At 39.6% G+C, this 144,179-nt stretch overlaps 3 protein-coding genes and 2 long non-coding RNA genes across 6 annotated transcripts in view; 3 read left to right on the forward strand and 2 right to left on the reverse strand.

Annotated features, from left to right (window-relative positions):
- Positions 1-20,277: 20,277 nt before the first annotated feature.
- OXCT1 (3-oxoacid CoA-transferase 1) lies at positions 20,278-107,457 on the reverse strand. Its single transcript, XM_068668078.1, has 17 exons — positions 107,020-107,457; positions 104,600-104,708; positions 103,063-103,153; positions 88,976-89,111; positions 86,274-86,423; positions 84,848-84,954; positions 80,715-80,779; positions 60,873-60,976; positions 58,049-58,160; positions 57,464-57,558; positions 56,917-56,965; positions 53,446-53,518; positions 52,612-52,687; positions 39,666-39,755; positions 34,142-34,222; positions 30,944-31,045; positions 20,278-24,111 (listed from the first exon to the last, which is right to left on the reverse strand). Exons 1-17 carry the CDS (start codon positions 107,098-107,100, stop codon positions 24,076-24,078), a joined length of 1,557 nt encoding a protein of 518 aa, XP_068524179.1. The 5' UTR covers positions 107,101-107,457; the 3' UTR covers positions 20,278-24,075.
- LOC137848702 (uncharacterized) lies at positions 106,306-107,167 on the forward strand. The gene is made up of 2 exons (XR_011091479.1): positions 106,306-106,789; positions 106,942-107,167. It is a non-coding gene; the product is annotated as an uncharacterized lncRNA (long non-coding RNA).
- Positions 107,458-119,548: 12,091 nt separating the features above from the next.
- Positions 119,549-123,198, forward strand: RIMOC1 (RAB7A interacting MON1-CCZ1 complex subunit 1). 2 transcript variants are annotated; one of them, XM_068668081.1, is made up of 6 exons: positions 119,549-119,681; positions 120,055-120,161; positions 120,561-120,707; positions 121,096-121,227; positions 121,433-121,547; positions 122,897-123,198. In XM_068668081.1, exons 1-6 carry the CDS (start codon positions 119,579-119,581, stop codon positions 123,181-123,183), a joined length of 891 nt encoding a protein of 296 aa, XP_068524182.1. In that variant the 5' UTR covers positions 119,549-119,578; the 3' UTR covers positions 123,184-123,198. The 2 variants fall into 2 exon arrangements, with proteins under 2 accessions (XP_068524182.1, XP_068524181.1); XM_068668080.1 differs by having other exon boundaries at positions 119,564-119,765.
- A 170-nt stretch (positions 123,199-123,368) lies between these two features.
- FBXO4 (F-box protein 4) lies at positions 123,369-130,922 on the forward strand. The gene is made up of 7 exons (XM_068668079.1): positions 123,369-123,557; positions 123,653-123,888; positions 125,492-125,712; positions 126,559-126,634; positions 127,130-127,308; positions 128,224-128,399; positions 129,256-130,922. The coding sequence occupies exons 1-7, from the start codon at positions 123,369-123,371 to the stop codon at positions 129,343-129,345; spliced, it is 1,167 nt and encodes a 388-aa protein (XP_068524180.1). The 3' UTR covers positions 129,346-130,922.
- Positions 130,923-143,688: 12,766 nt separating this feature from the next.
- LOC137847689 (uncharacterized) overlaps positions 143,689-144,179 on the reverse strand; it is a 1,029-nt gene continuing 538 nt past the window's right edge. Inside the window, exon 2 of the long non-coding RNA XR_011091027.1 lies at positions 143,689-144,070. This is a non-coding gene — a long non-coding RNA (uncharacterized lncRNA). The remainder of the gene's footprint in view (positions 144,071-144,179) is intronic.

The following is a 144,179-nucleotide window of genomic DNA, read 5'->3' on the forward strand; positions in this document are numbered from 1 at the left end:
ATTTAATGACCTACTGAGTTTCTTTAGTAAGGTATCCATGACTTGTATTAACTAACATCAGACAGTGCTTACAATTAAAAGCATAATGTAAAGCATGGTTAATTATTCCAAGCTCTAGCTTCCAAACAAAAAATTCTTTCTTACTGAAAGACAAAAACTTTAGTAGGAAATATCATTCATAGGACAACAAACAGGGAGGAAGGGGAAGACAAAGGGGGGAAGGAGGTAGGAATGGAGAGGAAAGAAGGGGAAGGAAAGGAGATGAATGAGAGGAAAAGGGGCTGCACACTGCCAGTGCCACATGTGAAGCTGCACAGCTTTCCTGCCTGTGGAAGACTTTCCCATGCAGAGCAGGCAAAGCACGTGCATCAACAGCACAAGGAATAAGAAAGGGACATCCTGCCTGATTTATGTTTCTTCATGGTCCTAGAAGTTGTAGTGCTGCTGGCTGTAGGCCAGGTGTGGCTCTGCCTGTGTTGGTTTATTTATGGTGTTTTCAGAGGAGAAATTTGAACAGGCAACACACAAGGATACAAAAACAACCAGCATGCTTTTTCAGGGCAGGCCACCCTCTCAGATGATCTCACAACCCATTCTCATGGATAGCACTGATTCTCTGACAACTCACAATTGTTTCAGTGTGCACAACCCACTATTAAAACTGCTGTATATTTTTTCCTTATTTGCTGCTTTCTTTATTCTCCTCCACTTTAAGAATATTAAAGAAGAAGATAGAAAATTCACACACACAGACACCATGCCCCAGATTTAGGCTCTGACATGAGTGTTGCACCCAACAGGTACCACGACTGGCTGTGGGAGAACGCTCACCTCCATAATAACATCTCAAAGACAACATTGCTAATGGCCAGAGGCATTACACAGTTAAACAAGCAGCTTTTCTGGAGACAGTTCCCACTCCGATTGTTATCTTTCTGCTACAAGCCCAAACAATATGAATGATGCTTTTTGCTTAGAGAAATGTTTTCTTTGAGGATCTTCATTTAAACAGAACTGTGTGATTTCATCTGTGAATGCTGGAGAAAAATCACACATCATACAGATAGAGAAGGCTAACTATAGTCATCATAGGTAATACACCTTTCAGAAAAAATCACTCTGGACCAAAACTCCTGCAAAGCAGCATTGCACTTGTTTTCCAGATACTTGCAGGGCCATGCACACAGATACTCAGTACTCACAGGAATGCCAAGCTAGGGCGACTATCAGGATCCCAAGGTGCAAGGCACCAAGTGCCCAGTGTAGAGGGACTACAGGACACCCACCCTTGTGCAGGGTGCCAGCTGCCAGCCCCAGAGCACCTCTCCACAGCAACCTCAAAGCCCGCAATAATTATCCCAGATCCTTTCTCAGGAAGAGAATGAGATCAGGGATGTCACTTGCACCACTGGCTTTCTGGTAACTGCGCCTTATTGCACCATGGCAAAAACAAAAACCAACCACTGCATGGACCAACAAAGTAGCCCAGGATCATGCTACCACAGCAGGCATAAGCAGCCCTCAGTCTCCTGTCTGACTTTTTTTCACTGTCAAAGCAAACACCCCAGCAGCAAGGGCACATGTTTCCACAACTGTCAGGGGGATGCCAGGGAACCGTGTCCTTCCCAGCATGATGGAGCATGAAATGCAAGGTAATTGCAGTACAAATACAGCATAAGCAGATGAATTTGTTCTTTTTTCAAAAGCCCTTTGTATTTATTTTGATGCAGCCTCACAACACCAACATCAACCTTTTCCTCCAAGGATTCCTCCAATCACCTGTTCCCCCTCACATGGGGTCACAGAGCTCCTTCCTGCAGCAAGCACAAGCCTCCCCATTTCCATGACCAAGCAGGCTTTTCAGAACTCCAGACATCCAAAAACCATCTTCTAATTCACAGGAACAATTTATTCATAACCAATATGTAACCATTTGATCCTGTGCTAATGGTATCCTCCAACTCAAAGAACTCTTTTCTCTCCTCAGTATTTTCCACCCAGCATATTTATTAAGAGGTATTACATCCCCTCTAACCTTTGTTCGACCTGGCTAAACAAGCCAAGCTCATCAGAGGAGACATTATAATTATTTTAAAATACAATTACCATTTCTGCTAACAAGAGAGAACAGAGAGACTACAAAGTCCAGGGGACTTCATAGTAACAATTACAACACAGAGATGCCTGCCTTAGAGGTTTTAGCTGGAGATGATCATTAATTTCCTGAATATGTATTCACCCGTGAGACACAGTCACTCAGCAATGGACAGGTCTCCCACTAAAGCTGAGGATAATCCACGTGTTGTTCGACAATATCAAACCTGCACAGCATCCTGCCTGCCTCCCACCTGCAGAAGGTCGGCGTGCCCTGCCCCTGCACGCACCCAGGATGGACAGCTTAAAGGCAGCATAAAAAACACCAAAATGGAAAAGAGCAGAAAAGAACAGAAGACTGCCCTGCCACCTTTCTTAGAGAGCTGCACTGAGAGGCAGAGGGAAACTGGAAATTCTCCCTCCCCATGCATTTGCTCAGATGGCTCTTTGCCCATTTTCTTGCCTTCTCCAGGGGGGTCTCAGAAGGTGCCACTGGCTGTGACACAGACACCACCTGCACACGCTGTGGCAGGAGGCAGAAGAGTGGCTGCACTCAGGAGTGATCACTCGACAGGCTGGCACTGAATTGGCTTTCCACTGACATATGCTGTCAGACCAACCAGCTCCATTTCCAATCAACATGTTTTCAAGAAGAAAAAATACACACACACACACACACACACATATATATATCGTATTTTCCCTTCTCTTCTTTAATCAAGTTGTGATTTGAAGACATTTACATTTTTTACACTGACACGTCAGAGCCTAAATAGCAAGTAAATGAACCAGGGAATTTTTGCCCCACGTTGTGGAAGAGCCCTGTCATTAAACCAGGAGTGCTCCATGAGATGAACAATAACTGCCTGAGGAAGAACAGCAGGAAAAAAAAAAAGTCTCTGATTTTAATGACAGTCTTCTCCAAGGAGTCACTGTGCTTAATCCTGATGACTCCTATAGCATCTCTAAGCATCTAGGATTTGCATTATGTATATACACACATACATACATATATTGGTATGAAAGATGGCACCATTAATGCTAGAGGAAAATGGTTCTACTTGCACAGAGGAAGAAAGATGCTTTGGCCTTGTAGTCTACTAAAACTTGTAAAAGCTGTAGGAAATGACTGTAGCTGTACAGATATTTAACACTAGAACAAGGTCAAGTCACTAAATTACAAGGCTAATCCACTCCAACTGCCCTAGCTATCCCAGTCAGCAGCAAGGACTTAGTGAATTTACATAAAACTCACGCTCCCCTTCCTTTACTTCCTATGTAAGTGTTATTATTTTTCATTATTATATTTTTAAGCATGAGTAGCATCACAGGGTAACCGGAAGCCACACTGTGCACTTCAGAAATAGAAGGAATCTCTTCCCTTGGTCATCCTCATGGGACTCCCACAACCACCAGAAGACCAGCAGCTGGGGGCAGACAACGTGAGCCTGATTTGTGAAGGAACATCCCATGTGTGGATTGAGTTTACATTGCTCTTCAGATATGGGCAGGTTGCAGAAATCCCTTGCCACTGGATGCGAAGGCAGAGAGGTAAATGAAAAAGTAGTGTTTGGTGGAACATGTGTTTCTTCTATATGAACATGACTTTGGGGCTAGCACAGCAAGATTAGCAAATGGAGCAGATCCTCTTGGGAGTCATCATGCGGCACTTGAAGGGCAAGCAGGCGATCAGGCCCAGTCAGCATGGGTTTATGGAAGGCAGGTCCTGCTTGACGAACCTGATCTCCTTCTACGACAAAGTGACGCGCTGGGTGGACGAGGGAAAGGCTGTGGATGTGGTCTACCTTGACTTCAGCAAGGCTTTTGACACAGTCTCCCACAGCATTCTCCTCAAGAAACTGGCTGCTCTTGGCTTGGACTGGCGCACACTTCGTTGGGTTAGAAACTGGCTGGATAGCCAGGCCCAAAGAGTTGTGGTAAATGGAGCCAAGTCCAGTTGGAGGCCAGTCACTAGTGGCGTCCCCCAGGGCTCGGTGCTGGGGCTGGTCCTCTTTAACATCTTCATCAATGATCTGGATGATGGCATTGAGTGCACCCTCAGTAAGTTTGCAGATGACACCAAGCTAGGTGCGTGTGTCGATCTGCTCGAGGGTAGGAAGGCTCTGCAGGAGGATCTGGATAGGCTGCACCGATGGGCTGAGGTCAACTGCATGAAGTTCAACAAGGCCAAGTGCCGGGTCCTCCACCTGGGGCGCAATAACCCCAAGCAGAGCTACAGGCTGGGAGATGAGTGGTTGGAGAGCTGCCAGGCAGAGAAGGACCTGGGAGTGATGGTGGACAGTCGGCTGAATATGAGCCAGCAGTGTGCTCTGGTGGCCAAGAAGGCCAACGGCATCCTGGCTTGTATCAGAAACAGTGTGACCAGCAGGGCTAGGGAGGTGATCGTCCCCCTGTACTCGGCTCTGGTGAGGCCGCACCTCGAGTACTGTGTTCAGTTTTGGGCCCCTCGCTACAAGAAGGACATCGAGGTGCTTGAGCGGGTCCAAAGAAGGGCGACGAAGCTGGTGAGGGGCCTGGAGAACAAGTCCTATGAGGAGCGGCTGAAGGAGCTGGGCTTGTTCAGCCTGGAGAAGAGGAGGCTCAGGGGTGACCTTATTGCTCTGTATAAGTACATTAAAGGAGGCTGTAGCGAGGTGGGGGTTGGCCTGTTCTCCCATGTGCCTGGTGACAGGACGAGGGGGAATGGGCTAAAGTTACGCCAGGGGAGTTTTAGGTTAGATGTTAGGAAGAATTTCTTTACTGAAAGGGTTGTTAGGCACTGGAACAGGCTGCCCAGGTGGTGGAGTCACCATCCCTGGAAGTCTTCAAAAGACGTTTAGATGTAGAACTTAGGGATATGGTTTAGTGGGGACTGTTAGTGTTAGGTCAGAGGTTGGACTCGATGATCTTGAGGTCTCTTCCAACCTAGAGATTCTGTGTGATTTCTGTGTGAAATGTGAATGGAGTCATATTTGGGCAGCTCTTGCATCAAAATAACAAGGGTAGAAAACCCTCAATCTGAGCACTAAGCATTAGGCAGAGCAGGGAATGGTGAGCTGGGCTGGTGGTTAATTTGTATAAAGGGAAAAAAAAAAAAAAAAAAGGAAAAAAAAAAAGAAAAACAGAGAGGGGGGGGGAAAACCTCAGCACCAGCACCATTTTTGTGAGTGGAAGTTGCTGTATATTAAAGATGTTACACAGCACAGCCTAATGTTTCCACATTTGAAAGACAAAGCTTAGTAAAATCAATTCACAACACCAGCAGAGACAAGACACTGCCTCCTAGCACCTCCCAAAGCACAAGTTCTTGACCTGGGAACAATGAGGCTGGAGAGGGAACCTGGATATTTCTGCATTTGTTGCAGTGCACAGGTTGGAGATGGCAATCTGTGGCTGCTGCTTGGCCCAGCCTCTCTTCACAGAGAAAGGGAGATGCTTAATGATAAATCAGAGACTATTTTTCCGAGTGACTTTCTCCTCCTGTTCTTGTTTACAGTGCTGCTGGGAAGAGGGACCAGTCCCCTCCACATCCATGCCACTCCCTGGGCTTAGCCTGCATACTTGCCATGGGGAGAGCACAGCACAAGCCTGGAGCAGGGCTGGGAGAAAAGGTGCAGCTGCACCCTGGTAAGGTGCCTGGTCCAGAAAGCCACCAGGAACACAGGGTTAGTCACATACACTCGTTTGCATGGCAGGTGCTTTTCCCTTTATTCAGGCTGATTTAAGCCTGATCTTTGCTCTGAACATGCAATGAAGAACATTACTGCACAGTGTTGAGTAGCGCTTGAGGCAGGCTGCAGGAATGCAGGCATCAACAGCCTCCTTTGTTACAGTCTCAAAGACTCAGAAATTAAAACAAGCTCATTGCTACTTTGGTACATGGCTGAAGCAGGTAGGGACAGGATTAATTAGGGTAGATAATGCCACAAGGATAAAATCCTGACATAAGATAATGTCTCTTGGTGGTACATAAATGTCAAGACATTCATGGAAGACAAGTGTTGCAGCAAAACAAATGCTTACATTTTCATTACACCAAATGATGGATGAAGATGCAAATGTCACCATATGGCTGAAAGGTGCTGTGCAGATGAGCGGAGGTGGCTTGCTCGCAGCATGCTGCCCAAGCCACCATGCACAGGGCAGGGTCAGACCACAGGTGCTGGAAGGAGGGTAGGCTCTGCCCTCAGGGCTCACCAGGGTCCTGGGGTTGCTGCCTGCAGAAGAAACTGCCTGCACAAAGCAGGTCTCTGAAGAGGCAGGAAGGATCAGACCCTTCCCTGAGCTCCAGTGCTGGAGCTTCTCAGGACGGAATACCAGGACTGGGATTTGGCCTTTTGTGCTGTGGGATATGTCCCTGAAGTGCCTGTACTGGGTTTACATGGTTTGGGTAGCGGGGGGCCGCAGGAGTGGCCCCTGTCAGGAGAGCCCAGCAGCTGCCCCGTGTTTGATAAGAGCCAGCTCCAGATGGCTCCAAAGGGACCCACTGCTGGCCAGAGCAAAGCCAGTTAAGTGATGTTGTTTGAACCTCTGTGAGAGCAGATTTAAGAAAAGTGGAAAAAAAACTACTGTGCAACAGCAGCTGGGAGAGAATGGTGAGAACCAGCCCTGCAGCCCCCAAGGTCAGTGCAGCAGGAGGTGCTCCAGGCACACAGCAGCAGTTCCCCTGTGGCCTGTGGAGATGCCCATGGTGGTGCAGGCTGTCCCCCTGCAGCACAGGGGTCCCACATGGAGCAGATCTCCACGCTGCAGTGGAGGAGTCCTGGTGGAGCAGGTGGATGTGGCCTGGAGGAGGCTGCGGCCCATGGAGAGCCCCCGCAGGAGCAGGCCCCGGGCCGGAGCTGCAGCCCGTGGAGAGGAGCCCACGCAGGAGCAGGGGGTCTGGGGGGAGCTGCCGCCCACCCGTGGGGAACCTGTGCTGGAGCAGTTTGCTCCTGGGGCATGTATGGAATCCGTGGTACGGAGCCATGTGGGAGCAGGTCTTGAAGAGCTGCTGGCTGAGGGATCCCATGTGGAGGAGGGGCAGAGAGTGACCATGAAGGAGCAGCGGAGGTGAAGCGTCAGGGACTGACCGCAGCCCCCCTTTCCTTCTCTGCTTGCAGGGAGGAGGTAGAAGAGGATGGATGAGGGGAAGGTGGTTTTGCTTTGCTTTTAGTTCTTACTGTGCTAGCTTGTTAGTAATAGGCAATAAATTATATTAGCCTCCCTATGCTGAGCCTGTTTTGCCCATGACAATAATTGATGAGTGATCTCCCTATCCTTGTCTCAAGCCTTGAGCTCTTCCTATCATATTTTCTCCCCCCTTCCCTTCAAGGAGAAGGACTGAGAGAGCAGTTGTGGTGGAGCTCAACTGCCCAGCTGAGTAAAACCATCACAGTCTTCCTCATTTAACTAATCCTGACTCCACTGATGAGATTCCTTTCACCATCCTTCACATGATGGAGGTTTGGGCTCCAAGACGCACTGAGGACACAAACAATAATTAGTGACAGGATGCTACATGGACAGAGAATGTCACTGTGAAGATAATATAACTTCAGATAATAATCAGCCTTTTTGCACCATTCAAATCCTACTCCAATTTCACGGCCATTTTTAGAATTCTCTAGCACTACACACAGCAGAGATAATACATTAAAAATGCAAATCACAGATGAACGATGAACTAAAATGAAGAATTAAAATTGTTTTCTAACAGGCAGCAGCAACTCTTTTCTTCCTTTTGCTGGCATTGAATGATACTTTGCATTTTGGGGTTTTTAATACAGGCTCTGGTTTCATCAGCGTGTGTGCTGCACCCAGTGGGACCGCGGGTACCTGACACCACAGGAGCAACCCAGAGTGCAGTGCCTCCAAATATTTTGGAGGATATTGCCATTCTAGTTTTCAGGAGCAGACAATTTAGGCAATAAATGGATGATTAAAAACATCAGCCAATAGTTTTCTTTTAAGAAATGACTGACTGGACTTGGAAAACACTGTAATTTAGATGTGTTGAAACAGATTATTGAACAAATTGGTCAAACTTTCTCTTTTTTATTACACATGAATTCCATTCCTTTAGCAAAACGCTTTTCTAGCAGTGCCCCACACCATGGGAAAACTGCAATTTAATGCATTTACTTTTAAAGTAGGTAATTTAACAGAAATGTTAAAGCAAGACAGAGCCAAATAGTTAAATTCCTTTCCTGCAAAGGACTAGAGGTCAATCTTCCTTACTGTCATCAATTTAGTCTTTAATGCATTTATTTCCTTAAGATATATATTTTTTAAATCAAATAAACCTTTAGATAGAAGAGTCTGTTTTTTGCAACTATTAGTGCTCCAAAAGACAAGTCTTTTCTACCCTTTCCATAGTCTCTGCAGGGGCTGCAGCAAGCACCCTCCTGCAGTGCCTGCATGTAAACATGTCTGTGAGTTCAGGAAGAAAAGAGAAAAAAAAAAGAAAAAAAAAAAAAAAAAAAAAAAAAAAGATTAAATACCTTCAGCATAGTGTGTGTGCAAATAAACATACACAAACACAGACAGAAGAGGAAGCAGGAACACAGCTCCAGTCTTGCCCTCTTTCAATAATCTGAATATATGCTGGCAGCCCCATCCCATCTGAGCAAATCCGAATAGGTTTGTCAGGCTGACCACATCTCATCCAAGATAAAGAAGAGCCACAGTTTGGCTATATGGTCGCTAATCACTCAGGAGTCTGGGGAGTTTGGGGAAACAAGCCACTAAAGAGAGAGAAAAGCCTTGAATAAAGGACCAGCATGCAGGATGCAGGAGAGAGCAAAGGATTTTTTTTAAAAAAAAAAAAACAACTTATTTCCATTTTGTCTCATTTTTGATTTTTTTTCCTCAGTTTTCAGAATTTGCTGCTCAAGTTCTGGAGTTCAAAGGCTTTTGGTGACCTCAGCACCCATGATGAGGGAGAAGTGCTGCCCTCACAGCTGTAGCTGGCTGGAAGCCCGCCACTGCCCTTCACCAGTGGGAAAGAGGGACCAATCTGTAAATTTTCACACAAAGACAACATGAGGGAGCCTAAGAAATGCACAGAACACCAGAGCTCTTAAAGTATCATCATCTATAATATCATGGAGCGATTCAGGCTGGAAGGCCCCCCTCGAGCTCATCTAGTCCAAACCCTTGCTCAAACAGGTCAGGTCCAGAGCACGTTGCTCTGGTCTGAGATCAGTCAGGCTATGGGCCTTCCAAGGAAAGAGACTGCAACTTGATGTATCAGGCATGATGACTGGTGTGACCCACTGAGATCCTACACACAAGTTTTTTGACACCAGGCAACACCCTGCACCCACACAGCATCTTGTCTTTTGCTTAGATTCACCCTTCCCAGAGACTGACCTCTGCATCACTCGGTGAATTAGCTTACAAGGAGACTCAGGCAACAGCTACACCACCCAGCAACATTGCCACCACCTGTGCACAACTTAACACAGCTGGCCATACCCCAGACTGCTCACAATTCCCCTTGTTGCTCATTTGACCCACTTAATAACCCTCTCTAAATGCCTGGTGCTCACCTGTGATCATCTCTACACAAATAGCAGGGTGAACATACAGGAGAAAGTCCTGAGTCACAGAATTCAAACTGCTGGTTTTTGTTTGTTTGATTATTTGTTTTAAGGGATCTTTTCATTTAATATTTTTACAGGGGAGGAAGAAAACAAGAAAAAAAAAAAAAAAAAGAGAGAGTGAGAGAGAGAGAGAGAGAGAGAGATGCAAAAGGAGTCATGCCTTTGCCTTCAGATTTGGATAAGGTGGTGCCTGAACCTGGAGTTACTCATGCACCTGTCCTGACTCTCACTTCCCTGAGGTGCTCAGCAGCACCACTTTGACGAAGCCTGTCTGTACTCATTAAAAACAAAAACAAACAAACAGGTGTATCTGCCCAGTGTCTCTTGCTCTAACACACTCCAATTAAAGGCTGACATCCAGAGTTTTGTTTGAGTTCCCCCAGGATCAAAAAACATATATATTTCCGTTTCCATGCTTTTGCAAGCTCAGCGCCATGATGTTCACACAGAGTGCAGTAACTCAGCTTATGGACAAGATAGCTCTGTGAAGAAACTTGGATTTTTTTTTTCTTACTGCATGCATATATGTTATACCACAGGCTGGGCTTCCTTCCCCTGATTGAGTTCCCCTGATTTCTTTCCACTTCTGATTAGGAGCTCTCAGGTTTTTTTTGAATCAAAACCCAGACACCAGGAATCACCAATTATCCCAGTAGAGAAAGGCAGGAACAGGATTTAAAGATGAGGGGCTGAAGCTGTATCACCTGTTCTTGTTCTTAATTGCACTGTGCACAGCTGGAGTAAGAAAAGGGAAACCTCCTGAGGAGCAACCATGAGGGCCCTCTGCTTAGTGAGGAGCAGCACCAAGTGAGGTTGAACCAGAGGCTGAACCTGTTGGGCAGGATTATTGCCCAACTCCTGGTGCCCCTGGGAGCATGCTCATGGCCCCTGGGAGCCCTGTGCTCCACCTCTGGTGGGGTTTCCTGAATTGTGGAGCTGCTGCAGGCATCTCTGCTCTGGTTGCATCATGATTCCAGTTCAGGTGCTCTCCTGCTCCCCCCCTGCAGTCTCCTCACAGGCACCCCTTTGCCTGCTCAGACTATTAAAATGAAAATGTGTGTACTTTGGGTGGTTGCATGAAAACTAGAACTGAACAAATCCTATTAAAAGTGAGCATAAAAAGCCCTATTAAAAGTGTGCATAATTTTTAATCTGAAATAATATTCAGTAAAAACACCTTTTCTGTTTTAAAACTCTTCTGTGCATTCACTATTGTTTCATTCACATTTTTAGCCTAGCCAATAAGATATGCGTCTTAAAGTACCACTTATAATGGAGTTTCACTGAGTTTTTCATTCTTTTTCATCACACCACTTCTTTCTCATTACACTGTGACAACAGTAGTGCCAGCCAGAGGAGATTAATGTTCCACAGAGCCTGTTGTGAATTTCCTTTACAAACGTGTGGTTTCTAGGAAGATTCTTGACACAATCTTCAAAAATAAAATAAAATAAAAATGTAATAATAATAGTAATAATAAATGACAGCAAAAACAACCAGCCAGCCACAACTTCAGCACGTCTTGTTAACTGTGGACAAAAAATGTTGTCATGCTGCTTCTCCCTGGCATTTCTTGTTTTCTCTTAAGATAGCTAAATTTGGATTATTGTGCCATGGAAATTTCATGGAAATTGCCAATCCCACCAGCTTTGGGGTACACAAAAAATGCACCTTGAAATCTGACAACCAGCATCTGCCAATTATTCAGGCCCACATCTTTAAAAAATTTTACTCAATTAAATAGATATCCCTCACAAAATGCAGACAAGCCCTCGTGGAGGCAGTGGAACAAGCAGGTGAATTTCAGCAGAGAAAACTGGAAGGAAGTGAAACCAATACAAGAAAATTAGCCCAGTATATCAGCGGGTGGGAAGTTGGAGGAGGATAGGTGAATCACCTCGGGGTAGGAAGGCAGCAATTAAAAAAGCTATGAATATTACATGGAAATTTAATTTGCTTCCATCAGTCATCGGTACAGCGGATACCATATCACTCCTCATCAGGACCTATTAGTTCAGATTGCAATTTCTGCACTATGCCCACGGTGGACTTCACAGCAGGACAGTCCCTACAACCACCAGGTGTTGATGAGCTCTGCTGGACACCTTCTACATCCACACGGGAAGCCTGGCCACCAGGCACTTACTAAATTTGGCAGACTCCTAAATCCTGAAGCTCCCTCCCCATCACTGCAGAGCCTGGATCAGCCTTGTCCATTCTGCCATGGCCACCAGCATTTGGGGAAGGGAACGAGCACCTGGCTGTTGTGGTAGGAGACCAGAAAGAAATGGCCAAGCCCCTCAAAGTGCCTAACAGCAGAGCAGGTTGAATGAAATAAGGCATAAAAGCTGCACGGGGGCTTGCTGTAGCCCCACATTTCAGGTGTGCCCATGCTAGCTCCCCTTTTCTCTGCCCTCACAACAAGCCCATCCATGAAGGAGGTGTTCATAGTGTCGATGTATGCTCGGACACATGCCACCCTGGTGGCCAGTCCCACCTGCATAAATGCTTTATGTAGAGAAATGATGTTTTGTATTGTCAAGAGAACTCCCCAAATACTAATGGTGTGGTGATTATGTCCTCAGCAAGCACAATGGAGAGCCCCTAGGGCCAAGATCATTAAGGGATGGCCAAGCTCTGCTGGTCTGGGAACTTCTGAGCACCACCAGAACCTGTGCTTGCTGCGGCCCTGATGGAGAAAGATGTCCTGCACTACTGTGAGAAGCTCTGCTGTGTGTGCAAGAAGAAATCTCTTTAAATGAAGTTTCTATATAAGCCGTGTTGCTTTGGGGTATGGTATGAGGCAGGAGCTGAGCGGGGATGAGGCAGTCTATGGACAGGCTGCCACCTGGTTATGGCTGTGGGAACTTAGTGTGTGAGAAGTGGTGCTGCTTTAACAAAATCAGCTTCAAAAAGTGATGTGATTTAGTGCAAAACACCAGCAGGGGGGCTCTGACAGCAAACTCATCTGGATTGATCCATGGGCATCTAACCAAATTATGCAAGGGATGTTGCTGGTTTGGTGCAGAAGCTCTGGAAGAAGCTGGAGTTCAGGCAATGAGACAGTGTCAACCACTTTGTGTCTCCAAAAACTATGTATGATGTTTAAAACTGATTCTGGAGTGCTGAGCTGGGCCCTAGCCCCTCTACACAGTGGTTCTGACAGTGATTCACTGAGCAGGCTGTGCACAGGGTACAACCAACTCATCGGTGTGCTGGGGCAGGCAGCAAGGAGATGGCCAAAATATCACTGAGGGTCCTGGAGGAGAACAAGCAGCTCATGGGCACAGCCAGGAACAATTTCTGCACTTTCTTTTTTTGGAGGAAGCCCACGAGTGTCCCAGGGGGTTGGCTGAGGAGAGAAAAGCTCACATACTTCTGGAAGCAGGACATCGCAGAGCATAGCTGGAAGCTGCTTGTCTTACTTTGCAAACACTTTGAAAACAAATGCTTTGGCCTCATCGAGGAGGAGCATCTTGATATTTCCTATTCTCAAGTGGCTTTCAGCTTCTTCTTTATTTTGCATTGCACTTTATTAAAAATAGAAAATCTGTTTTATCAAAACAAAAATGTTCTAAATGATAGATTTGAAATTAATTGCTTTTTATCTAATTTTGTAAAGGAAACCTGGATGCTTTGGGCTTTCTTTTCACTTTTTTATGAAAACTAACAACAACATTTTGGGGCTTTCCCAGGAAAAGGAGTATTGAATTTCAAGCAGATCTTGTTAAAAAATCTCAGCTGTTGTATTCACAAGCATATGAATTGCATAGTTTTGTCTGTATCTACAAACTGTGATTTTTCATTCAATTTTTTCCTGGAATTAACAAAGATTTGTGAGCAAGGGGAAGAGCCTGGGGAAGACTCTAATTTGTTGTTTCTTAATGGTACAGACGTAAAGCATTATCTACATCCCTATTTACAGCTAATAGCAAGATAACATACCCAGGAGACAAATCATAGCCTCTTTAAAAAGCTTGTTAGCTCAGAAACACAGCACCCCACAGCACTCAGCAAATAACAAAGGCTTGCAAAGGCATTGTTAAGTTTATTGTCAGGGAGTAAAGATGATGTGAATGGACACAGGCCTATAAATAATACTATTTCATGAAACACTGATGAGAATTGAGTGTGGCCCCTTTGCAGATGACAGCAGAAGTGAACCCTGGGGAGTGCTCTGGAGAAGGTCCTGCCCCAGCTGCTCTAAGAGCAGATGGGAGGATGCTTGACCACTCCAGTGACGCTGTCTGAAAGAGAACCACGGGCCTGAAATCCCTCCCAACCTGGTGGTCCAGCATGAGATACTCCAAGGAACAGTCATGCAATATTCCCATCTTTTTCCTCAGTTACTTGAGGTCTTCCGTCAGGCACAGCCTGGCAAATGGTTTTGAGCTTTGATATAAATAGAGAACAAATATGTTAACATCAGAGAAGCAAGCCTTCTGCCCTGCCCCTTGTTGCAACTCTCCTGGAGCAGGCTTTTTCTCACCAAAAGAAGAGGTGCATTGGAATAAATTGTTATCACACCCAACTTGCCACCCCTGGCAGACTTACTGTTGAATTTATTATGAAAAGGATATTTAACAGGGGAATATACAGATGACCAAACCTGCTTTACACTCATTAGGAGCTGGAGCAAAGGTTAAGTGAGAGGATGAACTTTTAATCATCCTGTCAGATATGAGGTGGAAAAATAACTTTATTTATTTATTTTTATTGCTTACCAGGACCCCTGGGAACTATTCCCAAGCCTGATTAAGCCCTCACCAAGTTCAGGCTGAACATCCTCACCGCCACGCCCTGTGCCCTCACCATCACTTCAGTTTGAATGGCTTCAACACCAAATCATAGGATTGTCAGGCACTGTGGCTTGTAACATGATGCAGGGTCCCTTTTTCAGTGCCAGTAACATGACAGTGACCTGGCCAAAGAGATTTTCATTTTTACTTGTACTGCAGCACTTCTAGCCTCATGCCACTTAGCCTCACTGTGATGTGCCTGCCTGCCGCCTTGTCCCCCATTATCTTGCGTATGCTGAGGATCTTGAGACTGTGCTGGTAGCATCTGTGGAATAAGATGTACAAAAATAAACTCTCCATCTTGTTCCAAGAGAGAATTTGAAATCAATATTATTTTTTTTGCATGTAGGGGAGTGTGGAAGAAGGACATGGTGTGTCTGCACATGGCCAGTAGGGAAGGGAAGCCACGGGGCAAGGTGTGGGGGAGCCAGCTCTGCCTGAGCTTTCTGGAGATGGTTCTCAGCTGCAGGGATTTTTTTGTTTGTCTGTTTATAGGGATTAGCAAATAGCCCTTAAATCTTAATTTGAGCCATGCCACAATGGAGAACTGCACTTTGTAGAGGAACTCATGCCTGTGTTAGAAAACAATTTAATTCACCCAAGAGGACACAGCAGCTTTCCTTATCACAAAGACCTGGGTCTTCATGGCAGGAACCAGCCAACAATTTACCTTTCCTTCTGTTGTTTCCAGCCTGTTTGGGCACTGTACTTCCATGCTGTCACCCATGCCTCCTATGGGTGCTGTCACATGGTGGCATGGACCTCAACAAGGAGCACCCCCTCCTGCCCCTTACTAGGTTTTTACAGCATGTCTCAAATTAAATTTAGTGGTTAGTATTTTATTTTATTTTATTTTATTTTATTTTATTTTATTTTATTTTATTTTATTTTATTTTATTTTATTTTATTTTATTTTATTTTATTTTATTTATTTTATATTTTATTTTATTTATTTTATTTTATTATTCTCAGATAATTTCTAGGCTTCAGCATAATCTGCCTCAATACTTGAAAGCCATGGGCCAAAAACGTTTACTGTGACCCAGTGGTGAGAGCCCTCACCCAGGAGCAGAAATCCTGGGATCCTCAGGCCACAATCTCACTTCATTGCTATGTGTTTAGTAGTTAATGCTTAACCAGCTCAAACTGTGCTGGGCAACCTCCACCTCCCTGCAGATCTGCCCCAGTCGAAGCATCTTGCTATGCCTAAGTGTCTTGCACTTGAAAATCTGTCTCCATTTTGGGTAAAACTATCAACTAGCTCCAAAATCTGAGAAATGTTCTGTACACAAAAGCCTTCAGCTGTGTCCCATCCAGAGCTGGGCTCAGCGCTCAGCCTCCCATGCAGAGAGGCAAAATCTCCATGCCGCAGGCTGAAGTGCCTCCCCACTTTGGTGAGCTCTGCACAGCATCAAACAGGTTTTGCTTTGCATATTAATGACATGGGGCAATGGGGGCAGCAGCACTGCCCATTGCTTCCCACCTCTCCCACCCCACAGAAACCTGCTGTGCCCTGGGGACACTGTCCTGCACTGACTGCAGACAAGTGCCCTGTGCCCAGGCTGCTGGCAGGTCCCACCTGGCCTCTGAGAGCCCACGCTGCTGCAGCCAAAGAGCTCTTCAGCTTTGGATGGCCATCACCTGCCTTGCTCCAGCCTCGGCTGGCAAGCCTGTGCTCCAGGAGGTCCCTAAGCACACACTCAAACCTGATTAGTTTTGAAGATACGCTTGAATTAAACATGCCATTGTAAAGCTCACCCAGAAGAGGATCCCAACTAAACCCACAGCCAAGAGCAGTGGCAGCATGTGGTCCTCAACCTCATTGCTGCCTTCTGGGAAGCAGCATCAGAGGGACAGATAACGGGAGACAAAAGCCAGCTCTGGCACAGCCCTCACCACCAAAACAAGCCTATGACAGAGCAGACAGCTCCAAGCACATCCACACCAGCCCTTCCAACAAGTTATGTGCTGCCTGCATGGGCACAAAACCTGACCTCCAGTGGCAAGAGCTTGGTGAAGAACTGGGTCTCTGACCTCTGGCTGTGAGCACATAATCATGCAAGCCTGTGAAAAAAATAGCTGTGCCACAAGTTCAGAGCAGGGGGAGGGAAAGAGGGAGAGGAGAGATGAAGGGGGGGAAGGAGGGGGGGGGGGGGGGGGGGGAGGGAAATAACTAATTCACCCAGGAAACAACTTCTTGGTTTAAAGTATTTCTGTGACATTATCAGCAACAAAAAGGTGCAGCCTGGTGCTGTGTTCACCCTGTTCCGTAGCAGCAGCTCAGGCCCAAAGCCCACTGTCCTCTCATGGCCCTGGGACCAGCCTGGTCTCCCCTTCCCACAGGCACCACAGCAAAGATTTTTGCCTTCTTTAATATATAGAGTTGTTTTTTTTTTCAGGTTGCAACAGTTTTGCACTCCATATGCAAATTGGTCTGTGCCGTTTTCTTTGCAAATTACAAATGGGGCTCTGCAAGGCAGTGGTTTATTTCCTATTGATCTGCAGCCTCCTTTCCTCGCCGTGGCAATCAACATGTCCTAAAAATGCTGGATTGCTCTTAATGAGAACATGGATATGCTGTTGCAGACTAATTTCACCATCTTTCAGTTTTACAGCTAGCAGATTTATGCAGTTGGTATTTTATTTTTTCTTTTCCAGGCTGTCATTTGCCTGAGGAAGAGAACTGAAAATGTCCATATGAATCAATACAGCAGCAAAGCATCAGCAAACAGCAGCTTGTGAGATGAAAGAACAAGGACATAGCAGCGGTACTGTGAGGAGCATCTCCTCACGGAAGCGAAAGCAGGCAGAGAAGTGTTTTTGTGCCATTTCAGACCCAGACCTCAGCCCTGCCTTCTCCTCTGAAGAGTCCTGGGCTATTGACAGACAAGGCAGGCAGATGCAGCACAGCCCTGTCCTGTGTGATGTTAGAAACTGCTACAGGTGTGGGTGATGGAGCCTGGGCACAGGCTGCCCAGAGAGGTTGTGGAGATCTTCCTTGGAGATCTGAAAAATTCACCTGGACACGGACCTGGGCACCCTGCTGTCGGTGTCCCTGCCTGGGCAGGGTTCAGACCAGGTGGCCTTCCGAGGCACCTTCCAGCCTTGGTGTGGTGCTGTGATTCTCATAGAGGCTCACAAACCAGCTCTGCTCTTCTGCTTGTGGCACAGCTCAGCACACAGACACACAGACACACATTTCTGCCTTTCTGCCTCCAACACAGGAAGCAGCCAGGCCAGCGGGTGTCCCGCAGGCATGCGACAGCCCCAGCAGCACCGCGGGCACAGGGAGGGTGCCACAAGAGCTGAAAGCAGGATGGGGCAGAGCACACTTGATGGGCTTTGTTCAAGCAGACGTAAGAAGAAAGTAGACAGAAATGACTGGCAATCTAGAACTTCTGATTATGGCTTTTAAATTTGGCATTTCTCAGGATACTTATTGGGCGGGACTTTGCCTGCCCCAGCCTTGCACAGCTTGCTTTATTCACAGGCAGACATGAGAAAGTGCTAATTGCTCGTGCAGATTTCACCATTACCCACAGGGGTGGAGGAAGGACAGTTTTGCAGGATCGCATCAGATCGTTTCTAGCCTTCATTCACTCACCACCTAAACAGACGATGCAGAATGTGTCCTAGAATTAACGTATACTTTCTGTAGGTGGTACCAGCATGCTCCTTCTGTGGCTTGCCTTTATTTTTTGGGGGATAACATTTAAGTCTGCTTCTCATCGCTTTTGCTCGGTTTATGCAAATACTCTAATTCTCCTCCCGGCTGCAGTTTTTGCACTGCTTCTTGTAATGTATTTTCCTGCATTTATAAGTTTTCACTTCCACTTTCAGCCCACATACTACATACTTTCCAGCTGAGAGAGATCCAAAGGGAATATTTAGGAACTTATATACATGCATATACATATATATATATATATATATATATATATATATAAAGCAAGAAAGGAAGAAAGCAATAAAGACAAAAAGAATAGGAAAAAGAATAATTGATATTGGACAAACCCGATGCATTTTGAACCATCCTGTGCAGAGTTAGGAACCAAACCTTGACAGTCTCCTCACTGGGTTCACGTGGAGAAAGAAGCGCCATCACAATTTTTTAAAGAGATTGTGGCTGTGACACTTGTTATGTTGAAAACCACACAAGCCTACCTACCAGCTGAGTGAGACCCTTCATCAGGCAGGCTGATGAACATTCAGCTCATGAATCTCATACAGCCATAAGCCTGGGACAAACATGATGCTTTGCATTGCAGCATCTGCAGTCTAAGCACCTATCACAGGTTTACAGAAATTTAACACTTCTTCTGTGGATTGCATGCCCAGGGGACGGCATTAAGAGCATGGAAATGGAAAGTCTAGTCCTAGATTTCTACTGCTCTCACATGTGAGTAATTGTCTACTTGTTTCTGCCAGACATTATGAAAATAAATAAATAAATAAACAAACCAAACCAAAAATAAAAATAAAACGTAATTACCATGGGAGGCATAGACAGAAGCCTTTGGGTTTGAAGGCAAGCACTTCTCCCCTGCCCTCACTTCTCAACACATACCTAAATATGTGAACCAGACATACCAAGTTTATGGAATACAAACAAAATAGCTACCATTTATTGATGCTGGAGCCTCAAAGCCTGATGTTATGTACATTCAGGAAAGGAACTTCTTTCTCCCCAAGCTGTCCCCTGAGGTTGTTCTGTCAAAAACCACCACACATGCTGTGGTGCGGGCAGCAGCTGTGCAGGTATCTTCAGAGCTAAGCCCCCCAGTCCACAGCAGCAAATAAACAAGGGCAGAAGACTGCAGTGCATCAGAGACAATGGGATACAGTAAAGCAGGCAACAACAGAAGATAGGTAAGCTGCCACAAAACTACTCAGACATGCCAGTAATTAAGTGGTTTCTTTCTCCTCTTGTTAGAACCACACTGAATGGCAGGAAAACTTCATGCTCTGCATTTGTACAACCGGATTTCAGAGCCTCAAGTACTCTCTTGTTGGTGCTGGCACTTACCTTGGACCCTATTCACAGGGATGAGAGAATGCTGGATTTTGACCAGACATGTAAATTACTGAAGAATCCAATTTCTGAGTGAATCATGTTTTTTTTTTTTGTTTGTTTGATTGCTTTATTTATTTATTTATTTAAATTTTTTATTATTAAACATTTTTACTCACATTCATCAACCTGCTTTCCTATGATGCAGGAGATAAAACGATACTATGACATATTTACTCATATTTCAAAAAGAGCATGACTTCTGTTTGAAAAGATGACCTCACTATCCAGACAAGCATTTTCATCACTTCGCAACCATCCAATTTATCATTCACTACGTGGTTAATGGAATTTGTCTTCATTTGTCACCCAGTGCTATTTTCGGAGTGTAGCCACACGCTAACATCAATAATAAACATCTCAAATGCCATCACTTCTACAGCAGTTTTAATCAAAAGGTGGAAAACACTTCTCTAAGGACAATCTATGTAGTCCATTATTTGACTTGATTGAAAAACAAGTCATTACAAAAATGAATGTGATAATTACGTTTGAGATTGACCCGACATGGAAAATAGTAAGAAGAGTGAACATGGAGAATGTGGCTGTTGGCTGAGTTTTGAGCTTTTTGTTATTTCTGTTCATCAAATCCCTCTGCCCTCAGCCAAGACCTTGAGGATTTTATGTGTGCTGAGGTATGACATGCTGGTGTGAATAGAAGTTAATCCTTTAATGCTCCTAATGGCAGAACAAAACACCATGGAAAACAGTAACAATAGACGCAACCTGAGATTTTTAATCTTTTCTTTATTGATTGTTTTGCAAATACATAGTGGGACTTTGATGTATAGTTTGCAGAGCTTACAGTACAACTACGTTTTATATCATCATTCATTCTTCGCTTTTTCAGGGACAAAAGTCAATAAAATACAAAATGAATTAAGTCCAACATGATAACAGTAGAATCATCATCATCTTCAGGACAAAGAGCATCAGCTGTCCTTGTCTTGTGAAGTGCTGTGAAGCAGGCATAATATCAGTGATGTCCCAATACACCATAAACCTTCACGCATACCAGCTTTCTTACAGCCATGGAAGAGAAAGAGGGATGAGAATCTCTCATCCCCATAATACCCATCATCACAACTACTGCTCAGAGTATACCTTACCTACAAACCAGACTTGTGTCCACAGAGAAGGCAGTACTTTGGAGTGTTTTAATTTCTAATCCTACTTTACAAATCTCAATTTAAACAGCAGAATCAGAGCTTGTTGACTTTACAAATCTCAATTTAAACAGCAGAATCAGAGCTTGTTGTAATTAGCTTGTGCAGACACATGACATTTTCATAATACCAGTATTCTACCACAACATAATGTCTTCAAGATAAAAAATATGTGTGACATACAGATATTTGCACCACTGGAATATACTTAGAGTGCCTGTTTTCCTCACTTCCTTGGTCTTCAGCACCATATTGACTTTTGCCCTCTTGCATTATACTGGTGCAAATAAGAGTAGACACAAAATTCAAATATCTAGCATGTATGGCATTCTTCAAAGCACTCTTCCATGCTCTTGATGCAAGCTGAAGAGAAAGCATAACCTGTTGCACAGATCATAGCTGGTTATTCCCCACAACACCCCTGTGAGGTAGGAAGAAAAACATCCCCTTTTCTAGGAAACAAGACAGAGAGCACAGATGACAATATTCAAGGCAATACTTAGAGAATTGGAAAAGCTAAAATGTGGGAGTTCATGGCTCCTAATTCTTTGTGGCAGAAATCAAGGTCCTGAACTCCCAGACATTATCAGGTCATCAGTCTTTTTATAAGCCATATATTAAGGATAATTATGGCTTCTGTGCGTATGCCAGCAAAGCATAGTTCAATGGAAGAAGCAGCACATGCTTGATGCTGCCCTCAGACACTTCTCCCATGCCCTATATATGCCAATAAAGTATGCTGTAATTAACTAATCAGTACTATGACTAATATAACACAGGTAATTGCAATAGATCAATGCTTCATTTCTAGATTTCTTTACGACTTCCCCAGCTATTTAAATAATTTTATTTCTGGATAAGTTATTAAATCTCCTCCCCTGTACAATATTTTTTATATTCCCCTCTAAAAACACCACCCATTCTGGTTGATCTCTATGAGAGCTTTAAGTGACGATGGACAAGAAACTTTCAGGGAGCAGATCCATCCCCTTAAAGTAGCTCTTCACCCACCCTTGACCCTGAAGGCAAAGCTAGGCACATTTTGCTGTGTGCTGCATTGCAAGGGTCAGAACTGTCACTGACGTGTTGTTGTGGAGCGTGGCAGAGATCTCTTGGCTGCTCTGTCTGAAACCAAAAATGTTTCACAGATCTGAAAGTCACCTTTTTAATATAGAGACTTTTAATCTGCAAAACCTCTCTGAGTAGAATCACTTAGATCATTCCACAGCAGTAGAAACGGCCAAACATCGAGAAAATAACTTGTTTGGAATGAGGGTATATGCACAGGGGTATTAATAGAGAAAATATGAAAAATAAAGCTAGGTAAAAATGCTACTAATCCTGGATATTCTGGAGCACTTTGATCAATGTAGTTTCAGGTCTTGCATACAAATTAACAATCAAATCATTCGTATATGTTCAGTAATGAAATTAACATTTCTCATATAAGACATTTCTTTCTCGCATGTTTGGCATTAAGGTCTTGCCTACACATTTAGGCTATACAACAGCCATTAACACCTATAAGCTCAAGTCATACAGCTTAGTTATTACGGGAATACTTTTGTCTAATGTAAAGGTGCTTACAAAGGTATTTTGTTTATTCCTTTGTGAGAACAACAACATATTCTGGTATTGACAAGAGACTATCAAGGAACTGCTTAGAGTAATTATAACTAAATAAAAATAATTTCTCTAATCAGCAGTTTTACTGCTGTAAAACCCATGTGTGGGATAAGACAAATTTTATAACTGCCCCATGAAAAATTAGTATTTCTTATACAAGGTTACTAGTACAGTACAAAGGCTAGTACTGGAGTTAAAACTGCAGGAGTTTCATATCTGGTTCCCTAGAAATGTGTTACATTCCTTCCACACACACACTGAATACCTCATCCATCTAGTATCAAAATTCCCTTCTACACCATATCCCAACACTGCTTATCACATTTATGATAGGCATATCTATATAATTCTTTGTGCATATACATTTTACATATTTTTCAGTCACTTAATTTCCTTCTATCAAACATCAAACATCAAATATATATCAGGAATTATTTTCACTAAAGTGTTTTAAGCATTCCTGTTTAGATGAATGATGGAAACTATCATACCTGGAAAGAACACTGTAAAAGAACACTGTATTTTAACAGATGCAGGCTTCCAGTATTTCTAATCAATTAATGCTCTGTATAATGAAGATCCGTTGTGCTAATCTGGGATGTGAGATCCGATGCTGTCATAACTGTGTTGCTTGCTTGCAAAAACCATTGGTTTGTAGTTAGAACAGGGAAAGATCTTTACCAAATAGCAGAACCAGTATGAGAGAATGACTTTTCATATTGATTGTCTCACGGTGTGCATTCTAGTTATCATGAGTTTGGGTTCCAAACTCTCTAACTTTTGCTGATGCCTTGATTCTGAAGTGGTGCAAACTTACTGCTTTGTATTCCCTTCAGAAGCAATCTTCCAAATGCCCACAGCATTCTCCTCCCATATGTAACACTGGAAGGGCAGACCTCACTCCAGAAACAGCCTTCATTTGCCTTTGAATGGAGGTAGGGAGGAGAAGGATTATATCTGAAGAGTAAGAGCAGTTCGTGTAGGACAACTGTAAAGCTATCAGTTGTTTGCAGGGGAATGGAAACATCTTTTTATCTTCCTCCTGCAAACTAGCCCCATTCTGGCTTGTACAATTTAAACAGAAGGGGTGAGAGTTGGACTGTGGGTGGTGCATGGCATCTTAACACCAACAGACACTGTTGAAGCAGCAGACACATTCAGGGCTAAGGGCCCAACTGATACAAACAGTTTTGTCACAGACTCATTAAAAGGTTCAGGAAAAGGGAAGTCCATATTCCTGATGGCTCTCTAAAGATGCATGCATTTGCTATACACCACTCCAGAAGAAAGACACCTTACAGGAAAAGAAACATATTAGTAAATGCTGTAGTTAAAGAGCAACAGAGTGATTTGTAACTTGAGCAACATCAGCAAAAGCAGAGGCAATTGTAAGTTTGCATGGTCATTTCCTGAATCTGTGTAAAAAAAATATTATTTGGCAGAGAGACTAAAAGGCATTTTTTGGACAATGTTCACTAACATTTTAGTATAACATTATTTGAAATTTAGGGAATAAATTCACCCTTCTATTAAAATTGGTAATGCTATGAAAGTAAAATTCCGTTTAGGCTGATAGTCACGGCCTGAGTTTAACTATCTGGAAACTACTTACAAAGCCCTTAAAAAAAAAAAAAAAAAAAGGAAAATTGCAAAACAGTCATCGATTTTTCTTCACTGAGCTCCCATTTGGAAACAAGCCTTCTGGCAATTGAAGCCCAGACTGAGCTGCAGGTTTAAATCTGCCTCATAGGTATCAGTTTTGGCGAAACCTATCAAGAAGGAGGGAAAAAACAGAATAGTTAACATACAGATATAGCAGTACAACCCACAGTTCCCTTCCACCTTTATTAACAATTTGCCACTGAAGAATAGAGACACTGTATTTATTTAAACCCATATATTTGCTGCATTTCAGAAAAACACCGCCACCACTAAATTTCTGATGCAGAAGTACAAGATGCATGTAGTGCTACTACTCAGCCTCTAAATTTCATTTACTTGGAGTTGGGTTATTGATTTAAGAATGCAAGCAGATTAATCCTGGAGAGCTGAACCTGCACTTGCCCCTGCTAACTGTGTGGTCTTTGTGGAGGGCTTCCAGTGCCAGCAGAACGGATAGCTGAGCTCAGCTGAAGCAGCAACTCTTACAACACTTAGGATGGTGTGTGAACATCTCAAGAACAGGCCATGGCTTTGTTAATATACTGGACCATAAAAGGCCATAGTTTGTGCAGAGTGGGGCACTGCTTGCCATGAACAGCAATAACAGAGGTAGCTGGAGATGGGCTGGTGCTTCAGCCTTCACCTTGTCCACTTGCATTCACTCACCAATACACTGAATGATGCACAGGCAACAGCGCAAATGATATTTAATACCTGCCTGAACCACCACATCAGTATTAAAACAAGCATGCCAAGGAATCCTAAACTAGTATTTTCCTTTCTTTGCTCAGCTGCTAAGTTCATCCTGCTTTTTCCTCCCAACACACCTGGAGATGGGATGCTGTGTGTCAATGGTAGATCTGCACAGCAGTAGTCAACCAAAGTTGTGGAACATGCGTATTAGCAGGCAGTGTACAATCAAATGTATACACATTCTATATACCTACATTATAATATATGTGTAATGTACATATAGTTCAATACTTCTAATTTTAACTGTTATTAAATTTTAAAGTCACCTTCTTCCATTCACATTTAATTTCATGTCAGGACTCTCATATATTCTATTGTTTTAATTCTATGCAGTCATAAAATCCATTAGTTGTATTATAAGATATCCAGTAGACCAAAAATAAAACATATTAAGCCTAAATAGGGAAGTCGGTGAAGACAGAAGGTATAAATGGGAGTAATGCAGAGAAGAGTTCAGAGCAAAGAAAAGCATTGGTTAACAACCATTTGAACCACGACTACAGATCTACATAACACCCTGAGGAAAACCTCTCCGCAGAAACTCCAAGACTCATTAAATATATCCTGTTCCCAGCCTTATTTAAATGCCCTAGGATGAAGATCAAAAACAATTTGTGTGATCTTACTCTTTCTGGAGGAAAGAAAGTACCACAGATATGTGGCTCCTTGTTGGTTAGCGTGTCCCACTGAAACATCACATACTGCACTCCTTCTGCCTCCTTATCCCACCTTTTTCACTTAGTAGTACTGAATAAGCTAACTTACAAAAGAGCAATATATATGGGCCTTTTCCAAGCACAGGGAAGGCTGTATTTCCAAACATATAGGACTGTATTTCCTATACCAGTTTGATTTCTAAGTTATCCTTCCTCCAGCCACAAAATGTCACTGCCTATAACTTTATGAGAACAGTGACTGAGAAATGCTTAATTTGTGAAGAATGTGTTTAATATGTCAAATGTTAATGACATGTTTTCAGTAGATGTAATCTGTTCATTGATTTTGAAAGTTCTGTGTGAACAAGGATAATAAAAAGATTTAACAGCTATAGGTGCAAAGGAGCTAGAAAAAATAAACATTCCTGAGCTAGTTCCAGACATACTTCAACATTTCCAACTCAAAGTGGGTATGCACCTCACTTTATCTGGGCCAGTTTCTGCCTCACCTAGGGATGGTGCTACTGCGATAAAATAAAAAACTGGAGGATGAAGACAGCGCCATTAAAATCTGTACCCTACAAATAAAAACAAAAGGCAATTAATGGAGGAGATTGCTGTTTTTCTGCTAGATTTTGGTACCATCAAAGCTTCAAATGTTTTACAATTCAATGAGTATATTACATTAAATGTAATGTCTGCACTTTTGATGTAAACAGCTGTCATTTGTGTTTACCACTACTCCTGTCTGAAAGGGTCTGATCCCCAGGAGTGCAGAAGTACCATTGTGCCTGCTGAACAGAGGTGGCAAGAGCCCAGCACCACTAAGAACTGGATGCAATTAGAAATGTTTGCTCTAAATAAATGTGATTAAATGAGCAGAAAAATGCTAACATAAAGAAAGGGATGTTATGGGCTTGAAAAACAATAAATAATCAAGTCTGAAATACAGAAAGCCTCCTGAATCTGCTACTTTAAATCCCAGCAGACTCAGTCAATTCGGTATCACTCTGCTAGCAGCACAGCATTTGATAAGGGCTGAATGCGCTTGACAAAGACTATTTCACAGTACACAGATGCATAGTTGCTACTTTCCTGCAGTACATCCTAAGCAACACATTTTCAATGTTATTTCACTTACAGGAAGAACAGCTGATCTTGGAAGCTCCAACAGGCTTTGCTAATGTTGAACAGGCAGTACTGGGAGCTGCTTGCCTTTGCAGTCTGGTATGCAGCCCCAGATCTGCTAAGAGGAAGACCCTAGCTGAGGACACATGGCCTCAGGGACTCCCTAGAATTCAAGCTTGTTGACTTCCTGATTTCCAGCCCCAAACAACACTTTTCAGCTACACTGACATCTCTATGCTGATTTCATTATGTTTATTTACAGCAAGCAGCTCCTTCAAGGGCTGATTCTGAATGATGCTAAGTCCCAGCAACTTCTAATGATCTCATCAGGAGTATGAAAGCAAGTTATTGTGCAGAGCAGAGAAGAGAAGCATTGTTAGCATAACTGTTAAAATAATAAAAGTAGCTTATACATTATTAACTCTTAATTATTTGAAATTGCAGATAAATGCAAACCATATTTCTAACATCTGCTTTTGTAGGAAAATCTGTTCCTACTGTGAGTTCTGTATTGGGGATGACTGATAAGGAAAAAACACAATATCCATTTAAAAATGGATTCAATCCTTCCCATTTCCTCAAAGTAAAATATATTTCCAGAAACTAAAGCAATGTCCTCTGGTATTTTGCACTCACTGGCTTGAGCTTAGACAGTCAATTATTTTTAAACATACACTAGTCAAATACTGTTCAAGTACCTAATTTTTCCTTTGTCCTAGCAGATGCTTTTCCTAAAATCTGCATTATCTTTTAAGAATCTTCTTTTGTAAAACTGAGCTCTCAGATTATATTTAAAAAAAAGATTTTTTTATCTCTGTTTTATTTCAGGTTAAGCAGACTTACCCTGATGATCTTTACAATGATTTTTACAACTGCAAAAGTATGGTTTCTCAGTCTGTTCTTTCATGGTCTCATCAAAGCTATAAACCAGTACAAGCCAAAACAGATTACCTGCCAAAGTAACCTATATGCTAGGCAGCAACAAATATGATTTAAGCGCATGAGATAAGCCAACACTTTGTCTTCACAGTGCAGTAAAATTGAGGTTGAATCGTTTATTTTGGATATGATGCCAGTCTAAAATCAAGATTGTTGACTCTAAATCCTTTTTTCTTTGTCATTTTCATGTTGCAAATGTCCTTTAGGTGATGTTTTCCCAAATAAGCAGGCTGTGAAAATGGGAATGTATAGCCAAATGTGTCTCAAAAGCCACAAAGACTATAAAGCTCTCCTCTCCCAAAGAGAAGTAGCTTGCACAGGGAGAGATAGTCATATATGAAGGCGGAGTCATTCCTGAAATTCTCACTAGTAACAAACAGAGAGATATGCTAAATTTAGCTCAGATCGTTTTATGCATTCACTGAAAAGCTGCAAGAAAAGTCTTAGCTCCTCTTTTTCCACCTATTAGTCCTGTTACAAACTACTAAAACATATGAGAAAATCTCACTTACCCCGCCCCCCCCAGCTTTTACTATAGCTTTACAGTATCACTGAAGTTCCTTGTCATCAATATAGACAAGATACATCATTCAGTGGACATAATCGCAAGCACAACTGTTACTCTTGCAAAGAAGCTTTAGGCAGAGTCTTGAAATTTGGAAAAACAGACCAAGGATACTACTTTCTAAACAACTGGCTACCACAGTGCTCAAATCTCTTTATTTTCCCAACTTCAAAATTAAGTGAGGGAGCTATAGATGTTCACTGTGTATGAGAATCAGGCCCTCAAGGGTCGAACATCATGCAACAGTGACCCAGTCTTACTGTCACTTATGCCAATATCAGTTTTGCTGAGGATTTCAATCAGACGAGGAGGACTGGGTCACCATAACCTAGAAACATGCTCAGTGGAAACAAAGAAAGATGAAAGGAAAAGAGAAAAGGCAGAAAGAAAGAAAATAGGAGAAAGGAAGAGCTACTGTTCTTCCGTGCCATGACTTTGATAAACAAATCATGTTAGTTCACTCCTTCCATTTGCAGAGCTGTGGAGATTAAAGGAGTTTTTAAGGAGCTACCAACCAGAATGCAAAGTCAACCTATGCACATACTCAGGCAGAGGTCAGCACAGTACATGGTTTGCAAGAGTTTATGGAAGCCGCATGCTCTCAAGATAAATATATTAAAGTGCATAAACCAAGCAGCATCTACATTTTTCATGCCCACAGATCCTTTAGTGCAGCTCATGATTTCATGCATGACCAAGGCAGCTGTACAAAGCAGACTGCACTAGAGTTTGTCTTCATGAACCGGGAAATGGGGTGGCACTGAAGAATTCCTTCCAGAACCTGGTCTGATAGATCCCAGAGACACAGGCAGCACTATACCTCTCATCAAGTGCTAACCCAAGGATCCAAAATTTATACTGCTCTTTTGTAACATTTACAGGAAAGTACTAATGGGATAGTGGGTGGCGTTAATCTTCTCTTTGGTCCTAATAGTCTTAGCAGTCTTTGGTCCGCTAATAGTCCTAACAAAAATTTATTTGAACTCATTGGTCCCCATTTCTTCCATTGCCTTCAACATAGGCTCCTGGAGTTTACAGCAGGTAATACATACTCAATTAAACATATACATATGTAACTATATATTTAGGCCAACTGAACCAAAAAGAAACCAACTCCTTCCAAACAAACAGGTTTGGAACATGTAAGGGATGGTGTCTTCTGATAGAAAAGTACTTTCCTGTAGTTTCAGTCTATTGAAATGGTTACTAAACACGACACTTTTCAAATCCAGCCCCAAATTAATCCTCAAATTAAATATATTATATAATTTTATATAATAGATTGCCACAGACACAAATCTACAAGGTCATTTTTATGCTTTGGTATTGGGTGCTAGCTGTTTGAGAGGTTGATCAGCTGAAGAAAAAGAAGCCCTGATACTGACATTTTAAAAAATGTATCATTTTTTTTTTTCCAAAATCATAGACCGGAGCTGAATGAATAATTTCTTTTGCACACAGAAGTGCTAAATATAGAAGCTTGCTACTACTGTAAAGTAAAAAAATAAAAATGACTTCCACAAAATGTTACATAGAAAATGAATAATAGAGCAAAGTGATTTTGTAGCAATTTCCTGCACTCTGCAGTTGCAGGTCACTCATGTTTAACAGAACATTTCTTATTTCCAGATAAATGAATATTTTCTTACAAGTGAACAGCTTTTTATTTAAAATATTTAAAACTCCACAAGGAAAGCATACGCCATCATATTTGGTTGTCAAAAGTGTTCTCTAATGGACATGGAATGAAATAAATTCCACGTGTTCATTACTCAGAATATTTTAATTATTGCCAATTGTATGTTCAAAGCCTTAATAACAAACTCTCACGTAACAACTGTTCTTCTATCTTGCAATTACGTGCCCTAGCCCTGCCTCTCTTAACTCTGTGAAGAGTACTACACTTCACTACCAAAAAGGATACTACTCTTCATACCAAATATTTCTAAACCATTTTTACAGCACACAAGGTATACTGTCAGACTCGATGTCCTCACCAAAAGAGGTCTGGATGACCTGCCCCATCTTTACAATGCAGAAGAAAACGCTTTGTGATATCCATGCAGGAGAAAGCCACGACAAAACTGCATTTGTTATTGGCTATACCTACAGAATCAGTTACACTCTAGTACACTACATTTTTCCATTAACAAGCCAGTTTTGTGTTAGCATTAAATATGACTTAAAACAGAATGTGAAGGTAAAATTGCAGTGGGTTTATGGATTAAGAACGAGGCACTGGAAAAGGAAAGATGTTCAGCAAAAGAAACAGTTCGGCATCCCACTAAAACATGAGCTTTGAGGTGTCCCTGTCTGTGGCAGTTGGTTGGAACTAGTTATCTTTAAGGTCCCTTCCAACCCAAACCATTCTGTGATTCTATGATTCTATGATTTAATTGATTGGCAGTAGTAACTAGGGTAGATGCATGTATGTAGTGATTCCTGTTGAGAAGACTCACAGCCCCACCTAAATATAACATGAAAACTTAAAATTAGAGAATTAGTAAACTTTGACAGTGGAAGTACAAATATTCAACCACCGTTCAGACTCCCTTTTCAAAGTATTCAGGGAACTGAACTTCCCTTTCTACATTGCCCTTTTTACTCCTAGCTATTCCTGTATATTCCTGTATCTTTTCTGTTGTTTTTTGTTTGTTTGTTTGTTTTTCCACCTGGATTCTAACACCATTACCTAATATAATCATATTAGGTTAGCCTTAAAATATTCCGATATCCTGTAAACTCTCTTCCTGGGTAAATCTACCCATGCCTCACCTTTAAAGAAGAAACTTACTGTACCTACAAGTCTTCATGGGAAGATTATTTGTGAATACTCATTCAGACACCAGAGTATATTTGCTTGGGAATATATTTGTATATATTTGTGAAATTACTTACTGCAAAGTCACAGCCAGTGCTTTTCTTGATGTCATCCACTGACAGTCCTTCCCAGATTTCCACAAGGGTGAGCCCCTTCTTTTTGTCCACATCAAACACAGCCTGTCAGGTTCAAATAGCACACAATTAAATTTTTTAATGTATATAAAAGAAGGAGGAAGTGAGTATTGATACTGTACAAATTAATGTTCTGAAAAGAGTTACTTCAGTAACAAATTATGCTGTTAAAAACTGGTTTTTAACTGGTTTTTATGAACAATAATGATTTCTGCAGCATTTATCTGTACCTAAAAGAATCTAAAGTATAAGATACGTTAATTTTGTGGAAAAATGTGCAACTGTTCTTTGCTGTATGAAATAAAGACTGCGCCTCCTGCTCCAACCTGGCACACAGGAAAGGGCTGAGATATTCTCTGCTGCAACACAATGTCTACCAAGAGATCATAAAAGAAAATAGGGAAAGCCATTGTCTCCCTTGCCCTTCTGTTTTGTTTTTAGGCCAGCAGAGAGGTACAGGGTGGTTGATCACCTTATTGGATGAGCTTCTCCAATAGCTATTAAACACTCAGTTCTAATTTTAGTATTTTCAGAAGCTAGCAATGAACAAAAAGGTTTCTTTTTTTTATTTTCAATAGCAAGCTTGGGAAGAAGTGGCTGAAGGAGCAAAGGCTATTCTTTCTGATGTCTTCACAAGACATGCTTTACACTTCCGAGGCTCACAAACACATCAAATAAGAACACCTGTAAAACAGCATGCACTGTAATGGTGCCTGCCAGAGGTAAGTATATAGGTTGCAATTTAGTTGCCAGGGAAACTATAAGGTCTATATTAATTTTTCTAAAATGCAATCAGTAGAAAAAGTCCAGTGATGATTGAAATGGGAGTGAAAATGAAGTCTTATGAACCCACAGAAGTGTGCTGAAGCTCAATAGGCCTCTGGGCATATGGGATTGATTTATGGCTTCACTAAGTGTAAATCACATCTGACAAATTTGGTGGCCCTCTAAAACAGGGTTACAGCATTGGTGGATAAGGGAAAATCAACTAATGTCACCTACATGGACTTGAGCAAAGCATTTGACACTGTCCTGTATGATATTCCTGTCTCTAAACTGGAGAGACATTGATTTGAAAGATGGACATCTCAGTGGATAAAGGACTGGCCTGATGATCACGTTCAATGAGTTACAGTAAATGCTCAATATCCAGGTGGAGACCAGTGATGAGCAATGTCACTGAGGAGTCAGTATTGGGACCAGCACTACTTTATCGTTGGTGGTGACATAAAGGGTGGGATTGAGTGCACCCTTAGCCAGTTTGCCAATGACACCAAGCTGTGTGGTGTGGTTGATAATGGATGCCACCCTGAAGAACACTGATAAGCTTCAGAGGTGGGCCCATGAGAACCTCACAAAGTTCAACAAGACCAAGGACAAGGTCTTGCACCTGGGCTAGGGCAAACCCAAACACAAAGACAGGCTGGGAGCACTCGCTGAGAGTAGCCCTATGGAGAAGGACTTGGGGGTTCTGGTGGATAAAAAGTTCAACTTAACATGAGCCAGCAGCATGCACCTGCAGCCCAGAAGGCCAACTGTATTCTGGGCTGCATCAAAAGCATCGTGGCCAGCAGGGTGAGGGAGGTGATTCACCCCCTCTGCTCTGCCCTCACAAGGCCTCACCTGGAGTCCTGCACTTAGCTCTGGGGCCCCCAGCACAAGAAACATGTGGAACTGTTGGACTGAATCCAGAGGAGGGCCATGAGGATGACAAGAGGGCTGGAGCATCTATCCTATGAAGAACAGCTGAGAAGGCCTTATACCAGTTTTCCAAGTCCACAAAGGGGGCCTGCAGGAAATCTGGAGAGGAACTTTCTACAAAGGCGTGTAGCAATAGGACAAGGAGCAATGTCTCTAAACTAAAAGAGGATATATTTAGATTATTCATGAGGAAGAAGTGCTTTACTGTGAGGTTGGTAAAGCACTGGCACTGGCTTCCCAGAGAAGCAGTGGATATCCCATTCCTGGCAGTGCTCAAGGCCAGGCTGGATTGGGCTCTGGGCAACCTGGTCTGGTGGAAGGTGTCCCTGCCCATGGTGGGAGTTAGAACTAGGTGATATTTAAGTTCCTTTCCAACCCAAACCATTCTCTGGGACTGAAATAGCTCTTCTGAGTTTTAAAAGAGAGGCTGGGTGTAAGGAACATCCATACTAGGAAGTTAGAGCAGAAACAGTTTAGAATACAATCTAAGTACTGTTGTACATTTGTGTCATCTTTTAATAAAACAGACAGATTTGATGAGTGGTGACTCAGAAAATTTCTGCATGTTGTTTATTTTCTGTCAGCCTTTATTCAGTTCATTTTTTTGTACCTTACATTTGTACGTGGCCAGTTAGTAGAAAACTGCATTATAACTTGCCCGTTTTCACTTAGTTTCCCTTCCTTAGTGGAGGAAAACTTTAAGTGACAGTAGCAATATACCACTGGGTAAAAATAAATTCTATATCCACACCTTTGAAGTATTCTACTTAGCATGACAGATGGCTCACAGAGGGACTACACTAAGCCTTTAAAAATGTAAACATTGATAATAAAGGGAGTATGATTACAGCAAGAATCCCAAGTCACTTATCCTCTGCTGAAAAGATCCACTAATGTACTTTGAGCATCGGTAATATCAGATGCTCACCAGGACTTGGACAGTAAATTGCTTCAAAAGTGGAATCAAGTAAGGACAAAAGAATTAAAGCCCTGCTTCAGCTACAGGTCATATTTCTCTGAAAGTCTGTAGTACACACCAAGGAAGATACTAATCGTCTGACATGTATGTGCTATAGAACCGTTGCCCTGTATGTATATTTGAAGAAAATGCGTATTTCAGGATTTGCACCTCATGAGGCAAATTTTCAAGTATACTTTGGGAAAAATAAGCAGATATATACTTTGCATACTTCTCATGGATGGCATTTTTCTTCTGAAGGTGTCTAAGAACATCATCTGGTATACTTGATGTCAGTGGTGAGAGATTTAAAACAAAAAATGAGCCACCAGGTCTCTGAAATTGAACTCCAAGGGAATTTTTAGCCTTCACTGGTCACAGCTACTGAACATATTATTCACTTTTATTAAGCTTTACTGCTTTTACTGAGTTGCGCTTCTTCAGAATAGAGGAGCAAAGTATTGACAAGAAAAGTACTTTACCTTCTCTGTAATGATGCGGTTTACACATTGCTTCCCAGTAAGTGGTAAATTGCATTTTTCCAAGATTTTATGGACATTGCCCTGTGTTAAACAATATACAGACAAATGTTAATTTTAAAAAACAATGCAACTAACTCAGAATGCAAATATGTACTTGAAAATCACAGCTTGTAGGCATTGAGTGTTACTGACACATTCACTGTATTCAGAATACTCTCTGAATTCATTTCTATGGCAGATTATACCGCTGGCAATTTGGGACAGTTTCCCAAAACCCTAGATATGGGAAGATGACGGATAGGAGTCTTACTGCGTCACTGAGTGGGTGGTGTTTAGAACTTCTGGATACTTCTGATTAATGATTTGCAATGTGAGGATAAGATACACATGGGACCTCAATGATGACATATAAAGGACAAAAATTAGACAAAAAATGACATTGTGGGCATGACAGTTCTGTCTTATACTTTACTATGAACAGTATGTGCAGGATCAGACATACACACAGGCATTTCAAATCCCTAGGGCTCAAGTGCCCAGTCGTGCTTTGAAACTAGTAAATGGAGTTTCTTTTCCCACATTCAATTCCCATTTCTTCCATCTCTCCAGGAAAGCACAGAAGCACACTAAGAGGTGAGTGAGATATACTCATCTCTCTACAGGTACCTTAAAGGAGGCTGTAGCAAGGTGGGGTTTGTTCTCCCACGTGCCTGGTGACAGGACAAGGGGGAATGGGCTAAAGTTGCACCAGGGGAGGTTTAAGTTGGGTGTTAGGAAGAACTTCTTTACTGGAAGGGTTGTTAGACATTGGAACAGGCTGCCCAGGGAAGTGGTGGAGTCACCATCCCTGAAGGTCTTTAAAAGACGTTTAGATGTAGAGCTTAGGGATATGGTTTAGTGGGGACTGTTAGTGTTAGGTCAGAGGTTGGACTCGATGATCTCGAGGTCTCTTCCAACCTAGAAATTCTGTGATCTTCAAGTACTACAGAAAAGTTACATTTTATTTATTTTAGACAGAACAAATTAGCCTGCATGTATGGCAGAAAAGAATGTATGTAAAGAAAACAGGATTTACTCTACAGCATTTCCTTTTTTAGGGTATCAAACAGCAGCTACTCTAAATACCGGGAAAAATATTACCTAATGAAAAACATAGCTTCTGTCACAAAGTTGGCTGTGTAAGGTTTGGATGGCAGGGTTTTCTTTTCTTTTCCCTCTTTTTTTTTTTTTTTTTAATAGTTCACAAATGGCTTTAGATCTTTCTAAATCTGCAATAGCTCCAAATGGATACGATAAAGATAAATTACTATGTTTTTAGTGAGGATTTTGTGAGCATTATACACACGCAGCATTAAGTGCATATTTTCCCCATTATTATATGTGTTCTTCCTCTAATTATCAATTTTCAATTGTGCATTTCAAAACTCTTGGAGTATTGCATTTAACTATCTGAATGCAATACTTTTTAAATTTACAATCATCAATTTTCCTTAAGGCTTAATATAAATTGGGGAACCATATCTCAGCCAGTTTGATTCCCAAGTGATAACAAAAGGAGCAGTCTATGTGCTTTTCAATTTATCTTTTTCAGTGAAGAACTATTTTTTCATTATAATTATAATTTTACTGGCAAGATCCACATCTGGTATCAAGGCAACTACTTTGATGAAACTTGATCACTCTTTAAAAAAATGACAACTTGTGATGGTATGTTACTTTCAATTGATCAACTTTTGTCTATCGTAAGGGCATTCCTGCACATTTTTCTCAAGAGCCAAGGTTAACCTGCACTATCTGTAGTATCCTCAGTAACATATCAGGTGTAATTCTAAGGAATTGCAGTATCTCTTCTTGGTGTCCAGTTGAGACTGAAATAAAATGAATTTGAAGAGCTGACAGCCTGAATGGCTCATGTGACCCTAGGAACTGATATGTTCCAGCTTTTTAACAGAAGAGCTGAACATTACTGTATTACCAGTTACCATGAAAAGTGACTTTTGGAACTCATCCATCAGGACACTATCAGAATGGGAATCCAAATAGAATTGCATTTTTTTTTCCTGTCTGAATTTATACAGGATTTGCTCAGATAAAGGAAGAAAAGACTGTCATGTAGATATCCAAAGTCTTATGGTGTTTCAGTCTGCTTTCTCTAAATTCTGTTACTGAAGAACCAAAAATGCCCATAATTTTCCAAATACATCAAAAATCAAAACTATTCACAATGACAGAAAAGTTTTCAATTCAGTGCTCTTACGTTTCAGCCACGTCCAAGTCACATGTTTAAAACTAGTTTCCATTCTATTTTTTGAATGATGTAGACAACTCATTTCAAAACATGAAACAATCACCAGCCATTATTTTATTATGTTTTGCAAAACATGTCAATAATGGGGGGTGAAGGACTTTTATTTCTCTTAGGCAGTATATAGCCAAATGGGCACAGGTGCGCAGTGACTGTTCAGAGACTAAATAACAACTCAACATTCTATTAATGTTCTTCACAGTTACAAACAAAAAAAAAAGCAATTTAGCAAAAAATACATTAAGAACTTTCATAACAAATTAGACTCAAGACCATTTGCCAAGTGGCTCACAGTGGCCTAAGCACATAGAACAAAAATAGAGCCACCCCTCAATAAGTATGCCCTTCTGGTTCCTGAGATGCTGTGACATATACATTTCTTGAGCTAGAGACTGCTTCTGGTCAATGCTATTTAATTGTCACTGATGAACTTGAATTCTTAAAACGGTTTAATACCTTTCATATATATTCCATATGTTGAGCTCCTATATCATCCTGCCAAAGATTCACAACTTCATTAGTTGGCTGTGAAAAATACTTCTTGCTGTTTGAGACGTGCTTACTGCTCTTTTCAGTTGGCTACCCTTATTTCTTTTGTAAGGCAGTGACTAGCCATCTTGCATCCCTGTCTTTATTGTTTTATACAGTTCTATGCTACCCTGCCTCAATGACATTTCTTAAAATGAATTATTCCACAAAAGTAATTTAAGTCATTTTTCTCCTGTATTTTTCAGTTTTAATTTAATATAAACATTTAGTAATTAAAAATTTAAACACTTTAGGGCAAAGGGTGATTAGTTTTATTTTTAAATAAAGGAAAATTAAGTACTGTTTTGAATGTGAAGACAGGTGATAGTTTCACCCCCATAAGTAAGTGTAAATTGTATTTTGCATGCATTGCAAGGACTCAGCCTATTGCTGTCTTTGAAAACTGCAAAATGCATACTCAAAGGAGTACACTCTTAGAAAAATGTATTTTAATGTTTAAGAAGCTGCCACTATTATAAGAACACTTGAAGGGGATTAAAAGATCCTTTACAACATGACAGATCAGACAAAACTAACTGCAAGATCTACCTATTGCTGCAATTCTTGAATGTGTTCATTGAAGGTACTGCATATATCCCGTAGCCTTCCACTGTATTTCAGGCCATCGAGTCTTGACTCCTGTTGATTTACAGAAGGCTTTGGTGTCTAATGATAGATTTCTTATTATTTACTTGGAAAAATAAGATGACAAAAATGTCCCTAATCTAAAAAGCCAGCAGACATAACAGATTCTGACAGTTCACGCACACATTTTCACTTTGTAGCACAATGGGCTCTGAGGAGGAGGAAAGAGGGCTCCTCTGATGCTTACATATGGATGAAATAACAGTTTGAGAAACCCTTTGTGGTAAAGAAATAAAAAGGTGTAAATATAAGATCAGCTCTGTAAGAAGCAGTCACCTCAACAGAAGACTTCTGACTTTCAGAACTGGTGTCACAGGTGCTATATTTGCTTGTTCATCACCTCCCTGCCTTTCCAAGGAGCATATTAAAAGCTGTAAAAGCAGATTCTGATTTTTGAACGCTAGGTTTCTATACTTCATCTCTTGTCCATTTTTGGACAAACAAGAAGCAGCCCCAAAAGAGGACAGGTAAGAAAGAGCACTAAGAATACTGGGAGCCTTCCATTAAAATAAGGATAAAATTGAAAAATCACCTATGTAGATTAGTTTTGCAGTGCCTTCTTACAAAAGCAGAAGAAATAATTTATGAAAGCCTGTAATAGGCTTTCTAAAAGTGCACACCAGGCACCCCATGAATATAAAAGGCCTGCCTTATGTATATGTATACCAAAATAAATAAGTCTATGCCTGAATTGTTTATACATGTAAGAGTGAACCTGTGTTCCTATCTTTTTAAGTTTCAGTGTTCCTATTGACTAAAAACAACAATTAAACAACTTCCAAACATTGTACTGACAAAAGAGTTTGGTAATAGTGCTATTAAGAGATAAATTGTCATAAATAATTACAGCGTGTGGACTCTGACCCTTGACTGGATTCTACAGTAACTTGAAGTCTAGCATAAATATTCATTCAAATGACATTAATACCTGGAGTATGTGTCTGCGCAAATGGATAATTACACATTCAATTAGGTGGGGGAGGGGGATGCAGTCAGGATGCTTTGCACTTTTATTTATTTACACATGTGCACACAATAACTATTGGGTCAAACCCAGTCCTGCTGCTTAGAATGTGCTACTTGAGGACACAACTTAGTGTAAATAGTCCAATTTCAAAAAAAAAAAAAAAAAAAAAGTTGAAAAAACATGGAAAATGAAGATTCATTCCCTAAATCACATTAAAAAAAAAAAAAAAAAAAAACACACACAACCCCACAATCATTAATATATTTAGCTTATCATGCAAATCCCTTATGAATTCTGGCAGGAATATTGATCTTAAATACACACAGCTAATTTTTATTGCAGACACATGACAAAATAGGAATAACAAGCACAGAAATAAAACAGGAAGTTAATTTTTAAACATTTGTTTTAGTTCTCCAAGAATAGAAGATTTTGTCCTTTGGCTCATTTTTCTCTGTTTGGACAGTCCCACTCTAGAAGTTTCAATTGACAAGTTTCCTATGACCTTCTGTAGGAGACTGCTTATTTCTGTAAGTCTCCCTCCATAAAGTCATCTCTAGATTAACCTCTAGCAGTGTAATATGAAATAGTGGTGTAATATGAAAGGCAGCTTGCATTGTATCATGCCAAAAAGATCTGTTTTATCAACTGTCAGTACCAATATGACTGACAGCTTCAAAGGTAAATATCTATCCATCATAACAAATATTTAGCCATGGGGAACCTCATTTCTCAAATTATTCTGAGGTAAAGAGTAAAATCTCTAGGGTAGCATCTACTGTAGCTCTGGCAATTACCACTCTCATTAAATATGCATGAAGCAACTAAAAAATGTGTGCAGCTTTTAAATATCAAATTAATATTTCATTTTTCCATGGTGAATGATTCACTTACAAGAGGCAAGGAACCATACTAACAACCTATCCTCCTGTTGTATCCCCCTCAGCAGCATTTGACAGCAAAACTGTCAAATCCTCACAAAGTGACAGAAGAAGTATGAATGTAAGAAGTCGTCTTTATTATTATTATTCTTTTCTAGCTACAGCACGAGACTTACATAGAAAGAAGTGGCACCTTACCTTGGCTGAGTGTTCCATGGTGACAACAACTTTGGTCTGGGCACTGGATACCAGGTCCATGGCACCCCCCATTCCTTTCACCATTTTACCCTAAAACGAGATTTTAAATAGAAATGTAACATTTCTACTAAAATGAAAAACAAACAAACAAACAAACACAGAAAGAACATATTGTCTGCAACAACAGAATAAGGTATTTATCTTTTTCCTGTGTAGAAAACCCACATTATTCATGACCACTGTACTCAAACACTACCAGAGCTTCCCCTAAGAGGAAACAGTTGTCTCATCTTAGGGTCTATGTGATGCAAATAGGAGGAGAACAATGAGTTTCCACTGCCATGGACCCACTGCCAAGGACCCACTGCCCTGTGAGGCGTCCTGGGTGTAACTTACACCTGAACAGTGACAGGGGGAGCCCTGATGCTGATGAGCAATTAAGCCAGTTCCAACGGTTCTAATACTGTAAAAACAAAGTGTTCATTCTCACAATGTTTGAAATCTCATTGTCTCAAAAGTAAATAACTGATTTTAAATGTAACAACAAGAACATCAGAGCAGTCTCCACCTGCCAGTTCAGAAAGACATTGCTTGTATCACTAGATAAGCATAAACCATTCTTTTTATTCCATTCCAGGTGCATTTGGATGTCATTTCAGAACAGGGGCAATAAATGAGTTTGAACCAGTACTCACTTCTGTTTGTCCTTCAAGCCAAGAAATGCATTGTGCCTTTGTGACTCACGCTTTTTTTTAAAGAGTGTCACAATTGCACCTGTCATCACAACAGCTGTATTATGGCTTGGTGTTCTGCTTTTCATAATGCTGTGGCATTCAACCCCTGACTGCTTCCAACATCTTAAACTGAAGACGTCTGATCTTGGAAGGTAAGCAGCAAGGCTTGCTTGGCTTGCCAAGCTCAACAAACTTCTGATATGCAATGACCTTGAGTACAATCTTCTACTAGTACGAGGAGTCATTTTTGGACAACAAGCACCAGAGTCCCACCCCAAAACCACAAGGTAACAACTTCATGTGTCACTCCTGGGCTGCTGGGGAGGGGACCTGCATGATAGGTAAAGTTAGCAGGAAACACGAGGCAAGGAATTTTGGAGATTAAAATCAACTATTTTGTCTCAAATATTTTGTATTCATTCTGTTTCAGCTGCTTGTTATCTGTCATTAAAATCAATGAAGTACAGAAATATATTGCATTCTGTTTTATTTTAGGCCTAAAATGATATGGTTAAACAACTTGGAAACTTCCTAGCATAAAGCTTTTCTCTTATCCTTTTGTTTATTAGCTATGTAGTTCGGTACCATCAGCAGCTATGGCCCATGACACAGAACACATGGAAGAAACTTGCCTCATTAAGCTGTCAGGACAGCAATTTATTGAAAACCTCTTCATCATAATGAAGGCAATACACATAAAAAAAAAAAAAGTTTCGTACAGTGAAGAATAAATCATATCTTCCTTTATCTATAAACAAGCCCTTTTGATTTTCTTATATCAGTAATATTAATTACATTAACACTCCTATTAAATATTTTTTTGCAAACATGAGCCTTAAAGAGATGACAGGATTTATCTCTGTATTTGGCTTCCTGGCACAGCTCTGATCATTCTCAAACCCACCTTGAAATACAAAGCTCTTACAGAGACCGCGGTGACTTCTCATCAGCCTGCCAGAGGGTCACTGACAAGATAATGCAGAGTAGCTGAAGACAACATATTATCTCCCCAGTAACTCAAAATAAGTTTGCATCAAGAATTATGCTATCAACACTCCTACCCTGGCAACACCATTAGTTCACTTTTCAGGACTCTTAGTTCTATTATCCAGTAAAGAGCTACAGCAATTAGGAAACATCTGAAGAAATAGCTGCAGATAAAGGGCAATGACAAATGTACTGCTGAAGAAGCTGTCATAGAGGACTCTGACAAGAGATTTCATTCCTTCATGTACATGGGAATAGGAAAAACCAAGTAGAGTTGAAAAGAAGGACTTGAGGGCCTTCAAATCACTCTATCTGTTGTTGTTCAGGCAAACATTCTTATCACTGCAGGGTGACTGGTAGGTAAAGTAAATTACTTAAGCATTATCTCCAAACAGCCGAGCATGCTTTTATTTTGAGGAATATTCAAGGGATAAGAGCCTTACATTATTCTCACTGCAGCTACCAAACTCCCATTAAGTGCCCTGTCCTGCACACCATATTAGGACGGGGCCAGCTGCATTCTAAATTTGAATTAAAACACTCCAGTCAAAAATGTGATTCCCAAAAGACATCTTGTTTCTTTTTGCTTAAGAGAAACATGCAGACCAAAACAGTTTTGGTATTTATAAACACTGCACATTTCCAAGCAATAAGCAATTTGTTTCTTTTGAATTTTAATAGCATATATAATTGCCTCTGTCAAAAGTCCAGCTTTTATTCCAATTCTTTACATGTATAAAGGCAGTCTGCCATAGAAAAACATATTCACTTCCTGGAGACTGCCTGCAACCACCAACACTGATGTAAAATCTCTGATAACAGCTAGGTTGGCTTGACAATGTTCAACACTAACTGGGTTGAGAGCTATACATTTCACTTTAAAAAAGTAGAGATCATTTTTATTTATTTTTGATTGAACAGGCCAAGTTACAGATGGTAATTATTTTTTTTGCTCTTGTCAACTTGGTAAGGCATTTAATCACAATGTTAATAACCTACATGGTGCTCACTTGTTTTAGGTAACTCATTAAAAAAAATATTTCAAATAAGGAATGACTGAAGTGCATTTGCAAGTTTCCTGCTCCTTCTAAGCATGCTAAGGCCCAGCCTTTGCATGTTTGTTTTTCCAAAAGATGAGCTTTTTAAGTTCCCAAACACAGTAGTGCTGCTCGCTTAAGAAACCAGAAGGAAAGACTTAGTTTACTGGCCGTGCTTCAAACTATTAGTGCCCTATTAAAAAAAAAAAAAAAAAAAAAAAAAAAAAAAGATGTCTACTTCACCAGCAAGAGCTTGAAGTGAGCAGAAAATGTGTTTTGAATTTGCCATGTGCTTCCTGAAAGGCCAAGCATTGGGAATACTTATAAATAGGGTAACACAGAAGGCAGAAACAAGCTCACAGTTCCCTTGCAGCTATATTGTTCAAATCATTAGTTAAAAGGTCCAGTTTGCAAGGAGGAATTCTGCCTTTTGCATCATGCTCCTTCTTAGCAGTTCTTGCTACATCTCAGACCAAATAATCTTCAGGTGCAAAAGGAGGACAGTCATGCACCTGATGGATTTTTATTTGTTTATTTCAATGATATTCAGCAATTTTGCTTTGTGACAGAGATTTTAAAAAAATGGAAGGGGGAATTTATTTGATTACTATAGTGATGGGTCATTTTAAAGAAAATATTATAGAAGGCTACATATTTTCTCATTTGATGTCTTCATATCTGAACAACATTTGGGTGGTCAAAATATGATGTTAAAGAGCCTGAGAAAGTCATTCAGCTTAATAGTAATTCCTAAGCATTGGTTGATCAGATGGAGGCAATCTATAGGATTCCAACAGAAACTTGTGAGTACTCCAAAGCAGGTGAGACAGTCAAGAATTTTTTCAAGAGAATGAAGTTTTTCTACAATGATGCTGCAAGAAAGATACTAGAGGAAGCAGGTAACAGCATTTATATGGAAAGAAAGCAGCATTTATATCGAAAATCTAAACAGACTAAAGCAAGGTAACTGAAACAAAATAAAATGTTTCAGGAGCCTTTCAAACACTATTAAAGTCTTGAACCCTTCCTGTTGTCCTGCATTTTTCCTCTGCATTCCTGGCAGCAAGAACTATTTTTCCATAGTTGAATTCTATAGCTACTCCCAACATCATAGGATAAAAGGCATCTGAATTGGTATGGTTAAGTTAAAAGAAAATTATCTTTTGAGACAAACAGATATCCCATTAGCAGTGCAGCAAAATAGATGTTAATGATGTGTTCAAGAAAAAGTAAAAACTTACCAGTGCTAAATGCAGAGTTTTAAAGATGAGAAAACAGATGGAAATAAAAGCTCGAATAATTCCATTTAAAATTTAATATCAAAGGAGAGGTAAGGTGAAAATGTTTCACTTTGAAAAGGAACTGAGCCATCTCCCTGTCCATGTTGCCAGCTGACCTAATAATGTACTAAACAAGCAGGATTTAGTGAGAAGTTTTTCTTTCTGTCCATTAAGTAGAAGTAAGAATACATGTACCTCACACGTTGCTCAAAATTAGTAAAATATCTGTTGTAAAAAGCTTAAATGAGATTATGAATACAGAATTACTCCATCACCACCGCCAGTGGTGCTAGTACTGCAGTCAAAGGATAAACCCCTTCTGCTCTGCCCTTCTCCTCAGTAGTACTTCTGGACTCCTAACACACGTTAGTTGCACTTGTCTTCCTCTCCTTGTGGATACTGTCTGTCTTCACAGATGTGGTGGCTTCAAGTGACATGCACAGGTCATCAGAGCCACATGCAATATCTAAAAAGTATCTCAACAGCTGCTGTGGGTGTAGATTTTTATTTATTTATTTATTTGTTTGTTTGTTTGCATACTAGCAGACACCTTAGATTTGCACCAAAAAATAAATAAATAAAAAAAAAATATATCAATCAGCAGGTAACAAAAATACATATGCACAAATCTATTCTAAGTAAATAGAATGTAGATCACAATCCTTTGCCCATTGCTAATGGCCTTGTGTTTAAAGGAAAGGCAGGCTTATAGTTGATTATAAAATGATAGCCACAACTCATCCTGTATTTCATTTTTCATTTCTTCAGCAAAAAAGACTAGATGAAGACTATCAAGAGAGACAGAGAAAGCTGAACATGAAATATTCTGAATGCCAACTATGACAGCTAGATTAGATTTTACTGAGTATGACTGAATAAACATTACCAAGAAAATCCAGGAAATCATTAATGGGATTTGATTGGTGTGGGCAACAGAATAACAGTGCAGAGTTAATACTAGCTGAATGCAATAAATGGAGCCCAGCCCAAATGCACAACAGGTTGAAGATCATATACATATTTATATTTTAAGAGTGTCCAAAATAATATTTTAATTCTAGGGCTTACCCATTCTGAAAATGACCTGATTTTCATGAATGCTGACTAGATATATCCTAACATATGCAATGAACAGCAAAATTTTAAAGTACAAGTTCTGAAAGGATGGAATACAGACTCTTGAGTTACTCATAATACTTGGCAAAATTTATTAATAAATTTGCACTAAAATGTAGCATACACAAGTGCAGTAACTATATTTGTATTTTACTTTCCATGAGCAGAAAATTAAGATAGCAAGGGATATATGCAAAGAAAGTTAGTCAAATTTTGCTCATTTATTTTCCTGTAAAGCTAACATGAAATAACTGTTGGCAACAGTTTCAAATGATTGAGAGAAATTCAAATGAATTGCATCTGAAGAGCACCTCAAAACAGTCTGTGACATGCTTCATTGAAATGGATTGGCTTTATAATGATTAATGTTATTTCAGTGTAATGGGGCAGTTAAACCTTCCATTTACGTTTGCATTCCATTCCCCAAGCACGCAGCATACTGTGCAATAATTAAATATCACTGTCAACATAATACTAGTCTCACCTGAAAGTCACGGTTCCACACAGCAGTCACAATTGCTACTACTAACCCACAGATCAAAAGCCTTTTGACATATGCTCATATTTTTGAGACAAGCAGAATTTCTTCAGCTGCTCTCATTATACAGATGCCTAACACATAGCTGACACTTCCCACACCGAAAATGTAGAGAGAATATGAATAAAATACCAACAGTGAGCTCCTATATTCCCTCCATTATGCTGTCTGCAGAAGAGGAATAAACACAAACAAATTGGACAGAAAATGCCCTCAGAAAGGTGGAAGGAGACGTAGAGCTAACACACGCTTTCTACTTTGAGGCTCCAGGACTCTTCCAATGGCAGTAATTTTCATGCCACATTCTGAAGGGCTCTCCAGGGCTTCCTATGCTTATGGGAGAGAAACAGTAAACTGGTATTCTACTGTAGTCTTGATTCTAAGACAGGTGTCCATGAAAAACTAGTATCCAAAACTAACTTCATATTAAAATGATATCCTGCTGAAACTTAGATTTGAAGGGAAAATCTAGGTAACTGCAGGTCCTGTCTTTCCTCTGTGTTAAATTGCTATTGCATATGCTCTACTCAGTCATGTCGTACACACTGAAGTCAGATCAGTACTCAGACACAGCCACAGTCACTAAGCCTAATTAACCTGCATATTTTCTATTTATACAGAATTTATCTAATTTGTAGTGCTTTATTCATTTTATAAACAATAACTGTAAAAAAAAAAAAAAAAAAACACAACAAAATTCTCATAAATTTTCTTACAACAACATGTTGTACAACTTAGAACAGAACAGATAGTTTGATTGCACTCTGTGCAACAGACAGTTACCAGACAGTGTCTTTGGATTCAAAACGAAGACAAAGTTTGTTCAACAGCTCTTCTATTCAAAGAAAGAGGCAGACAGGCTGCAATAGGGCTCCTTAGAGAAGAACCTACAATGCTCTTAGGCTTCCAAGGATACTCGTTTTTTTTTCTCCCACCATTAACAATGGACATTTCAAGTCAGAAAAGCTCTTGTTGTGGAGCCCTCTGCTTTTAGATTAGATGGTACAAATAGTAACTTAAAAACAATGACAAAAAAACTTTCACTCCTGCAATCACATACTCAGCTACCCTCTGCAACAGTATACTTTCATTTGAAAATGAAAGTTTCTACCAACAAACACACAGTTCCCCTTATACTGTGTAGTACATAAATGAACGTGCAGTTCTCCCATCCTATATAGTATAAAACTTTGCAAAAGATGTACTCTGAAGCCCTGTAAAAACAAACAAGCCTACATACCAACAACATACGAAATTACATTTCTGGTGTCTTAGGATATACTGACCTCTACAGCTAGCAAATTAAATGATTTATTACTAAATTTGAATTGGGTTTCCTCATATCTTCTTTTCAGAAAGTCTTCTTTGATAAAGTTTACAATTTTTGCATACTTTTCCTTTTGATTTGATTTATTTCATTATCAACTCCTTAATCCTTTAAGTTTGGATACTCCAAATCTGAGCATTAAAATTAAGGCTCCTGTTTCTAAATTTTAGGATGATTTATTCATTTTTTCCAAGAATGAACCGTGTTTATGTAACCAAACTGAGCTACCCGGAACAACTTACATTGCCCTCATGCTCAGTCCCTTAACTGCATTACCTTAGCTATCCAGATACGAATTTTATGCTCCAGCAGAGTAATATACAAAGCTAGAGTTAATTTTCTTGCTTAAAATTTTATTTGGCTACATTGTTTGTAAGGAGTAGTGATGTAAAATAGTATCAGTTCCAGCATCATCCCTAAGGCTGCTGTTTTTTTTTAACTGAACAGCTGATTTTTGCCCTTTGAGCCTGACGGTTGAGGAACTGCCAGTTTCCTTGGCACTATCCGATGTATCCTGTCCAGCCCCACAGACTGGAATATGTGTATTTGACCAGTTATCTTCTACGATGAGTATTACTCACCTTCCCCCAAATTCTACCACCAACCATGGAGACCATGCCACTAAAACCCAAGGCAAAGATGCTGAGTACCTCAGCCTTTTCTGTGTCCTTCAGCCAAGAGTATGTTACCCTCTCATGAATGATGAGCTTCATAATGATACTCCTCCCTTTCATCTGTAGTAAATTTCTGCCTCAGGAAACATGATGTCACAGAAATTTCATTCATTTTATTTTCATATTCTAACTAGCTGCAGGGCTTCTCCAGTTTTAGTACAACAGTTTTCTGCTGGAAAACCATGTCAGCAATACAATTTTACTAATGGTGTGTAATGGTTAGGAGATCTACTGAAATGTGCGCTAATACTCATAATTAATAATTATCTGTGATAAAACAAAACTTCTGGTATCACAGGGCAACATTTCAGAACTTCTGGTAACCTGTGCCTAGCCTCTAATACACGTCAAAGAGGCAATTAGTGTTATACACCTTCCATCAAGAAGGCTGTGGAAAAAAAAGCTGTATTGCTTAGCAAGCTGTAGCCACTGGAGAGGTGACAGAAATTCCCATAAAATCCTTCTGTTAGGAGATTCCCATAAAGTCACAGGTAGAAAGGAACTACAGGTAAAGCAAATATGGACAGGGAGAATACCAAAACTTTTAAGATGCTGGCATGGAAGTCTGGAACACAACAGCCTATGCTGCTACTCTGCAAAGATGCAGTAATTTCTGCTACAGCAATTTCTGGCAATAGCTTGAGTGAAACGCAAAGGCCAGATACTGTGTCTTAATCCATGACATGAAGCACAGCTCCAACCAGTAGCTCGCAGCAGCCATGGCTCCCATCTGCTCTGGTGTCTGCTCTGCTCCACAGCTTTCTCCTCAGCATTCTCCTTCCACCTATCTTGGACACCCTCTTCTAGCTGCACTTTGTTCCCAGGGGCTCCTCAGAAATTTGACACCTTCTCCTTCCCTCCCCAGAAACCCTCTCACTACAGAATCACAGAACCATCTAGGTTGGAAGAGACCTCCAAGATAACCTGGTCCAACTTCTGACCTAACACTAACAAGTCCTCCAGTAAACTCTACACTAAGCTCTACATCTAAACATCTTTTAAAGACCTCCAGGGGTGGTGACTCAACCACTTCCCTGGGCAGCCCATTCCAAAAATGCCTAAAAACCCTTTCAGTAAAGAAGTTCTTCCTAATATCCAACCTAAACGTCCCCTGGCACAACTTTAGCCCATTCCCCCTTGGGAGATTAGTCTGAGAAATACTGGAAGCAGGAAGAGAAGAAACCATAAGTCTTGTTTAATGCAACAAATCTCTTCATAAATGCCAGTTTAGGAAGTAACTTCTTCAGTAAGTAACCAAGCGAACAGCACTGTTTATTGCACATGCTCAAAATATTCTTTTTTCCTTCAGTCACAGGGCTTTCCTCATCATTAGAAATTGGCAGATATGAAAGGGCTGTAATTATTTCAATGAGCCTTCCTAGTTCAGTTCCTAATAACAAGTGCAAGTAAATATGTAATATGCATCTACTAGAGCTTGAGTATGGGACAGAAAGGATAGTTTCATGATAGTGCTTATTCAAAACATGAAATTTAGAGTTATTACTTGCCTTTGAAATTATAGCAAATACCATCAATCCAAGAACTCAAAAGCTACAGCATGTTAAAAAAAAAAAAAAGACACTAAAAAAAATCACACAAACTAAACCTAAATGAAAAGCTGAATGAAAAATGATACAATGAAGTAAAGCTTAAAGAAGTCTTATGCTGTTAGCAAAGTCCATCTTTGATCTTTGTATCACCCCACACAAATCTTCTGGTTAAAAATAGGTTAATCTCACTCTAATCAATTGGGTGTAATTTATCATCGTATTTACAGGATAAGTAGAGAGACCTGAATGCCTACATTGATTAATCCCATTCAGTTAACGCCTTCTCTCCCAACAGCTGCTAGTGTAATTTGGTCATCGTGATGAGTAATATGAGAGACTAAAGTATTTCCATCTGTCTCAAGATGTACAATATTTAAAAATGTAAAATTTAAAAACGCGTACTGTAGGATAGTAATAGCACAGAAAAGCAGATTAAGAATCACCTTACCAATGGATCTCAAAATAAAGTAACCAAAGGAAAAATGTTTGCTGACTGGAAAGGCTTCTGATTGGATATATAAGAAGCGTCAAATGTATTTACTCACAAGGAAATACAAATTCACTTTGCAGACAGTCCAAGTTAAACATGACTGCCAAATCAGGACAGCAAAAATGTCACAGTGGTCTACATGGTGTATGATGGCAAAAAGGTACACGTCAAAGGTAACAAAAAAAAAAAAAAAAAAAAAAAAAAAAAAAAAAAGAAGGCTACTCAAAGTTTTATTTCACACTTTCCAATTTTGAAAGCATGTTTTTTTCACAAATCTGAGGGAAGCCTAAACCTGAACAGAATGGAGACACATCTTCATAAGCAATGCCAGATATGAAAAATAATGCCCAATAATACCCTCATAAGGGATACAAAATCTAAAGTTAGAATCATCTGGAGAACAAAGCAATGAAAGAAAGAATACACATGTCTACAGGGTCCTTAGAAAAACTTAGAATACAACTTAATGTTCCAACGTTTCAGGAAACATGTTTGTAAATGCATCTCTTCTGCTAATGCAAAACGCTTTTCTATTGATGCCCAGAAACAATTCTGATAGGCTCCAATTATGACTTATCTTTGGAAACTGATGCTGACAGGAATCAAAGAAGCTCTGGACAATAAACTAAATATTGTGGTAAAATATTTCTGGGAAAAAAAAATTAACAGCTTTATTTTGAAGAGATTTTTTGCCCTGTGCAAAAAATATTTTTGATTTAATATTTAAGCAATGTCAAAGCGTATTTTGTTGTATAAACTATAAATACATGTGATCTATCAACCCAGAATACTGCTTAAAAAGCACTTTTAGAATATACCAGGAAAAGCCTACCAAAAGACAATAGGAGATGAGATTAAAATAAAAATAAAGCTGGGAATGTATGGGAATGTAGCATAATAGGCTTTTTTTTTTTTTTTTTTGAGGGGGGAGTAGGGGGAGGGAACATAAACAAAACAAGTAAAATGAAAGAAATCAACAAAGCAAGTGGTGAATTGCTCCTGGTCGTGATAACTCTTTTCAAGAATAAAGATTCTAGTTAATAGCTTTTAGATTCAGCATAGATGCAACTGTGTGAAATTTAATATCCTGAGATAACAATTTGGTCAGTTGAAATTAAAGTTTTTTGTTTGTTTGTTTGTTTGTGTTTTTTGGGGGGAAGGGGAATGAAAAAAAACTATCTACTGATGAATCAGTAAGATTTTTTTTCCCCCTGACCATTTCAACTTATTGGCTATCACATGCATTTTGCTTATTTCCTAGGAATATTATAGAGTAGGGATCATTTAATATTTTTTCACTTGGATATTTTGAAGAATGCTTCTCTAGACTCTTCAATTTACAAAAGCAATGAAAAAGCACAAAAAAGCAATTCTTCCTACCCAAAATTTAGCCCACCCCCTTCTGCTTTCTAATGGGCCTTTCAGAAATAACTTGAGAAAAAAGAAGGCTTTACCAGGTGCAGGAACATTTAACAGAGCTTTTGTAAAACCGAAGGACTGGGAAAGAAGAAAATCTCAAGACTTAAGTAATCTTGAATATACAAGTATAGGGACATGTAAATATAGTGATTTTTTTTTATGCAAAAGCATAAAGAGAATGTCTATCTAAGGCAACCAAGCAGAACAGAACAAAGAATTTATCTGACAATTGAAATAAAAATATGGAGAGAGATTAAAAAAATATATATATTAAACTATGCCTATGAGAGTACCTCTAAATACCATAAACCAGGCTAAAAATGCTTTTTTGTTTGTTTTGTTTTGTTTTTGTTTCCCTAGGTAATTCTGATAAAAATAGTACCGTATTGAAAGCCATTGAAAATATCCAACTTGTAAGTGATATGAAAAATACATATGTTATCTGATGTTAAAATCTAAAGTGTGTTCAAATAATGGATTAATGTTATCAGTTGCTTAAATAATAACGAGACTGGCTTATATTTTTATGTTTCAAACCTGCAGAATTATTTGCACGAGTATGAGTTACTTCCTTCTAGGTGTATTCAAAATGGTAATGCTGAGACTGACAGAAATACTGAGAAAAATAATGCAGGCTATTTTCTATCATTATACGATGAGCTCCATACTATTTCACACCTTCCTTAAAGGTTTTTCTTCAGTTACAACTATACAAGAGTTGTTGCTCGCTGAAGAAAAACCATCATGCCTCAGCTGAAAACTTGACATTTTAAAGGCATAGACCCAAAAGGAATAAAACCCAGCTTACATAAATCAAGTTTAGTTTTTCACATTACTTCCCACCAACATACCTTTAGAGGGCTGACTTCTTGTATTTTATTGCTTGGTGACAGCAGTATCCAAGGAAAACTGTTAACCTCAAGGTTGCATGTCCTCTATTATTTTTTTTTTAGAACCACAAAACGTCTTGGGTTGGAAGGGCCCTTTAAGATCATCTAGTTCCAAACCACCTGCCATGGGCAGGGACACCTCCCATGAGACCAGGTTGCCCAAAGCCCCATCCAGCCTGGCCTTGAACACTTTCAGGGATGGGGCATCCACAGCTTCTCTGGGTTGACTGTTCCAGTGTCTCACCACCCTCTGAGAGAAGAATTTCTTCCTTATGTGCAATCTAAATCTACCCTCTTTTGGCTTAAAACCATTATCCCTTGTCCTATCACTACGTCCTTGCAAAAAATCCCTCCCCAGCTTTCGTGTAGGCCCTTTTTGGTACCAAAAGACCACTGTAAGGCCTCCCTGGAGCCTTCTCTTCCCCAGACGGAACAACTATGAAGAGAGGCTGAGAGTTAAGAGGTGCTCCAGCCCTCCACTAACATGCTCATGGCCTTCCTCTGGACTCACTCTAATAGGTCCATTTTCTTCTTATACTGGATACCCCAGAGCTCAATTCAGGATTCCAGGTGGGGTCTCGCAAGAGCAGAGTAGATAGGGAGAATCACCTCCCTTGACCTGCTGACCATGATTTTTTTTGATGCAGGCCAGGATACAGTTGGCTTTCTGGGCTGCGGGTACAGTTCACGCTGAGCCTCTCATTAACCAATACTCCCAAGTCCTTCTCCTCAGAGTTCAATGAGTTCTTCTCCCAGTCTGTATTTGTACTTGGGTCTGCCCTGACCCATCTTCTCAATGCTGCTTTTGCTTCAAGCCTTTTCTCCTTTCCCTGACTCTCAGTTACAAATATGTTTATATTATCCTCAATATGGTGCACTGTCAGTTATACAAACGTCTACTTACTGGAATCATCCAGTTGGCCAGGTCACCGTACTTAGACACCTGCATAGCTCCAAGCATTGTCAAATCAACATGGCCTCTGGCAAGAGAAGCAAAGTGTGTAATTAGCATATCATGTTCAAGTAACAGCCCACAACACTTTACATTTTTTTCCCAGAGTCTCATTGCATCACCTTTAAAATAGTATACCACAGACTTAGCAACCATTTTGTCACTCATAGGTTTTTGTTTTCTTCTAGATACATCACTGCTGCAAATTTTCCTGCCTGCCTACTGAGCCTCAGAAATGTTATTGTTTCTGTCTGGTTTTGGTTAATTGCATGCACAGACAATCAGCTCTGAACTCATACTTTTAAGTACACTCCTTCACATATTTACATGCACTCATTATCTTTTCAGAGCCATTAGGATTTAGTGTTTGTTTGCATCCAGCCTCCTTCCCGAAAAACAAACAAAAAACAGGTGCAGATGGTGAATTTCCATTAGGGAGGAGGAATGAGGATCATAGTTGCAAGCTGAACAAAGAGAATACACAGTGTGCAAGCACAGATTAGATACTTGGAAATGACCAAAAAGTAGTTGTTAGAACCTAGTTATAAATGTGTTTATATATGGCCAGGTGGTGGTAGACACAAACATCACTATGGTATCAGTTAGCGTTTTTCAATTTCCAATAGCTAGACCTAATACTCTATAAACCATCACTGATTAAGTCCATAATCATTTTGCAGGCTGTTAAATGTTAACTACATCTCAAAGAATTACTAATGAGTTCAGCCACTGACTAAGTTTATTCTTTTCATGTTTCAAAAGATCAGGGTTTGTGTTGTTACATACCCTCTTATCATTGCAAATGATTCATCGCTAGAGAAATAAGAAGAACCAGGAAGAACAGTGACTGTCTCCTTACCTGTAAAAGAAATAAGATATTGTCTGTACATATTTTGTTTCTTTGACAAAAGAAGCTACAGCTATTAACCAAGAACACCACGTTGGATTCTGTACAATTATGGACCTGATTACACTTAAGAATGTAAACCTAATCAATCATAATGGACAAGGAAGCAGTTTGTGACAGTTTTTAATAATAGGGTTGGCCACTGTTTGACCACCAGCAGTCTCAAGCAAGGCAGTACTGAGACAAGAGGTTAAGAAATTTCTGTGGACTTCAGCTTTTCTGCACTACCAAAACTGAAAGAGCATCTTCAGGAGATAGGCAGGTTGCAAAGAAGAATGAGCAGACCAGGCTCAACACAGTCTACACTGATAATGATGTAGAACACACAGAAACAAATGATCTAGTCTAACCTTGCCTTAAGTGCAAAAGAAAAAGGGCTTCTGTGTGTTTCACTGTTCTTGGGTTAAACAATGGAGCATACTTGGAATTTTTTTTTTTTTTTTGACTCTGTCCAGAGCCGTCTCTCTCCTCTCCTGCCAGTACTTTGAATCAGTCTGAGGATCAACCATGTATTTAGGGTGCCAATAGAAAGTCAAAAGAAACACAGCTGTGGATAAAAATATCCACCAAACATGAGATACTTTAGAGAAAAAAACAGACTTTAGCACCAGACGACACTGAGAAGATAAAGTTAGACAACAACAGCAGGGAAGAGACATCATTAAACAGTTTCCAGAAAACTGGGAAAAAGAAGACAAGAAGGAAACAAAAAGGATGGGAAAGGGGAAGGAAACACTTCAGGCAAGTTGAAGGCGAGACCTAAGTTACCTGTTATAATTAATTGAGTTCAACTGGTGTATAACATACACCAAGATATTGTGAGGAAATAAAATCTTGATAGAAAAAAATCAGAGTTAAGGTTATACAAGCAGTCTTGCAGTCAGATCACAAGAATTCATCATGCAAACACCCAGAGCAGCTGTGAGACTGCCTGAAATGTCCTTCCCTACCAGGCAATCAAGGAATGGAAGAGATGATGCAGAAGAGGCATGGAGTGAGAACCTCAGGAAAAAGAGACAAGCTAAGACAGTGCTGAGAAAAAAAAAGGCTGAGGGCCAAAGAACAATGTAACAAGAACACCGTATTACCCAGTTCTGGAAAATGCTTTCAAGAAGTCAGTGCTTGTAAACACATCTGCTGAAAGGCGGACAGAATCTACCTTGAAATTACTGTCAAGATAACCTGACTCTAACTGAGACATTCAAAAATGGAACAGACAACAAAACTTATTTCAGAAAAATGCAATTACATTTGATAAAAAAATGGCAAGAGCCCAGCCTTGAGTTTGTTTTGAAAACATGGAATTTGGGGCTGATACTGCTACTTTTCAGGCTATGAGCAAGAAAAGAATTAAATTTTACTCCTTTGTAATTTAGGATCTATTCTTCTTTCTATTCTTTGTAATTTAGGATCTATTCTTCTAAATGTTTTTATAAATTTGGCTGAAAAGCACCTAGAGTGGTCTTAATCCAACTAAGTATCAGTGGGGTTTAGCAGTTCTGCATGTTTCAGCAATGATAGCAATAATAGTTTTGGTGACTGAGCAGAGATTCACCTAATCTTGTGTTTTGTCTATTGCAACTTCAGAGAAAGATGTTAAGGAGCTTAACATTAAATTACCAATACCAGAACAATCTGATTTCCATGTTGCATTCTAATGTTTTATGCTACCTGGAAGATTCTGTCTTCAAAAATATTTGTCATAAACAAGATCATCTTGATGTCCATATAAAAGCAGAACATTTTTTTCAGGCTTTATCATGTTCTTGGTTTTTTTTCCCTTTATTACTCTGTTACTGTGTTCATTTCTAATGCACATGTATTAGAAATTACCATTAAGTTCTAACAAGGTTCTATATTGTTTTACCTTTTATGATAAGTATTTTTATCTAAATATTTTTTTCCTTACAATGACACCTTCAGTATTTATTTAAATCCTGAAAATAACTTCAATCATTAACTCAGCTTCCATGTACCCCTGATATTTTTCTTCATAAAATGTATCTCAACAGTTGAAACACTGGACTCGATTCCTTAATAATTTCTAATTTCTAATCAGAAGATGGACTTAAATAGCTCCTTATTTAAAACATAATTCAGCAACAGAGAAATAACATAGCATAACCTAACAGTATCAATTAGTTAAGCCAGGTAGCAAATGTTTCAAGTCAGTGAACAATTGCTGGACTGCACCATGATATGAAATTAAAAGCCGATTTGATGTCAGTACTTTATTTCCTTTGACTATTCAGAATTTAATTGGACTAGCTAATGGACACAGAGAAAGGTGCTTTCTACATATATATATATATATTTACACACATATATACATGCGTACAGAAAGAGATAGAGAGACTTAACAAAATAAGTCTAAGCTTGTCAGCTGTGGGTCTACATTCTGTATCATTAGAATGAATGGGAATTCATAAGGTGTCATATGTATAAGGCCTACTTCAGTTTGTCAGAATGCAATATATAGGTTTAGTCTTATGTAGAAAGAGAGAAGGGATGTGAGTACAACTTCCTATCAAGACAACAGAAATCAGATCACAGGCAGATGCAGTAAACCATAACAAGTTTGTATTTTTGCATTTTGTGGCTGCTTCTGAGGTGAAATGCCCCAAAAGAGCAGGCAGCAGTATGAAGCTCAGATGGAGAAATACAGGGGAGCCATAGCAGGTGATATATGTGGAAAAGGAACATTCCTCCAGACAGAGCAGTCCCAGACCTGCTGCTCCTTTGTGTGCCTCCCCATCCCTGCTTTCACTTCGTAACCTGAGACCTACACTCCACCCCCAGTGAAGGGAAAGCAGCCTTCCAGCATTCTTGATCCCTCAGCAAGCTCCTTCCCCCAGCCCTGGCTACAGCTCCCTCCCCAAACATACAATCAGGCATCATGTACACAATTCACTGTACAGAAAGAAGCCAGGACACTACTTACAGAATCTTTAAAAACATGTCCCACTCATAAATCATTGAAAAACATTTTCTAGAAGAACATGAAAAGGAACAGGGAAAAAAATATCCATATTCATGTAAAAGCTCCACTAAACAACCTCACTTCTGAAAAGGAAAATTGTACTCTTTACTGACTGGCCTGGAAAAGAGCTCCCTTCAGCAGCTACTAAAATGAACAAAAGCATAAGCTCTCTAACTAGAATATTAAATATCTCTATTGATCAAAGCCAACCTTCATTTCAAAGACTAAACCAAGCCAAATATGTTAATATTTATAAGTAAATAAACCAGGAGTCTGTTCAAATGCCAAATCAAAAGAAAAATTCTAAATTAACAGTGAAGAATCATTTTCGATATATTAAATTGACTTAAAAGATTTTAAAAGATTTTACCTGCATTAATCAGGTCTGGATCTACTTCACTTTCAAGTGGATAAGGACCCTGACAATAACACAGACATATGTCAGCTTTATATTACAATATCTTTGAGATACAATTCATGACTGCTTTACTATTTCTAATGCTTATTGCAGAAAACAGATCATCACAAACATCCATTTTTTTCCTCTTCAGCACAACACTATCCGTGATGATAAAGACAAAATTTACGTCAACTAATGTATCAAGAGTGATGGATATACTGTTTAGAGGCTGTTAGAATCATTAAATAACCAGACTGTTTTTTTTTTGCTATTGTGCGTTTTTTTTTTTTCCTAACCAAACTGACAGACATTTTTCAGAAAGAGGTATTCAAGTGTAATATGGTAAAGCTTTACCACAGCAAAAATAGTATTCCCTTTTAAGTTTTATCACCATGCAATATTGCTTGAATATGATTTCTAGTAAAACGGTAATCAGGATGGGGGCAGCAGCAGGGAATAAAACCTAGCAGCACAGCAAAGTAAGTATTGCAGATAAGGCACTATGATACATCCTTACCAAACCCAGGACTCCGTTTTCACTCTGTAAGTGAACAGTTATGTCTGGACTGATGAAGTTACTGGCCAACAGTGGGATTCCAATACCCAGATTAGCTGACAAAAAATCGGTCAAGGTGCAAAAAGGAATATATTTACTGTAAACTAGTAAATTAAACAAAGTTATTATTGGACTACCATTAGAACTGTTGTTTTCATAAACATTTCAATTTTTAGCAGGATGCCTCACACTTGTGCTGAATTATTTTGTCATTTGGACTGATTGCATTGAGTCAACATACTAAATAAAAACAAACAAAAAAGCAGTCCAACAAAGCTCCATTGATAATGCAGGTAAATTTTAAAAGAAATTCTTACGAAATATTCAACTGCCAACAAGCTCTGCAGATATGCCTGAATAAAGACTCCAGGTATCCTATGCTTTAACATCCCATCTATTTCAACAGAGCGTTATTAAAATGCAAGAATTCCAGGCTCTTGGAAAGACAAATAAAGAGCATGTTAATTAACTTTCATGAAACAAAAACAGCTGCAGCTACTAGTCTATCAAGTCGTCATTTTAACCTATAGCACAGGTGGAGGATACCATACATGCCATCCTCAAACTCTAAAGCAGCCCGTCTGATGATCCTCTCCCTCACATTGTCTCCTTGTTTTTGTTTGGCTTTTGAGTCTTCAGGTTTTCGGATTGATAAGCGCTGCAAAACAAACAAACAAAAAATAACCATATGCAAAAATTAGCATCCAGATTCTTGCTTCTCAAAACACAAAAGCCTGATCTGTGATTGCATTGAGATACTTCATCTAAGAATAATGTTATTTATCTATCTCTTACAAGAAAGATGTTTTGTCTATCTATTCAATCTTACCCAAGCCAATAGTCATCAGACAGCCCCAATGATATCTTTAGAGCATAATGTTATTTCTTTGTCTACATTGCCAAGTAACTTGTCTATATTGTCAAGATATGTGATACATAGATGCAACTAGTTAAGAAGAATAAGAGTGAAAGAAGGCACCAAGTATTAGTGCAGCTACTAGCAAATTTGGCATTCATTGCCCCAGAGATACCTAAATAGATTATTTTTTTTTTAATGTCAGCCTAAAATTCACATACTGCTCTCTTTCTGCATTCATTTAATTCAGTGGTGCTATTCTGGATTTACATGCATGAAACAGTCAATTGCCAGTCATGTAAAGATAATGGGAGTTAGGCAAGTATGTTTTCAGAAATAAGTCAATACAATCTTGCATAATATGTCTGAAGTTTTTTTCCTGAAGTTTCCTGGCCTTAAATTGATGCTTCCAAAATCACATATATGTGAAAAATGCCCAGCATTCAAGATTTTTGTATGATCCTTTCTGTAGGTATTTCTTTACAGAAATTCTGTTCTTCATGCATGTCCCCCTGGGGTATAAGGCTGATCTGGACAAAATCACATCCTGCACCCACTGTGTCCTCACATTCACTCCTAACTAGGACATAATTGACAAATCTGGCAAAACTATCATCTGTTCCTTTCCATTACCACAAGATAATTTTTGCATCATTTTTTTTCCTCTGTATTGGAGGTCAGTCTCCTCTTGGGCAGTCAGGAACAGTATTAGTCCTCTTGAAGTTCCTGATGACTTTATTTTATGCTTTGGCTATTTTTCCTAGGATCACTTCCCTTGTATGTTATGAAAAAATTAGGATCAATCACCAAGGATTTTCCTCCACCAAACAGAAAGTCAGGTAGAAAGTATGACACAGACACTGTCCCTAACAGAGGGAACAAGCCTGAGCTCAATTAGGCAGGAACCACTACCAGTAAGAATTACGATAGTCTTGCTGCTCTTTTTATTCCTTTTCTTCCCTCTTAGCACTTATACTCAATGTTTTAATATGGACAAACACTTCCTAATCTTTCATCCCTAATCTTCTATGGATAATCTCTTATGGATGAGTACATAAATCTGCCATTTTCTTCCCCTACATATTAAAGAGCACTGCTAGAGTTACATAGAAGTACAAACAAAGCACATATAAAATTAATCTCTGTTACAACTCTGTTGCATAGTTTACCGTAGCATTTTTCTTTCTCTTACTTGTTTTCTTTTTTTTTTCTTAAGCATATAGGAAAGGGGGCATTTGACTAGGTGTCCACCCCCTCATTACACAGACAAATCAAAGAAAATCAAGCAGCTTATGTACTTTTTTTAAAGGTCTCTCCTTGGAAGAGAATCACCACTTTATCCAATGCCAAACTGTAATCAGAACATAAGTTTATTAAATACAAAATGGGTTTCTCCTCTGCAAGTTTAAAGCTTTTAAACTCTACAATAGGGTATCAATTCAAAAGGATGAAATAGAGCAGTCTAACACAACACACCTGAGGAAAAATATGAGAGGTTTGATACTTCTCTTTCCAGTCAAATACTCAACAACAGGGAAAATGTTTTTGCAGAATGAGCAGATGCAACAACAACCAAGAGCATGTTTTAATGTTAACCTAAACAAGCTTACTTAGAGAAAAGGCCTTTTATGACTTCATAGGACTTTTTGACTTCAGTTTAATAATAAAAGTTTAGTTATTACAATTCCTTTTTGCACTTTTTTTTTTTGGTCAAATATTTCTTTGTTGTTGTTGTGTCATGTAGTTCACCCTCCACCAGCTCTTCTAATAAGATTTTGAATCATTCCCATCTCCAGGCTATGGATACACTGGAGAAACACATAATTTTTAATTGGACTTTAAGAGCATTGTCACATCATCAAGATGAATGGAGAGACATAGCCTGAGTGAGGCAAAGCCAAGGAAACAAAGAACAATTACATAATGGTCATTTTCTTGGAAGTTTTCAGTGTTTGAATAATATTCCTGCAATTTGTAATAACTATTGATATATTTTATTCAGAAATGCCAATGCCTAGAAAAGTTCCCATTTAGTGAAAAGGAAAGTTCTGTGGCCTCTGCAATGGGATGTAATTCACTGTGAGGCATGAAGGGGCTGAGACTGGCCCTATCATATCAAAAGCTTCCCAATAGGAAAAAAAAAAAAAAAAAAAAAAAAAAGCACCTTATTGTAGACAAAGGGGGAACACCAAGACTTGACAGACGGAGAAACACGGGAAGGAAGGAGAATGAAGAATGTTTTTCCATCACCAATTTTTCAACTGCAATAAAGTCATCAAGTACCACAGGCACTTGTTCTAGCTTATTTAGGGATTGAACCTAAGAGGCTGATGCATGAGACAAAAAAATCAATTCTCAGACTCTCATCTACCTACTAAGCACCTACCTAAGCTCCAGTACATAGGTTTGACAGGTTGTCATTCCTGCCACTTAGTGGCTACAGTAAGAGTGCTGTAAATTCTAAAACACAACCCAAGATAAGATATATCATGGCCAAGAATCTGAGCTACTTACTTCAATTCTCTTCTCAAACTTCTCTCCTTGTATCAGGCGATCAACATAGATTTTGGGAACATGTATGTCTTCTGGGGCAAATGCTCCTATATCAACAATTTCTTCTACCTACAAAGAGAAAAAGAAAATATTTACAAACAATATTAAATGAGAGAGTTCATTAGCAGTTAAATTACAGTTAAATATACAGCAGATTAAATCACTGAAGAAAACCAAGAAATGGGACAAAACAGATATTCCATTTAAAATAGGCTATTTTTACTGCTTATCTTTCCTTTTCTTTCATATGCAGCAAAAAGCACACTTCTTTCAAAGGATATTTCTATATACGTGTTTGAAGTAGTTGATTTTTTAACCACCCTAGTTGTACAACCATCATACAGAATTATACCATGTCAAGATACATCAGAATTGTCTGTATCTACACCTAGTTTACATCCAAACAGGAGGAAACAGTAAGGAAACAAATAAGTCAGAATACCAAGAAGCCTAGATTTAAAGGATACAAACACAGGAGCTGACTTGAGGTTTCTCTGCAGTGTACCCAAAAATAAAATTAGAAACATTTGAACTATAATAATTAATTGCAATAAAGATTTAAAGAACTATAAGTTTCTACAACTTGTGAAACAGAGATTCAGCATGGAATAATATCAATGCACACATGGTACATTTAAAATGTGACCTAAGTGGAGAACCACAGACTGGGGTTTTCCTCCCAGCTTTGTCCAAGTTCAGGGTGCTCTAACTGGAGACCCTGATACAGCCTCACACCTGCAGCACACAGCCTGAGCCATTCCTGGTGCTTTTTTGGAAAATCTCAGGTGCATAAAGTACATCTCATTCTGTCACAAAACTCACAAGACAAACACTGCGATGGGACTCTACCTTCATCAAAACACAGAGAAAATTTATGATGTTGAAGCAACGGATCTAAGATAGCATCTGAAATAATCTACTTGAAAGGAAATTAAATAGCTTCCAAACTGCCTTCTGTTGCCATCAGAAGCTAATTAAGCTTTCAGGAATATCTGAAAGAAGTCTAAGAATTCCAAAACAAGACCCCGGGTGTGACATATCAGTAGGGTTACATCTTTTGGCAGCCATCACCAGAGAAGCAACATTAAAGAACTTAAAATTCAATTTAACATCCTACTGTTACTGCATAATGTGATCAATAATAAAATCTATAGCGCATCTGATAGACAACTACCTCCCTACTGTGCCAAGCAGTGTGGCTATAAACAAACAAAAACAAATCCACCATAAAAGCAGCAGAGGGAGAAGAAAAATTAACAGACTGAGGATCACAGAATTTGAAAAAGATGATCCCTAAAAAAAAAAAAAACAAACAAACAAACAAAAAAAAAAAACACAAAAAAACACACAAGCCATGGGGTAAAAAAGCAGGAGGAGACGAGATGTGAACGATGTGAATGCTGTAAGGCAAAGATTGCAAGGAAGAGGTTTTAACAGCCAGTGACACAAAACACAGGGCTCACAGGTATCAGAATCACACATCCAGAAAGTGCAAGGCTACCTGAATTTTTACAAAAGGAGGAGAGATGATGAAATCAGTATTTTAAAAACTCAGTCCACTGTATTCAGGAAAAAAAATGGTGCAATTGCATCCATGCCCTCTCTAAATTGTCTCACTAAATTGAAGGTTATTACTTTATACATTTATTTTAAAGTTAATAAGGACACCAAGTCAAACACAGGGCAAGATGAAAAATCCTACACCTGAAGATGTTCTCTAAGAGCTGGGACTACTACCATAACATGCTCAAAGGGAGGAAAATCAGGAGATTGACTTTGAAATGAAGCTATATATAAGCAGATGATCTGCTATCAGCAGAACTCCCAAATTCACCTTGCCTAATTATGTTTGTCTTCATTTATCAGGTTGAAAATTAGGTCTGGGGAATACTAATTGCTACTGATTTGAACTTCATCATAAAAAGAACTACTTTTATTTGCTTCAGTAGCTGAGGTTATAAAATCAAAATCTTTACTGGCACAGTTCAACCAAATTCAACAGAACTATGCTGTCAGAAAACTTGACACACTGCATCCCTCCCCCTGTAGAATACACAGAATAAATAATTTATCCAACAATACCAGATTTTGTTATTAGTCACCCCATTCCCTTAATTGGTTAGCATTTTATCTCTTTGGAAACAGCCATCAGCAAGATAGCCTTTCCTCACAAGAACCATCAACATAATTATTTATTTTCTCAGTACATTATCCTAAATGAGTGTAACACTGACAAAATGTATTTTGCCCTAAGGATTTTAAATGAGCCTAAGGATCCCTGCAGACTGGAACACCTTTGTGATCACAGACAGCCCTCTACCATTCTTACTGGTGTCCTGTAATTTCCATGTTCTACCATTATGTCAAATGAGCGTCGAGTATAATTAAAATTAAGTATGTTTGAAATATGCATATAACAATAAAATGGAATTTTGAAAAGGGATTGTAATTTTGCCTGTAATACAAGAACACAAATTTGCAAGAATACAAATCATCCACTTCTGCAAGTAAAATTAATCAGCACATTTCTTTGGAAGAGTAAGAACTCTCATTGAGAAAGTACAAATGTGATCTGATTACTCCAACTCTCCTTCCCAACTGTGCTCACAGAGAAACTAGATGATGCTCCAGCTGAAACCCTGGAGGTTGCTGGCAGCCCACCTCTATCAGTGTTGCCAGCGCTGCTACCACAGATGAAGATAGGCCAACAAAACTGAAACGGGAAGTCTGATGGCTATGGGAAACAGCAACATAACTTTCTACTAAGCACTACTGTGACCAACGCAAGACATAACCTAAGCATCTTTCTAGATAAGAATGATAATCAAAAAATAAACATCTCTACAGCTGGGCATATTCAGTTCCCTCTCATACTGCATATTATTTTGTAAGTCTTTCCTGTAACACATCCATAGTCTAATTCTCAACCACCAGCAGACACCTAGGAGAAAATTTATATTAAAAATTAAAAGGACGTGTATGAATTGTATAAGACATATCTTTTTTCCCGTTTTACTCTCAATTTTATTTGGCTTTCTGCTCTGTCTTTCCTCTATTTGCCTCAGGCTTTATTTTGTCACAGAGAAGAACCTGTGTAAACATCTGAAATCCACATATGACATCCTGCCCAAGAGACACGCAAAAAAAAGTATGACAAAGCTTAAATAGGGAACTAATCAGGACAGACCACCTTTTGTACTTTTTTGAATTAGTAAATCAGATACTTTGGTACTGTTGATATTGTCTTGATCACATGTTCATTTTCAATTTTAACCTCAAAGTGATAGAAAGTTCACACATCTTTGCTCACACATCTTTTACAGGTGAAGCTGAAGAGTGACCATATGGGCTGAGTTCTCTCTTCTGGGAAGGTTCTGATTCATGACTCAAACATCCTTTCATTGGTTCAAGAGTTTTGCAATATCAGTTTCCTTCCTTGGTGTAAATATCCTTGCAAATCTTGCTGATTGCTGACAATGGGAGCAGAATGAATAATTTCAAACATTTCTGAATACTGGTTTATCTGCAAGTACAAGCAGATCACAAAAGCTGTTCTCTGCTATGATTCACAAGAGCCTTCTGCCATTCTTTTTGGTATCAGCACTCATAGAATCAATGGTCACTTGTTTCAAAATATCACTTCCTTCTGCAATTTTCATCCACTTTCTCTTTTAAAGAAGTTTTAATTTTGCTTATGGAAATTCAGCTAATATTCTGAAGTTTTAACTCAGAATTTCTAAAGGCTTCTAAAGAGAGAAAAGGAACCTTCAAGGTTATGAACTTCCAGTAAGATAACAAACACCAGTTCTAGAACAAAAATTGGAAAGGAAGTTATAATGACACATTTTTTCATGTCAAAACAACTTGAAACTTAAAAAATGGTTACTCTGAGAACTCACTTTTTAACCTGTTCCTGTTGTCTAATTAGGTGTTTTATGATATGTGAGATGTTCTTAGCTATATCTGTTTTATAACTCAGTTTTAATAATACTAAGCCTCACAGCCTCACATGTAAACATAATTCCTTATTATGACCAAAAAAAAAATATCAACAACAAGATAGGGGGAGACAATGTGGATGGCTGGGGGCAGGTGATTAACAAAATCTATGCAGTTATTTTTAAAATGGCTTTATTAAATTCCTCTAACACTGTCTTCATTATCCCAGTACCTTTCAGTTCATCAAACTAAAATAATAAAAACATCCAGCAGAACATAACTAGCAAAAACATGACAACAAACAGAAGAAATAAAACAAATTTACCCCCTTAGATGCTAGAGACAAGCTTATTAGAATGCTTCTTCAGTGCACTGCTGGAAGAGTCAGGATGTAGCTCCAAAATTCATTGTAACACTTATAAACTCATACAAAGTTTAAAGAAAGAGCTATAAGAAAAAGATGTGTCTGTTTGTCTACTCCAGAGAAGACTAAAGGTAGTCAGGAACTGTGATAAACCATTCCTCATAGCTAATACAAACAAGAAAAAAAGTCAGTCTTAATTGATTTTAATTATTTAGACTGAGTATAACAAAAACCTTTGATATTGTAAAACGATGGAATATATACTCTGAAAATTGTCATTGGAAATTAAGAACAAACTATTCAGACTTACTGGGCTAGAGGGAAGAGCAAAGTAGGTTATTATTTACTCAGTTCTGCCTGAATGCAAGGAGATGAAATAGATGTTCTGAATTCTGTTCTGTCCTTTTCTGGTTTTGAGATCAGCCACACCATGAAATTTCAATTCCTGTTAAGTTTCCATTGTAATGAAATAACCATCAGTCTATTTCCATCCTGAAGAAGAGACTTTTACAACAACTTTAAAAGTGAACAACTACTCAGTAGTCTGATAAAGGTATGTCTTGGTCATAACCAGCCAGGTCGTGTTCATGTCAGACTTGGAATAAATTTCTTCATAAGCGTATCAAGACACGGGAACAGTAAAAATCTGTAAAGTGCAGATTTATTAGAGAACCTTTAGGCTAATGAGGCTGATCTGCGTCACACTGAAGGTTCAGTTAGTCCAGTAAGCCTCCATCTTGGCAAACAACAGAAGCTTAAAAGATAGCATGATACTCCTGGCTATCTCCTGCCAGTTTCTAGCACCTACAGTTTAGGAACCTCTTCAGTGAGAGGCTGCACATAGACCACCTTGCTTCATAGCTTCTGATGGACCACAAACTCATCTAATAATTTCCTCAACACCCAAATGATATCATATCATTGCATTTCTCAGATTTAAGTAGCATGAAAAATATTTGTGATAATATTCTTGTGATTTCACCGGGTAATTCCTTTTCTTGCAATACAGGAATAGGAGGCAGTTGGTTTTGATTCGTCTATTCTGTGCCAATGAATATTCTATGTATCTGAACTATTTTCTGGTTTCTAGCAGACTTGTCCTCTGTGAGCACAGAAGAAAAACAGTGAAAGACGTTGCCAGTATTTTATATCTGAACATTATGGAAGCAATACTGACATGAATCTTTTACATTTGCCATCATGCGGCTATACATTCTTGTAATTTAGGAGCCCCTGCTAGATTATACTCCTTTCACCTTTGTTTTCTCTGTTCTGTATCTCTTCAATTACCTTCACTTTTAGTTGCCTCTGGCTTAATCTCTTTTCTCACATTTCTCTGTATCTGCTGCCTCCATTCCCTGCAACAGCCACTTTCCATTCTATGTACTTAACCTCTTCCTCCACGCTGTACTAGTGACAGCAAAGAAGTATATAGGCTGCATTAAATTACCTGCTCTTGGTGCTCATGCATAGCTGTTCTGGCATAACACCTTGAAAGAAACGAGGAAGCATACTTGATTATTTACAAAAACTGTCTATCTGTAAAGTTGTGTGCTTGTATGTAGGAATGAAAAAAATATTGAAGAAATGAGCTGCTGGCCTCCAAAAAAGCTCTATCGCACACATAGAATTATACTTCAGAAATTTAGAAATTGTTCAACTTTTAGCACTACCAGGAACACAATATTCTTAAGTTTTAAGGAGAGAGATTTCTCAAAGGAAAAGTAGTAAGACCATAACATTCTTAAACAATGTACTTTGCCTTTATTTATTTTTTTTTTCATACATGTATAACTGGGCGGTTTTATCCAAAATAATCACTTTAGGCATACTCACTAAAATACTCTAGAAGTGCTTTTATAAAAGAGTAGCAACTTCAGCAATAGATGCCTGTAATCAACACTGCCTGTAAATATGTACTGTAAAAATGACTGTACGTACATACTAAAACTTGCAGGTTTTTTTCCTCATGGTGTTTGCAAAGTAGGTAACAAAGAAAAAAAACCCAGCATCTGCCAGATATTACTGGTTACTGAAATACTCCCTTAAATTGATGGAAATACTTGTTTGATTGGTTGTTTGCCCTGGTACCTAAAGGAGGCCTACAGGAAAGCTGGGGAGGGACTCTTTGTTAGGGAGTGTAGTGATACGACTGTGATAGGGGAATGGCTTTAAACTGAAAAAGAACAGGTTTAGATCAGGTATTAGGAAGAAATAGTTTACTATGTGAGAGCTGATGTACTGACACAGGTTGCCCAGAGAAACTGTTGATGTCCCATTCCCGGAAATGCTCAGGGCCAGGCTGGATGGGGCTTTAGGCAACCTGGTCTGGTGGGAGGTGTCCCTGCCCATGGCAGGGGGTTGGAACCGGACAGTCTTTAAGGTCCCTTCCAACCCAAACCTTTCTGTGATTCTATGATTATTTGCACAAGTTTGTCTATATAATTCTGTATGCATCAACAAGAAAAAGTGATAAATGACAGCAATTTTCTTGCCATCTTAAATTCATTCATTTGAATTTTGGCCTTATTTTTCAACTGTAAAATTCATTACCTGAAATAAAAGTATGAGGGATTGCTTTAACACCAAGCAAGCCAGAAGTCCCACCTTCCTGCAGTAAGCACACCTCAGCAGGCTTCCTAAAACCTTAAAATCTGTTTGTTTTGATATAAACTTATTTTGATAGTTTGAAGTCATCAATAAACTCACACTAATAGTGATTGGATTTTGCAATTTGTGCTTTCTTGATGAAGCGAGTGATTTCATAGTTCTCAATACTTAATTATATCACACTGAACTGAATAACAATAGTGACAACAGAAACTGGAACTTAATTATATTTTCACCTTTTAATTATAAAGCACCCAATATGTATTCAGTATCTAAGTTCTTGACAATAAATGGAACATAACCATTCCCATTGAATTGATATAAAATTGCTTTTTCAGCTCTGGAAAAGTTAATTTTGGAAAATAATTTTTTAGATTACATTACATAGTTTTCAAACAATTAAAATAACGGGAGAAGAGCTTGGGGGGGTAATTTTATTTATTTATTTTTAAATCCAGCAGACATTGAACAAATTATTCACTTGTTAAGGGCTTGTTAATGGCAAAAGAACCTGTTTAGCCTGTACTAGGTACATCTGCTGGAATAAGGTTACTGACCACATCCCAGATCTTTCCATTCCTGAACAGTGTAGCTGCTAACATAATAACTCTACTGGAATTATATCATTTAACATTTTTTAAAATGAAATTTACTTTGCTTTAAATACATTATTCCTGTATTTCACTGCTTATTTTCATAGATTCAGAACTATTGGACTGATAAGAAGGTAAAAATAAGTAACAGGCTTTTTTTTTTATTATCATTAAAATTGTTCATACATTATCAAGAAGAATTGAAACCTAAAGAAGTTATCTTTAATCTCAACAAAAGATTATATTTTCTTATTCATATCAGAGAAATGACAAATGAAAAGAGACTGAAAGAGATCTTATCTCCTACGCATTCAAAGAAAATTTAACTTAAAGGTCAGGAGACAAATTTAGGCTTTACTGTCAAAAATGAATGAAGAGGAATTTAAGTACTGAAGGAAGAGGAGAAAAACTTAAAAAACAAAAAACAAAAAACACAACCAAATACAAAACAAATTTATTTGTAGCATCCAGGAAGGAATTCTTTATAATTCCCGGTTTATGCAAGTCTCTCTAAATACCTTTGAAGCTCGAATACATCTAAATAAGAATCAGCCCAGAGCATGCTAAGCATGATATATACATACAGGAAGGTAATCGGGGTGAAACAATGCAGTAGCAGCTATTTTATAACAGATTGTTTTGGTGGTTCTCTCTGGTAAGAAAAAGAAATCTTGAGCTATTTCAATACAAAAGACAAAAAAAACATGATCCTGAAATGCCACTTTATGTACACATATTTATTAGTTATCCTTATTTCAAAAGTTCATTATAGACAGTGGAAGTTCAGAAAGATTTTTGAAAAATACATACTACCACTGCTTTTCTCCTCCTCAGTGAGGGATCAGTGTGATATATTTGACCTCCAAGACCATAGCAGAGATCCAAAAAAAAGAAAACCAACCCAAAATATTAAAGACCAACTCTTCTGCAGTTTTAAGGAAGAAAGTAGCCAGAGTGTTTTTCAAGGAAAATACTGAAAGAAAGAAAGAAAACAACTGATGGTAGTATGTGATGAGGTTTAGACAGTTTCCACACATTCATCAGAAACCACAGGAATTTGAGTATCAAGTGATTTTAAGTTATAACTCTTAAGAAAAATAAAACTTCTTTTACAATTAATTACTATCCTTCCTGAATGCTGCCTGGGAAGGAGAACACTAAACATGTATATGAATAATGAACAGGAATAAATGCTTCACAGAATCAAAAAATATTATTTGAGGCCGAAACTGACATAGACATATTAAATCAATCTTTCACTTCAGAAGTAATAAATACATGTAGTTTTGTTTTGTTTATCTTACTCTAATGAGAAAATTCTGATTCTGATTTCCTTCCCTCTAACATGTACAGAATTGTCTTTAGCACATCTGATATTGTAACTTATAAGAAGTAGTACCTCTGATCTGCTGATCTCACCAGAGTTTCCATTCTGTCTCTGTATTTATTGATCAGGGAGAATAACCAGCGAAGCAGATCAAGGCAATACTGATTGGCATAAAATTCCTAGTAGAACTCTTATACAACTCTTGTAAACTGGTTTACCTTTTGCTTTTGTAACCCTCCTCTCCCCAGCGACCTCAGAGTAGAAATACATTCATCATAGGTATCTTTGCTGTCTCTAAATTATTCAAATAAGAATGTAGGACTCTCAGTAAACTATGCATTCATTTAGCCATTTTTGTTCTTGTGATGGAAAGTCTAAATGTTGCCTTGAACGGGTGGTTGAGTGGCTAACTTCATATAATTCATCTGGTTCTTCCGTTTCCCGTAAACTTCCTGGCAGATGTCTAACTCTAACATTTGGTTAGCACATATTCAACCCTGATGGAATCTGATGTCATTCATCACAAACAGCAGATCATTTCTACTTTTATCATGGCTCAATTTACTTCCTTAAATCTGGAGTTTCTTTAAATCCCAGATTAGATCTAATTTTGAATGAATGAAGCACCTTGCATCTACCATCACTTTTCTGTAAAATGTAATTCCTGTAGAGACAAACACATGTAAAAACTGCTTTACTCATTGTATGAATGACAGGAGAAACTGAATGCCTGCATAGCCAGCTCAGGGAAATCAAGAGATGGCCCACTTCAGGGCAGGGATAGTCTTCTAGTTGCTGGTGGCAAAGACAAATACAAAGCACATAATCCATCCTACATGCTTTACAGGAGGTGACCAAACATTGCAACTGTCCAAGCTAGAAAGCATGTTTCTCAGCTGGCCTCATCTCAAGATTCTACAAAAGCTATGAGACTCTTTGGAAGACATAAACATGAAATAAATAAATAAATAAATATAAAATAACAGCAAATTATCAGAGCAAAGCAAAACAACTGGAAAAAGGTGGCTAAAACTTTTCTAATCCACTTAGGAAAATTAAGGTGAACTGCGAGGTATCAGTATACTTTCTATCAGCCTGGGCTTCAAATAGCCAAAAAACATTTGCATAAAATTCAAATGTCTAATTTGAAGGTCATGTAGGAATAAAATTAGTGTCTGAAAATATTTTTATTAAAAAGTTGTTTACTTAAAAACTATTAGATGTGCTTGTCCATTCATTTGCAGCTCTTGATGCTTAGTGAAGTTCAGCACTTTGAATCTTAAATGTAGAACTCCAAATTTGAAGTTGCCAATTAGAATCTATGTTAAAGTAATACTGATTTCAATATTCAGAATATATATATATATGCGTATTTAAGTCAGAGGCAGCACCTACAACTTTATCATCAGAACCAGGAGGGCAGTAGTGCTCCTTAGCATACTGGCTTACACAACCCATTTGCTAGGTATCACATAAGGGGGGAGGGCAAATGTCCCTATTTTTTTCAGTTATTTTTTTTTTTTAAATGAAATACAAAACATGACTTAGAAATAGTTTAGCTGTCACTTTCTCAGGCTTAATCACAAGTGGAAAAGAACATCTAACTCAAAGGACTGAATTTCCACACAGTGGACTTCATGAATGCAAGTTTTTTATAAAGCAATTTAACATAGTTTGGGAAAAAGTGCAAGAGTAGTCTACTTGCAAATGAACACCAGGAAATTTAGCCTGTTTGTGAAATGGTAATAAAGAACTACTTCGTGGCCTGCATTCAATACTTCACTATCTTTTATAGATTGCTGTAACAGCAATAAATACTCACACCTGAAAAGAAAATTCGGTATGCTATGAAGTCAAGACAGTCTTGGTATCTCAATCCTTTACTTCTCTTTAAATCATCATTTTCTTCACTTAATAATACTATTTTAAAGCATTTTCAGGGAAGGACGCTGCAAGAGAAGATAAAATCTGAGCTACAGATTCAAGTGACGACTCCAAAATTCTCGTCCCAGTATGAGTTACAAGGATGCAGCTTTTCTAATCTCAGTATTTTGGCCACCTAATGAAATGCTGTCTCATGCCAGTAGGTATTACTCACACTGTGAACTAAGTTTTTGTATTATTAGTTTGAACTTCAAATCTTCATTACTTTGTATACTAGGAATCTCCATCAGAAATGACAAAAAGTTATTAATAGCATAGGAAACAAATTTTAACTTTAAGACTTAAATAGAAATATACATGCACATATAGTCTTTGAATCATCCCTAAGACTCTCCACAGCATCTTTTCAGTGATACAATTATGTAAAAGGTGATTTAAAATGTAAATACAGAAATCATTCATTGATTAATGTATCTTAAGTACAAAGCAGAGCATAAGAACTACCATTAACTGATTGTATATATTAATACATACAATGAAAAGTTCGGACTATAATATTTTAAAATCCTATTCAGGTTCTCTTAACAGAACATGAATATGGTAAAATAAATGTACATGTACTTCAAAATGCAGTTTTAAGGCACAGCATAGTGGATTTTCTAAAAATTGTTACAAGAAAACCAACCAAACAAACCACCTTGAACTTTGCTTTAGGAGTCAACAGAGGCTTTCGCAGCACAATAACTTCCTGGCAATCTGCAGCATCTACTGATCAACCACAGACTTGCATTAGACTGTTCTTTTTGAATGTCGTATTTGTTCTTAACATATATGACAAGGATAAAAGGATTTTTTCATTAAATATTAAATTCAACACATCTACATTGAACTTCTGAAACTGAATGTGGAGAATGCTCATGATATTCATTCCAGAAAGTATCAATTTTATAAGAAAAAAAAAAAGAGAGAGAGAGACAGATAAAAGAATAATAAATTCAACTCTTTCAGCACCATATTACACGTAGGTAAAAGTGACTGAACAAAAGTCTGAACACTTTGATCTGCTATGAATTTCAACAACTTAGCATTTACTACTCCAGCAATAAAGTGTCAGATCTGAACCCAAATAATTTAAAGTTATAGATTAAAAAAATAAATAAAATCACAAGTAGGAAAACCCCACAGCTAAATTAACTCTTAAAGAAGTTTCCTTCCCTGAAAATCAGAAACATACAAAAAGAACTACATCTTGAAATCGCTTCTAGCCAAGTCTATTCTAATGCTTCTCAGAACATTTCAATATGGTCTGCCCAACAGCTGTAAAAATGTTTTGCTGTCCTGCTCTCTCTCAATTAATGCATGTACAGACAAAATGAAATAATCAAAGAATCAAATCAATAAAAACAACAAAAGAACATTAAAATCTGGCAGTGGCCTTCCTTTTGGCAAACTAAAATTACTATGGCAGTAAATGGTGTGCAACAGCTTCTATGAGTTGCTTTTCAAAAAAAGTGGTTTCCAGTCCTTCTCAAATTTGTTCTTCAACTTTCTGTATATGGCACCACAACAGTGAAACTGCTTTTTAACATTACTGAAAGACAAGGCAGAAAAAGCTTTAAGCCCTTCAGCTTTCATGGTACTTGTGGTGGTTTCCCACTGATGGCCAGCTAAACTCCAACACCGCATGGTTGTCTCATTCCCCTTCCTCAAATGTAGAAGGGAGAGAAAATAATGGAAAATGGCTCAAGGGTTGAGATAAGGACAGGTAGAAAACTCACCAATTACTGTCACAGGCAGAACAAACACAGCATAGGAAGATTAGTATAGTTGATTGCCTATTACTAACAAACTAGAGCAGTAAGAAATAAAAGCAAACTAAAATCACTTTCCCTCCCATCCACCCTTTTCCACCCCATCCCAATGAGTGGCACAGGGGAACGGGGGCTGTGGTCAGTCCCTGACGCTTTGTCTTCGCCGCTCCTTCAGGTCCCTCTCTTCCCTGCTCCCCGTGGGGTCCCTCCCAGGGGATGCCGTCCTTCCTGAACTGAGCCTGTGGGGGCTGCCCACAGGCAGCAGCTCTTTGAGACCTTTTCCCACAAGGCTCCATCCCACGGGGTCCATCCCCCAGGAGCAAACTGCTCCAGCACGGGTCCCCCACGGGTGGGCGGCAGCTCTCCCCAGACCCCCTGCTCCTGCGTGGGCTCCTCTCCATGGGCTGCAGCTCCGGCCCGGGGCCTGCTCCTGCGGGGGCTCTCCATGGGCCGCAGCCTCCTCCAGGCCACATCCACCTGCTCCACCAGGGCTCCTCCACCTATGGGGGGGCTGAAGCGTGGAGATCTGCTCCATGTGGGACCCCTGTGCTGCAGGGGGACAGCCTGCTCCACCAGGGGCCTCTCCACAGGTTGCAGGGGATCTCTGCTGCGTGCCTGGAGCACCTCCTGCTGCACTGGCCCTGGTCTCTGCAGGGCTGGTTCTCACCATTCTCGCCCAGCTGCTGCTGTGCAGCAGTTTGTTTGTTTTTTTCCCCCTTTCTTCAGTCCACTCTCTCAGAGGCCCAACCAGTGTCACTCATCAGCTCGGCTCTGGGCAGCAGGAGGTCCCTTTTGGAGCTGACTCTGATCGGACATGGGGCAGCTGCTGGCTCACAGAGGCCACCCCTGCAGTTCACTGCTGGGGTCTATCAAATCCTTGCCAAATAAACCCAGTCCAATACTTTGCATTGAGAATTTTACTGTCTTCATCAGAAAGTGAAATACAAACATCCCTAGTCTTCTAGCCCACTATGTATGTACTCCTAAAGATTTCTTGGTATTTCAAAGTCTTCTTTATTTTGTACTGGGCTGGAGCTTTCTGAGTTTGCTTCTACACGCATAATCCATTTTTTTTATTGTATTCTTGCAATGCTCAGCCTCAGTTATCTGACCTTGTTTTCACTTTCTGCCATTTTTCTTTTCTGCATCTGAGATAGTGATGATTGTGATCAAGGTGATACTCTACTGCTCTCCCAAAGCTTTCTCCATCCTAGAAAAGTTGCTTTTCAAGCCCTTAACTGTCCTTCTTTAATTTCATTTCTTTTTAAACAGACATCTCAGAAGCTTTCACTTACCAAATCTATGAGCTCACAAAGTCTGTCTTCCTAAAAGCCATTCCTGATATTTTGCCATTTTCCATTCTGTGCTTTCTAAGGATCTCGAGCCTGCATTTCATAGTTACTATCCCACTCAAATCTTTTTTTATTCACTCAAATTTTTCGTCTCAGTTACCTTTGAGAAAGGATACTGCAATGTCTGTAGTCTATAGCTGGGTTCATATTTATCTAAATCCAGATCTAGAAATATCCCTGATACGGGATTTAACCCAAACCTAGGGACATAAATCCAGTCATGCAGTCAAAGTCGCTGACTAACCCTTAGATGCTTTAGATACAAAGACTTCCATACGTAAGTGTATATATTATGGTAACTAACATTCTATTGTAATTTGTGCCAAAAGCTGCTGATATCATAGGACTAAGCAGTTCAGTACCCACCCTGTGCCAAATGAAATATTTCTATCCTGCAGTCCCCTCCAATGCTTTCAGCAGTTGTCCACTGAGCACATACATGGTCATCCCCGAGTACCTAGATAACACTATCAAAAACGGCTATCAAATGCAAATTGGTGTTGCAGCACTTGCTCAGAAGGAGGGGGTACACCTTGGTTCTATGTCTTCCTGGACCTCAAACCCTAAACTGAAGTCTTCCAGAAAGATGTCTTAATGCATAGGCAGTGCCCATCCCAAACTGAGAATTGCTTCCTGTACCAAGGTTTGGTTTTGAGTTCCATGGCTGTGGCACCCAGGCAAGTAAAAACATTTTTTTTTTTTTTTTGAAGATTCTTTTTCCTCCTTAAACAACACTTGTAGGTATTTTGCAATAAACTGTCACTGTGTAAAAACCCTGAAGAATTTCTCAGAATGGAGCTATGCATCTGAGGAAAGTTTTGCTAGTGTTAAAACATTTGGTAGGGTAGACATTAAAAAAAAAAAAAGTTATTTTTTCAGTTTCCTCAATAAAACACAATGCCATGATTTAGCACAGATAACAGGGTACAAATGGCTTATTTCAGTCTGCTTCTGTCCCTCAGTGTAGCACAGTTCATTGTACCTGAGATAATGACGCTCACTGACGTGGCTGTGTTGTTACCAGGCAACCAGAGATAAAATGCAGGGTTTAATGATTTTTATTTAATGTATTTTTATGAGAAAGTACACTCTCTTTTTTCCTCCTGTGATATTATTTGAGGTGGAAATGCTGTTTACACAAGGAGATATATTTAGCCATCCTCTTGCAGTCTGAACAAGAAAATTATTCAAACTGGATATTCAAACAGCCAGTCAATAAATATTTCTGAACACATTGACTATTACCATTCTCAAACACTTATATTGTGGCAGTCGCTGAGATCTAAAACCACTTTGCCAGGGACAACCATTCAGGAGGTCTTACAGCAGAGAATAACAGTGGCAGCGAACAGAGAGCAGCTTAGTGGTGTTGAGGCTGTTACAGATGTCCATGCACTTGTGCAAGGCACATACAATTTAGCCTCTGCCTAAATCACCCTTCACCTCTCGGTACTGTCATGATGCCTGACCCTGGCAAAATCATCACCAGAGCTATCCCTCCTGGTGGGGTTCTGCTCTCAAGAGCTTCTGCAGGAAGATGCACGTCTTAGGGGGCAGCCTAACACCACAGCCCTTGCCCTAGCAGTACGGGCCACAAATGCAGGTGGTAACACTGTAACTTCAAGATGCTACATGTTCCATTTACTATCACATATCTCAATTAATCTCTTGGGAAGCCTGACAGCAGTGCCAGATGATGAACTCTGCAAACAAGTTCCTCATGAAACACAGAAAATCTGGAAAAGGTTACTGCAGATGTAAGACCACACAAGCCCTCGTGTTTCTCCAGGTGACAAGCCCTTCCTCTGCACCTTTACAAGACTCCATGCCTGGTCTGTAAATTGTGACTCCTTTACAGCCAGTAAAATCCTTTTAGACTGGTTGATTCCCCAGCTGTCCTACCCTTGTTGTAGGAATGCCTTCCTCATAGGAGCAAGAAAGTGTTCATAGATCCAAAAAACAACTGAAGGGCACTGGAGGCCTCAGGTCCAAACAAAGCTACAGCTCTAACTGCATGATGGATTTCTGTGAGTTTTGCAGGATGAAGTGACAAATAGATGTAACAAATAAAGAACCATTCTGGAACTCAGAACTGTAGAAGAAATAAAAAACAATCAAACTCCTGTGTCATTTTTGTTTTCACGTACAGGTAAGGACAAACTAACTAAAGTTTCTGATACTGGATTATTTAACATTTTTCTCTGTAACAATTACCTATCAAAAAAACAGAAATCACACAATTCAGTTAAAACTTCTTTTTGACCCTTAGTATTGGTCATCTGCAACTGAAAGTAGAAAATCCACTAGCCAGCACAGTTGGATCTGTCCAGATAGTTATCTATGCTTCACCAATCATCCTTGCTATCAAGCATCTTATCAGGTTCTACTTCCTCTCACTTCAAAAGACAAAGAAATGCATGTAACAGTTCAAAATACTTGTGTAGTTTAGTAAACACCTCTTGCATTTCATTCGAAGTTTACAACCAATATATTTCCAATCCCAGAAAGGCTACTACTTTTTCCTCCTCCTTCACAAGCCACTCTATGCACAGACAGCCTTTTTTAAGCAAACAAATTTTAAGCAAGTAATAGCTATCAGTTTGTGGATTTGTGTGTTGGTTTTTGCATGTGTGGCTCTGCTCCTACTCTTCTTATCCACAAATGCTGCCAAGTTCTCTCACCTATGAACTCTTACAAAAATTAAGTCTCTCCATACTTCAACAAAGACAGTGTAAAATGCCACACTGACTCAAAACAGAGTATATATTAAACGTTAATGTTTAATATATACTTACAGACCACTGGTAAAATGAGTGTTTTCAAACTTAATATATTTCTAACACAAAGTTAGACAACTTTGGACAAGGAATAGCTACCATACTTCCAGAATGCACGTTGGAAATCATTGATTACACCTTTCCTGAAGTATGCCAGAAAAGGATTGACAAGGTGTACACAACTAACTCTAAAGGAAACCTCTGTAAGGGGTCTAAAGGAAACCCCTGATCATCAAGAAATATGGGTGTGCAAAAAATGACTGCAGCAGGGCTGGACAGAAGGGTAACCCTACTTTTGCAGGTGACAGTAGTGGTATCAGTATTATAATGTGAAGACACTCGTATTGGTCACATCTGTAAATTTTCAGAAAAACAACAGAGGCAGAAGGAGATGGAGATAAAATGTATAGGAGAGCTGAAAATGTTTTACTGTTAGAATCATTAAGACCTCAATCTGCTTATCATATCAGCAGAACTGAGAAGTCACTCCGTGGGAAGGAAATGTCAGCTACAGAAAGGTTTCTAATCTAGCAAAAGAGAGCAAAAGCATTGGAAAGAACCTAAAGCCAGACTAATTACAGTAAGAAGACATATTTATACCAGTGAGGGTGATTAGCCACAGGAACAGGCACAAAAACAAGGATGGGTTTTCTACTTCTTGCTTTATTCAAAACAAGGCAAGATAAATTTTCTGATGAAACCTACCTTCCAAAATTCAAGTTACACTGATTCAACATACTTACTGAACTTATTACAAACTTAATTCAATAGCCTAGTACCTGTGCTTGTAACCTAGCAAATTAAGCTCTGTTTCTAAAAAAGATTGCTTCTAAAGGAATGGGTAAAGCTAGATGTATAAAAGAAAGCAGAGAAGAAAAAACAGTAACTCACCAGAGTATCTACCAGAAATAGCAAATCCCTTTGTTTCTGTATTTACAGCATCAAATTTTAATGAATGCTGTAAAAAATAGTTTCTAGCTTAAAAAGCAGAAACATGGGGCAGGGGTGTGTGGAGGGTGTGCATCTACTTTCTGCTAGTTACCTGCCTCAGCTTGGTACTTCTAGACAAGCAGATGTTGCCAGCAGAAGTCTGGTTACATAACAAGTACAAGGCTACAAATTCAAACTCAGGATACGAGTGCCAAACAGAAATTATAATCCTGCAAATCCCAAGTCACTGCACGACTCTGAAGACAAGTCTGACCTGTAGCTAGTGGTGACAGAAAGGAGCAGGGATGGCTTCAAACCTGTACTCGTAGGACTGTCTGTTTAAATTAAGTTAAATGGTCTGTGAGTGAAAAACGAACAGAGCTTTAGGGAAAGATACCAGAACTCAGAAATCCCTGCTGCCAAGGAAGTATCCGGATTACTAGACTACCTCTTTTTTTTTTTCTTTTTTTTTTTTTTCCCTTTTTGTTTTTCTTTCTCACTGTAAGTGGGATTGAGAATTTTACCCTTCAGCTTTGAGCAACAAAACTAAGGAGCCTGATGAAACTCTTTGCAATCGCCTCAGTTACTTAGCAATTAGCTCCAGGCAGCTGCACGGCTGGCAATCTTCAGTACCAAAGATGTACTAGATGGTATACTGAGATAGTTCTTTTTTGTTCCCTGGGTTTGAACTCTTAAATCCTAACACAGCATCCTGAATTCTACTTTGGAAGAAATACTTAAAAGTTAGCCCAATGCATTGCATTTGGCTTGAAATATCTATTTGTCCTAAATCTCTGCTTTTCACCCATTAATTAATTGATAAAAAGCTAGAGTTGTAAAGTAACATTAATGTGATATCTTGCAAAAAGCAGTTTTAAAATGGTATAGAAACTGCAATAAGACTCAAGGTGGACAAAGTTAAAGACAGATATTCCAAAGATTAAGTGGAATTATAGCAAGAAGGATGTCACATAATTGTTGCTCCTTGACAAGAAAATTCTACCCTATCAAATGTGGATAGAAGAGCAGAGAAAGAGAATGAGATGGAATGTAGGTGGAAGGCTTTGATCTACTCAAATTCTCTAAGCACCAGACAGTGAACAAAGTATGAAGGGTGAGCGACTAGAATGAAGGGGAATGATGAAGGATTCTTTACTTCATTTTTAAATGGAAAAATATTTTAAGCCTTTCTTGAAAACCAATTGTGAAAATTCATGTACTACTGCCGAACTGTCACTAAAAGTCATTTAACAAATTCTATGGCATATTTTGTTATAGCTCTGTACAACAGAAAGAAATAACTTCCCAAATGCATTATCTAGAGATGCTTATATAACATTTTCCAGATATGCTTTTACAAAAACAAACAAACAAAAGCACATGAACCCAGAAGAGACCAAGGCTCTTCTGTTTTGAATTTACTGAAAACGGTATAGAAGAATTTCTTTTGATCTTACTCAAATCATATTTAGCTTTTTTTTAGGCATATAAAACAAAAAAACAACAACAACAAAAAAAAACTACCAGTTGTTGGCAGTGAGAAAAAGCCAACAGTCTATCTTTCAGATATTACTATGCCCTAACAACTCTCCAGTCACCAATATATTTCCAGTATAGGCTCCTCCATGTTTTCAAACACTATGTTTTCAGACTACAAGGCAAAAAGACAAAAAGATTGGAAGAAGCTTCTAGATTACCTAGCCCATCCTCTTTCTCAAGGCATAATCAAATGCTCATATCTAATTCCTGCATGTGAATTATATACTTTATTTTTAGAGATCTCAACTCTGATAGATTCATGATCTGCTTAATCTATGTTGTTACACATTTATCCTCACTATCAGGAAGTTTTACATAAGGTCTTACATGAATCTTCTCACATGCAGCCTAAGCCTATTGTTTCTTCTTTCATCCATATATTGTCTTATTTAACAAATGCAAAACCTTTCAAAGGCTGATCAGAAAAAATGAAGTCCTGGTCATAATCAGACGAAAAGTGATAAACTGAAGAACGATGATAAACTAATCACTACAACTGAACACAGTGTAGAAAAAAAAATCAGAAATCAGAAAAATCTGAAGACAGATTAGACCACCATCCCTCATAGAAAATTCACAAAGTGAGTCAAGAAAAGGAACTCGGTCCCCAGAATGACATGCAAAACAGAGGGGGTCTGCTGCCTACGGGTGTGTAGAGCTTACTACATTTCAACTACCTACCTCCACCACGGTTGTCTTGGCAGCTTTGCACATTGGCTGGTTGAAATTTCTTGCAGTTTTCCTACAAAAGAACAGAAAATGAGTAAATACTAAAAGTTGTAGAAGTACAGACATTTCAGAACTAAGTTACATCAAGTATCTCTGTAACATGAACATCACAAATCCTTCTGCCAAATAGCTAGAAGACTAATAAAAACAAGAAGGAAGAAAAAGTACTGTGGAATTGTATAAGATGCATATGAAATTACATCATATTTTCCTACATCAGAAAGTATTTATTACAGCTCTTTTGACTTTCAATCAGCACTTTGTCTAATTGAAATTGGGTATGCTACTGATATCTTCATTTATCAGATTCAAGAGAAGCAGCAAGCTGAGCTGTGTACAAGGTACCTTCTCATTACTTCACCACACAAAGAATGAATTTCATCTCCATGGGAGAGTGAGCACAGGGCCTAACAACCTCCCAGATCCCACATATGCCTTCATAATTTAGACTAGGCAGCTATATGGACTTGGGCTAACACTTTGCACAGTAGTAAATTTAATCCAATTCTCTTGATTAAAAAAGCTGTGCCAGTTTTGGCACTCACTCAAGACTCTGGCATTCTTCCTAAGTATTCCCACGCCGTATTTCTGTTACAAGGAAAAAGAACTTCTAGGAAGTAAAGTAAGACATGGTATGTATAACTGCACCTGGATCATACTGGACACAAGCATAAACAAGTGACCCATTGCAGTGCTTCTGTATTTTCCAGAAAACAAACAAAATTGTAATGTATAACATGTAAGAAAAAAAAAAAAAAAAAAAAAAAAAAACCTATATTGGTGGGGTACCACTCATTTTAAAGGTAGAATTCTGTTGTGTTTTTTTGTTTGTTTGTTTTTTCTTCAAAATACAAGAAAATAGAGTTCCAAATAATTCAAGACCTTTTTCCATGTTTCCACACAAATATTTTTTCCAGATTATCCTTGTTTCCCAATGTCTTGTCCTCTTTTTTGCACCCTCTTGTCTAACGGCCATACTTATCATTACAACCCTAATGAACTTTGGCATGCTGCTGCCACCTCGTGGCTCTGGGGAAGGAAGGAAATGGAAACGTGTAAATCCTCATCTGCCATGCATTTAGGACCTAATGCAGAGACCTGTAGAATGCAAACTATACCCCAAAACATGGATCTTGAGCAATCCTGTTTTATTGGCAATACATGGCAGCTGTGAAGTTTTAACAAGAGGCTGCAGAAGGCATGATTTGTGGCTGCATGAACACAAATGCAAGAATAAGTTTAGTTTGTATATTAGGAAAAATGTCTTCACTGAAAGGGTTGTGAGGCACTGGAACAGGTTGCCCAGGGAAGGGCTTGAGTCATTATCTCTGGACGTATTTACAGTCATGTAGACGTGGTCCTTAGAGCTGTAGTTCATTGATAGATTCGGCAGTGCTAGGTTAGCAGCTGAATGTGATTTTGGAGGTCTTCTCCAACCTAAATGATTCTATGATTCTATTAAAAAAAAAAAAAAAAAAAAAAAAAGCCTTTGAGTTTATATCCTTTTTTTAATGTTTGAATGCAGTACTAGAAGAAGTCATGTAGAGAAATATACCCTTAAACTAGGTAGAGTATAAGATGAGAAGAAAAATATAGCTGAATTAAAATAGCAGGAGAATGAATACAGGTGGGATAAGCAAAGAATTCAGTATTTCATCCCAAGTGACTTTTTTTTTTTGCCAAAGACCTTTTCAAGATTGTACTGGTTAGTCTGCCAGTAAAAAAAAAAAAACAAAAAAAAACACAATATAAAATTATTGTCGCTTGAAGCGACATTTCAGTGTCATATGAAGAAGAGTTAATGGGCTTGATTCTGACCATATTTACAAAAGCTGAAAGTGCTTTTTGGTTAATAAAATATTTCAGTAGTAGTTGTAGTTTACGAGATGAAAGGATGAAAGGTATTTTCTAACGGGTACATCAATCCAGAAGAAGAAAATTCAGGATAACTAATCTTACTTTCCAACACAGAACAGCATTCTGTTTTTTGGAGTTTGAAAAACAAAAACTATCTAGCAAAGGCTACCTTCTCATTTTACAATAGATTTCTAGATATCTAGACACTGCAAGCATATGGATTCCTTTGTTCCAGCGTTAGATTCATAAACTGATCCAAACACATGGCAATGTCTTTTCCCCCCACAGACAAAAGACATCAAACTAATTAACAGAGAACTAGAATAACCAAGTACATCCACCTAATGCTGCCAAGCTGAAGTGACACCTTAGCTGTTTGATGAATCTATGTATTACAGAACCGCTTGATGTGTGAAGAGATGACCTGACATAGCTGGCTGTGACAGCAGGGGGCCTAACAAAGGACATCCTCTTCACTGCCCTGTTCTTTTGTCAGGAGTGTACTTTTATGGGCACCAAACCACACCTCAGACTGTGTGAGAGTATATTGGGCTAGACAATTCCAAAACTGAATACAACCAGATGAAAAGGAAGTGCAGCCAAATCAGGTGGAATATTCACAGAAGCAGTGAAGCTGCCTGCTGTTGCTAACAAAGCCCCATGGAAGCTTTAAGATCCTTGCCCCAGCTAAGCAAAACGAATACCTGCATCAGACTAACACAGTGAAATGCTCAGATATACACCCTTACAGCTAGCACAGGAACAAGGTGAAGTTATTTCATTATGTTTGAGGGAGTTTTGGATTATTTGTCTTGGTAATGGTGTATCGTATTGAAAAATGAAAGAGCTGTGATGCAAAACTGTCTGCTTACCATAAAGATGCCTGAACAAAAGTAATGACAGCATATTGTATGGAAGAAATGCACTAGGGAGCCTGAAGTCACATGAAGAAAACTCTGTTTTAAAAGCTGTTTCCTACAGGAACTAGTGCCATTCAGGATCCCAAGAAAACAGTATAGCTTCATGCAGGAGAACAGACAAAAAATTCACACTGGCCTGCGTGATTCTAATAAGTCTACCTGAAGTGTATCCTTTATATTTTAAAGAAGCTCTTAGCTTGAGTGTGACTAACAGTTTGGCAGTCATTCCACTCCTATTGGCTCAGCAGGTATCAGAGTCATACGAAATTAACTATAAATAGTGCCACACTGTTGTGAAAGCAGTGGCAGATGCCAGTAAACGAAGAGTCTACATCTATCTTGGCATACATTGGAAAATAAAAACAGAATTTGCATAATAGAAGTAAGTATGGAAGGGTCACAGTGACAGTGACTACAAATCCAGAATGTGTCACAATGCCAAAAATATATTTTCCTTTCTATCCTGTTGATGGAGCCACCTATAAAGCAACTGTACTTTTTCCCCATTTTTATCCCCATATTTTTCAGTGGCTTCTTCAACACATTGTTCTTCTCAATACATACAGTCAGACTACATCGTTCAGACCCTTCATATAGTAAACTGCAACTGATTGTTATAATGCTTACCTTTTCATCTGATAGCCATAAAACAAACAAATAAAAACCAGACATTAAACATAAGCAAACCTCTCCTGCTTCAGTTCAGGACAAACCAGAGGACAGATGTGACTACCAAAATAAATGTTATCACTAGTGCAATGCCCGAGTTTTTCACTATAAAAGATGTTTAAAGTCATGTGATGCCTCTCCCTACACCACTGAGATCAAATAGACTTTAAACACACTTTTCTGGGGATAAAATCAAGCTTTCCCATTATTGACTGGTCAGGAGACCGACTCAACTCCCTTCTAATCTGGCATGTATGATACTTGTGTCAGCCTTCAGTCACACAAGAAAAAGAACCCAAACTAACACAAAAACTGACAGGAACAATGTTACTACGTTTCTCCACAGACGATACTATGACTATGACTCTCCTATACATTATTTTTAACTACCAGTGTTTAATTGAACAGCTGTATTTTAATTCTCAGAAGTCCTTAGAAAAAGCAGGGTTGTTTGTTTGTTTGTTTTTAATTTTTGATAAGTGTGATAAGTGTAATTTGACATTAGGGAAAGGCAATATGAATTAAAATGAAATCAGTAAAATTTTATTTTGTCATCACACACGAGACAAGATTCTCCTTCACTTTCATTATCAAAATCATTAAAGAATCTTTTCCAACTGATAAACAAGTCGTACCTGAAAATGATGTTTCCTGCACGATCAGCCTTCCATGCCTTCACAAGGGCAAAGTCTCCTGTAATTGACTTCTCGAGGATAAAGTGACGACCATCAAACTCTCGCACCTACAGAGGAAGAGTACACTATTGAGATATAGGTTTCTTCAAACAATCATCTTATGTAATTTTCATTTTACAAGGTTAATTTTACAGACTGTTTTATCTGGTCTGTTTGCACTATGTACAATTCTATCTGAAAAACTGTAGCTCATGTGTGTAGCCACAGAGCTTGTAATAAATCCCAGGCTTATCCCAGTGTGTGTTTAGTGAAGCATATACAGAACAGAACAAGATACATATTCCTGCTGCTCCATCTACTGGTATTGGACATGCTTTTTGTTGTATATCTACCAGCTAATTAAGAACCAAATTGCTAAAGCAGAACTGTTGAAAAGGTTCCTAATGACTGCTTATCAGCAGAAAATCCAAATTTAAATAAAGACAATTTGATACAAAGCACTAAATTCAGATCATCTGACAGGCTGAATTTTGTTTTGTCTCCCTTTATGATTAATATTTGTAATGATAGTGTTCATGAAGCCTGAATACTAACTGACAAACAGATACTATTTTAACAGCTGCATAAAAATGAAATGCATTTTTCGAGAATAAATTCACAATTTCTTCTAACCAAGGTAAAAATTCTTCTGATTCACTGACAAGCTCACTCATAACACACTTGGGCTTGGAAAGCAGGTGAGTTACATTCCATGCAGAAAATTAAGTCTAAAAAAGTATTCTGGCAAACTTATCACTAGGTTTTCTCATACATGGTTGCATTTTCTTTGCAGTCACAAGTAAAGCTCACTATTGAAATACTGTACAAGGCAGAGGCAGAATTGAACCTGAATGGAGTATTCAATATGCACAAACTCAAGATATGTTTTTTTGTATCCACCAGATTACTGATATGAAGTAAAAAGTTCAGGACTTTGTTAGATCTTTAAAAGAAGAAAAAACAGACAGCAATGGAGTAGACAAAAGGAATTCCTCTTCATGTTATTAGATAAATTTTAAGAAACATGGGGATATTTTTGTGCTTTTATATATCCAGTTAAATCCACCAAAGAGAAGTTAGTTGGACTAGGTCTCTGCCCTCTCCGTGTTCTCTGTCAAGGAGCCTGAAACTATCCAAGATCCCACAGCCACAGTATGACTTCCTCAAGAACCTGTTCTTCCCCATCTTGCTTTTATCAGTTACAGGGGGCAGGAATGAGCAGGGGGAGGAAAATTATTCTACCTGGTACTATAGACATACTATTAATCCAACATACCAAGGTTAAACTTGGCCAGAAACAGCTTAAACAGCAGCTTATCTTGGAAATCTGTATGAAATTCAGTTTTCAAAGCAGAAGGCATCCTGAAAACAGATTGACAGATCTTACCTCCCTTGGCTGGCTGGCAATGGCAATGGTGCCATCTGTATTGTATTTGATAGGTGCGCCCCCTTCCTGCACCAGTGTCCCATAGCCAGTACTGGTGTAAAACGCTGGGATTCCGGCTCCTCCTGCTCTAATACGTTCAGCGAGCGTACCCTGTGGAAAAACACATTCAAGAGCTAGTAATTTTGTCTAAAGTCATATTAAATTTAAATGACACTTTCCAAAACAGAAACACAACATTTATCTTAACATAAATATTTCAGACCCCTGTATTTCCTTGCATGTTATTAATTCACTTTATTGTTCACCAGTGTACATACATAGGCTGTAGACCTATCATTGCCATGAAGATTTACACAGCTTGTCTATGCAGTCCACAAAGCAAATCACATGCCTAAGGAGTTCAAGGTCTTCTGGATGGAACTACTGAGCATGAAGTAGGAAGATGGAAAAAATGAATTGCAAGGTGATAGAGAGGTGAGATTTGAGGCTTTTGAAATGTGAGAAGTGACAAGTGCCTGGCTATTTCCATGTCAGCTGACTGAACCACAGAATGGTTTGGATTAAAGGAGAATTTAAAGATCACCTCGTTCCAATTCCCCAGCCATGAGCAGGGACACCTTCCACTAGATCAGGTTGCCCAAAGTCCCATCCAGCCTGGCCTTGAATAGCTCCAGGGCTGGGGCATCCACAACTTTTCTGGGCAACCTGTGCCTCAACTCCTTCATAGGAAAGAATTTCTTCCTAACATCTAATCTAAATCTACCCTTTTCTAGTTTAAAGACATATCACTCCACCCCCTGACAAAGAGTCCCTCCCCAGATTTCCTGCAGGCCCCCTTTAAGTATTGGAAGGCTTCTATAAGGTTTCCTCAGAACCTTCTCCAGGCTGAACAACCCCAACTCCCTCAGCCTGTCTTCACACTGTCTGGAGAGGTGCTCCAGCCCTCTGATCATCCTTGTGCCCTTCCTTTGGACTTGTGCTAATAAGTTGAAGTCCTTCTTGTGCTGGGGGCCTGAGAGCTGAATGCAGGACTCTAGGTGGGGTCTCACAAGAAAACAGTAGAGGGGGACAATCAGCTGCCTCGCCTCATGCTGCTTTTGATGCAGCCCAGGATATGGTTGGCTTTCTGGGCTACAAGCTCACATTGCCAGCTCGTATCGAGCTTTTCTTCAACCAAAACCCCCAGGTCTTTCTCCTTCGGGCTGCCCTCAATCTATTCTCTACCCATACTATATTGGTGCTTGGGATTGCCCTGGCCCAGGTGCAGGACCTTGCACTTGGCCTTATTGAACCTCATGAAGTTCCCACAGCCCCACCTCTCAGGCCTGCCCAGGTCCTCGCATCCCTTCTCTCCAGCTTGTTGACCACACCACACAGCTTGGTGTCATAGGCAAACTTGCTGAGGGTGCACTTGACCCATTGTCCACATCACCAGGAAAGATGTTAAATAGCACCGGTCCCAAATACCAGCCCCTGAGGAATACCACTCATCCCTGATCTCCACTTGCTGTTGACTGCAACTCTTAAGAGTGCGACCATCCAGCCAATTCCTTACCCACCGAGTGGTCCATCTGTTCAATCCTTGTCTCTCCAGTTTAAAGACAAGGATATCATGGGGGACAGTGCAAATGCTTTGCACAAGTCCACACAGGTGATGTCAGTTGCCCATTCCCTGTCCACCAAAGCTGTAACCCCTTAATAGAAGGCCACCGGATTTGTCAGGCACATAGGCTCTTGCCAGTCACCTCCTTATTTTCCATGTGCCTTAGCATCGTTACCAGGAGGATTCATTCCATGACTGGGTATGAAAGGATATTTCCTGTTCATCCCTGGGAGTCTTAGACACAATACCAAGAGATTGAGCCCAAGGGACTATTTTCTGTAAAATCTTTATACTGTAGCTTTGCCTAGAGACTTAAGTTAATGGCTATTTCAAGTCCAAAAGCTTTGCATCACCTTTGGAAATGCCTCCCAATAACATGCTGTAGGTTTTAAAGTTATAGTACCTATTTTATAAAACGAGTTCCCAGTGGAACACCAATGCTCATAGGAGTAGGATCTCATTATATTCCAGCTATGCAGGTACCTTGCCAGTGCTAAAAAGTTGTAGATGTTGGATCATAACACTGTAGACTAATTCACTGAGATTTACCAAACAAGAACAAAAGACAATGTATTCTAAACATCGTCTCAGAAAAAAAATGGTCTCCTCTTTTGTTTCTTACCCACTAGATGGCAGACACTGCATACCAACTTCCCCAAAAAACACACCAGAGCTACCATCAATCCAGGGATTCTCTGACTTTTTTCCCCTTATATGGGCCACAGCAGTAAGCCAGGCATAGTTCATGTGTTTTTCTGTCACCCAGGAGGAACTACCAAGGACAAACATTGTACAGTAAAACATATTATATATAAACACACACACATGCATATATGTGTATATGTATGAGTGTACTTATATTTACTTGAAAATAACGTAATGTACCATGCCATAACACAAATTCACACAATATGACCAGTTAGGCCTTAACAGAGCAGTTGCAGTCTACAGCTCGTGACCTTAACTTGGCAACTGCCATCTTTCTCTGCTGCACATCTGCACAGAGAAAAAACATTAAGAATACAAATTAATTTAAAAGACCACTTAAGGAACATTCAAATCAGTTTTTTAGATGAAAATTAATCACCAGTCTTCTTACCTGAGGTGTAAGCTCAACCTCAAGCTCACCAGATAAATACTGGCGTTCAAATTCAGCATTCTCTCCAACGTATGATGATACCATGCGTTTTATCTGCTTAGTCTGAAGCAGAAGACCAAGTCCAAAATTGTCAACACTGTGTAGAAAAACACATAACAATACTGGGCATTTATAACTGTTTTGTTGTATGCAAAGCATCTGATAAATTTAACAACTTAACTAGAACAGGACAAAGTTATCTTCCCCCATTTCTGCCATAAGGGATTGTAGATTAAAAAAATAATAATAAAATACAGCTTTAATGGGGAAAAAAAGAATCAAAGCTAAAACTGAAATGTAGGAGTCTATTGCTCACACCTCTTTTCTTCGAGGGCACTGAAGAAACCCAAAACTTAATTTTTAAAGACATTTTCTATGTCACAGGTACAAATATTGGCTTAACAAGTGCTTTTATGCTACATACATGCACCTTTAAAAAGCCTTGCTAACTAATAAAGAGTCAGACAAGGCACAACCTGGCTTTTAGTAAACAGAGACTAATTTTTTGTTTGAACTCTTGCTCCCTAGGGAGAAGACCAGTTAAAGTGATTGTTTAGCAGCTCAAGGAGAAAGGTACATTCACATTTATAGTGCTGGATTATACCCAAAGCAAGAGAATATTTATATTTAAATTTTCTTACTACAGTAAATATTCCACTTTCTTATTAAGAAATTACCTACTCCAGCAACATTGCATTGGACATTAAAATTGCAGTCAAGATATTCTTGTCTGTCACAATGCCAGCTTAAACTGAATGCCAAAGATAACAGATGTTTTCCTGTGCCAATGCTTCAAAATATTCCTAAATTCTAATGTCCTAAAGATGGTCTTTGTTAGTCTTTAGCATTTTTGTGATTTTTGCCAACATATATTGTGTACTGATAGGACAAGAACATACTTCAGGTTTTTTGTGACAATACAAAAATGGAAATAAACAGAAACAGTATTACAAAGAAACGTTTCTTTCACATTGCCACATTATGCAGGATATCGGCAGACTGGTACATGTGAGTGAAGCTCCTCTATCTCTGTGCTGATCTCTGTAACATGAGTGGAGAACTCAGACCCTCCACGCACAACACGGGAAAGATGCCACAACCCAGAGGCACCTCACAAAAGTGAGGTGTATTTGCTAACAGCTGTCTCAATTCAGTAAAACAAGATTATCCACACAGCGGAGCATAAGAAGTACTGAATGAGTGTTCTACGAGAAACCAAAGCCAGTACCCAGCACACTGTACTTAGCATCCGTTTACAATATAGGCATCCTACTGAAAACACCACTCCTGAAAAAGAGATTCCAAAAGCTTGTCTGTATTTTCTAATTACATTAATTGCTTTAACGAAATATATCACTTCTCAGTACTAACTTCACCCTCTTGGCATTCTTACATGATGATGTCTACAGTACTCTTCCTTCTCTAGATAGTCAGAAATGAGCCTTTTCAACTAATGACCACATGCAGAAAGTAATGCATCATACCACTTTCCTTTATACATTACCCAAATTATCATTAAGTATATCCCCTAGCCCTGGTATGGCAATGGGGAAAAAAAAGGAAAAAAAAAAAAAAAAAAGAGTACTGATGCTGAGTGTGCCTAGCATTATTTGTTTTGCACAATGAATAGTGTAGTTCAAATGAAATAATCCACTGGACCTCATTCAATTCATATTAATACTCCACCCCTTGACATTCCATTTTACACATCTCAGTTGTGACCTCCTGGCATCCTTTCAAAAGGCCAGATTCAAAAAGTTAGCATATAATCAGTCTTTATTTTCTAACAGAAAAGCAGTAATGGTGAACATAATCCACATGCTTATACATTTTTATTCTTAAATATAATTCTGATTAACTAACTTGGACCAATGCAGTATTCCTGTTGTGGTACATAATATATAGCATTTTCCAGCATTTACTGTTCAGACAGCTCCACAGATCAATGCAGAGCATAAGCTTATCTCACAGTAGCTGTTTTTTCCACACACTGAGGCACTGAAAGTCTAAGTTTCAAGCAGAATGAGGTGGCTTAGGGGATGCTTTTGAATTCTTCTCCTAAGTGATTAACCCAAATTCACAAGAGTCCAAGCTGTCTCTTCTCCAGGCTGTACCAGGCCCAGCTTGCCCTCCATACAACAGCACAACTACCCTCTTGCTTGCCAGCACTGCAGCATTTGTTGCAGTGTTGCATGCAAAGTAAGATGGGGCTGAGCAGAGCAGTACCAGGACCAGCTATTCCCCCCCCATCACAGTGCTCGCAACAGCTGCGGAGAGCAAGATGTGCAGTCAGAAAGACTTCCCAGTTGCATGTATAATGAGGACTATTTTAAGATTTGGCAGTCTGCTTCTATGCATACACAAGCAATTTGGAAACGATGCATGAGGAAGTAAAACAAAATTTTCTTGCATGATTCTTCAAGCTTACTTTTTGTTCTGTAGATGTGAAGAATTTGGCTTTAAAAAAAAAAAAAAAAAACTTTCTCCACTCTCTAACTCTGACCTATAAAAGAAATCCAGCTCTGATGCAATACCATACAATGTCAAAAGTGTTCCGGCATGCCAAAGCCTTGAGAATAAAATCTGTGCCACATGGAAACAACCTATATTTCTAACTCCCCACAGGAAAAGATTCCAGAGGCTTGGAACTAAAAAAGCTGAGAACAGAGTAAAACAAGAAATCTTGTAGGCAAAGAAAGGGATTAAAAATAAATAAAAATACAAGCACCACGATTTTCTTTGTTGTGTCAGTCAAAGCAGGAAAATCCCTCTCAAAAGAAAACCATCAAACCCCGATTTATTATTATAAAAGATAATAATGAGCAAATATAACAGACCAGATAATATCTGATAGCAGTTTAAAGGGGTTGTATAACTAGAGTACTGCACAGTGAAAGAAGGTACATTAAGTAACAGTCTGCAGAGCTTTATGGGGGGCAGTCTATTTAACTGTCTACAAACTGGAGTTTGCTACTCCTGTGTATCATCCACAAGGGTAACACAGCACTTAATGTTTCAGAAATTTCAAGCTATCCGACAGAAAGAGGCAGACATGAGATTTCTGCATGCAGGCAAATTTGCGATCGCACATGCACATAGGAAAGGAATTGCAGCAGAGGGCCAAAAGCTAATTTGTAATGGTTATGAAGATATTTCTGCTTCATTTCACCAAGACATCTACTCTCTGCTTCCACAGGCTAAGCAGCAGCTACTGGAGCATATAGTCCTTATGCTCCGGTCTTTAGCAGGACTCTGAATATCTTCATGCAAGATCCCATACAGATATGTTTGCTTCTCTCATGTACTGCAGGGAAGTATCACCTCTCAAATAAAACTCTGTGGTTACAAAACTCCCTGTGAGAATTAAACAAAAAGTTATTCTGTCACACTCAAACCAAGGTATTTCTAAGTCACTCTTTCTCCATATCTCAAAGGAGGTCAATTTATTCAAAAATAAAATTGCAGTGAGGATCAGTCACAGAGTGCACAGGCCATGCAGCCTTTTTTTCCTAGCACAATGAGAAGAGGCATTCTGCCTTCAGACAGTCATGCTCTGCCTGCCTGACACACAGAATTACTTCCATTCCCAGGGATTTCATCTTCAGAGAAGCATCACAAAATCCAATTGCTGTTACTCTTCCTATATGTTTATATCATATGTCAATTATATGCAACATGCATTCAGGTTTCCAGCTGAAAAACCCTCTTTCAAAGACATTGTATAACCTTTCAAGCACATCAGCAACCTTTTGTGCACATTGTTTTTCCATTTCCCTCCAAAATCTCACTTGGAACACTTCATCCTAATTTGTTTTCTGTGTTTGTTTTTTTCCTTACACTAGAATATCCTAAGAAAACAAATTTCCACACAATTGTCAAAAATCTGTTATCATTCCCCTTTTCCCCATGCTTTGCCCTTTACTTAATATCTCTATTCTGGAATTAAAGTAAAAAATAATTTCTGATTTAGGGAAATTTCATTAAGTGTAACTTTTTTGATTGTTTTAGGGAGATTGTTAATTGCTTGTTCTTCCTTTCCATGTTCTACTGCTTTCTTGGTCTTTTTGTTTTGGACAAAAAAGTTGCTTTGAATTTTTAAGCTTTGTTTATACGGAGAATGTTATCCCTAAATATCTCTCCTGCAGGCAGTGCCCTTGCTATCAGATGATAGCCATAAGAAGAAAAATCCTTCACTGAGGGAATGGAAAGGATGCATCCCGAAACTGGGTTCAGTCCCTTAACAATTTAAACAAAGGTGAGTGTAATAAAAATGTGTTGCTCTGAGCAGGAAGGAAAGAGGCGTGGTGGAAGTTGTTACAGCTTTTACGTATACTGTCAGAAGAAGGAAAGTACAGAGACAGAGAATGCTTTATTTTACCCTCATAGCCATCAAGATTTCTTTAAGTTTCCTGTTCTGTATTAGGATGAAATCTGAATCTATAGAATACATGAAATGAATACAGCAAAGGAGATCTAACATGACACTGATCAAGAATACAGGTGACCCAAATTCACGGTCTCTATTTTGCCAATGCTGACCGGAAAACGTAATCACAATTCAGCAGGTCTTGTTGTTCAGTAATGAATTCCTTTCTATTGTTTTGTCCCTCTCAGACTTACAAAATCTTCCTGTCAAAAACCAGTGTCAGGCTTTTGTAATAGAAAACTAGCCAAAGAAGACTCCCAGGTGGATCTAGCAAATCTCAAATACACTTCAAATAGTCTCGACAACATGCCTATGTTGTACTCCAGATAAAGGTCTAAGAACTGCAAACTACCTTTATTTCCTTGGAGTCTCAAATAAAATACATTCTACAGCATCACAAGGAAGATGAGTTCATGAAGTTTCCAAGCTTCACACACCAACAAGCCCTACACAGCCCAATGAAGCAGGTAACAGAAATTTGCATTATTATTCAGACAAAAAGGCAGAGTTGGGATGTCACACTGCTCTGGCAAGACGTGAGATGGCTTTTCATTCCTTTAGAGTAAACAGTGCTAATTACACTCTCCTCTCTGCCTTTGTAGAGACATTTACATGTATCAAAGAAAAGCACAAATATATGTATAAAGGACTGGCTGCTCTTTCTGTGAACACTGGAAACTGCTAGTGAGCATCATCAGTTAACTCCATGGCTTTGTTCTATGTCTCTTAAAGAGAAGTTTTTCTCCGTTCTTGCTGCACAAAGATTCTCCGGGACCTGAGGTGGATATTCCTTGAAGATCACACCAAGACCAGAAGTCACTGGATGTGAAATGTTAACATGTATATTTGGGTTTTGTAGTATAAAAATATGCTGGCCAAAGAGGAGCTAACATAATGACATACCTGACCTTCCTCCTCCTACAGTCTGGAGACTGGAAGGACAGGAGGGCAACTACATCATCCCTGGAGAACACAGACTGAGAAAGAAAACCATGTAATAAAAATACTCAGGCAAGGACCCCCCTCAAGCAGAAACTAGAGTTTCTTGAAACTTGCTGTTGCTGCAAAAAAGCATACTTCTCTTCGTCCTGCTACTTTGGTTATTCCTTCTGTAGTCCCAAGGTTTCTGACAAAGATATTTTTCTGAAGAGTGCTTTATATGAAAACACTAGTCAGTTTCTGGAGATACATGAGCAGTCTCTCTCTAGGCATTCGGCAGGTCACAGCATTGCACAGCTACGCATGAAACCTGATAATGTACAGATCCGTTCCAGAGCTAGAAATTTTCCTGGCAAGAGGCTAGAAGTGGGAGAGAAAAAGAATTTCTTCCATCTCTGTCCACTTAAAAGAGGATTCATCTAGTCTCTTTTTACTTTGTAACTTTAACTTTACTCTGCTCCAAGTTACATAGATCGTGTCTCCCACTAGGTCCACACTTCCTGAGGAAGCCCAGGTAGGCTCCCAAGCTGAGAGGTACGGACTGACCACTGTCTGTCAGTAATACAGCCTTAAAGTTGCATGCTCAGGGACTGCCCTAACTACAGCATGAAACTTGACCAACATGAAAAAAGGCTGAAGAAACCGTCCAAGTTCTTAGTGATGCACATTCACAGCCCCACAAAAGTCATCAAAGTGCAATCCTGGCAGCATCAGAACATGACCCTTTGTGCAGAAAACGAGTGAATGGCCTTTGCCAGAAGACACCTAAGTGCACGCAATCAAGGATAAAATAAATGTGGGCAATCAATCATCTAGCAGCACTTGATGTCTTGCATTGTCCAGTTATCTAGCTGTAAGAGCATGTCCCACAGTAATCCCTTACACATTAGGTTAAAAGACTAGTGAGGAGCCAGCTAAGCCAATATGCTGGTTTTGCTTCTTTTCTGTCCTGCACTACCAAGAAAGTACATGGAGAATGAGAGGAAGATGAGGGGTGGAAATCAACTAGCAGAGAGAGGGAAACTGTAATTTTTTTTCTTTCCCTTCTCCTAGGACATTTTTCTGTCTGAGAACTGGTTAATGGAAGGCAGAAAAGAGGTAGAATCTATCTTAGGGAAGATAACTGAGAAGAGAGGAGGAAGAGAGAAGTATTGGAGCTTCAGTATGCTAAAGCACTCCCAGTCAGAAGGAAGAGGCAGGACAGAAAGCAGGGCAGATCACAGGGTCCAGAACCCATAGCATCTGTCTCACCACCTTTTTTAGCCCATGGCAAAGGACAAAAAAAATGATGCACTGAACCTCTCTCAGCTCAGCAGACTGAGACTGCCCCTTTCACTCTGAGGGGAAAAAGATGAAAGCAAAAGGAGCCCATGGTTGCTGAAATCATGAAGCCCTGCCTGCAATCTATCAGCATGACTGAGCTTTTCCCTCCACTCACTCTCCACACTGCTTGCACTGCACTCTTTTCCCTCCACTAGTAAAGCCTTCTTAGGGAAACTCCATCCTCTCTGCTCCAGTAACTCCAATTCAGCTTCAGCCTCACAGCAAAACAACAGTGTTGTTCCTCTGCCATCCTTCCCTTCCATAAAAAAAGATGCACCACTGCTTGTACGAATGACTAGTGCATATATACATGTATACATGTGCATATATACATCTGCCAAGTTCATCAAAATGCTGTGAAGGCAGACAACTTTTGAGAAAGACAAGTACTGCACATTGGAAACTTATATCAGCAGCAAGGACTCCTCTCTCCATCTTTCTTTTTGCTATGAAGTAGCATATCATGTTTCTAATACAACAAATAAAACAAATTCCATTCAGAGCTTTTAAAACTTGCCCTATTTTTCCTTTGCAGTTAAGTTAAATAGTATACACTTAATCCATTAAATATTTGAATTTCATCGTGTATGCATCATACTTCCAATCTCCTGGCTGAAAGCTAAGTTTAACTTTTATTGACACTTTTCTAAAATGAAGTTGACAATTCTTCAAACACACTGAATTCTTTACCTACTTGGTCCTCTTCATTTGTAATCACAACCTGCAAGTCATCCTCTGAGCTCATTTCTCAATAGTTCTATGTAGTGCAAAGTTTAGTACAACTTGCCCTGCCAAAATCCTAAATAACCCTCCACACTAAAATTAGCAAGATGACCTGGTCAGATCTTGAGTGATTTGCAGTTCAAAGAGGGTCAACAATCTAACAGTTGTAATAAAGCATCCAATTAGATTCTTAAAAAAAAAAAAAAAAGGTTAGAGGAAAAAAGAAGTAAACTGCCCCAAATATTCATCTTAACACTGAAAATAAATTACAGACCTTTCCCCCATTACTGTGGCAACCTGCCATATGTAAGAAAGATAAGAGTCGTTGGTGACCTTGTGTTTCACTTGTGAAAGAATGTTTGAGATGTTCAAAGAATTTCTTATGTATGCAGAAATTACATCACAATGTAAGATCTTCTGAGCATTATCTTGATTGTATCTTTGTGACATACAAGCTTTCTTCACGCTCTTCCATAAACTTCTTCAGTTACATTTTTCACTCTGAATCAAGTGATTGTCACTTTTATGATTGTTAGAAGCACTCAACACTTTATTGATATGCTACATGGAAAAATTTCTCAACTTTCTGTGAATTTGGGATGCGACTTCTACCAGAAAACTTTTTTTTTTTTAAACATAAAAGGAAAGAAACATATACATTAATATACAAGGAAGGAATTAGGGCATAGGAATTACATACACAAGAACAAATAGGAAGTCTATGTCAAAGATGGCACATTTAGCTCAAAGTAATTACAGACAAACAAGATAAATTTTATCTATGTTAAAGTTTATTAAACCTGCCTTAAAAACAAAATATTTAATTGCTAAAACTAGAAAAGTACCTTTCATACTTTTGAATTAATATGGGGTGCACAGTCATACAATAAGTAACTTAGTGCACACAGGCACAATGACCAAATATTTATCACAAGGCTATTTTCTCCTTAGAAATGCATAATATCGTAACATAAAAATAACTTCTAAATGAGCACAGAAACCAAAGGTTCAAAAAGCTGCTAATGCCTTCTTAGCAGATAGCTTGAACCTCTGATAATCTGACAGCATGCGGTCAATCTTCTTTAAAATGGTCACCCAGGTGATTAGTAGTTAAGATATATTAGCTGTGACTTTTCTATTTTTACTGTAAGTGAGACCCTACTGTTCAATACTATTGCATTCAAAAAGAATGCATATTTAAATCCCACAAGCAGACAAAACACAGAGAGAAGCAGACCATTTGTAACAACAGTCAGACCACATGTGCAGCTAGTACAAGTAACTAACAGACTTCATTTTTACCTAGCACAAAGTCAGTCAGGTAGTACAGACAGAATAAAGGTATTCATCTCAGAATGTGATTATACCCAAAATTAGTTAACCATTTCGTGAAGCATAATTAATGAAAAATAACAATTTGGAGCCAATTCCTTAAACTTTAATTTTAAATATTTGGCTTTGTTAACTGTTAACGACAAGATTAGTTTTGTTGCAACACAGATCCTGAAACAATAGGCCTGTAAACCTGCAAAATGGAAGCTTTGGTGTAAGATGACCTGAAATGTCCAAGTCTACTATAACCTGGTCAGTATGCAACAGGTACTATGAAGTCATAGTGCAGATAACAACAGCCACATGCAAGAAGGTACTCTTTGTCAATCACAGCTATGTTGGGAATTCACTGACTCAAGGTTTAAAATAAGGGTGCACTGGTGTATATGTAGCTAACCAAATTTAAACAATGCAGCAAAGACAAAATAAAATGGATTCTAGAAAGTTACTGAAATAGAATCTTCTAAATTTAACGGGCATGTAACCATACATTGTAAAGGAAATACTTAAAATATGAATAACACAGGCAAAACAAGTTATAAGGGAAGGTGTGAGAGTATGCATTTTAAAAGCACACCTGCCCACCATAGTACCTTTCAGTATCTCCCATAGTTCACAAGCCCCAGTTTCACCTGCAGCACGTTGTGTAAATAGCAGAGATACGGGATATTTGTATTGCTTCCCTTTCAAACACTTTGCTTTGTTTGGCTTGGCAAAAGAGTAACTACTCTTAAATATGCCATTTCACTGGCTAGTGCATAGCTTACGCACTACAGAAGCGCACAGCAACAGGCCGTGTGTTGAGCAGGATCATGTTTCTAACTCAGGTGCCCACGAGCACCTCATACAGGACTGTACATCCCCTCCCTGGCAAGGCTTTCACAGCTCAAAACAAGGACTTGACCTGCTAGCAGCCATATGAACCGAGGAAGGACGTGCAGGAGGAAATCTCCTCCCTGTTGCACTGTAGCACAGCACAATAAGGTGTGAATTTGCGATCACATACTCCTCTGAAGTTGTTTCCCCAGAGTGCCAAGCATTTCTAAACTTGGCTGAACCTTCTCTCCAGCTAAAAGAAAGGAGTTGGTACGAGTGCGACAGGACTTCCTCCTGCTCTCTCCTAGATGCAAGCGAAACGTTGTCTCCCTTGCTGCTCTTTAAGTCACAAACAGATCGCTCTGTAAGAACGTTTTGTGGTTCACACATATTGAAAGACATGTGACTTAATCCATGTTGCTGCACTGTTCTCTAGAAGAGGCTGCCTGTCTGCATACTTGGCTCCTTCTCTGCTCCAATTACAAGCTGCCTTCTAACCCCACTGCCGGATGAAAAAAAAAAACACACACTAACCACAGCCAATTACCTCTTGTGTGCTGGAAGAGCTAGAGAATAGAAAGCAGTTGCAGTCAGGAAGATGAAACACAGCAGGGTATTAGCTGCAGCACAACACTCAACACCAGAGCAAAATACTGAATCCTGAGGCATCTTGGAAAGTGGCAAGTTAGTCATTTCACAAAGCACTTGACATCCCAAGATTAAAAAAACAACTCACCCTTTGAATACTAGTGCTGCAGGGCATATGAGTGCTCTGCTATTTCAGTTTTCAAATCTATTTGTTAGTATTGCGATACTTGGTAGTATCATTATGCTTTTTGCTATGGTATTCTAAGATGTTTAAATGGTTTCACTCACTGTGATGAGGATTTTGACTTTATTATTGACAACATCTGTGATTTGATTCAGATGTCAAACTCTATCAAATTATAGCAGGCTAAATTCCATATAATAGTTAAGAAATAAAAACAAAAGATGAGGCCATATTCTTAAATTAATTTCAAAATAGACAATACTGTTTAATATGAGATTAAAACCAGGCTTTTTACTAGCTAGCTTTCATGAAAAACCCAGATGTTCTTGGGCATTTTCAAGTCATCTGATATCACCTACAAGGAAAGCCTTAGCACAATTGCTGCTCCAACAGCCCCTCAAAGGTGACAGCCATTAGCAGGTATACAACAAGAAATGAGGATGCAGGTCTGAAGTGCCTTTAAAATCTGTAGAGGTGGAAGCCTGCACTGGAGACAAATTCAAATACCAACACTTTGAGTATGCCTAAAAGGAAGCACAGATCATCATATTGTTCCATGAGGTGCTTATCAGACTTCCATGAACATTCACGGAAAACCAAACGTTTGACACTAATCTCTCCAGCCTCAAAGATCAAAGAATTTTCAGGGCAACTCTTTCAAGCAAAATTAATTCCAACCTAACACAGAATTAGAGAACTGAACAGTTTGAGTTGGAAGGGACCTTAAGGAACACCCAGTTCCAACCCTGCCCAAGGTAAGGACACCTTCCACTAGAGCAGGTTGCCCAAAGCCCCATCCAGCCTGGCCTACAATACCATCAAAAATCTTGGTGAAAGATTTTTCACCTGCTAGGTGAAGGTTAGGTTGGGCATCAGTCAGAAGGTGGTGAGCAATTGCACTGTGCATCACTTGTTTCATACACATTATTAGTAGTAGTACAGTTATCATCATCATTATTATTGTTATTATTTTCCTATCTTAATAAACTGTCTTTATCTCAACTCACAGGCTTCACTTTCCTGTTTCTCTCCCCCATCCCAGAAAGGGAGGGGGGAAGGTGAGCAAACAGCTGCATGGTGTTTAGCTGCTGGCTGGGTTAAACCACAACAATATTCTGTATTATAAAACACAATAGAAAGTGTCTGCTTCTGAGTTCCATTCCACAATGCTTCTCTTTTCACATTTAAACCTTGACAGGCCTCCTAGAAGCATCTGTGCACTTACTCTGTTGACACATATGCATGTCATTCAGAAATAAGGGTATAAGGAAAGTGATTGATCTCTTCTACATGATTGATCTTTCATAAGTTCTATCTCTTTGTCTCCTTTTTAGCATCCAACAGAAATTGTTTTCAAAAGGATAGTGAAGGGTTTGAGTGTGACTCTCTATGTGCTAATGCAAATTATACCCATTACTATGCATGCACAATGGCAAGCATGAGGAACTGGAAAAAAAAATAAGATTAACATATTGTGAAATTCAGCTGCCTGGATTATATAAATAAGAACAAATTTTCTTCTAAAAGCAATAATAAATAAAAAAAGAAGAGAACCACAACTGCATTTCATTAAAGTAAACATAAAAATAAAACTGGTGGCTTATTTCTAAGGGGTCCAAAGAACTCAAACAAGAGAAAACAGAAGTGAGAACCTTAGCAGAACTAAATATCTCTGCTATATTTAGTAGAACTCAATCAGTACCTATGTGACCTTCTATCAAACGTCGGAAGTTTTGTGATGCAGCAGGAGGGTCACATACTTTGCCAGTTTAGTTGGAAGTGAAAACTTCAACTAAACTTCACTATTGCCATAATGATTGCTCAACAGAATATTCCAAAATTTGTAAGATTATATATCTTAGAAAAAAAATACTGCCTGATTTTGCTCAACACATTTTTTCCCTTACAATATCAAACTTTTAAAGAAAAAACATTTTCTGAAACACTTTTCCCTGTTACCACTGCTAATTTCAATCTACAGGTTGGTATTATCTTATTAACCAGGAAACAAAGCTGATAACAGTAGATAACAGAAGAAAGTACTTCCTCTTGTTAATGTTTAAATCTGAGTTTGAAAAGGTAGTGAAAAAGACCACATGGAGATTTCAGGTGTTTCCTTGTTCTATGACCAAGAAACCATGTCTGAGATATTTTAAGTAAGAAGAGACAATGATTTGCAAAACATATTTTTTTTTATTAATTATTAATTGTTATAATTGCTACTTTACCTGTATTTTTAAATTACATTCTGTTCTTAAATCATGTTAATTTCAGTCTAGTTAATACAGACTGGGATACAAAACCATAGACATAGGAGACCATAGGAGAGATGTAATGACACAGATGACAAGAACACAAAGCTTTACTGGATAAATCAAACCTAATTCACTTCTTTGGCAAGGTTGGAGGAATTGAGGAAGCAGTGTTTGACATCTACGTTCATTTCACACTAGGAACCAAGCTCTTCATACCCAAACAACCCTTCTGTTTCACATAAACCCATCTCTCCCTTATTCTGGTGCAAGTGTCTTGATGCACCTTTAGCAAGCTTTTTTTTTTTTTTTAAGAGGTTTCATCCTAAACTCCTGCCTTGTGAAACAAGAGCGTTTTCACAGCTAGATCTACTGGGGTTATAGGATTATACACCCCAGGTGGTAAGAAAGCTGGTGTGTGAGCATGGTGCATGAGCATTCTTACCCTTTCTTTCTTTTCTTTTCTGTAATCATGTGTAATTTCAGCAATTAGAAATTCCCACGTTACTGCATTTTTTTGTGAACTGCTTAATTTTGTATGCTGCATTTGACAGGGAATAGTAAATGAGGATTTTTTATGGTTTTCAATGTTCTTTAAATCCACAGTGAACCAAAATATACTGAGATTATTTTGTTGCTGTGGGTGATATTTAATATGATAAGTTACTGCACCGAGTTTAGGGCTACCTGCATATGCTACTCATCCAACATGCTGCAAGGAGCAGAACATCCATCTTATTGACCTGGCAAATTTCAAATACACGTCAATACATTCTGCATGTCAGAATTTTTATTTAATTTTGTTTCTATTCCATCAATGCACTTGTGGCTATATTTCTCTACATGAAGACTGTTAGGTGTACTAAATGAGCAGCTTGTGTAAAAAAAAAATAACCATAATGCGCTGGGAAACTGCATGTAAAAATTATTTTGTCAATCTCGCATGAATTTCTTAATGGGCAAATATTTAACAAAATGATAATTTCAAGACCCACAAAAAAGTTTCTCCATTGATTTATCATAAATATTCTCCGTTGTTGTGGGGTTATTTTCCTCCTCCCCCCCTTTTTTTTTAAAAAAAAAGTAACGGAGCTATAATAAAATTTTGTCAGAAAGCCTCAAAATGTAATTAAAAATTCCCATCTCGAAATTTACAGACACACAAATGACTGATATTTTCAGTTACAATCAACCAGTTAAATATATGTAAATATACATAATTGCTATGTTCTACAGCAACAATTGCTCACAGACAAATGGGGTAGATATACACACAGTACTGTACTCTCTGGACTCAGTACAAAAATAAAACTGACACAGCTATTTTTCATACTGATTTTTCAATTTTTTTATATTATTTTTTCATGTTAATTTTTGGACACCTTATGATGAAAAGTAGTATTTTTTAAAACATACCAGCCTTCTCACATGAACAGAATTAAGCCACAAACACACGTATACCTACCCTGCATTGTTACTGACAGCTGTAATTCCCTTTACTCCAGTCTTCAGCAAACCCCCAATGAGGTTTTCAGGAATCCCACACAATCCAAAACCTGTGTATAATGAAATAAAATTGAATATGTCACAAGTGTTTGAAAAACAGTTTAATCAGAAGCACTGGTTAGTTAAGTCTTTCCTGAATAGAATGAGCACTTTAGATGACTAAAGAAACCAATACTTATGGAAAGCGTGGTATGCCCTAGTACTGTAATCTCCCAGTCACTGGATGCTTCCCAGTTTGGATTAAAGCAATTTAGCAATATTAAAGCAATGAAGGTATCAGATACCTGCTCATATGCAAACAGCCTTTGGATAAGGGATCCAAGACCTTGGCTATCCTGGTGTGTGCCCTATCCATGCCCTGTGCCCTTATACACATTACTCCTCCTTTTTTTTTTTTTTCTTTTTTTTTCTTTTTTTTTTTTCTTTTTTCCAGGCAACTAACCATCAGTAACAATGAATGGTAACATTATCAAACAAGAGGAGCAAAGAGTTCTCCCATACAGCATAACCTACAGTCAGTGATAAGAATCTGGAAATCTTAAACTTCTGGGTAAGACCAGTAACTGGAAGCACAGTAACCCAGATCTCCACCCAGGCTGAAGCACCTCACACCCCTGCCTATTGTGCAAGAACCTCATACTCCTAAAATGAAGTATGATAGCACATTTGAAGCACCAGTCTTACTCTTAATACTATGACTACTAGCATTTTACTTGCAACCATTGCATCTTTTCTTTTGTTCCTACTAAACAACAACAAAAAAATAGATAGTAGTAAGGCAAAATGATAAATAGGAAGAATTATCATTTCTTTGCCTTACTACAGATCTCTAGTGATGTTTCCCATGTTTTACAACATTGCATTCACTACTCTTCTTCAGTACTAAAAATCAGTTATGGTACATTAAATAAAGAGACTGCCTTTTCTTTCAGGAGGTTAAACAGCATGAAACTGTGAAAAACATCTAGAATATTTAAGAGCTCAAGTTGTGTTGAAAGCCAGTATGATACAATTTCTTGACTCTTCTGGAAGTATTACACATAACCATTCAGTATAACATAGGTAAGTTATTTTGACTTCCAACAGTCAAACAGCTCAGGTGATTTGTTCAAGGTCACAGAGAGCCAGTGAAAAGGCAAATACAGAGCAGAGAATGCATAAAAATAATCAAGCTAAAATGCCTTTCTTCACCATCTGAAGTAATGATCCAAAAGACCAAATTAACTTTCTGCATTCAAATTGATGCAATTAAGGTCTAACGTTTTATTAATGGGGAAAAAAAACTAATGATTTTTTCCTGAGGATATTTCCTTCAACTAAGAAACCAAGATTTGCTTACTGATAAGGTCTGTCCCATGATTAGTAAGGTAGGAAATGACTCGTTTAAAATACCTATATAAAAGATATGGATTCTCAAATTAGATAACGTTAAAAGAACCACAAATATATCATTAATAGAATACAAGTTTTCATCCATAAAGAATTTAAATATTTACCACCAACGAGTATAGTTGCCCCATTGGGTATGTCTTTTACAGCTTCAACAGGATCGGTATAAAATTTGGTGTTGCGTTGAGAGCTGGTAGAAAAATAGCATCCAGAAATCTAGAACAACATTAAAAGAGGTTAAGGGAGTGAATACGATGTATCATATGGTAGTTCTGTAATGATGACCGTTCCTCTGGCTAACTAAAGGGGAAGATGTACAAAAAAGACACTGCTAAGACAGACTAAGCTTTGATATTTGTGGAAGGATGGATAGAAGGGTAGGGGGACATATACATGGGTTAGGCTGTCTACAACAAGGACTCTGCTGTCTCTCTATCCCCCAAATCATATCACCCATGTTTTGCTACATTCATGTATGTTATGAAGGCTTTAGGACTAATATAAACTGCATCCATTAGACTATATTCAAACAGATTTACATTTTCTGAATTCCATCTTAAACTGTTGAGAAGTCGTGACTTACTGTAAACAGACTCAAAAATGCAATTCCTCAACATGAGTTTGAGCAACATGTAGATTGCTCCAACCCGACATTACTGCTTGTTGCTCCAAAGTATCTGGACACCAAGGATAATCAGTAGGCACTGATGCAGAGGGCCAACATCACCACAAACTCTGAGTGGAGGCCAAGGAACAATGTGAAGTACAGCACTGTGCTGGCTGTGTAGTGAGCAGGGATGCCCAGCTTCCTCCTGCATTCTTAGCACTACATGCATTGTTGGAGAACATCCCACAGTCAGGGAGACTGCCACAAACAGATGAAATAGGAGGACAAAAGGGAAATTAATAGGACTTCCACCCCAAAATCAAGACTTCATAGCGCAAACCCATTAAACAGTAACCACCATGAATCCTCTGCTGTATTCTTAGATCACAGCTATCCTAAAACTTTTTTTTTTTCCCCTTGAAGCATTTCACAGTAATATTATCACGGATTAATACTAATGAAGTACTGTCACTGCTCCAGCAGCAACTGACATGTAAACCACTACACTATACTTACACAGTCTTGAAAAATTGAGCATATTTGGAGGTCAAAATACTAGCTGATGTTGTTTCCACTTCTAATTTGATGTGTAAGTAGAAATTGTAGACTGGGAAAGGAGGAGAAGAATGGGTAAATAAATAATAATCGAGCTAATGTATGCACAACGTAAAGAGAATGGCAGTATTCTTCCCTGCAGAGTTGTCTTAAGATCCAGTTACAACCAGTGCAGTAATTTTGGCTCAGTTTCAAAACTACACAAACCGCCTCCTTTATAAAACTAAGGCTAGAAGGGTTTGCACGGAGTATTAAGAAAACCTGTTTGAATGGAGGCTTCTTTCCTTCCCAATGCTCCCCTGCCATAGATGCTCCTCTGCTTTGAGGGGCTCAGAAAAACATTATTAAGTGGGAACCGTACTGGTTGAAAATAAGACCCTTTTCCCCATGCTCAGTAGCCCCATGGCTATTTCCTTCAGAAACACATTTTCAGAACTGCAAAATGTGTCCCTGCACACCAGGGCACGAAGCCGAAACCCCAGGTGGTGGCCGTGGCTCTGGCAGCTCGGTGACACACGGTGGCCACCCGCTGTCCCCTGCCGAGGGGCGGGGGGACACACAACCAGGAAGGCGGGCAGCAAGTGGTGAGCCGAGATAAAGGGAGATTAACAGGGAAGAAAAAGTGGGGGGAAAAAAAAAATACACAAAGCAAGCAATGCACAGCGCAATTGCCCGACCCGTCCTTGAGCAATGGCAGACCCCTGCCAATTCTGCCCCGTTTTTTTTCAGCACAGCACCGCATGGTGTGGGACATCCCTTTGGGCAGCCTAGGGCCAGCTGTCCTGGCCCTGTCCCCTCCAGCTCCTGGTGCACCCCCAGCCCCTCATCCCCCGTGGGGCAGCAGGAGGGGCTGTAATGCCCTGGGCTGTGTGTGAGCACTGCACAACAGCCAACACATCGGTGGCTTTATGGCTTTATTCCTACCCTAGAGCCAGAGCATGGCAACATTTTCTCACTCCTGTGAAGAAAATCAGCTACCCCAGCCCAAACCAGGACACCCGAGCGACCAGCCGAGGGGAAGGACGCCTCGCAGAAGGGGCAAGCCACAACCCGACAAAACAAAGGCAGGAGCAGCCGGGGCCCCCTGCCCGCGGAGACACGCGGGGCAGCCGACACGTGCGGCAGGAGGCAGCAGGTGAGGCGCTCTGCCCCCCAAAAATACACCCAGAAGGGGATCAGAAGGGGATACCGGGGGCGGGGAGGGGGGGGGGGAGGAAGGGGAGAGGGCAGGGGCTGAGCCGCGCTGCGGGGCCGAGCCCTGCATCCCCTCTCGCCGTCTCCGCCAAGGTCAGCGCGGACGGATGGACGGATGGATGGATGGATGACACGGACGGACGGACAGACGGAGGCCGTCCCGCCCCTCACCTCGGCGGCGCCCCGTGTCCGCGCAGCGGGCAGGAGGATGCGGCGGGCGAGCGGCGGCAGGAGGAGTCTGTGCGCCGCCATCTTCTGGAGGAGGAGGAGGAGGATAAAGAAGAAGAAGAGGAGGAGGAAGATGAGGAGGAGGAGGAGGCGGCTGGTGCTGCTGTCCGGCCGGGAGAGGCGCTGCCGTGGGCTCAGGCGTGCCGGGGGAGGGCGAGGGGCTCGGCCCCGACGCCCACTGACGTGGCCGCGCCCGAGGCGGGGCCCGGCGGCGGAGGGAAGGGGGAAGGAAGGGTCCGGCCCCGCGGCGATAAAGGCGGTGTAAGCGGGGCGTGGGCTGCGAACGGGGCTCCTTAAGGTTGGCCGGGCCCCCCGCGGTCCCCCGTCGGATGCTGTTTGTGTGGAAAATGTGCCTGGAATAGACGCGCGCCGGCCGCGGCGGTCACATGGCGGGCACCTCTCAGCGCTGGCACCTCGCCTTGCTGCGAGGGGGAGAATTCAAAGAACGCCTCCACCGTGCCTGACGCTTCCTAAAAATACCCCCGGGGATCAGCCCGTGCGCCGGCGATGCCCGGTGGAACAAAGATTGGCAGAGGAATGCGAGCAGCGGCCGGGATGCAGGAGAGGAGAAATGCCCCCGGCACATGACGGGAGGTCACGCTCCCCGCCGTTGTTCTCCTTTCCAGCGCAGCTGCCAGCCTTGTCCTCCTCAGCTATGGCTGTGCAAACACACAGCAGGGTAATATACCACAAAGGAGGCAAGTTTTTAAAGAGGGCTGTTCCCTGCACATCTATTTCTTCTGGCTCAGAGTGCTGGTCCAGCCTCTGGTGCCCACGAGCAGAGCACAGCCGTGTCACCCTGATGTGTAAGTGCCCCCTACACGCTTTCAAGGACACCTGTAGTGACAGGTCCCATAACACAAGCCCTGCAGACACCAGCGAAGTGTGTGGTGGGGGTCATGTCCCTGCTGGACTCCAGGGCACTAGCACCCTCCCACCTCCCCAAGCCACTGGATTCAGCTAGACAGCTAGGTCTGGGGCACTTCTAGGTGGGAAAAGCTGCCATTTACAGGGGCTTGATGAACTTGCAGGAACAGTTGGGTCTGTATTTTCTCAGGGCTAAACATCTGCAGGCAAGTTCTACAGAACTGTTTTTCTGAACCTCAGTTCTGCGTAAATTTCATATAGACATGTAAATACTTAATGTCATTTTTCCTTCCATGATTTTTTTTTTCTCTCTAAGTATTGCAAAACTTATTCATCTAAATGTTTCTTCTCTTCAGTTCAGTAAGTATCTTCCTTTAAACCAGCAGTGTGCAGTTACAAACATGCCGAACTGTTCACTTCTGAGGAGGTGTTAGATACTCAGCTAGCATTTGTTTCATGTGGGTTTTGGACTACTGGGGATTCCAAGGGGGTATTGTCTGTAGGTTGGAGAAAGGGGGCTAACTGCATGCAGTAGGTACAAGTGCATGAGTAATAATACCTCCTTGGAACATCTATTATGCCAATCTGATAATCCTGTCTATATAAAGTAGTTAATGAACTAGGAAATTAGGGGGATATAACTTTTACTTATGAGGTGCTATAGATTTTATAAAAACAAATTATTCAAAAAAGACTGTGCAAGGTCCTCATGTTTTGGGGCATAAGCATCTTATTTTGGCAAGTTCCAGACACAGCTGAATGAGCAGATAATTTATTCTGGAGTAGTTTATAAAAGATGGTAGGTAATCTACTTTGCATTAATTTCTTAGATGATTTTGAGCTCTTCACACAAGGGACTATAACCAGATAGCCAAAGTCTCCAAAATAATCAAAGATAACTGTAGTTTGTTTGATCTTATTTTGTTCAATGAAGTAAACCAAGTACCAGTGGTAGCATGCAAGTCAAACTATTTTCACATTTACATTTATGAATGGGTAGAGGGAGAGTGTTGAGCACCTGGTGCCAAAAACAAGCCAGTAGGTATGTATTTTGGAGGTTAATCATCATGTATAACATTATACAGCCAGCTGAGTAATACTACTATCAAGTATATTAAAACAAAGTCAGCACTACAATACAGTGAAATACTTATTTCCCCAACTCCAGCAAAAGCTATCAAAGTTAGCAAATAGGCAGATTTTTTAAATATATTTCATCCATCTATACAGGGTGGAGAATCAGAGCTCTGAAATGAGCAACTTCTATACAAGTTCTGTAATATTTGTAGTTGACCTAGATTTTAGCTAATTAAAAATTAGCAAATTACTTTCTTTCAGATTCATTAAAATTTCACAAAACCCCACAGTTATTGATGCATGAAAAATCACGCACTGCACCATGCAGAAAGGAGTGTTCTTTAAATTATGCAGCATCTAGAATATACACAGAACACCTGAGCTTACCTCCAATGCATTAATAGTTTCCAATTCTGAAACAAGAGTTTGGAGTTTAAATACTTTTACTTGAAATACTGGGGTATTTTTTACATTAATCATTCAAGAGCACAAGAAACTTATCTTTGGATATAGTAAAATTAATCTAAATCCCTTCGTATGGAAAGTCAAAGAAAATTTCAACAAGATAATTTTATAACATCACCATCTTCCTACAAGAGGGGAATATCACAGGGAAAAGCAATTAGAGGAAGAATAAAAAGAAGACACCTTTTGAGAATTACATAATAGCATTGGATAATTGTAAATAAATTTCATCTAAGAACATGAAAATAACTGCAAGCTCCTGTGCAAAACCATTCAAAACTTTAGGATACACTCATAACATTTACAGGAGATGTATTTACCTAGAGGAAGACAAAAGGGCTGCCACCTGCCTGACCAATTACACTAGTAAGCAATGTGAACTTACATATTCAACTTATTAATAAGGTTCAAATGAAAAGAAATAATTACAAAGAAAAAAAAAAACACACACACTCTTTACAAAGTAAAATGGGCACTTGAGGGTTTAGTGAAAATTATACATGATAAAAATTAGTAGGGAGTTAGCAAATGAAAGTTCATGCATAAAATTAAACCAAAGACAAAAATCAACTAGAAAACAAAAAGCCACCTTCTAAAGAGTTATGGAAATTAAAGGAAGTGAGAGAATCACAGTGCCAAGACTGTGGAAGGAAAACCTGTGGAGCGGCTGAGGATTCCTTTTGTCAACTAACTCTGCCAACATTTTCTCTTGAGGGGCCAAAGCTTAGGACCGAAAAGGAAATTCAAATGCAATATGATAGTCTTAAAAATAAAAAACTTCAATCCTTCTGATCACTGGAAATGCTACTCCTCCATTCAATGCTGGAGTACTTACAAGATATAATTAGTTAAAATTGGGATCATTTTTATTAAAAACAAACAAACAAACAAACAACAGCAACAACAACAAAAGTCTATTACTCAACATGACCCTTGGCACTTCTATTCATGTTTTAGTAATGCATATTTAGTAACTGTTATCAACACTGTCTTAATTAGTTAAGCATATTAACCTTCAACAGTGACTGACAGTATGTCTCCTAGTTCAGGAAAGGGGATAAGTGATTTATCATTCCTTTACAGAAGGAAAGAGAAAAAAAAAAAAAAAAGGTTAATTCAGCAGATATTGGCAGACATCCTCTGCAGAAGTGGCATATGTTTGTTTATCAATATTTATGGAGGCTGGTTTAAATTCTTATTCAGTAAATGCTATTTTTAATTGCTCACTCTTCATTTTTGAGAAGAAACTTTTTGCTGCAATAGTGTAACAGAACAATAAAGTCTTTTTTTTCCCCTTTGGCCAAGCAGAAAGAATGGGGTTATTTTACACTCCAATCCTAGTGTTGTTGAGGGTTAAAGGTAAACACAGCATAAGGGGCTACAGAAACAAATTGGAAACAGGAATCCTGAGCAGCTGACATTCTGCGTGTCAGCACATGTTGTTAGCACTACTGTAACAGGCTTTTCCAGATTCTGCAACTCAACGTTACATTAATAAGCTGTATGGGGTATGCTCAAACAAACCTTGTAAGCAAACAGTATGCATTTAAAACTCAGAGCCCAGGAAGACTTTATTGAACTACTATTGATGAAATAGTTTCCTTGTAGTTGATACGTAAATGATAGAAAGAAGTATAAAACATTAACATGATAAGGGACCTGGGGTTGTTCAACCTGGAGAAGAGAAGGCTCCCAGGAGACCTTACAGCAGCCTTCCAGTACTTAAAGGGGGCCTACAGGAAAGCTGGGGAAGGGACTCTTTCTCAGGGGGTGCAGTGATAGGACAAGGGGGAACATTTTTAAATAGAAAAAGGGTAGATTTAGATCAAATACAAGGAAGAAATTCTTTCCTATGTGGGTGGTGAGGCACTGGCACAGGCTGCCCAGAGAAGCTGTGGGTGCCCCATCCCTGGAGGTGTTCAAGGCCAGGCTGGATGGGGCTTTGGGCAACCTGGTCTGGTGGGAAGTGTCCCTTCCTGTATCAGGGGGAGTGGAACTAAATGGCCTTTAAGGTCCCTTCCAACCCAAACCATTCTGTGATTCTAACACAGAACCACATTTGCAAACATGGTATGCAGTAAACAAATCACACACCCTGTAGCTCAGTGCATCTAGTCCTGCACCATGAGACTATGGGACAGCCAGTGGAGCTGGAAATGGAGAAAAGCAACAAGCCTAGACTGCAAATTTCAAAGAGGAAACCAGAGTTACAGGTGAAACTTGGACTTTGCCATCCATTTCATGGGTGTGGTGCTTAAGTGTCAAGCACCAGTTCTTGGCTACAGGAGTCTGGCATGCAAATCCACACACACAGTCCAAGCCCACATAACAATTTTATCCACTCTCTAGGGAGCCAGCTCCCTGCATGCTCTGACAAAACCAGGTGCCAATATATTTTCATCTGCATTGCTTTGCCTAATTCAGCTGCTGGAAGAACAACTCTCTGCAGCTCAGACCTTCCCTGTACAGTGGAGCAGCCTATCAATAGCTTGGTCAATATTCTCCATGGGAAGCATGATCTGAACATGCAAAAGGAAAATGTGACAGTCATTTCTTGTTAGATTTCATTTCTCAGTCTCAATCAAATGAACAGAAGAACTAGGAAGGCAACTGATCTTACACATGACAATATCTGAAAATATTATTATATGTTCTTTATCAGGTGATTTAAAAATAATCCTTACTATTCTTTCATCCAACTTTTTAAAAGGCCTTTTAGAATTGTTTAGTCATAAAATTTGGGGATTTCCTTCAGCTCTCCCCTGGTTTTGGCAAAAAATAACAGTCTGTTTTTAGATACGGTCCCAAAAATAGACACAAAAAGGGAGCTAGATGCCTGTTAAACCTAAAAAGCAGGTAAGTTTCCTGCATTTGCAAGCTACACAGATATTTGTTGAGAAGCTCTCAGGCCTCTTGCTTTTAATTTGACCAGCTCCAAACAGCTTTTCAAAGGTCCAGACTTTTTTTTTTTTCTCTCTCCAGATGCCAGCCTGAAGCCATACTGCAATAGTTCACAGAGACTTCACTACTCTGCTGTAGGGGGTTTGTACAGTTTTTCATTCGAGACTGACATTAGTGCTATGCAACATCCCCATTTAAAGCCTGAAATGGATTGAGGACAGTGGAGACACCCTGTGGCATCCCGCTGAACTCTCAGACAGGCAGAGTGAGCAGTTTGACGTTTATCTTCCTCCGGCAACAACGGCTGTCCTCATGTAAAACTATAAGGCCTCAATTAGGTGCTACGTCTGTACCAAGCTTGGCACAGAGGTCTTTAAGTAATCACAGTAACTGGGCATACTGAAATGAAAGTTATTGCTATGGGAATGGCAAGAAGAGCCTCAGATTCTCATAAGACATTAACAGGCCTTTAGGATGTATAATTCACTTGACTCTCAATTGTTCATCCAGTAAATAATGTTGTGCTTTTTGTTTGTAGTGTATTTAAAGAGTTAAAATCTTTAAGCAAGCACTTCCAGAGTTTCATTCAACTTGCAAGCTATCCACAACAGGAATCAGAAAACCTATGATGGGATAGCAATCTTATATTTCCTATATACCACATAGAATAAAACCTTGATCACTGTTATCATGGCTTGCCACTCCAACAGTTGTGTGCCATAACGAAAGAGCTACCTATGACAAGAACTGGTCTTCAAAATCAGTATGCTTGCATTTATTTTCTTATGGGTTTGAAAGATTTGGCATTTGGTTAATCATAGGTCCAAGAGGTTGTACCAGCAGTCATTCTTCCAGGTAAAGCAAGCACATGCGTGTGTGAACACTCAGTGTAGCCCAGAAAAAGGGGTGGGGAGGCTTTGAACACAGACGAGCTTCCCAGCCATGTTCATCATGCACTACTGCATGAGCACAACCTACAAGGCAGCCTAAAAAGAGTGGACAGAAGGAGCAAGAAAGCAGAGCAGCTGTATAAACTAGCACTCTTCCAAAAGAAATGCTTGCCGAAATAAGGCATGACACCTCTGCCTTGTTTAAAAGTTTATCAAGTGCATGTTTCTTCTCCACCCCATTTCAGAATTCCTCCCCTCCAGCAGCCCCAAAATAACCATGAAAGCTTTATTACTAAATACTACAATGATTAATATAAAATCCCGGTTAGCAGATTTAATTTTGCTATGATCCGAAGGAATTAACGGTATAAAGCCTCTTACAGTGGAACAAAACTTTACTACAAGACTGACTTAGGTTCTCCAAGGGTAAGTTTCACATAACACTCTCAAAAGGAAGTTAGTCTCTGTCTGGGGGACAGTCATCAAAATTGCCAGTTATGCAGCTAACAGCCACCAGATAAGCTTGATACTCAGTCTGTAGGGAAAATAAATAAAAAAATAAAGGCAACATATAGTGAGATAAGCAAGCCAACCTCACACACCAAACCATTACGTGACTCTTAGATTAATACAATGAAGTGGTGGGAACATGCAAGTAGGGACGTGAGTCTGGACACTTTTTTTTTTTTTTTTTTTTTTGACCAAATGGCCTTATTTCTATGTTAGCTAAAGGTCAACTGTGAAATAATACCCTGAACTACAAATGCAGTAATCTGTAACAGTTGGAGGCTGGGGTGAAGTTTACTGTAAGCAAATTCTCCTAGCCTGACACCTCCAGGAACCCATAAATTAGATGTTCCAGGCAGAATGATGAAGCTGTCCACAGTACACACAGCTCTTTGATCATTAACCATATAATGGAAAAGCTGTTTAAAAAGCTACTTAAATTCTGTCCTCAGCTGCAAGAAACCATCCCTATTTGTCAGGCTCTAACATTCTCCTTTTCCAGGGAGATCATTCCAGAGAGCAGTTCCAACTTCAAAGTTCAGCACGTGCCACTTCCTAACAACCAATAATCAGACTGCTTGATCATCTTATATTTTCTGAGCCTACTTAAACTTAAACACAGGTCAGGTACCATGTTGTCCCACACGCAGGTGACCACATCATATGAAAGCAGGTGTTTTTTGTTTTGTCAGTGCACCACCCAAAGTATGAACAGACTGGAAGCAGGTAGAACAAAGAACAGTCATGCAAGGTTAGACAAGAAAAATATGACACACCTACAGAGGCTATGAATAGTTGGCAGTCACGTGCCTCTCCGGAATTAATTATTTCACATCCATTGAACAAAGTACAATTCCATTACAGATCACCCTTATGCCCAGTTTCACATTTGGCATCATCAATATGAATATCAAATGCTCTATCTTGAATGTATTTCAGACTGAATATATAGCCTCATTTTAAGAGGGCTGACTTAATTTGATAGCTCCTAAATCGATTACATGACATTATCCATTACGACTTTGAACTCTGGAAATCATTTTCATAGAGTTTAATTCCACAGAAGTATGGAGGAAATTTTTGGTAACTACTTTCCACTCTTTTAGCACTGTTCTGATTAAATTCCAGTTTTGCTCACCTTCACTGGTACTTCTAATGTCACTCTATAAAACAGAGCAAAAGCACACACCACCCTTTGTGAATCAGAGAGACATTCGAAAAGTGGTACTATAATATTGAGGAGCTTTCTTATAGATATTGTTAGACAAACAAAGTCATGAAGCTCATGTGCTACAAATATGCTCATACAAATAAACCAAGACTAACCTCAAATAATACATTTTGAGCAAACTTGTATTATTCAGCCCCATAGCAGATAAGTGTGAGTAAATATCATTGATACACATTAGTAGAAAGAGCAAGTACATTGGATTACTTTTTATAGAATGCCTCTTAGTTACTGGAAGCACAACTTACTAGAAGAGCACGCTTTATAAGACAGATAAATCAATCTAATATCCACCACACACATAAATCCTGAATTTACACTGACAACAAGTAAAATGGTATTTGTCCCTAATTTGGGTCATTGTGCTTTTGTATGTTATAAAGTTTGTAACTGAAAAAAAAAAAAAATATATATATATATATATACTTTAAAAAAAGAAAGAAAGAAAGAAAGAAAGAAAGAAAGAAAGAAAGAAAGAAAGAAAGAAAGAAAGAAAGAAAGAAAGAAAGAAAGAAAGAAAGAAAGAAAGAAAGAAAGAAAGAAAGAAAGAAAGAAGTCACTTCTCATTTCCTTGTTCTTGAAAATTTGCCATTCCTACCTAACATTTTACAAATATACACCAAGCTTCAGTAATTTACCAGGTAAAATAAAAGCATAGATTTATCCTTGAAATCATGGTAATTTACTGTCATTCTAAGATACTTACCAAATACTGTATTATAAACCTTTCCAGATTCTGCAGGACTTGAAGCATACTGCTGCAAACTGAAATCAGCCAAGCACATCTATATTAATATCTGTGTTGTGTTCAGTCTTCATTTCAAAGCCAAATGTTGACCACAGACTTTAAAACTGCTAGGAACTGCTGGATAAGGAGTAGTGTCTGGTAGCTTGTTTGATCAGGTTCAATCCAGTCTGTGCAACTTTATCTTTCCTTTTTTTTTTTTTTTTAATTTTGTAAATTGCTTTCATTCTTTCCTTCCCTCACACTTTTTAAAATTATTTTTTATTATTTTTTATTTTTATTCTCCTTCACATGAAGAGTTAGTTTATAACAAAAGAAAACCATAAGTAACCCAATGCTGTCTTCATCACCAGGTTTAGTAACCTTAGGTCAGGGAACAAATTTAATGAAAGGAAAGCCTCTTTCTTCCAATGTTCTTTCTAGAGATCAGAACACCACATAATCAAAATATACAGTTCACTTAATCCAAAAAGTTCCTCTCAGGATATTTTCTCCAAGAATTAGCACGATTTCTTTATCACCCCACTTATGTGCCACAGTCCGAGAAAATTTGCACAGTCTGCAAAAAGTTCTTGAGACTGCTGGTAATGATAAAAATATACCATTCATTGCTGCACAGAGCTGTTTTCCATAGACAAGTCTGTATTTTTAATTAAAGCTAATATTTTCCTGCCTCTATGGTATTCCAGTTCCTCTCTTTAAACTCTAGTTTGGGTAACACTAAACATAGAGAGGAAAAATGCACTCTTATCTAACTATTGTTTCCCTAACCTCCAGAAATAAGAAGGTCGCTAAAGCAAAGTATATTTTGTATATTCAAGACATTAGTTGTTCTAACATGTTCAAAAATTTCACATATTCAGAGATTTCAGGCAAGCCCTGTTTTCCAGCCATGTTTATCATGATAGTTATGAGTGCTGGTGGAATACCACAGGACAAAAATAATTCCTTACTGGTAACTAGGTTACAGACAGTCTGTTTCTGTAACAGCATGCACATTTACACACAAGTCTCAGAAGGATTGAAAAGAATGTGGTTTGGAAGGAAAGCAGCAGTAGACTCTACTGTAGCTAATAATAATAATTATAATTATACAACATACCAAATTTAAACAGATGGTAGTGTATATTTTGGAGCTACAAATTTGCAAAACAAAAATCATAGCTATATTTATTACATACATAATTCTACAGATACTGCACAAAACCAATGTTTAAACATGTGTTTCATGCATGTACATTGACACTGTGCATATGTACTTGCACATACACACACATATGTATATATAAAACCCAAATGACAGGACAGTTGTGGCAATGCCTTTTGCTTGACTCTGAAGAATGAAATAGTAACAGGTCTCCTGCTTCTGTCAACCTAAACTGTTCACACACTGTGATATTTCTCAATTTACCTATTGTGCTTCCATCAATTTAAGAGCAGAACCTGTTTTCAAATGGCCAACACCTCATGTCCTCCCTTAGTAGTAACAGCAGCTTTAAAAATGGAGACGCTAAGCAGCAAATTATTGCAAACCCCACATAAATATCTTTAACTAAGACTGTTTTACTATACTGCAATGATTCCTTAAAGTAGCTCTACACAGTAAAATGTTTTTTGCTTAAAAAAAAATGTATGTTAAGAGTCATCTTGGAAGAGCTTTCTTCTTAAACATGGGAAATTTTTCAAAAAATATGGGATGCAACTTTCTTTGTGGGAAGCTTGGAGAAATTAGATTTTAAGATTTCCCAGCCCTGAAAATAATAGGGAGAGGTAGCAAACCCAAAACCAGGACATTATCTTCCAAACATTTGTCAGGGCTTTTATCCCAGGAGGTTCTAAGCAAAAACAAAGTATCAGGCATATTGAGATCATTGCTCTCTCAAAAAATCAGGCATATTCTTTTATCTGTCTTATGAACAAAGAGCTCTGCAGGGTGTGTGGCAAAGATTAGCACAGTAGCTCTACAAGCTGCAACACACATCTTAGGAGTCTAGTGCCAGAGGGAATGCAGCTTGGAGAAGAGACGGATGCAGAGGCCACCCTGGCCAGGAGAAAGGCCGAGCCCAAGCAGAGGTTTGAGCTTGTCCATAGCAGCACGGCAGCAACATCCCAACCAGGCTCAGCCCAGCCCTCTCTTCCCAGCTCCATGGGTGTTTGCCCAGAACTCTTGATACCCTCTTTGTTTGTAAGCTCCTTCCCAACAGGGTACAGAACAAGAGAAATGCTTGAAAGACATTATAGCTTCCACTCACAGACTGCATCAATGGCAAAAACAGGTTGGGAGAAAAATAAATCGATGATAACACTAAAGAACTTTGAGGTACTCTTTTCCTCAGAAGTGTGTGTCTCCAGTGTTTGTTTTTCTTCTTTTTCTTTTCTTCATTTGTAGCAGCTTTCTACTTTGCCAGCTTGGTATTAACAGAAACACCTCACTTCCAGCTAAACCACTGCTGAAAAAGGTCAAATTCAGGCACAAAAGTAAAGAAACAATGTGTAACTGTTTCTGTAGGGAAGCCTCTGCATATACATTTAGCTTTCTTTCAGAACAGATACAGCTAAAATAAGATACAGTTAAAATAAGCGGCAGCGCCCAAGCACAGGCTGAAGAACCATACCACTTCCTTTATCGAATGAGTCAACACACAACCATTACAGGTTTGTTTGTTTGTTTGTTTCTCCACGAGGCACATCTTGAAAGACTACCTGACATCTCCTCCACTATTAAGAGCTCACCTGCTTGCCAAGTTGTAAAGAAAGCCACGAAGAAAGCAATATAAATCATAACTGGATGTTGAAACAAAGAATTGAAGGCAGGACCACGGAAGCAGAGAATCTGGGGCAGCAGAAGGGAACTTAATGACATGCAGCCATTTTTCAGTCCCCAAGCTGTCAACGTGGCAAGTATTGCATTTCATTTTAAACATGAAGCAGTATCTCCTTGACTCTCAGGAATGACGCAATTATTTACATTAATACTTTCACTATTAAGGCAACTGTTCTTTAGATGAAAAAATTGTGCTTGGATGTGGACTATGCAGGAGTAAATAACAGTACGCACAAAAAATATTAAAGGATTTCTCCTAAAAAAAATAAAAAAAATAAAATCAAACCATTTCTGGAAGCAGGTATTTTTGGCTTTTTGGGTTTACTTTTTCATTGTATTTGATCTGTTTGATAGCTCTTACATAATGCACATAGCACAGGCAACAGCAAAACCACTGGTGTCTGTGTGTAGGCAGCTTTCCACTACCAGTTCACAAGCACAGTAAATTGCAGGCAGCTTTTTAGTGCACCTCAGTGGGAGATAAGCACCAACATAGTAACTAACTTGGGAAGAGATTGCGAGCTAGATGGGAAAAATGTCTCCAGTCACTCTTAAAATGTTTAAACTAATAAAATCCAGCACTGCATGAGCGCAGTGCTCACATGAGCGCTGGTGCATTAGTTTTTCCAGAAAGAGGAACAGTTAAGAGCTAGAGAAACAACGCACTGAGATCAAACATTGCTGCATTTATTGAATAGAAAAAGCAACAGACGATTGACAGCGGCGCAGCAGCAAGCAGAAAATAAAACTGCTTTTCTTCACAACACGACAGCTGCCCATCTCCGGAGGTCAGGAGGAGAGCTGCTCTTAAGTTGGACGGCAAACTGAAACCTTAAAAAAAAAAAAAAAAAAAAAGTAAAAAAAGCTCAACCGTAACGTCACCAACCACCACTAACGGCTCCCGGCCCCTGAGGGGAAGCAGCGGCCCCGCCGCTAGCGCGCACGCGCAGCAGCCGCGCGCCCCCGCGGAGCCGGCGGCGGGGCCGCCCCGCCCCGACATGGCCGCCGTGCGTCACGTGGTGCCGGGCGCGGGCACGGCCGCGGGCATGGCGGAGGCGGAGGCGGCGGCGGCGGGGGGGATGGCGGTCGAGGCGGTGGGGGGTACGGGGCCGGTGCCGGGGCTGCGGCGGCGCCTGGCGGCGCTGGGCCGGCGTCTGGAGGCGCCGAGGGGAGCGGGAGGCGACGGTGAGGGGCGGCGGCAGGGAGCGGGGCGGTGGCGGGGTGGTGGCGGTGGTCGTCGTCCTGGTGTTCCCCGTGAGGGGGGCTCGCCCCCGGGGTGTGCCTGAGGAGGAGACGGGCACCCAAGGATGCCCTCGGTCCGGTCGGGGCTTGTGGCAGCGGGGCGGTTTTGGTGCTTTGTCCTGCTGCTGTCAAAGGTATCACCAAGGGGGTGAAACATAATGGAAAGCGGGAGGAAGCGGGGCTGTCGGTGGGTGGCTGTCAGCGCTAAGGGGGCCTTGTGTTCTTCCCTCAGATACCTTCCTCGCAAAGGGCTCTGCTGCTCTGGAGAAACTGGAGGCACTCTGTGGTGAAGGGAGCGAGAACACACACCCTTCCAAGCTTTTGCAGCTTTATACACAGGTAGTGCCTTCAAAGCATTCAGAGCTCCGTTTAAAAACATGCACTGTGTATAGGAGAAGGTTTGGTGTGTGACAGAGGGTGTAACAGAGGGGGATTTCTGTTACTCCTGTGGTAATTACGGAACATCCATCAAGTACAGGGCTGCTTTTGTCTGGAGTAGAAGAGAAGTTAAAGTTAATAGTAATTGTACTGATACTGTGAAGACAGGAAGGGTTATGAGTTTATGTTCACCAGCAACATCCTTGCAATACCTTGAGCTTGTTACTTTTGTAAATTAAGTGCTGAAATTACCATAAAATTGTAATACTTTATAAACTCAAATGTATATGTTACTGCACGCTACCATCTGATTAGTCTGCAGGTAGTATTCTTGCATTTTATATCTTTTTGTTTCCGTAGGCTGTTTTAGACATTACATATTTTGAGGAAAGCCAGCTTGTGGATGAAGATTTTCCAGAAGAAACTTCCTTGGAAAAAGTTAAAGAACTTACTAGTGTTCTGTCAGAACCAGAAGATCTAGTGACGGAATGCAGCATAAATGAAGATGTGAGTACTAGTGTTACTCAGTGAGAGAATCAATTATTATTTAAAAATCAAAAATCTAAAATAGGATATGATAGTAGTATTTGCACTTTTAATGGACAAAGTTTAAGATCTTTGGAAAACAAATAATGTCTTAGGGTTTACTATTTAAATACAACTCAAAATAACTTTTCAAAGAACGTGTTGTACACTCATTTTTTCTAATGTTTCATGGTTACAGAAGCTTTTAGCAATACAAATCTGAAGTATGAGGTCTGTGTCTGTGACCCATGCTGTTAAGTACAGCCTCTAAGGCTGGAGGCTTAATATGACACTGTGTGTGTATGTGTGTGTATGAGTAGTGTAGATGGTTTACTTTTTGCTTAGCACAGTTTGTTGGATTTTATTCCAGCCTATTAACATCCTTGGTACAGAGCTGGTAGAATGTCTTTACTGGAGAAGAGGAGCCCTGCTTTACATGTATTGTCATACAGTAAAAGAAAGGAGTGAATGGCTACAAGAAAACATTGCCATATTTAAAAAGGTAAAGGAGAGTTTATAAAGTGCTACAAGCATGTGAATGTCCATAAATACAGTTTTAAAGTGTGACTCTTTTTTCTTTTAAAATACATTTTTTTAATTTTAAGTAAGGTTTGGGGGAATTCATGTCTGGAAATATTTCTGGCTATCATTAAGTTAATTAGAATTTACCTAAAAGCTTTTTTTCCTCATTTTGTAACTGCGTTCAGTGTCTTAATGATGGAGTTCGTTACTTGATGAAGATGCTTAGCTTTAGATGCCCTCTTCGAATAAATGAAGATGTCTCACTTCAAGATAAAGACACAGCTAGATTACTCAGTGAAGGTAAACAAAAAAGCACAACCCCCGCCCCCAATAACTACTCCACTTTCTGAAATGCTTTATTGTGTATTTTTGTCATTTGACTTCATTTGTATTCAAAACTATCTTTTTACAGCAAATCAAAAACTAGCAGACAAAAGAAGCAGGCATGCTTTCCTGATTCCCTCCTCATCCCCTATGATTTCTTCTGAGTAATGGATTTTAGGAGTTGGTAACATTAATTTTCTCTGTATTTTTGAGTACACTGAAGAAAAGTGAACTGAGGCTTTATACACTGTGTGCACAGTGTTTGTGGTGTATAACCATACAGTTGTCAGTGGACAAATATTGAAAGTACAAACACAATTACAGAGGGCACAAAATGCTTCCATGTTAATCTCCCTGTTTAGATCTAGAAGAAAACAGATATGATGAATTGTTGACTTCACCCACGTAGAAAGTATAACAAAAGATAGTTAGAGTTGGGAAACTTTCTCATCTAGTGTAGCTTCATGTAAGTTACATTACTATAGTGCAATTATGTGAGCATCTGAGACTACATCAGTGGTGCTGGTATGGTGGTGGAGCAGGAGAGGATTTCCAAAGTAAAACAGCTGGTGATACAAATGGGATGTTCACATTATACCCTATCAAAACTACTTCTACTTTGGTTCTGTGCAACAAATGCTCACGAGGGCAGCAAAACATATTGTTTAATTTCATCCAAAAGTGTGATTGCTCTAGTTCAGCTCTACATTGCCTGAACAAATTCAGTAACTGATTTTGTACATTCATTCAGTAGGATTTATTTGCTTTGAATGACCATGGACACTTAATGTGTTTCCTATTCAAATACAAAAGCTGTTGCTGGTTAACCTGAGTTAAGATGATGTTCAAAAAGCTATTTTCTAGGAGGCTTAAACTGTGGGAGGCACAGAGGTATTCTCACGTGGTCAATTCCAATACATGGTCATACCTGCACTTAATGGATTGTGCAGAAATACTGAAGTTGCCTAAGAGAAATAGGCAAACATTTTTTATCTTACCTATCTATATTACATTTTTATATTATTTATATTTTATATTATTTATTTGTATGTATATGCTAGTCCTTAAATATTTTAATATTATGGAAGGGCAAAATAGGTGGAGCAATGAGCAAGACCTCAGTCCAGGTTCTCCTGTGGGCATCATCGGTCATAAAATGGCAGAAAATTGTTCTTTGGTGTGTACCTCTTTAATAGGCTTATGTTGTCTGTACCATTTTTTTTTTTCGTTTTTTTGCTGTGTTCCTAAGAAAAGGATGTAGTCAACAAGCTGCGTACTTGCTCACAGCAGAAGAATAAAGGGCTTGATCTGAATTATTTCTGCAGGTATATTTAGTGACACTCACTTGCTGGCGATGGTGTACAGTGGAGAAATGTGCTACTGGGGACTGAAACTCTGTGGCGAGGGCGAGCAGGAAAGCCTGGAGACCCCAGACCCAGCGCCCGGCAGCGGCCCGGGCTGCAGATCGCACAGCGCACCCCTGGATTTCCGAGAACTGGGCAAAAGCATGCTGACGAAGTACGTGTCTGTATGCGAGGGACCTTTGCACGGCCAGGGCTGGAGCACCAGCAGCGCCAAGCAAATGCTGTGTTACCTCGGGACCAAGAAATAAACGAGCTCGCCGTGCTCTCAGCCTCCCCCTCCACGCCAGCCGCGGGGGCTCCGCATGCGTGGCCGGGGGGGCGGCCGCAGCGGCGCCTCCTCCTCCTCCTCCTCCTCCTCCTCCTCTTCCTCCTCCTCCTTCTCCTCCTCCTCCTCGCCCGGGGCCGCGGCGGTGCGGTGCGGTGCGGGGTTGGGATGGCGGCGGGCAGCGGCCCGGCGGAGCGGGGCGGGCTGGAGGCCGCCGTGCGGGGCCGCCTGCGGGGCCTGAAGGAGCGCTGGGCGCGGGGGCTGAGGGAGCGGGCTGAGGCCGCCTCACCGCCGGGCCCCCCGAGCGGGGAAGGGGAAGGGGAGGCTGAGGAAGCGAGCGCCCTGCAGGTGCTGCCGGTGAGCTCGGACCCGCTGTCCTCTCCTCCTCCTCCTCCTCCTTCTCGCGGCCATCGGGGCTACCGCGGTTGATGCGCCGGTGTCGGTGTTTTCAGATCGACGTGCAGCTGAACATCATGTCCTTCCTCTCGCCGCAAGACCTGTGCCACCTGGGGAGCACGAGCTGCTACTGGCGGGCGGCCGTGCAGGACCCGCTGCTCTGGAGGTACTTTCTGCTGCGGGATCTCCCCTTCTGGACCTCCGTTGACTGGAAGTCGCTCCCGGATGTGGAGATTTTTAATAAAGCCTTCTCAGAAGTCAGCGATAACACGCTGTATGACTACATGGCAATGTAAGTGCCTCAGCGTTCTCTTGCACAATTTACAGCCCACAGCCAGGGTTCATATTTACTGCAGAAAACTGAAAGCCACTGCTCAAATTTCGATGGGTTCCCAAACCTGTCCCTTATTTAGAAATTTAATTTCCTGCTCTGCAACAGTTTGGCCCTGTATTTCTTCTTGGAATTCAACAGGAATGTAAGATGTTACCAAAAAAAAAAAAATCAAAGCTTTTTGTAAACTGCCTACTGTGCCATGAAAAATCTTGCACTGGAGAAGCAGTGTTCACCACTGATCCTGATGAAAATGCTCTTCACTCTCAGTGCAATGAAAAATAATGTATTGTTTTAATAAAAGTACTAAAAAGTGTTTAAAATACAGCGAGTGGAATGATTCTTGGTTTTGTATTATATCTTATCTGGAAGACCTAGTAAAAAATAAAATGTTATTTTTGAATGTGTGCGGAATAAGTACTGATACTGCTTTAGCTCTAATGGTTAGTGGCAGTAAGACAGAGCATGTAATTTCAACCAGTGTAGCTGAAAAGCACAGCAACACTCATAATATGATGATTGGATGATTGAAAAGTCCGCTAAGAGAAGCAGATTATTCTGCGGTGTTTGTGTTTTTTAAAACTCATTCAATGTCTTTAATTAATTTGCAGTCAAAGTTATTAATTTGCATTTACGTTTTCCAAAGATGATTTCATGAAACTCTTGCTTCACAAAAAGTGCACTGACTCCTGTGGTCTCTGTGCCCTTCATCCCCATTTTACAGCTGGGAAAGAGGTGTTTTGAACATGAAGTGCAAAATATCATCGATTTTGAGCACTGCATTTAAATGTCTTCAGGTCCAAGTACTTCAGAGCATCACATATTGGAAATCACCTGTCACTGATTTTCATTGTGTCTGTGAGCACTTGACGTTGTTGCTGATCTTAAGTGAAACACATATTTAATATATTCTTGAAGTCATTTGTCCAGCATCACAGTGCAGTGACCAACAAAGCAAAAATTGAACCTGCTTCTCCAGGAAGTCTGTCTCTTCCATCACTGTTACTTCTTTCCCTGTGATTACAAAAGTCATTTCATGCCTTCCAGCTTCTCCATCAAATGAATGCATAAGGCTGCAAACAACAGCTTGTCTACTTTCATAACATGTGGTCTCTGTTCCTCAATGGGAAATGGTCCTTTCCAGGTGGAGTGAACAATTAGTAAACACAGAGACAGTTTAATGAAGGTTGGAAGTGCACTCAGAATTTTCCTATTTTTTTATGCTGTTTGCAACACAACAGCTTTGATTTTATCCTACCAATGCTGTGTGTGCAGTGAAGTTGGGAGAGTTTCTAATTTTACTTTTTTTTTAAAAAAAATAAATATTCCATTCCATGGAGGTACGTTGAAGGTCCAACAAGACCGCATTTGGAATTTGGAAGGACTAATTCTTTTGTCTGCTTTAACCCATTGCTGAAGTTCAAAACTGATTATTTCGGTCATTTTTCACCTGTGCTTGAGTTGTACCAGTAATAACGCATGAGAAGTGTGGGACCTGAGTAAACGTTGATTTTTACTTATTCAGTATTTTATGTTTAATTTGTAGTTTGGGTCTATTTTACAGATACAAAAAAAGCTGTCCTCAGAGCAGAAGAAGCTGGAAATCAAGCCGTCCCCGGTATGGGGCTGTAACTTCCTTTTTGCAGTCACTGGTCACTCAGGCAGAACCTCGCTTTGCGATGTTTGGGCCAGGTTTGGAAGAGCTGGATAACTCTTTAGTGCGAAAGATGATGACATGCCCAGAAATTCTGCTAGTGGCTGGCCTACCTCAAAGACGAATTCATGGTAATGATGGTGTTGTTGTTGTTTGTATTGTTTTGTTTTTAATTCTTATTTAAATCTTAAATAAATCTTTAAACACAAAAACATTGGGGAGAAATGGAAAACAAAAATGATGCTTTTTAATAAATACTCCCCTTGAAAATCAATAGCATAGTGGTAAAAAAAAAAATAAATCACTCTTTGTATTTATACAAAACGATAAATGCAATAAACATTACGATCATGTTGTAGCTGCAGTAAATGTAATGATTTAATTTGTACAGTACCATATCAAGATTTTGCTCTTTTTACTTCTGTTTTAAATCCTAAATTCCACTTAAATCCAAACCCGACAAAAATGTACGTTACTTTATATCCTTTAAGCACAGCACAATTGTAATAGTTACTTTGTATTTACAGGAAGTGTGAAAATAGAACTTCTTAGAATTGTCATCTTTTTTTTGTTTTGTATCATTGTTAATGCAGCCTGTTGTAAATAATACAGAACATTTTCTGTACTGATTTAGGCTAATAGAGGCAAATCTAACTCCCCTCTGACCTAGGTTTCTAGGTTCTAATCTAAATATAAAAAAAACAACCAACCAACCAACCAAACAAAAAACAACATGGAAATACCTCCTTGTTTTAATTCAGTTCTATTTATTTTAATTAAATTAATAGTCTGTGTTACAAATTTAGAGCATGTATAAAATTTCAGCATGAAATAATGTATATGCTACCCTTAACAGCAACACCTAAGTTTGGATATGTCCATTGTATAGCACCACTGGAATTTTCAGCCTACCAATTTCAGTCATATCCAATGACTAAGTATTTGTAACCTCATATACTCATTTTTTTCCCATGTAGGAATTGGATCAGGAGTCAGTTTTCAGTTTAATAACAATCAAAAATTCAATATTCTGACATTGTATTCAACCACCAGGTAAGATTTGTTCTGCAGAAAAAAGGACAGTTTCTCTGTTCTTTCATATTTCTCCTTTCAGTTTTGTGATGTGGTTTTTATGCCTGTGTTCATATGCATGGATATTCCTTATAAACTGAAGCTTCAATACATACCTTCAGTCTTTGCCTTCCTTTCTTCAACCTATAAATTTTCACATGGAAGTAATAACTTTATTTTTCAAATCATATACATAACAAATGTATATGTCAAAGACAGCAGGTGCTCTTGTCTATCTTGATAACCTGATTAATTCCCATTTGAAACACTGTATAAACTCATCCTGGAGTGTATTTTCGTGAGTTCTTGCAAATTGCTAGCTATCTGAATACATACACTAGAAAAAAAAAATGTGTGAGGAATGAAACTTATGCTGGTTTAAGCTATTTTCCTGCCCCTCTGCTATGCTGCCTAGATCCTGTTTTTGCATTTTCTATTTAATTAATCTGACTACTGAAATATTTTAATACCTTGCAGTGTGGAAAGAAAGAGAGCAAGGGAAGAGCAAGCTGCTGTTGTGAATAAGATGTTCTACCAAGAAAACAGTGTAGTAGGAAATCAGCAAGCTGTGCACTACAATGTAATAGCTCAAGTTAAAAAGGTGTGCGAAGTAGTTGATGGATTCATTTATGTTGCTAATGCAGAAGCTCATAAAAGTAAGGTTTTTCTCTTTACTCATATTTTATGAAAGGTTGGCATGTCACAAAAGATTTATGCAGAATATAGAATACATCAACATTCACATTCTGATTATTTCAAAATCAACTTCATTAGTGCTGTTTCTTCATTTCTTACCTGGTCCAAGAGGTCGCTTGTCTAAGTAGTCTGTTAGCTCCCTGTGAGATGTTATAGCCCATTCTTTCAGTTATGGATGGTACTTATATGTCTGCTCTCTATGCTAGATCTGGGAAGTGATTTTGGATTTTAAAAAAGCAAAACTAAACCAACCCGAATGAAAAACCCTTGAGGGTGGCTAGGAGAAGCAGCCTGGAATGGTGCTAGGGGTATAATGGCCTGGAAAGAGAGCCTCCACCAGAAAGAGTGCAGAAAAAGATGCAATTAGCTCAGTTCAGGACAGTCCTATAATAAGAATAATCCAAACAACTATCATGTTAATTTTCTTTACATTCATCAGTTTTAAATGGATGGAAAGGTCTAGCTCAGGAAAGAAGAGGGTAAAAAATGTGAGGGGATATACTAAAACGAAAAATACAGTCGTTAGGGAAGGGCTGCTGGCTGTACAGAGTGTCAGTATATTTTAGTGGTTTGTTGTTGTTTTGGAGTTAGAGGTACCTAGAAAATACTCTGTCATTAAGGACTGGAATAGCCCATCTGTGGAAATCTCTGAAGATCTTTAAATAACAGCTACGTGTGACATGAAGACAGATGATCTGGCCTTGAGTTAAGCAGAATGAGATAATTTGCCTATACCCCTTCTAGTTCTGTGTTGCCTCACCTCTGAGATCTTAAATATTTGAAAAATAATGTTCTGAAAAAATGTTTTTGAAAAAAAATGTTCTTCTTGGGATTTGCATATATGTAATACTTACAAATTAAAAATTGTTTCCTAGAACATGATCGTCAGGAGGAACTGGCTCATATTTTGGCAATGATTGATCCAACCCTTGGACCTCCGAACAGACCTCTGCTAGTTCTGTCTTGCATCTCTCAAGAAGATGTGAAAAGAATTCCTTGTGTTTATGTGGCACATCAGTTGCAACTAAATCTGCTAAATCAGCCCTGGATGGTACTTGCTTTTTAACCTTTATTTTCCATTTCCATGTGGCTTAAATGTAATTTAAGTAATTTGTAGTTTCTGAACTGTACCCACCTAAGCAAGCTTTCAACACTAGTATTATATGAGCACTCCACTTAAATGAATAATTTAGTTTCTCTGGTCCTGTAAGTGGTAAGTGGCTTGCCTAGGTACACAGAAGAAACTTCAGCTGGAGCCACAAGGTAAGGAAGGGTCTTGAAGGGGGTTTCTCTCCTCTGGATGTATTCAAGGACCTGAACATCCTGTTTATGTGGTGGAGACTACAACTGCAACCAATATTCATGGTGAGGTTGTGCCAATGCTAAATATAGTGGGAGAATCACCTCTTGACCAGCTGATCAAATCCCAATTTGAGATAATTCCTTTGTTTTCATTAAAGAAAACGTTCACAAGCTTTAAAAGTATACCATTTCTAATAGATGCTTTAAAATACATTACAAAATATGAGAAGTAGTAATGCCTTGAATTCTAAAGTCAGTGACAATTTTCCTGTAAGAGTTATGAGAAGAATTTGCAAGTGGCTTCTCATCTGTAAAGAAAATTGTCTAGAATAGCCAATGGAGTGATTAAGATAAAATTCACCTGGATATCAATGCAAGGCTTTTTTTAATTGGTCTCATACTTCATTCTGTAAACCTTAGTGTTTTTGTTTTGTACCATACTCTCAGGAACCCTGTTTAAGGGATATAGAAGCCAGTGGTGAAAATTTAGATTTGAGGAGTGTTTTTGACTTCAAAGATAGACATGCATTGCTACTAAAATATTGTTACATTGCCTGCTATTTGTAATACATTAACTTTTTATTTTTCATTTTTTATTTTTACAGGTGCAAGATACTGTAGCTGCAACTTTAACTGGATTGCTAAGTGGAATCGAATGGCTCTTAGAAGAAGCAGATTGTAAAAATACACAATAATGGAACTTGCTTTGGTTTACTGTATAGAGACTTTGGTGTTTGGCAGTTAGATGAATTGAGAATCTTGTCCTGACACAGACGCATCAGAAAGGAGATTTAAAAGACAAACCTGCATACATTTCACTGCACATAAATAATTAACATAGTTAGTTTTCTTTCTTTTAAAATGAGGCCTTTAAGGTGCAATCTCTTCTCAGTGTATCTGATAATCTAATCTCATCTGTAAATATACCGAACTAGGTTAGTTTATCAATGCAGCTGTATGGCACGCATCACACATTCAGTAAATACATTCAGTGGATGTCTCGACAATGACAGTTCCTAACCAAAGAAAATACACTGTGCATTGTATTATGCTCCTAACTCATCATCTTTTGTAGTAGATTGACAGAAAGACAGTATCTCTTTCAGAAGTGTAGATTTTCCTTTTTGTCTTTTTTTTCTTCAGAAACCACAAGACCTTGACAAGAAATAGTGCTTGAGGCATAATTGACAGCCCCAACCAAAACTTGCACAAGCAAACAAGCAAAATACCTTGCATGAATCAGTTATTTCTTGGTTGTGATCTTGTTTATCAATTGACTACAGAAACCCTTCAACATCTGCTTTCTGCTGCAGTGAAATTATTAATTCGAACTGACATACCCATTGCCATGAGTGAATGTAAAATAGAGTTATTAGTATTTCAAAAGATTTATCAAATACATAGATCTCCAGGACCTATTGTTTACTCAGATAATTGTGGCCATTTGCAGATGTGAAGTATTGGGCTTGAAATTTTCTACAGAGCTGTAAATATTTTTATAAAAAGTAGACAACATTTTAGATCCAAAATGTCGTTTTTCATATTGGTATCTTTTGGCATAGTTCTGCTCCTAGTCTTCCACCTTTTTAATATTTTTTAATAATAGGATGAATGTTCAGAAACTTCCCTTGGCTTTTTTTTTTTTTTTTTTTTTGCCTATGCATGTATTTGTTTTTTGTTTTGTTTTTTCTTTTCTTTGCTACGTGAAAGTGCCATAGTCTCAAAAACAGTTTTTTGTTGTTACCTAGATAAATGTTGCACATGGTGCACATCCAGCTTGCAACTACCTTCATTCTGGTATACATGTTTGATGTTTAACACAGCTACTTCAGAAACATTCCATTTGAGAAGTCTTTGTTTGTTTGTTTAATGAACTAATACAGAGATAGGAATTGTAATCTTATTTTGTTCATCTTTATACAGGATTAACAGTTTTCTAGGCTTTTTGTCTGACTTCATATCAGGAGATGTTCTAAGGGAGGATCCGTGACAAGCAATACTATGCTAATTGTGTTTATTATCCTGAATTTAATAGAATATGTGTACTCTGTGCTTTAGAATAGTGTGCAAAACATGAATAATAGGAGAAAAAAATTGACACTTTGTGACTGGGTGATTGTGACCTTCCTGCTAGTTATAATAATTCTGTTGTTATCTGTCTATGTTTAGGAGAATTGAATGCAGAAACCTGTGTTAGCTGTTACAAATGATTGTTTATGTAAGATCTTTATTCTGCTTTCTTCGTATGGAATAAATTATTTTTTAAAAAGGATTTCCAGTCTTTCTCTGTGTTAAGCTCTCTCCCCGTCTGCAAACACACAAACGTGCACTGTCTGCAGTCATGCTGCCAGAACAGATAACTATAATTGCAGCATTGCTTTCATTAGTGACTAATGTTATTAAATGTTTAATTAACAGATGTTAATTTATTGTCATTTTAAAAGGTCAAGATAACGTAGGGAATACAGTTTATCATAACCGGGGGGACATATTTTACATTAACTTAGAATATCTTGAGATTTTTAAGGGCACAGCCTTGGAGCCATGGAAATTGGCAGTCTGTGCAGCTGCATCACTGGAATCCCAAGAGCTGGGGGGGCAGCCTGCATGATAGTGCAGTCGGTGGCAGATCAATATGACTAAGGAAGATGATGAGTGGAGTGTGTGCTTTGCAAATCAACGGCTTGGGTGCAGGGAGATATGCCATGAAAGAGGCAATCAGCCTGTTGAGAATTCATACGCCAAATAAGTATTGCAGAGAGGCACTGCCGATGTCATTTAGAAGTGGCTTTTGTATTTCACCTAGAAAATACACTATTTAAATTCCTGAGCCTGGTGAATTTAGAAGCATGATAAGGCAATTAGGTTTGGGACTTACAACACAATTTCAAAGGAGTTGGATATTGAATATTACTAAAATTTATTTTAAAACAAGCTTTTAATTTGTTGTTGGTTTGTTTTTAATATGGTTTTTACATTTGTATCGATAGCAGCAATTATGACTGTGATGAGATTGTGAGAAATAAAACTCAGCAATTTGTTTCCCCGAGATCTTGTTCTCCCGGAGAAGAAGGATTCTAACACTGCTAGAAAGAGAATCGTTTTCCTGTCCGCTGACACAGGATGCTTATTTAAAAAGCGTTCACAAAATAAAAGCAAAAGAATAAACTGACAGTAAATCTAATTTATGATAGATCTGTTAATGAGTCCTCCTCTGACCAGCTTTCTCCCAGCAAAAAAAAAAAAAAAAAGGAAGTGGCCGGGGGGGTGCTGCTTTTCATAGTCTGAAACCGAGAATAACAGGAACGCTTGCTGTCTACTCCAAAGAAGGTGGAGTGAAGGAACCTGCCGAGTCCATAGGACACCGGTGGTGCCCCAGGACGGGCTTGGTGTCTCTCTGCTTCTTCTCGAGCGGTGCCGGGCGGTGCCGAGCGTCCCGGCGGGGACCTTGTGCTCCCCGCAACCCCACCGCGTCCCGCTGGATGGCACTGCCGGTCCGCACCTCGCACCGGCGGCAAAGCTGCTTCAAGGGGTCCCGTCCCTCTGACTTTCCTCAGATACAGGCAGTTATAGAAAAGCCTGTGAGAACAATCGGCGTGATTTTCAAAGGGTTATAGAGAGGGAATTTGATGCCCCTGCTTTCAGTCCGGTGGGTATTGGCACCAATTTGCACGGAAGGATTCTGATTAAAGAAAGTTGCAGTCAGGAGGATGCGTGGAAATCTGGCATCTTTGAGAGGTGGTTGAAGCTTAAGCCAGTGATTTAGTGTGTCTGTCGTGCCATTTTAGCAAGAGTGGTTCTGGATAAGATATCTTTGGTATGTAGAAGAGTGAAGAAATGATATTCTTGGGGCAATTAGACAAGGTGATGCTAGAGTTTGAGCTTGTGCTTAAATCTCAGGTCAGATGTTTGCACACAGGCTGCTCCCAGTTCCCTGGGGAGGATGAAATTACAAATGAAGGATAGAAGTAGCCGTACAGAAGAGATGTTCAATGAGAGACAGAGCAAGCAGCAGAATGCAGTGGCTCTGGACACAGGGGTATATTTAAGAACCAGCGAGGCTGGATGATCTCCCTCACTCGCTCAATTCCCCACCAGCATTAAGTTTATTTTCTCTACACCTCCCTTCCCAGGCCCCACTCTTAACCACTTCAGCTGTCCTGTACTGGATTCTCTATAGGGTATAATCTCTTTCACACCACAGACCTGAACTAGACACAGTGCTCCAGACCCACAAGTTCCCAAACCAGACCCTGACCCATCGTGTTCCCTTCTAGATGATGGACTTTGCATTTATCCTTGCTCAGCATCTGGAGGTTCCTGAAGAACCCATTTACCCACTGAATGCACACTTGCAAAAATTCTGGCTGTCCTTGCACCAGGATCCTTGTATCTCTGGAAACACCAGCCCTGCCCGTGACAACACGCAGAATCAGTCATCTGCTGGGACAGAAAAAACAAACAAACAAACAAACAAAAAACATAAAGGCATTCAGTCTTTTTGTGAAGGCTGAAATCAATCAAGCCATCTGCTCCATCAAAAAAGTTGAATACTGTGAGTCTCAGAGCCTCTAAATAAATTCCTGCATAGTTTGGCAAACTGGTCACCAGTGAAAGAGAGCATCTGGGACTATGTTAGTCTGATACTGTCCCAGAAGTGCATTTCTCCAAGCTCTGAAAAGTTTTGCATTACGAAATAGGGCTGGTGACAACCCACAAACACCTACCATACTTGTTAAACTATTTAATGGTGATGGCAAGAAAATAAACTTTTCTTCAGTTTGGTCTCAGGAAGGACAATCAAGGAACTGAGGGAGGCTGAGAGGGACTGAGGGCTGTATTTATTAATCAATTGCATTTTGTTGATAAATGGATGCAATTTTTTGGTGTCTTTCATATCTTCTCCACTGACTTGAATTACGAAGGCAATTCCACAGCCTGATTGCAGGGGGGACACATTCCACAAATGTGAACATACAAGGGCTACTTTCCAACAACAAAAATAACCCTATTTCTCTACTTTGAATCAAATCCACCTTGTCTTTTATGAAAGCGTCGTATACAAGTTTCCCGTGCAAAATGAGTCCAGAAACTGCAGTTGCTTTGAACTTTGTTCTATAAGACTGGTAGTATTTCCAGCCAGTCATCTTTGAAATTGAACTGGCTTCATATTAAATTTTGTATAGATTTAAAGATGTGTCCATACCTTTAATTCATATGAATATGGTAGTTTATATTTGACCTGGATATGTGCTATACATTAAATTCTGTGTGAGGAAGTATTTAGAGTTGTATTATGAATCTGAATCACTAATTGTTAAGCAAAAATGTTACCTGGGAATCTCCTTTTTGGACTATAAATGTCATTCATTATGCATCCTTGTACTGTACAACAGTACAACATAAGGATGTACTGACACAGCTGCACAAATGCATCTTTTAAGAAAATCACAAGCTATATTCAAGACAATAAATATAAATAATATTTAACTAACAGAAAGATTAAAGTAGCCTTATGTTTATCCAAGATTAGAGATTCAAATTTTGTAAAAACATAAATTATTGGGAGAAAAGGACCTAATTACCTGATCACTGCTGCATTCATATAAACTAGGAAGGGCAACTCTGAGAATAATCAACACGTGGTTGAATTGTGCACTTGAATACAAGCATATTCCAGTCTTCTGATGAAAAAAAAAAATGCAGCTGAACCAATATCAATATCCTTTTCAGCTGATACACCTGAACTTCTTTTGAGCTCACTAAAAAATCACAAAGCTTCTATCAAGCACTTACAATTTTTTTAACTTGTTTTTAATGACAGGATGTGAGTCGATATAAATCAGCTGGTGTATAGATACACAACGAGACATTTTTCCCCAGCAGTTCTCTGATCACTTGTTCCAGTCACAAATTGTTAATAATTTAGAGACAAATTGAGAATTAAACAAGCCACAGGAAGTGTTGGTGTAATGATTTTTTGGAGTGACTCAATGTGCCTGAGGGTGTAGTCATTTGAAGGGCCCAATTTACAGAAGACATTGCAAGCTGCTGCCACCATGATCAACAAGATTCATGGTAGGCACTGAAAATCACCAATAATGGAAATTTCTGGCCAACGACAACAACAACAAAAAGCATCATAGGGACTTTACAACATCCAGGGGCATGTTCATGCTGACCCCCTCACACTGACCATGAGGCTCACAGTCAGCTCCTGCCTTAATTTCCCCCTGGCATCTCTGGCCTAGAGCAGTAGAGCACAGCACTTTTTTTCCTGCTGTTATTCTGTCCACCAAATTCTTTTCATTGGCCTGACCTGTAACGTGCTGAGTAGATGAGGCTGAAGTCAGGGGGTGGAAGAAACTGCAGATCTGTGTTGCATCTGGAGCCCATGGTCTGTGTGAGATTCTGCTCTCAGAGGTGCAGCCATATGCCAGGAACCCTCTCCTAATCCTAACCACATATTTGAGCACACACAGAATCGCAGACACTGTGAGAAAGGAAAGTCTCAGAATATTTGAGCTACATCCACAGAATTTCAATAGTTGTGGCACGGCATATAGGGAAATTCCTGAGGCCTAGTTATTCCTGTAAAACCACTGCTGAGATATTTGTATGCATTTATATATTGCTAGCTTGATCTCTTCATGCGTGTGTCACAGGAATGGAGGTATTTGGGTACTGGAATATCAGCACTGTCACAGCATTTCTTTGCAATGGCAAAAGGGCTTGCTCTAGAGGGATGCTTACAGCACCCCCAGAGATTGTCAGTCTGCATATTTATCTGAGCCACAGGTGGAAGCTGGCATGATAGCCATGTCACCTCTCTTCAAAGAGGGTATCTTCCTCCTGACAACCCTGTGGAATGTCTAAATGGCTTGGCTATGCTTGAAAGTTGGCTCAGATTAGAGAGTGAATTCAGAAAGAAATTGCTATTCTTGGACAATTGCAAGTAGGGCCACGCTTACTCCAAAGGAGGAGCACTTTGTTCATTCCAAGTGCAATAAACTATACCAGAAGGACATGGCCATGTCCTGGAAAACAACACCAGCACAGTGGATTTATGCTCAGGGTTAAAATGTCACCAAAAGTTCCAGAATAACTTCACAGAAAGTGAGCCTTAATTGTGACATCTAATGTAAACATATTAATGTTGTAGCTTCAAAATACAAACACAGGAATTTCAATCTTTGAAATAAGTCTTTTTATTTCTTCCTTGATCATTGTTTGACAGACTGTGGTCACAGGGACACTGAGAAGCACACACCCTGGCCTCAGTGAGCTGCAGTCCATGCTTGCACTGTACTTCAGCTGCAGCATATGCCAAAAAAAAAGATGCACGATCTGTACCCTGACAGCCCTGTACGGTGCCATACTGTCAACAGAGTGCATCACAAGTAGTATGTTTGTGGACCCAAGTCAATAATCCAGAGTGACAGCAAGCTATGACAAGGAACACTGTGGGCTTAAGTAATTTCCTCTGAGGTGCCAGTGCACTGGAGCACACCTGAAACCTAAAACTTTGTCCCAGTCTAACTGATGGTGGGCTGGAACTAGCTGCTAAATAGAGCAAAAATGTAGCCTAAATCCACTAAAATCAGGTTTCCATTGGCTCAGGTTAAGACAGGATCAGGATCATATAACTTGTTGCTCATCACTAGGACTCATTAATTAGGACCCCTGTATTTATCACCAAGATTTCTAAATATGTTTTCATCATGCACGTATTTTAAGAGCATTTAAGTAATGTGTTGTTGACAGTATCCACAGTTAGGGATCTGAACTCCTGAGAGAGAGAGGGAGATGGGGAGAAATGCTACCTCAGAGAGCATTTCAGAGCTCCTGTGTTACTTCAGCACATTGCAACACTGCTCCTAAAGATTTTGGTTTATGATATTTAATTACTTTTGTTCTATCTCTTTGAGACAGCCTGAAGTCTTGGATGAAAAAGTGCTGGAGTCTCTCCTAGCCAATACTCTGCTTTTGTCTGGATGCTGGCAATATCATGTCTTGCTCCTTGCTATCAATCACACAGAGGTCACAGCACTGTTCACTCCGGGAAATTGCCCCATTGTTTGCAGAATAATAAGAGCTTCCTGTACAGACTATGTTTATTTAAACACCTAGGACATCAGAGTGTATTTCTGCCATGAACGTAATAAGACTAGTGCTATTACTCCTTCAATATGCTTACTATACTCCAGAATCAAACTACATGTATGGATTTGGATCCTACACTAACCACATAGGTGGTAATGGTTATTGAAGGCAATACATAGTACTGCGCACCTGAAATTTAGCATGCAAGTCTTTGCAAAATGGGTGTCTTGCTTTTTCTTTGGAAATGATAAAGGATTTGTATATGTAGATGCAATAATTGATTAATTTTGCTTCTTACTGGGTTCAAGTGTTCTGATCAGACTGATTTTGAAGCTCTAGGTTTATTTGATTTTATGGGTGTTTTGGCTGATTTCTTTTCCAGAGCCTGAGGACTTCAATCTATCCAGTCCTGTGCTTGCCAATTCTCCTGTGTGCAGGACAAGAATCACCTTTTGCCTGCTTTGGGGTTGCTGCAGTGATTTTACCTCCTTTATCAGCACGCTGTAGGCTTGTTGTTCAGTAGGTTACTGGCATAACTCACTCCTGAGTCCAGTGCAGAATCTGTCGAACCTGGGGAGGCAAAAAGAATTTCATTCATAAATAAACAAATGTGGTAAAAATTTCTGTCAGCAAAATATACAATTGATACCAATGAGGTTAAAAGTCTACTGAAGTCAGTAGGGACTACATACTTGAACTCCAGAGCCAAAGGTGCTTTTACTGGTATGTACATAGACCTCTCTTCTAGTAACCATCACCCCTCTCTTCTTTCTTTCCAACCCTGCTTGCAAAGGGTTTGACCAGATAGGACAGTGCTGCATATCCACATGTTCTCCTCATCCTTAGCACATGTACTGTTCCAGCACTCAATTTCAGTGCACTGCAACTGGTCTCGCAAGTCCTCTGATCTCCTTTCTCCCACCAGGCCTAATCCTGGCCTCCCCTACACATTTGCTCACCAGCTCTCTAGGTGCCTTCTTCACATGGCCCCATAGCCCAGCACCTCTGGCTCCCATGAACAGCCTTCATGGCAGCTCCACCACCGCAGACCTACGTACCATGGGAAGGGTTTACAAGATGTTGGGCCTAGGCATGATCAGACCTCTTTATCAAAGTCTCTGAGCCCGGATTTTGTTTTTATCTCTGTAGCATTTACTGTTCTTAGCCAAAGATGTGGGAGCAGTTTGTGCAAGGTGCTGTTCAAACACAAAGCAGGAAGATCAATCTTACTCCAGTGCACTCACCATTTAATTCTGAGAAACAGAGGTGGATAAAAGAGAGTAGGTGTGTTTGGACAGGACGAGAGTGGATGGCTCTGCACTGTGATAAAGGTAGCACAGCAAAACAAAGTTTTAAAGACATTTTTCTTCCTTTACCCGTTTGCTTTACTCATTTCCTTTCTCGTATTGCTTCAGGTAAACAGTCATTTTCCCTGAGGCCTGTTCATCTGCCTCTCTGGTTTGTTCCAGATTGTGCAAACTTTGACTGCTGCTTCTTTCACTTTATTACACAGAATCAAGGATTTACTTTCCTGTTTACATCACTAAATCAGGGAGAAGGAAAAGAAGCTGGAAAAACCTTCACCTAAAAAAATTTTTTGCTTATGTTTGTTAACTGAAGAACTTCATAAGAAATGTTCTGTCTGAATAGCCCCTTTACAAATTCCAAGTTCCACCCCCGGTTTTGCACACTACACGAGGAGAACATTTTCATGTACTGCCAGTGAAGGGAGGTTGTGGGTTTCTAGGCCATGAAAAAGTCTGCTGGCTAGTAGGAAATAACAAAAACTGAAGTTGAAACCTAAACTGAAAACATGAGCTGGAGGCTGGGAGAGAAAATGGATGGTCCAGACATGTTTTTTTGTGGTACTGCTCTCGGACCCACTGACTTCTTAGAATTTAAAAGGCAGACAAAGTCAAACATATTTCAGTGTGTCTGTTAGCAGACACCTCACTCTTACCTCAGTATCAACTCTCATAAAATGATCAGGCTGACAGTATTTTATTGTCTGTTTGTCCCACATGTAAAAAGCCAGGAAATCAATTCTCATTTCAAGAAGAGCCTGTGAGCTATTTTTAACAATTGTACCAAACGTGCTACTTTCATATGTGTTACATATCAATATATGCATCTCTGTTCACAAATGCAAGAAAATTACCTGGTACTGTTAAAAGTATCTGTAGAACTCCTCATGAAAACTACTTGGTAAAGAAAGTTGCAAGGTCCTTCTTATGAGCAAACACACACGAACTTGGCTTTTGAATTTTTTTTTTCCATTGATTTTACTAAATCCTCATAAGGACTGGTTAAGTTTTTGTTTGTTTGTTTTGTTTTGTTTTGTCTGTTTTGTTTTGTCCATGTTTTGTTTTTGGATTGTGGTCATTTTCCCCAAAGCTAACCAAATAATAAAAAATAGGAAGCCAAAAACCCTGGAAAAATGCATTTTAGGTATGTGTTAACTATCTCTCCATTGTCTGCAGACATCGTGATGGAAAAAATATATATATATTTCAAAACAAAAGGAGTATGGCAGTTTTGAGACAATCTATAATAGTAAACTGCATACCTCAAAGTGAGGGTTGAAAGCCAGACATCTGCCACCTTAAGGCTTTATCTTTCTATCAGAATTCTACACCAAAAAAAGCCTCTTGAATATTCCTCCCTGTGACACTGAGGGAGAATATCACTGCTGCCTAATTAGTTCTCAGCCTGCTGCAGAAATTACAGTGGATGTGCTTATCACTGAGAAAACAGCAGAAACACCTAACCAAACAGCTGCCTTCATCCACAGTGACACAGAGCCATGTTGGAAAGGGAATACTAATATGTCCATGCAGTACACCCTGGAGAACTGGAGACTTTGTTTTTCACAGGGTACTGCAAAACAGCAGCACTTGAGAGTAATGATAAGAGTGATTCAGTATTCGGTATTATTCAGTATTTCCTCTGCACTGCTTACACCTGTGACCAACATTATCTTACATTAACCTAGAACCAAAAAAGAAACACAAATGGTTTGAAATTTGTGTGCTTACGACTGAACATACAAGCAACAGAGTGCAGCAATGCTGGGAACAATTTGCTTTTTATTTTATTTTTATTTATTTATTTTTTTTAACCAAAGTACAGCTGTTTTGTGGTTAGTGGCAGAATTAACCAGAAAATAGATTTAACTACTCAATGAATGCTTACTATTTCATCTTGATTACTGGGGATTTAAGTCAGAAGTTACACCAGTTCCTGTAGACCAATGAGCACTATTAGACATTGGAATTAACTTTGAGTAGAACTTACTACCTAGTTCCAAACAAATAAAGGGAAAAAGGCTTTTTTTCCTCCCACACAGTTAGATATTTCAGGCAGTATGCTGCTTCCCATTGCATCAGTGCTGTTTAGACAATTTGAAGAGGATACAAATAAGATGAACTGGAAGAAAGAAGAAGGAAAGTAAACTATTCAACTTTTGCATGGAGGAGGAGGAGGAACTGAGGGTTTATCCTAACTCCAGCAGGCTGTTTTTGTTTGTTTGTTTGTTTGTTTTGATTGATTGATTAGGATGTTGTTATTCTGTTATGTTGTTCCTAGCTTTTAGATGTGGAGGTAGCTGGAAGGCAGCAATACACAGTACAAGGCAAGAGGTCTGGTGGCATTCTGCCCCTCTTGTTCTATGTGTTTGGTTTCAAAAAGAAACTCATTACCTGACCAGTAAAACTCAGTGCACCAAGAATTGTTACTGATTTTATGTGCATCATTAGATAGTTCTCTATATATTTAATGTGTTTACCCATTCTATCACTAACATGCCAACATCCCCCAGTAACTAAGGAGTTGTGATGGGTCAATGTGAAATCTCACCATTCACTAAGGATGCCCACTGTTTTATTCCATTTGTTTAGTCTCTTAACTAAATCATACCCACCTTAAGTTCAGTGTGAGTGTTCTTGGCATGCTGATAGAGCATATTGTATGGGAACATTGCAACAACTACTGCCTGTAATTTAATACCAACATTGTAAATAGGCTACTTGACTGCAGACAGCATCTTAAAGTCCATTCACACATGGGTTACCTGCAAAAATGCACTAAATAAACATAATAATCTGAACAATACAAATTAAACAAATAATCACCTCTGTTTCTGGAGGTCTGCATTGTTGGTAGGATGATAATGAAAGGATCAAGTGAAAAACATGGGTTTAGCTTTAAGCCAAGTGAGATCATGAGTCTGCAGTTCCTTCTAGGTATAATGTATTTTCTGATCTATTTGAAAAACTAAACATTTTCGGCAGAGAAGTCTTTGGAAAATAAGACAGTGATTGGCTATCTCAATTGTAGAGTAGTAATTTATTGAATTTATTGTACAAATTACATAGTTAAAGTCTGCTCTCAAAATTAATACTTCTGTCTCCATTTATTTTTTTTTTAAACTTCGGACAAAGATAGGTTTGAAACTGTCAGGTCATGAAATGCAATTGCTAGAATAAGAAATGTGACTGCTAGGATATGAGGGTGTGACTCAGCGGGACGATATTTCACTAACGTGAAGTTGACTGAGGATGGCAAGAGATGTAGACCACTTCACTTGGTTGTAACCAGTGCTATTTTCTTCATGCTTTTCCATGTAGGCATACAAACTTGCTCAGAAAGAGCTAAAACATTTATAAAATGGCACTACATGACATGTCCCTGCATGTCTTCTACTGTTCTCAGTTCACATAAACATCATATAGGGCTACCAGTACAGAAAAAGTAAGTCTGGTGACAGAACTCAGTGGCACTTGAAAATTGCCAGTTGCCACTTGGGTACTTCATTGAACAGTTGGACGCAGTACATCCAGGTGGAGACAAGTGACAAATGGCATTTCTTAGGGGTCGGTACCAGGACCAGAGCCTCAAGGATGCCTTGACAAGCCATGTTCATGGGTGCTGGCACTGTCAGGTCTTTTGCTGCAGAGTTGCTCCCCAGCCAGTCAGTCCACAACCTGCACAGGTTCATTCTGCACCAGCTTCAAGACTTTCCTCTTGTCCTTGAAATTCATGAGATTTCTGCTATCCTACACTTTTAGCTCACCAAGACGCTATGAGTGACAGGCCTGCTCTTCAGTGTATTGATCACTCACCACATTTTGGTGTCTTCCCCAGACTTGACAAGGATACATTTCATCCTGTTCAGGTTGTTGATGACAAGGTTAAATAGTACTGGTCCTAGTATCAAAGCCCACGGAGCAGTACTCATCACCAGTTGCTGGTTAGACCTCACAGTGTTGACGAGCACACTTGGAGCAGAGGAGTAGGGGTTTTTCTCTACCTTGTTGTTCACCAAACCTACTAAATGCATGTGGTCAACACTGCAGTCAACAGCTGTCCATGCGGAGGTCAGTAATGAGTGGTGTTCGCCAGGGGTCAGTATTAAGACTGGTGCTGTTTCACATTTGTGTCAGTGACACGGACAGTGTGATCGAGTGCACCTTTAGCAAGTTTGCCAACAACCCCAAGCTGTGTGGTATGGTCAACACACTGGAGGGAAAGGATGTTATCTAGAGGGACCTGGGCAGGCTTGAGAGCTGGGCCTCTGCAAACCTCATCAAGTTCAACAAGACCAAGTGCAAGGTCCTGTACCTGGGCTGGGGCAATCCCAAGCACCAATACCAGCTGGGTGGAGAATGGATTGAGGGCAGCCCCAAGGGGAAGGATCTGGGGGTGTTGAAGAAAAGCTCAACATGAGCTGGCAAAGTGTGCTTGCAGCCCATAAAGTCAACCTTATTCTGGGCAGCATGAAAAGCAGTGTGGCCAGCAGGGCAAGGGAGGTGATTGTCCCCATCTGCTCTGCACTGCTGAGACAACACCTGGAGTCCTGCATTCAGGCCTGAGGTCCCCAGCACAAGAAGGACATGGAGCTGTTAGAACAAGTCCAGAGGAGGGCCATGAGGATGACCAAGGGGCTGGAGAAGATAGGCTGAAGGAGTTGGGGTTGCAGGTATGTTGGATCTGGGTGATCTTTAAGGTTCTTTCCAACCCAAACCATTCTGTGATTCTATGAAGTACATGTACAATATGAAGGACACATTGGACTCCTTCTCTGTTGAGAAAGTTGCTCTCAACTTATAATGAAACTTGACTCAGCTACAATGAAGATATAAACAGACACAATAAGAATTGCATTACAAGTGTTCGTATTATTCAGAGAGCTGAAACCATCTGGTGTTCAAATTACTGGAAAACCATCCTCGTCAGTTCAGAGTTAGGGAGATTAGTTGTATGTGAATAGTACATTATGAGTCCAATTCTCTGCTGTCATCAAGGTTTTTTTCCCTGAACAGACACATCTTAAATTGCATTTTTATCCAATTTTCTAACCACACTAATTAAAATCCAAAACCTTATTTCATGTTCTCGCCTGTGTCACTACCATAGCCAAAAAGTGAGGTGCCATACTATGTAGATGACAGAAGAGAGAGCATTTCACTGAAAGAGTACCTCAACCCTTCTTTTGTAATTCCCAGAGTGGAAAAAAATTGCATCAGAGGCTCCCTGAGACACAGCAAGCAGTGGGAGCTGGATCCAGGCACATGAGGGGACAGGTGCATGTGCAAAGAGCTTGGATCAATTCTATTTCACCAATTTAAAAGGGAATAGTGTTGAGATAATCACTGCCTGAATCAAAAGTTAAGGTAATAATTACAATAGAATGAAGCAACCTGTAACTGCTCTGCTCCCAAGAGCTAGAACCTCAGCTTGCTTTCTGTGCTTTGCCATGCCTATGACTTCCCTGGCAGAGGAGCTGGGAAATGGCTCTATGATCCTCATTTGATTGCATATTAAGCTACAAAGTCTAATAAGTGAGAAAAATGCAGTGCCGTGGGGGAAAGGTAATAAACTCCTTTTTGGCCTACCTGCAGCCATACGTGCAGAGCCCTGTACTTTGAACACCGATGTCCCAATTCCCCATTACGCCACAGATCCTGGACCATCCATCTGGCACAACAGAGTGATCACACTGTGTAGGAATTACTTTATATGAATTTATGCCAATTTACAATAGGCTCTTTTAATTCAGTCTACAAAAGACTGCTGTTGCCTGGGTGCTCCTGTAAGGGTCTGGGTCTGCAGCACCCCACAGGGACCCAGGGGCCCCACCAGCCATATTACCCGGGGGAGTCTTGGTGCCTTGCCATGGGCCCCTCTCACTGCAGACCCAACTGCTGGCAGAAGAGAGCCACGTCAGGAAGCAGAAGGCTCACCTCTGGTGGTATCACTGCAGTAGTAGGGTTTGTGGAGCTCTTTGTTGCACACAAAACTGAAGTCAGTTGATATAACCTGGAAAAAGGATGATGTGGGCTCTTGTCAGCAGCATTACCTCTCAGTGCAGAAAGCTGCCTGTAAGTGGCATAGGCAGCATGAGAAAGGTGCCTGCAGGTTGAAGGAA

This window comes from Anas acuta, chromosome Z (genome assembly GCF_963932015.1).
Source record: "Anas acuta chromosome Z, bAnaAcu1.1, whole genome shotgun sequence".
In the NCBI taxonomy this organism is placed as follows: domain Eukaryota; kingdom Metazoa; phylum Chordata; class Aves; order Anseriformes; family Anatidae; genus Anas; species Anas acuta.

What these genes read in the sequence shown, in the direction of transcription:
- OXCT1 (XM_068668078.1), bottom strand. Translation starts at nt 107,100, where the DNA reads ATGGCGGCGCACAGACTCCTCCTGCCGCCGCTCGCCCGCCGCATCCTC. An exon ending in GGACACGGGGCGCCGCCGAG is followed by an intron (nt 104,709 to 107,019) that starts GTGAGGGGCGGG and finishes ATGTTGTTCTAG; the next exon opens with ATTTCTGGATGCTATTTTTC. An exon ending in TCCAGACCTGATTAATGCAG is followed by an intron (nt 53,519 to 56,916) that starts GTAAAATCTTTT and finishes TTTCTTTTACAG; the next exon opens with GTAAGGAGACAGTCACTGTT.
- FBXO4 (XM_068668079.1), top strand. Translation starts at nt 123,369, where the DNA reads ATGGCGGCGGGCAGCGGCCCGGCGGAGCGGGGCGGGCTGGAGGCCGCC. An exon ending in CTGTATGACTACATGGCAAT is followed by an intron (nt 123,889 to 125,491) that starts GTAAGTGCCTCA and finishes TCTATTTTACAG; the next exon opens with ATACAAAAAAAGCTGTCCTC. An exon ending in TGCTAAATCAGCCCTGGATG is followed by an intron (nt 128,400 to 129,255) that starts GTACTTGCTTTT and finishes TTATTTTTACAG; the next exon opens with GTGCAAGATACTGTAGCTGC.
- RIMOC1 (XM_068668080.1), top strand. Translation starts at nt 119,579, where the DNA reads ATGGCCGCCGTGCGTCACGTGGTGCCGGGCGCGGGCACGGCCGCGGGC. An exon ending in GAGGGGAGCGGGAGGCGACG is followed by an intron (nt 119,766 to 120,054) that starts GTGAGGGGCGGC and finishes TTCTTCCCTCAG; the next exon opens with ATACCTTCCTCGCAAAGGGC. An exon ending in TTTTGCAGCTTTATACACAG is followed by an intron (nt 120,162 to 120,560) that starts GTAGTGCCTTCA and finishes TTGTTTCCGTAG; the next exon opens with GCTGTTTTAGACATTACATA.